General features: G+C 48.8%; 5 protein-coding genes across 6 annotated transcripts; 4 read left to right on the forward strand and 1 right to left on the reverse strand.

Moving 5' to 3' along the window:
• Positions 1 to 11,153: 11,153 nt before the first annotated feature.
• SLC2A1 (solute carrier family 2 member 1) lies at positions 11,154 to 23,703 on the forward strand. Of its 2 annotated transcripts, XM_066334514.1 has the most exons (11): positions 11,154 to 11,251; positions 15,863 to 15,955; positions 19,206 to 19,366; positions 19,512 to 19,752; positions 20,094 to 20,256; positions 20,336 to 20,523; positions 20,615 to 20,719; positions 20,824 to 20,925; positions 21,157 to 21,360; positions 22,396 to 22,587; positions 23,262 to 23,703. In XM_066334514.1, exons 1-11 carry the CDS (start codon positions 11,234 to 11,236, stop codon positions 23,262 to 23,264), a joined length of 1,470 nt encoding a protein of 489 aa, XP_066190611.1. In that variant the 5' UTR covers positions 11,154 to 11,233; the 3' UTR covers positions 23,265 to 23,703. The 2 variants fall into 2 exon arrangements, with proteins under 2 accessions (XP_066190611.1, XP_066190609.1); XM_066334512.1 differs by lacking the exon at positions 23,262 to 23,703 and having other exon boundaries at positions 22,396 to 22,999.
• Positions 23,704 to 26,087: 2,384 nt separating this feature from the next.
• On the reverse strand, positions 26,088 to 40,357 carry ZMYND12 (zinc finger MYND-type containing 12). The gene is made up of 8 exons (XM_066334516.1): positions 40,205 to 40,357; positions 38,995 to 39,136; positions 33,802 to 33,973; positions 32,307 to 32,476; positions 30,276 to 30,398; positions 29,342 to 29,462; positions 27,642 to 27,787; positions 26,088 to 26,361 (listed from the first exon to the last, which is right to left on the reverse strand). Exons 1-8 carry the CDS (start codon positions 40,285 to 40,287, stop codon positions 26,242 to 26,244), a joined length of 1,077 nt encoding a protein of 358 aa, XP_066190613.1. The 5' UTR covers positions 40,288 to 40,357; the 3' UTR covers positions 26,088 to 26,241.
• A 104-nt stretch (positions 40,358 to 40,461) lies between these two features.
• PPCS (phosphopantothenoylcysteine synthetase) lies at positions 40,462 to 43,738 on the forward strand. Its single transcript, XM_066334517.1, has 3 exons — positions 40,462 to 40,993; positions 41,656 to 41,759; positions 43,222 to 43,738. Exons 1-3 carry the CDS (start codon positions 40,462 to 40,464, stop codon positions 43,543 to 43,545), a joined length of 960 nt encoding a protein of 319 aa, XP_066190614.1. The 3' UTR covers positions 43,546 to 43,738.
• Positions 43,739 to 43,865: 127 nt separating this feature from the next.
• CCDC30 (coiled-coil domain containing 30) lies at positions 43,866 to 86,341 on the forward strand. The gene is made up of 21 exons (XM_066334515.1): positions 43,866 to 44,127; positions 58,754 to 58,901; positions 62,523 to 62,638; positions 64,483 to 64,575; positions 65,275 to 65,381; positions 66,150 to 66,342; positions 70,293 to 70,391; positions 71,008 to 71,148; positions 72,577 to 72,714; positions 73,518 to 73,675; positions 75,477 to 75,717; positions 77,108 to 77,281; positions 77,909 to 78,118; positions 78,684 to 78,841; positions 79,277 to 79,424; positions 79,913 to 80,034; positions 81,491 to 81,632; positions 83,095 to 83,216; positions 83,976 to 84,087; positions 84,849 to 84,916; positions 85,520 to 86,341. The coding sequence occupies exons 2-21, from the start codon at positions 58,856 to 58,858 to the stop codon at positions 85,740 to 85,742; spliced, it is 2,811 nt and encodes a 936-aa protein (XP_066190612.1). The 5' UTR covers positions 43,866 to 44,127; positions 58,754 to 58,855; the 3' UTR covers positions 85,743 to 86,341.
• A 16,050-nt stretch (positions 86,342 to 102,391) lies between these two features.
• Positions 102,392 to 107,986, forward strand: LOC136370691 (guanylin-like). Its single transcript, XM_066334217.1, has 3 exons — positions 102,392 to 102,922; positions 106,010 to 106,199; positions 107,075 to 107,986. The coding sequence occupies exons 1-3, from the start codon at positions 102,848 to 102,850 to the stop codon at positions 107,137 to 107,139; spliced, it is 330 nt and encodes a 109-aa protein (XP_066190314.1). The 5' UTR covers positions 102,392 to 102,847; the 3' UTR covers positions 107,140 to 107,986.
• The last annotated feature ends 14,433 nt before the right edge of the window (positions 107,987 to 122,419 follow it).

Genomic DNA, 122,419 nt, shown 5'->3' on the forward strand with positions numbered 1-122,419 from the left:
GGCAAAGAGGGGATGAAGAGGCACAGAGGAGGCAGCTACCAGGCAAGACTGTGCCCATCACCTGTGCCAGGCCAGCACACGCCCTCCCCACCCTTGTGCAAGGGCTTGGAATGAGGAAGGAACTGCTCCTGATGCTGCTCCTGATGCTCCCACAGCCTGGAAGCCCTGCTGGACTGTGGCTGAGGCCTCACCCCAAAATCCAACCTGTCCCTGGGTGCCCCCAGTGCAGGACCTCTTGGTGGGACCCTGCTCAAATGGTCCTTAGGGACCTCTGCCCATTGTCACCCCATGGAATGTCCTTCATTTCCCACACATGTCCTTCACCCCATGGAGGTCCTTTACTCTGCAGATGTTCTCCATTCCCTGAACTTCCTTCACTGCACAGGTCTTCTTCACTCTATGGATGTCCTCAACAACATGGGTGTCTTTCACTCTGCAGAAGTCCTTGATCCCACAGATACCCTTCACCCCATGGATGTCCTTCAACCCCCATGGATGTTTTTCATCCCAGAGATGTCTTTCATTCCATGTGTGTCCTTCACCCCATGGATGTTCTTCACCCTGCAATCTCCTTTATCCCCCATGCTCCCCCTCCATTCCCCCTGGGAGATGATGCCTATCCACGTCATGATCTTCCCTGGACTCAGCCTTCACCTGGATCCAGAGCAATGCTTCCTAAACCATCCTTGACTCTCGCAACAGGCAGCAACAAGTCTTGGCCTGACCCCACCCCCCAAATTTTGGGGCTCTGGTGGCCAAACACGGCAGGTCCCAACAGCTCTGGCCTGGAGCAGTTTTGGAAGGTTGTTGCCAGGATTTGACCTTGGGTTTGGGAAGGGAGAGTTTTTTTGCTGACCCACATTTTTGGGAGATCTGTGGGAAATGGGGCTGAAGCCCTAAAATGCTGATTTCCCGCAATAAGCCAGGAAATGTGGAGAAGAGGGAAAAATCCTTCAGAAATGTCAGGCTGGGGAACGCAGAATGAAATTCAAAAGACACAGGAATTTCAGAGACTGAAAAGTGTGGAAGGGATCAAAGTGACTGCGTGGGAATGTGCAAGCCCCAACAAGATCTGGGGTGACCTCACTTTGACATTCGCAAAAAATCTAGATCCCTCCTGCCGTCAATGCTCATCATCCCCGTGTGCATTGCTGAATCCCCTTGCACCCAAAACTGTGGCTTGAAGTACCCAAGGAAGCCCAATGGGGGATGTTTTCAGACTTTACAGGATGTTCTGGGCATCCCCCAATCCTGCTGAGATGGTTGCAGCTGGACTGGTTCCCCAGCATGCCAAGACGTGCTGGGAAGCACTTTTCCACCATTTTCCTATCTCCTTCTTATGCAAAGAATTCAGTGCTAAAAAGCAGTGCTAGGGGCTTTGCCCTGGCTCCATTCCACCCTTCCCACACGATGCAGCAGAGCTGCTGCCCATGGGGGGTGGATTTTGGGATTGCATGGGAATTGCACCGGAATAACATGGGATTTCATGGGATGATTGCATGCAATTTCATCATCTTGCATGAGCTTTCATGGTTTACATGAGAATTGTATGGGAAAATTGCATGGGTTGTTTACAAGTTATTTAATGGGATTCCTTGTGGTGATTGTATGGGAATTGCATGGGTTGATTGCATGGTATTTAATGGAATTCCATGGGGTGATTGAATGGAATTCCTTGGGATGACTGAATGGGATTATTGATGGGATTGCACAGCATTTCATCAGGTGAATCCATAGGCCTGCATGGGATTGCATTTGAGTCCACTGGGATTGCACGGGATAGTGTGGGAAGGGAAGCCTGGGAACATGGCAGCAGACACTTACACAGGTGGTTGGTGGATTGGACGATGCAGGATCAAGGTTCGGGGGGATATTTGGGATAGAGTCAGCACTGCTGGCCACCCTTTGGCACATCCTCAGGGCTTTTACCTTCCCCCATACCATTTACATCCCTAGGAATGGAGAAGGAAAATCCACCAGGAGAGAAAGCAGAACCAGTTTGGCCATCAGTGAACTCCAGACTCATTTGAGCCTCAGATTTGGGTTTAAAATCTTTAAATCTGCAGAACGCTGGGATCTAGCACAAAAAAAAATCTCTTTGCATCTCCTTGGCCAAATCCAGCCAGGAAAACCCCCAAATATGGGAATTTCATGGCAAACAGCATTGATCCCTCCTTTTCCACAGCCAGACCCTCCCCATCATCCCCCATTTCTGGGAGTTCTGAGTCCCCCATTCTGTTGTCTCCACTTCCATCTAATGAGTGGAGTCTTTCCCCTTTCCTAATTAAATCCTGCTCATTAACCCACAGGATTTAATTGCTCCCAAAGAAGGGCAGCAGGGGCTGCATTTCCAATTTCCTTCCCTTAATTCTTTTAATTGGGAGAAGCAGAGGGATGGTGACCCAGCACCACCAGAAAATCTACCCAGGTCAGAGTTTTTGGGAGTATCTTCCATTGCTGTCATCTAACGGCTTTGTAACACCTCGCAAAATAGGGAGAATATCCCTAAATCCCCAAGGAAAGGGTTGTAAGAGCTGCGTTGTCATTCCTGTTGATGCTGACAACAACAGTGACAGCAACAACAAAGCCAATAACAATAACAACAATAATAATGTTGATCCAACCTTTTATTCCAGATTATTTATAAGGCATTTTTGGGAGGTTTGGTGATTTTTGGAAGCGGGCTGTCAGCATGGCTTTTCTTCTTCTCCCACTTGGAAAGCAGTTTGTAATTTACTTCTTGAGTTTTTGGGGGCTGCTGAATCACGAGTTTGGGGAACAGGGTAATGGAGAGGGTGGATGAGGCTGTGGAAGGTGGAGGGATGTTGAGGGAACCTCACAAAAATAGAATTGCATTATCTTGGGTGGGTGCTATTCCCTAAAAAATCCAATTGCATCATCCTGGAATGCTGATAAAACCCCTTCCCACCAAACAGAATTGTGTTCTCCCAGGAGGGTAATGATCCCCAAATTCTGAATTGCATCATCCAGGGAGGAAGGCACCCTCCAAAAAGTCCATTTGCATCATCCTGGGAGGACAACGATCCCCCCAAAATCATCCTGGGAATCCATTAGGCCTCCCAAAAATCAATTTTCATTGCTGTGGGAGGGTGGTAACCCCCTCAGAAATCCCATTGCTTTGTCCTGGCTGGGCTATATCCCTGCAAAAATCCAAGTTCATCCTCCCAGGAGGTTGATCCCCCCAAATCAATTTGCATGGTCCTGGAATGATGATAATCCCCCCAAATTTGAATTCTATTATCCTGGATGGCTGATGCCCCCCAAATTGGAATTGCATTATCCTGGGAGAATAATGACCCCCCGTAAATCAAATGTTATAAGCCTGGCTGGGTATTATCCCTCCAAAATTTCAAACTGTGTTTTCCTGGGAGGGTTATGACCCACTCAGAATTCAAATTGCTTGGTCCTGGGAGAATGACGTGCCCCAAAAATTCATATTGCCCACCCACCCAAATTTAAATTCCATCACATTGTGAGGGTGATATTCCTAAAAAACCCAAGTTGTATCATTCTGGGAGGATGGGAAGCCCCACAAAAATCAAATCTAGTTGTCCTAGGAGAGTGATATCCCCCCAAAATCAAATTCTGGGAGAACAACAATCCCAAAAATTTGAATTTAATTATCCTGGAATTATGATATCCCCCAAAGAAAACTGCACCATCTTGGAAGGACAATGATCCCAAAAAGTTGAGCTGCAGTGTCCTGGATGCCCCTGGCCCCACCCTGTGGAGCTGCTCCCTCCCAGGGAAAATGGGGATCGGAGGAATTTTTAGCTCCTGGATTTGCCGAGCCACATTCGCTGTCTCCGACATGTCCCTGCAGCCAAGGGCTGATGACACACAAATACCTGACTCACAATTATTCAGTCAGTTAATTAGATAATGGGGATTAATCCTCCTTCCTGCAGGGCGGGAATTTGCCCATGGAGCCTGCTCCAACCTATTCCCAGTGTTCAAACTGGGCGCTTCTCAGTCCAGCAAGGGATCCGGAGGCAAAGCCCATCTTGTCTGGAGCCTCAGGGATTTTTAATGGAAGAAATTAGGATTTTGGGGGCTTCTTTTTCCCTTCCTAGTGTTTTATAGCTTGGGATGCTGAAGCCACCTGCATCCACATGCTTTTGGTGAACCCAGGGGGTAAAATATATCATGTGCAGGAAGAGAAAAATCAATATTAAATTAACTAATTGAAAATCGAGCATCCCAAAATATGGGATCTCCTTCTCCATCCGCAGTGGGATGCATGGAGCAACTCACCCTGGGCCCTCTGGCAGCACCTGGCTCTCAGCCGACAATGTTCCCACACTCAAACCCAACATTTGTGCACCCTCTGACCCCAAATTCCCTAAAATTTATCTCCAAAGTCTGCCTCCAGCCCTTTTCCAGGCTCCTCATGAATGATTGGGCATTCCAGGGATGCCAAGGGGTGGAAGGAGGATCCCTCCATACCAGCAGCTCCAGGGTTGTTAGGACATCTTACATTTGGCTAACTGGGCAATTTTGAGAGAAAAATCAGGATTTGGGGGTTTTCCAAGCCTAACTGGGAATATGGGATGGGAAGATCAAAATCTGCCCGTAAAGAAATTCATCACTCTGGCAGCAAACACTGGATTTCTCTGTGGGAGGCTCTGATGGGCTGCTTTAGAATTCCCTCCCCACCCCCCCACCCCACCCCCCCCAACCTGGAAAATTCCTAAATCTGGGCAGGTGTGGGTGGATTTCCACTGGGATGGTGACACCAGAGACAAGAAGATGCTCCTTTGGGGTACTGGGGGTTCTGGCACACACTCCCCACCCCTGCAGGATTCCCAGAGCCCTGAGTGCTGTGCTGGGACCTTGGGAATGTGCCGGGAGTGGCAGAAACAGGCAAAAATGGCCTTATTCCACCCTTTTTTCTCCCTAATCCACTATTTTTTCCCCTATCTTCCACCGTTTTTCTCTCTCTTCCAATCTATTTTCACTGTGTTCCACCCATTTTCTCCCTATTACACCTGGTTTTTCCCTCCTTATTCTAACCATTTTTTCAGTCTCACCCTTTTTTTTACTCTCTCTTCTACCCTTTTTAGGTCTCTAATCCTCCCATTTTTCTCCCTATTTGACCTTTTTTTTTGCTTTGTTTCACCCATTTTCTCCCTTTTCCACTTTTTTTCTCCTTATTCCACTTTGTTCTCCCTATTCCACTTATTTTCTTCATTCCACTCTTATTTTCCTTCCATTCCACCTTGTATTTTAAATTTAGTGATCCACCTCTTCTCCTTATTCCACCTTTTTTCGTCCCTGTCCCACTTTTTTCCTCAATATTCCATTTTTTTCTCCCTGATCTTCTGGCTTTTCTCCCTATTCCACCAATTTTCTCCCTATCCCACCCTTTCTCATTGTAATTCATCGATTTTTTTCTCCCTATTCCACTTTCTTTTCCTCCCCAGGTGGAGAAAATCCCAGTGATTGGACCCAAAAATTCAACAACTCTTCCAAAAAATTTTTCCCATGGCACCTTCCACATCATGGCAATGGGATAAAATAAAATCAAAGAATTAATCAAAAAAATTTTAAAAAGGGAACATCCCTGTTAAAGAAGTCATGGGAGTGGCCATTATCTGCTTATTATCATTAAAGAGTAGTTATTGTCATTAACAGCCTTTGACTTCAGAAATAGCTTCCCGAGGGGAAAATCATAGGCAAATTGGAATTAATTCATCATAATATCATGGAAGAAGTGGGAAATCCCCTTTTCTGCTGTTTTGGCTGGTTTAGGGGTTGTTTGGGAAATCCATTATGGAATGGGAAAAGTGGGATTAAATATATACGTATAAATACATATAACTGTGTATCCCCCTTTTTATTTCTTCTTGGAGAAGGCCTAGGAATCCTCATGCATGAACATGTGAAGCCAAAGGGAAAATGGATTTTTTCCTCTCATCTTCCCATGGATTTTAGCTCTGGCTCTGTCAGCACAACTCCCAGTGCTGGCCGTGACTCACCCGGTTATTTTTAGCCCCGACCTCTTTTCTCCCCATGTTTTCATCCATGCCATGGTATCCTTAAAATGCAAAATAAGGGACATAATGGAAAGCCCACATTCAGAAGAGTCAGAACTGGGGGGTAGTTTTCCCCTTTTCATGGATAAACCTTAAATTCCCTTTGTTTTCCTGTCTTTGCTGTGTTTATTGAGTGAAAAGCCATCAAAACGAGGCCAGTTTAGGACAAGGAAGTTGCTGCCTGGCTGGAAAACTTTTTATTTATTAATTGGAATACATGAAATTATAATAATTGATTTTATTTGGATCAGTGTTCCTGTTTTCTCAGACATAGAACATTTCTCCATTCCACTCTAACCCAAGGACTGGAGGGTTTAATGCACTTTAATCTCAGTTTTACTAATTCCGGGGTTTAATTAATCTGAGTTTAAGGATAAAAAGTGAAATCCCAGGAGCTCCAGATGTTAAATCCAAATATTAAGGATATTCAGGAGCTCGGTCACATCCCTAGAGCTGGACCAGGAGGCTTCAGGAGCATCCCCGAAATAAGGAGCCAAGAATCTTTATGAGAGCAGCTCAAAATCTCAATGGAAAAGCCAAACTAGGGCATTTTAAGTACGGCTGAAATCCCTGGTGAAGTTGTGTCAATGTTGCCCAACCCAATTTTATGACAAATCCTGTTTCCGGATGGACTTTATCCCCAATTTGATCATCTCAGCTGAGTCTTTCCAGGTGACCTGACCCCAGCCCAACCCACCCCTTCAAAGAGCCTCATGCCAGCAAAAGCACCCAATTCATGGAACTCTGGTGGGATCACCGGGGTGTAGTGCTGGGCAGATGTTGGCACCTGATCCAGCTGTTGGGGGCGGAGGTTGTTGTACCAGAGTTATGTACTCCTGAATATTTTTTGTCTTTTTTTCGGGATTTGGAGGAATTGGGATGGTGGAGGTCCAGAAATCCCATTGGGGGTGGGGGGGGAGATTTTTGGCTGAACTTTAAAAGGATAAACCCCAACCTTTTCGCTCAGGGAGATATTTTAAAGCTTCTCAAGGCTCAAACATGTTTGGGGACGCTGGGAACATGAAATACATTTCCCCCTGGAGTGGATTAACTCCATCCCAAGGATGTTCAGTGTTGGGGGACAAATTCTTTGATTTCCCGATACTTTAAGGGATAATCCAGGACTTTGGGCTCACGGCATCAAGTCCCAGTAAAGCCAAATTCTTTTCCATGATCCATCCTGTGAGGTCAGTTTTATTTCCCCCAAAAAAATCCCTGGAAAGGCAATTCCAGCCTGGATTTAGCCTGAAAAAATGGAAGTTGTGTCCAAATCCCCTCCCCAAAACCGGTGTGTCACCAGGACTTGAGTGTCCCTGATGTTCCTGAGGGTGGCACTGGGTCGGGATGGGAGAGTCCATGAGATAACAACTCGTCATGAGTGATGAGGTGTGAGGAAGGGATCAAGAGATCAGGAGCCTAGATTTCCTCATCTGCTGGGAATGAGAGTTTATGGGAGGCGTCCCTGGGGTGGGCGTGGGGGGCTGTGCTGGGGAAGGGAGTGAGGATGGAGAGCTGAGCCCATCCCTTTGTCCCTGTTCTCCATACAACCCGGATCTCTGGAGAAGATCCCATCCCTATAATCCCTTGTCCTCGACAGGACCCCGATCCCTTGGAAAGGCTGAGTCCCTCCCTTTGTCCCTGTCCTCCAGCACCACTGGACTCCCTGAGCCCATCCCTGTGGCCTCGGGTCTCCGCCAGCACTCCAGGCACATGGACAGGCTGATCGCAGCCCTGTGACCTGTCCTGGACACAGGTGGACCCCCGGAGCCCACCCTTGTGGCCTCGATCCCCAGCAAACCCCAATCCTTAGAACGGCTGAGCCCATCCCGGCAGCCTCGGGCCTCCCCCCGCCCTCCCTTCGTGTTATTTTAACCCTTTTCCCCGGAGCAAATCCCCCTAAATCCCCTCCAGCCCCTCGGCCCCGCCGGGATTATCCCGCTCCGGCCGTTTCCCTCCATCAGCATTCCCGCGGCGCCGGGAGCCGCAACCTCCGCCCTCGGGATGGGGGAAAGGGGAACAGGCGCATATCTAGTGGAATTCACAGCTCAGGGATGGCCTGGAATGAACAAATGGGGGGGCAAAATCCGGCAGCTTTAGGAAAGAAAATTAATACTTACGGATTTTTTTTAAGTGCGATCTCTGGTTTTGCCATTTTGGTACTTTTGGGATTTGCTCTTTTGGGGTCTTTTCTTTGCACACACACACCCCCGCCTTTCTTATTCTTTAAATTTTATATATTTTGGTGCACAATATTCGCTCCTTCTCTGTTGGTGTTTTTTTTTTTTGTTTTTTTTTTTTTTTTTTTTTGGTGTGTGTGTGCTTTATTTTTATTTATTATATTTCTGTGCTTTATTTTATCTTTCTCTTCCTTTTGTAAAGTTGTTTTTGTTTCCCCCCTTTTTCTTCAATTTTTGTGCAACTTTTGGTTAACTTCTTTCATTTATTTGTCATTTCTTCTCTCTTTTTACATTTTTGTGGTGCAGATATTGCACAGTAATTTCTTGCACTTTTGCAGTGTTTCTTCAATATTTGTGCTCTTTTTGCGCCTTTTTTTTTTTTTTTTTTTTTCATTTTGGGGACTTTTTTTCCTTTTATTTAGTCGCTTTCCCAAACATTTTCCCAATACTTTTTTTTTCAGGAAAAAGAACAGGAGTCGCATTTTCCATCCACTTTTTAGGATTTTAGTGATTTTTAAGGATTTTTAAATACAAATTTGGGGAGGAAAATGGGAATTTTCGGTGGGGGTGGCAGAGGTGGGCACATTTAGGCGTGTACTCACTCGTGCACCCATGTACAGCCATGCAACCCTTGCACACTTGTGTGCACACAGACACACCTATCGCACACATACAGGTGTGCAAACCCTTGCAACGTGCCTAGAGCCACACAGCCCCTTGCATGCTCACACACATATGGGAGAACATGCCCTTGCACACTCATGTACACACACAAACACCTGCATGCACATCCCTCATGCTCACAGCTGTGCACACACAGTCACACACATGAATATTGGCACACGGTTCACACACACAGGTCCGTGCACACACACACACCCTGCATTCACACCCACACACACGGGCACTTACACACACACACAGTGACATTCACCCCCACACCTGCCACACGTGCAGCCACACACACACATGCACACATGTGTGCACAGTGACACACACCCTTGCACACTCTCACACACATATTCTCATCCCTCACACACACACACAAGGACACACACACTCACATGGACACAAAGATACGCTCTCGCACACACAGACACCCAGAGGCACTCACACACACACATACACTCACACACTCACACACATACACTCTCACAGACACACACACACTCTTGCACACTCACTCTCACACAGACACACTCACACACACTCACACTCACTCACACTCTCACACACTCACAGACACACACACAGACACTCACTCTCACACTCAGTCACTCACACTCGCTCACACACACAGACACTCACTCTCACAGTCACTCACACTCACAGACACATACTCACACACACACAGACACTCTCACACTCACACACATACTCTTACACACACACTCAAACTCTCACACTCACACACACTCTCACACACACAGACACTCACACACACACTCACACACTCACTCACTCACACTCACACACACACAGTCACTCACACTCACTCACAGACACAGACACACACATACTCTCACAGACACACTCTCTCACTCACACACACACACACTCGCACACTCACTCACTCTCACACTCACACACTCACTCGCACACTCACTCACTCACACTCACACACTCACTCTCACACAGACACTCACTCTCACACAGACACTCACACAGACACACACTCACACACACTCACACACACACACTCACACCCACTCACACTCACACTCACACACACACTCACACACACACTCACACACACACTCACACACACTCACACACTCACACACACACTCACACACACACACTCTCACACACTCACACACACACACACACACTCTCACACACTCACACACACATTCACACACAGTCACTCACACACACTCACACACACACACACACACTCACACACACTCACACACTCACACACACTCACACACACTCACACACACACAGTCACTCACACTCACTCACAGACACTCACAGACACACACACTCACACACTCACACACAGTCACTCACACTCACACACTCACACTCACACACAGTCACACACGCACTCACACACACACTCACTCACACTCACACACTCACACACACACACTCACTCACACACACACTCACACACACACTCACTCACACACTCACACTCACACACTCACACACACTCACACACACTCACTCACACACTCACACTCACACACACACACACTCACACTCACACACTCAAACACACACACACACACTCACACTCACACACTCACACTCACACACACACACTCACACTCTCACACACTCACACTCTCACACACTCACACTCACACTCACACACACACTCACACTCTCACACTCACACTCACACTCTCACACACTCACACACACACACACACTCACACACTCACACACAGTCACACAGACTCTCACACACACTCACACTCACACACACACTCACACTCTCACACACTCACACTCACACACACACTCACACACACACTCACACACACACTCACACTCACACTCACACACAGTCACTCACACACACACACACACACTCACACACTCACACTCACACACTCACACACAGTCACACAGACTCTCACACACACTCACACTCACACACACACTCACACACAGTCACTCACACTCACACTCACACACTCACACTCACACTCTCTCTCCCCCACTCTCCCGCACGGACCGTCCCCGCCCCTCCCCCGCCGCCCACGTGCAGCCGGGCACGCGCCGCCGCCCCCCGCGCGCCCCCTCCCACGGCCCCCATTCGCGGCCCCTCGGCCCCGCCCCTGGCCCGGCCCCGCCCCCTGCCCCTCACCGCCCAATGGGCGCCGCCGCCTCGCGCCGCCCCCGCCCGCGCTCTTAAGCGGCTCCAATGCCCGGGCGGCGGCCGCGCCTCCGCCCCGCTCCGCTCGGCCCGCGCCCCGCGCAGCGCCCCGGCCCCGCCGCCCGCCCGTCCGCCCGCCCGGCCCCGGCCCCGGCCCCGGCCCCGCCATGGATACTGGCAGCAAGGTGAGCCCGCAGCCCCCGCGTCTGCGTTACACAACCGCGGGCCGCCCCCGCGCGCGGCCCCGCCGCCTCCGCACGCGCGCGGCCGCCGCCGCCAGCCGCGAACGCCTTTTTGCTTTATTTTGTATTAAGCCGGAGTGGAGCCCTCCCCAAAGGGCGGCCGATGCCGGGTCGGCGTGTCGCAGTACGCCCGGCAGCCGCTTTTGGGCTCCCCATTGCCCCCGAAAGGCGGAGCCGCGATGGACCGACCCAACCGTGTCTCTTTTGACCCCGTTATGGGGGACAGCGCCGAGGTGGCCCTAGAGCCCGGCGAGGGCCGAGGTGGCTTCGGGGGTGCGAGGTTGGAGTGACCCCGCCGGGACCCCCCGGCTCCCCGCAGTGTTGGGGTTCGGCCGGGCACATCCCGCCTGGAGCTCCTGACCTAATTCCCATCAGTTTGTCCCAAACTGAGTTATTGAATGTTTTCAGCTTTCCCAGCCGCTCGGATCCCCCAACATCCCTCTCCATCCCAAAGGAATTAATTTATTGGGTTGTTTAATTTGTAATTAATTCGGGAGTTAAAAGCCCAGAACGATCCTGGTGGTTAATTCTAATAGGTCACCGACATCCACCCCCATTTGCTTCATCCCAGCCACCCAAATATTCCTGTCTGAGAAAGGTTGGGATAAATCCAGCTGGCCTTTTTTTTGGGGGGGGGGGGGGGGGAGGAGGGGGTGGGATGTGTTAGGAAATTGGCTGCGTGGCGGCACGAAGTGTAATTAACCCCCCAAATCGTGATTTTTATCCTAATTAAAGATGTGACGGAAACGATCCCCCTTGGTATTTTCCCCTCTGGGAAACAACTCCCTCTCCCCCTCCCCCTTTGGAACATGAAATACACAATTTTCTTAAATTTACGGCTCCATAGCCGTCGATCGCTCTGGGTTTTTGCGGTGACCCCGTCCCGAGCGGCTCGGCCGCGGGCCGTGCTCTGCGGTGGGATTGGGGCTGGCGCCGGGAACGTGCCGGCCGGCAGCGCGCTGATGGGGGCAGGAATTCAACGCAAATTTGGTCTCGTACTCCTGAAATCCGACGCGCTTTAACTCCCGGCTTCCCGAGACGAGCTGGAGTCGCGTTCCTGCTGCTTTTCCAGCTCCGTAAGCCGCAGCCCTGGATGGATTTGGGTTAGAAATGAATAATTTTTGTAAAGGTAATTAATTGCAGGGATGATTTGCTCGAGCGCTGATGGGTGACACTTCCATCCAGAGTGTGTTTTGCATGGAAAAAAAAAAAGAGGGATTTTTCATGGAAGCAGCTGGCCGTTGGGAGATGGGGGACAAACTCCCCTCGCCAACCCCCTTTATATTTAATAATTAATATTATTAACCCAGAATGTGTGAGGGTGGGGGGAGCAGGGGGCGTTGCACATTCCGTGTGTTTTTTCCAGCTCATTCCATGCAAAAACATCTCTCATGCTGATCGCAGTTGCAAAACTCGCCGAGATTGTGTCGCCGTCCCTGGATGACCTTTAAATAGGGAAGAAGAATAAAAAAAAAATCAAATTCCACCGCTCCAATGCTTCTTCCCACCCCCCCCATTCTCTCCCTTAGCCCAAATCCCACCTGGTTCCCACGGTGCCCGTGTGACCCCCAAATTCTCTGGCTTTAAATCCCCTCCTTTGGGTTTGGAGTGGATTTTCCCTGGGTTTTGGTGGGGGTGTGAGCTTTTCTCGAGCTGGGAGGTAGCTGCAGCCGTGTTATCCATGTGCCCTCACTCCCAGGAGTGTGCACATGAGTGTGCAAGGGGCTGCACCAACTGCCCTCTTCTGTCCTCAGATGGGACCGCTCTGGGCTGCTCCTGAAATCTTCATGGATCATTTTAATGGTGTTTCTCTTATGTGGATTTTCCCAAAATTCCCTCCTGGGACCCTCTTTTTTAACCAGTATTTGGATTGTTAAGGAATTACTAATCTTTCTTGCTCCATGGGACAGACAGCATCCCAAAACTCTCCATACTGGAGTAAAAAAAAAAAAAAAAAAAGGGATGTTGTCCTGGGACCTTTGTTTTTTTCATGATATTTCCAATTTGCTTTTAGAGAAATTATTCATTTACTTGATCCATGAAACGATCAACATCCCAAAATTGCCCAAATCCTCCTGCACTGGAGTAAAAAAAAAAAAAAAAGAAATTCCCTTCTGGGACACTTTTTTTAGTATTATTTAGAAGGAATTATGAATTCCCTTTTTTTCATGAGGCAGCAGCATCCCGAAATCCTCCTTGCTGGGGTGAAAAAAGTTGGAATTCCCTGCTGGCTCAGTCTTTTAATATCTTTAGATTAATATTTTAATATTATTATTTTGCTTTTAAAGGGATTATTCATTACCTTGATCCATGAGGTGGATTGTATCCCCAAGTCCTCCCAGGCTGAAGGATAAAAAAAAAAAAGGGTTAGGGTTTTGGGGGCACCCTGTTGCCCCCTCGGGTCCTCAGAATGTCCTGGCTTCCGTGTTAGAGCTGGGAGGAAGCAGGAAGCAGCTAAAAAGAAAACAATACTATAAATTTATTAAAAATCTGTCTTTCTCATAACATAGAGGAATTATAAGGGATAAAATCAGGAGTTTGGGGTCTAGCTGGGCTTAAATAAGTTTATTTTATGGAAATAACAGGGAATTTGTCCCAAAATTCCTGATAAAGATGGCTTTTTGCTGCAAGGAGTTAAAAAACTCTCCCCACAGGCCCATGTGGGGTTTGGGAGGAGCAGCCTGGGCAAAGCTGCCCTGAAAAATCGACTTTTCCCTTTATTTAATTGTTTCCCCCCCTCCCCCAGTTGCCTTTAATGGCGAAGTCCAAGCCGAGGCTCCCAGGTCAGAGCGTGTTTGGGACTGGGAAGGGAGCAGGAGGAGCTGACTCACCCTGACCCAACTCAGGACGAGCCTCCGAAAACCAGTTTTCCTGCCAGTTTTACTCTTTCGTATCTTCAAACCGATGGAAATTAATCATAATACGAGTTTTTTTTTTTTCTTGGATTTTTTTTTTGTAGCCATAAAAAATTACCTTTTTCCAAATGTTGAAACAGAACAGTGATTTAATTTTGTAAAGTTTTTTTTGTTGTTGTTGTTTTTTTTTTTTTTTGGGTAGTGGCTGGTGTGGGTGCATCAAGGTGTTGTTACCTCTAACCTTCCTGGAGCAAAGTTCATCCGGCTGCTGCATCCCCATCTCTGGAGCCATGACTCACCTGTGCTCACCCTACCTAGGGGAGCGCCTGGCAGCTCCTGGGGTGCCCTTTAGCCAGGAAAAGGCAAAATTGGGACCCAAACAAATCAGGGTAATCCCCCAAAAGCAAAGGAAAATTACTTCATCTCCCAAACCTTCCAATTCCCCCTAAATGAACTCAAATCCCTCAAATCCCTCGTTTTAAAATCAGGTTTCCCCAAGCAACTGGTGCTTTCAGTGTTCCCATGCTAGGTTTTTGGGGGATGGATAAGGTCACAGTTAGAATTGTGGGGTTTTGGGGGCTTTTTCTGTATTTCTTTGGGGGGACACCAGCAACTTCCCAGCCTGTTCATGCCCTCCCAAACACGGAGGAGGTGTTTTCTCCTCGGGGGTGGATTTACTCCTAAGCACCAACCAAGTCCAAGTGCCAAAACCTCCCTGATTAGTTGTGTTGGGCCCAAGCCTAATTAATGAGCTTCATTAATGGGCCTGGCTTCAATCCCTCTGCATTTTTCCCGGGAACTTTCACGCGGAGTGAGGCGGTGGCCAGAGTGGCAAGGTCAGGGAGCAGCATTAATTCCATTATTTATTAAAAGAAAGAGTAGAATGGTTCTTAAATATAAAAAAAATCCTTTCTAGGAAGGAGTTGGAGTCACCCCTCCTCATTTAGATGGGATCTGTGGCATTGATCCCTTGGGAATATTAATCCATGACACCCTGGGAGCATCCTTGGGGTGACATGTTAGTACTTAGGGAGAACCCCCCCCCGCCTCAAAATAAGGGGTTTATAAATTTCACGTGGCTCATCCCAAAGCTGATTAAGTGGGAATGTCGGATCCTGGTTCTAGTGCAGGGAAAATCTCCTGCCTGGGATAATTGGGCCGCTAACAAAGGTGGCCCAAGCACTGGCCTGCCCTGACCCCACTCTTGAACAAGGCTCTGATTGTTACTCTGGCTCAGGCGAGAGGAAGAGGAGGCCTAGGAAGGCTTTGCCAAATAACCAGGATTTTGCTCAGCGACTCTTAATTAGGCTCTGACGGAGAACTGTTGTTAGCAGTGGCTTCCCGGAGCATCCTTCCCAGAGCATTCCTCGCCGTGTCCCTGGAGTGGCCAGCGCTGGCCCAGAGCCTGATGGTCACTGGAGCCTCTGAGGGGGCCCTTGGAGCCCTGGTAACACCTCTGGCCCACTCCAGGGCCAAAATTCCTGGAATCTCCCAAACCATATGTTTTTTTTAATCCCCAAAATGACATTTTTGTAATTATTTTTCCCCTTAGAGCCAAAAAAAGTGAGTTTTCTCTTTTATTCTGAGTGTTTGTACCCTCTGCCTTCCCAACATCCCGTGCAGCACCCTGGTATTGCTGATGTGGGGGAGAGAGCTGCAGGGATCCCAGATTTAACCCCTTTCCCCTGTTCTCCAGCAGATGACAGCTCGCTTGATGCTGGCTGTGGGAGGAGCGGTGCTGGGCTCCCTCCAGTTCGGATACAACACCGGCGTCATCAACGCCCCGCAGAAGGTGAGTGCTCCCAGAACCCTCCACAGGAGAATTCCAGCTCTTCTGTTGCAAAATTTCACCCCCCTCTCCCCCTATCACCCCGTGTCTGAAAACAAGCCAGCCTCCACTGCCAGCCTGGCTAAAATAGTACATCCCGCTAGGCAGCTTAGGGCTGTAATGGGATTTGAGAGGGAGTTATTTAGCTCCAGTCTTCCCAGGAGAATTTGTTTCCTACTTGCTTGGCGTTTTTGTGGGGAAAAATCCCGGCAGTGCCTGCAGGATGCTCTCTGGGTGTGGCCGGTGGAACTTTTAACCTCGACTCTTAGTGGAGGTCTGGGAGTTAATTAGAGTTTGAGTCATCCCAAGTGGCTGCTCTGACTGAGAGCTCTATTTCTGAGTTTTGCATCTCGGCACAATGTTCTGGGAGGAGAGAGGGTTGGCTGGGAAGTGCTGTAAGTGGAACAGAGTGCAGGAGGTGTTGGCTCCTCCCATGTACTGCCAGGATCCTCTAGCTGCTGGTAGATACCCGTGGTCCATGGAAAACATTGCTTCCCAGATTTGGTGGCTGTTTGAGGTATTAAACACTTGGAAAATTAGCTCAGAATTCCCAAGTGGTGCTTGTGATGTTCCCTGGGCACAGCTCTTGTGCTGGGATAAGATGTAGAGGGACAGCCTGGGCTCTGGTGGGAGCAAAGCTGTGCCTGAGTGTCGCCACCCCAAAGAATTCGACCCATCAGGGCAGGATCTAGCTGCTAGAGTTTAATCCCATCCCAGTGAGTGCCTCTGGAATGTTGCCTCAAGCATTGAGAAGACTCCTCTGGGATAGAAGACCCTGTGGGAAAACTCCCCAAGCCCCATCAGTATAGGAAGAGGAAAATAGCCAGGAATTCATTCAAGGTGCTGTATTACATAGTATTGAATCCTGGGATTCAACTCCTGTGGCTGGAGGCTGCAGCTCCCACCCAGAACCTGTGGGATGCTGCTGAAGGCTTCCTGAAATATCCTCATGCCTCCTTGCCTTCATGTGCACTGGTCTGATGTTGGGAACGTTCATTCTTGGATGGCCCTGAGCACTCTGCTTGGGAGATGGGCAGTGGAGCAGCGTTTGGGCCATTGGAGCTGGGAAATCTCTGAGATTACACTGAGGAACTGCTCCTTGGCATCTGCCCTCAATTTTCCAGGCTCTGGCACTGTGGGAAGACAGAATGCTGTGATCACCACCCTGGTCAGAGCCACATCCCAGGAGGAGCTTTATTTCCATGGACTGAAGGATTTCTCTCCATTCTCTCTCAGCTGGCTGCTCTGGGTGACATGGTCAGGGATCAGCTGTGAGCTTCCCATGGGACTGAGCTCCGGTGCCCACAGCCCTCAGCAAATCCAGACCCTCGTGATGGGTGCTGCCACAGTTTTTCTGAATGATTTTGTGGATGAATCCCTTAGGCTCAGGCCAGGAGGAGTCACATGGTGCAGGACAAGTCACCAGTGTTGAGGGGAAGGATTTGGGATGCTCTGTGTGGGAGCATGAGGGGAGGTGGGATGAGGGTTGTCCTGAGCAGCAGGATGTGCTGGACACAGGGGGTCATCCCAGCTTTAAGGATGGGGGCACATAAAACATGGTATTGGGATAGGGACACATTACTGTGCAGGACTGGAATGCATTGGACTTGGAATGGGGATGCATTGGGATAAACTGGGGCACAGAGTTGGGATGCAGGATGGGGAAGCATGGAGGTGCAGGACTGGGACAGGAATGCCTCAGGATGCATTGAGGCACAGGGTGGGGATGCACTGGGATAAACTGGAGTGAAGTGTCGGGATGAGAATGCACAGAGATGCTAAGTTGGAATGAGGATGCATTGAGATGCATCAGGGCACAGGTTTGGGATGCACTGGTATTGGGATTCATGGAGCTGCAGGGTGGGGATGCATCACAACACTCAGCTGAAAAGTGGGCAAAACCAATTTTTTTTCTTCACCTTTCTCCCTTTAAACCCATTTTTTCACCTCTTCTCCCCCCAAAAACATTGGGTTCTTCAAAGAAAGCATCCCTTATTTCAGGAGGAAGGGGCAGGAGGAGATGTTGTTTTCAGATACCCCCTGGGCCTACTGAGAGCTTGAGCCAGCCCAGACTTCTCCAGTAATCCCATCAATGATTTATTTTGGCAATACTGGGAAAAGCATCCAAACCTCTGGGTGAAACAGGAGGGAAAAAAAATCACTTAAATATGGAAATTCTAATGGTTTACGTGCTTTGGAAGAAGAACAACTTCGAAAAATAATTATACTATTGGGACTCATACCCAGCCCAATGTGTATTTCTTGTGCTGTCTCTGCCAGGGCTCCTGTTTGGGCTTAGATTGATGGGAAGAGTGGAAAGTGACGCACAGTGGTGTAAATAGTCAATTGGGAGTGAAGCCCCTCAGAGTAGCAAAAATCTTGGAGCCAACTGAGGCCCAGCAAAGCAGGGAATCTCTGGAATTTCTGCTACTTCCAGCTGGGCTTGGTGAGGTCTTATGGAGCCCTTTGCTATGGTGGTTTGGGGATGGGTGACCCTTAAATCATGGTATTATGTAGGATTTGGGTTGGAAGGAACTTTTAGAGGGTCATATCGGCCATTTCCCAGCCATGGGCAGGGACAGGAACTTGGTGAAGCTACCAGTGATGGGCTGGTTTTAAAAATACATCAGAGGTGTACAAAATGTACATAAATGTACATATTTTGTATATAAGTGTATATGTTTTGTGTATAAAAAGATACAAAATTCATGTAAAACCACCTAAAATTCACAAATCGGTCTGTTCTTGGTGTTTCAGACAAGGCCTGTGCTGGGTGCTGGCATCATGGTCCTGTAGAACCATGGCAGAGATTGATTATGTGTGTTACGGAATTCTTGGGGGGAAAAAATCTGGATATCCAAGGGGATGGGAACTACCTTGTGTTCCTCCCCTTCCTCCATGGAGCTGGCACATTGCTGGCTCCTGCCCTGCCCTGGGGAGCAGTGTGACCTCCCCGTGCCTGCCTGGCGAGTTTTGGCAGCACCTTCTCTCCCTCTCTGACAGGGTGAGCCCAGAACCCGTTCGGCTGCATTTCCCCTGTGTATCCCAGCAGGTTCCCTCCCTTCAGCTGGAGTTGAGCCTTGGCTGGCAGCTTTGGCAATGGTGACGCATTGTCTTATGAGCTGCAGTGGCCACAGGGACTCGTCCCTCCAGTGGCACGGCTGAAGCAGGGGTGGGTTTGATACGTGGTTTGGTTACTCTCCTTGTTTTCCAGGTGATTGAGGATTTCTACAACCGCACGTGGCTGTACCGATACAGGGAGCCCATCAGCCCTGCCACCCTTACCACACTCTGGTCCCTCTCCGTTGCCATCTTCTCGGTTGGGGGCATGATCGGCTCCTTCTCTGTGGGGCTCTTTGTAAATCGCTTTGGAAGGTGAGCTCAGAGCCTGCTGGATCCTGGTGGATCCCTCAGTGGGGAGGTTGTGCTGCCTTACCCCACCCTGGCATTCCAGGACTGCCAAGGGCTGATGTATGGGCTCTCCTGGTGTTCCTCACCTTTCTCCTCCATCCGCCTCCAGACGCAATTCCATGCTGATGTCCAACATCCTTGCCTTTGTGTCAGCTGTCCTCATGGGCTTCTCTAAGATGGCTTTCTCCTTTGAGATGCTCATCCTTGGCCGCTTCATCATCGGCGTCTACTCTGGCCTCACCACGGGTTTTGTGCCCATGTATGTGGGCGAGGTGTCCCCTACTGCCCTGCGGGGAGCCTTGGGGACCTTCCACCAGCTTGGCATCGTCCTGGGCATCCTCATTGCACAGGTGAGCACTGGAGAATGTTTGGGGGAGGGGTGTCCCACTTTTTTTGATCCTGACATTCATCAGGGCCTGCAAGGATGAGGTGCTGTGGATCTGCAAAACCTTTCAGGTGGAGCTGCGGTGGCAGGGGTGAAGATGGAGCTTGGAGGAGAAGGGATGCTGTGGGATCTGAAGGTTTGGGGTGGGCAGCATCAGGACATTAACATCTGTTGGCCACCTGGAAGCAGCACAGGAGTCCCTCTAATGGCTATTCCAGCTTGGAGCATACCACGAGTTGCAGAGTTGTGTCCAACCAGGACTTTTCCAGCTGGGATGGGTGGCTTAATCTCTATTTTCCTCCTCAGGTGTTTGGTTTGGACTTGATCATGGGAAACGACTCTCTCTGGCCACTGCTGCTGGGCTTCATCTTTGTTCCTGCCCTGCTGCAGTGCATCATCCTGCCCTTTGCCCCCGAGAGCCCCCGGTTCCTGCTTATCAACCGCAACGAGGAGAACAAAGCCAAGAGTGGTGAGTGCCTCCTCTGCAGGGCCCATCCTGGCACTCTGGAGGGTCCTTGACACCTCCTGACGCCACCTCTCCCTCTCAGTCCTCAAGAAGCTGCGAGGCACGACGGATGTGAGCAGCGACCTGCAGGAGATGAAGGAGGAGAGCCGGCAGATGATGAGGGAGAAGAAGGTCACCATCATGGAGCTGTTCCGCTCACCCATGTACCGCCAGCCCATCCTCATTGCCATTGTCCTGCAGCTCTCCCAGCAGCTCTCAGGGATCAACGCGGTGAGTCTGGGTGTGGTCTGAATGCCAGAGGTCAGCTTGGTTCACCTAGAGCTCCAGGACCTGACTTGTGCCAACTCCCTACCCTTTGTAGGTCTTCTACTACTCGACCAGCATCTTCGAGAAGTCGGGGGTGGAGCAGCCTGTCTATGCCACCATTGGCTCTGGCGTGGTGAACACAGCTTTCACGGTGGTCTCAGTGAGTTTTGAGCCCCTCCCCCCCAGGGTCTTTCCAGGGAAGGTGGGACAAGGAGCCCTTTCTGCAGTCTGGGGAGGTGCTGATTGATCATGTCCATCCCACAGCTGTTCGTGGTGGAGCGAGCCGGGCGCAGGACCTTGCACCTCATTGGGCTGGCAGGGATGGCTGGATGTGCCATTCTCATGACCATTGCTCTCGCCCTGCTGGTGAGTGCTTGTGAGGCTGGGAGGAGGAGGTTGAAGAGAGATGGTTAGAGAGGAGGAAGGACTTATTCTTTCTTGAGGTGATGGCTGAGCACTCAGTCCCCATTGTCACATCTCTCCTGAGCTCCCACAATTCCAGTTTCCAGCTCATGGCTCCTCTGCCAGCATCAGCTGAGGTGTCCAAGTGCTGTGTCCCCTTCACGGCACTGACCTTTTCCCTCTCCTTTGGCCTAGGATCAAATGCCCTGGATGTCCTACCTCAGCATTGTGGCTATCTTTGGGTTTGTGGCCTTCTTTGAGATTGGCCCAGGCCCCATTCCATGGTTCATCGTGGCAGAGCTGTTCAGCCAAGGCCCCCGTCCTGCTGCTTTTGCCGTGGCTGGGCTCTCCAACTGGACCTCCAACTTCATCGTGGGAATGGGCTTCCAGTACATTGCGGTAATCACAGCTGGAATACTGGGGGGGGTGGGTGATGTGACAGGGGACATAGAAATCTGGGAGTCCAGTGGCATCCCAGCGATCCAGGGGAGGCTCAGTCCCAGCCTCTCAGACTTTGTTGGTTCAGGGTGGATCCAGATCCCAGTTCTTGATGAGTGATGGAAACAGTCTCCAGCTAGATCCTGTTGCTGGATCCTAGTGCCAGACTGCAGTGCAGGATCCCATTGCTGGATCCTGCTGCCAAATCCAAATCCTGGTTCTGGTTGCTGGTTCCTGGTGCTGGATCTCTGCCAGATTTTGGTGTGGAGTTGTGGTGTCAAATCTTGGTGCCAAATCCTGCTGCTGGATCCCATTATTGAATTCTAAGGCTACATCCTTGAGCCCTAACAGGGCTGAGGTGGTTTGGTTGGGTTAAGATCCCTTGGGAAGAAGGACTTGGAGCCAGAGCAGGAACTCAACTTATGAGTTCCTTATGAACTTGAGATGTTCCTTGAAAGGAGGATCTGGGTCTTGGATGGCCATAGTAAGGTGTGGGCAGGGTGGTCCCAGCTGGTTCTTCAGCCATGGCCCATCATTGTGTCCGGAGATGGAAACGGAGCTGGGGAAGGGTCTGGAGCAGCGGATGGAGCTGGGAAAGGAGCTCAGCCTGGAGAAAAGGAGGCTCAGGTGTGACCTTCTGGCTCTGCACAACTCCCTGACAGGAGGGTGCAGCCAGGGGGGGTCGGGCTCTGCTCCTAGGGGACAAGGGACAGGATGAGAAGACACAGGCCAAGGCTCTGCCAGAGGCAGGTTTAGATTGGATATTGGGAAAATTTCTTCATGGAAAGGGTGGTCAGGGAGGTGGTGCAATTGCCATCACTGGAAGTGCTCAAAAACACACGGATGTGGCACTTGGGGGCATGGGTTATGGGGTCGACCTGGCAGTGCTGGGTTGGTGGTTGGAGTCGATCTTGGTGGGCTTTTCCAACCTCAATAACTCCGTGATTCTGTGACCTCCATCCATGTGCTCACCTCCCCCTTTCCCTTCAATCCCAGCAACTCTGCGGCTCCTACGTCTTCATCATCTTCACGGTGCTGCTGGTGCTCTTCTTCATCTTCACCTACTTCAAGGTGCCGGAGACCAAAGGCCGGACCTTTGATGAGATTGCCTCAGGCTTCCGGCAGAGTGGGGGCAGCCAGAGTGACAAGACCCCGGACGAGTTCCACAGCCTGGGTGCCGACTCGCAGGTGTAACCTGGACCCCCGGCGCCACTGCCCCCAAATCCAGGGGGACTTTTTAAAACACTTTGTACAGACCCCAGGCAGGAGGGAGGCGGGGGGTTCTGGCTCCGACACCCCTCCTCCAGTGGTTTACTGGGGACAGACTGATCTATTTTATTTTATTTTTTCTGCTAGGAACGATTTTTATTTTATTTTTCAGCTGGTTTCGCGTCCAAGATTTCAAATCCAATAGGTGTTTTAAAACCCAGCCACAAAGCCCCCACCAGCAGGAGAGGAATTCCCTGTTTTTTATTAACGACGCGATAGTTATTTAATGGAAAATCACGTAGAAGAAGTTTTTAAAAAGCTGGAAACTTATTTTTTAATGCTCTAATCATAGAGGAAAAAAAATCACATAAATTGACTAAATCTAATATTTTTTTAAAAAAAACTACCAAGAAAATGAGTCATTTTTAGAAGTATCCTTGATTTCAAGCCCCATGGTGGGTTTGTGGACGGGGACCTCCTGCCCAGGGCAGCGTGGAGGACGGAGCCGTCCACATGGATCAGTTGGAAAGGTCAATCCATTGCCGGAGGCTCCTCTCCTTTCACCTGAATTCCAGCTGGGAGGGGAAAATGGGAGAGGGGGGATGTATTCTTGTTGAATTTTGGGATTAATCTTGGCAATATTTGCCCGACAGTGAAGCGCCAGCGGCAGCCGCACACGACAACATCCCCCTCCATCACCACCCCCATCCCGGGACTCACCAAAATCCAGCACCACATGGATACAGCCGTTTCCTGCTCTGTGTATAGACTGGAAGATATTTATATTATATATATTTTTGTTCAATGGTTGTTAATAGTAGACATTTAAGTTATAGCATTTCTGATTTGATAAGCCAAGTACTGTAAATATTCTTGGAGTATATTCACAATGTATAATGCATACAAAAGGTACAGAAAAAGGTTATAGTTTCTATAGCAAGTAAGAAAAAAAGCTTGTACATGGTTAGGATGACTTTTGTATAGTTCTGCACTGTAGTTGTATCTATTGCACTGAATTTCAGGCTGTAGTATATTAAAAAAATACACATGAGAAATACTGTCCTTTTCAAACAAAACTGAAAACACACACAAAAACCCCCATTTCCTTGAGTGCAGCTGGTGTGGGAGCTCCTGGCACATTCCCAAAGCCACAGGCAAGGTTGGTTTTTATTGGTTTGTGTGGGGTTTTTGGGAGTTTCTTCTTTTTTTTTTTTTTTTTTTAATTTTTTAAAATAGTATAGTTTTAAAAATTTATTTGGTTTGGAAGTGATGACACTTGACCACACATGAAAGAAAATAAAGTGGGGGAGGGAGTAAAATAAATCTCTTGAAAAATGCCCATTCTCAGCTGGTTGTAGCACAGCCATGCCAAGCTTTTGGGGGGGTATGTGTTTTTTTTAAGCAAATCCCTGCAGTGAAGTGCCAAGGGGCAGGTGTGTGGTGTGGACAATAAAGGAGATTGTGAGCAGCCACCCAGCCCCGGTGTCCTGTGCCTTTATTTCTTAGAGCCAGACTCTCCCTGCCCTGCCAGGGGTGGGGTGGGGGTCTGGGAGTGCGTGTCCCTGCAAAGCTTTTCCAGCACGGGAATGACTCACCTGGTTGCAAAATGACTCACCCTGCTCTGGGTATACAACCAGCTTTTAATTGCCTGGACCAGCCTGGGCTGGGATCAAGGACGGGGGAGGGGGGCAGGAGCAGCGGGACCTGGCTGGAGCTGTCCCGCCCTCTGGATCCCAAACCCGTTCCCCTTGCCCAGGACACAGCCTTGATCATGCCATGAGCACCTGAGCAAGGGAAGAGAGGGAAAAGGTTGCTGCTGCCCCGTGGCCTTTTTTCCCCTTTAGCTGAGAAGGTGCCAAGAACTGCAAGCCTGAACACTTTCAGCTGAAGAAATGCTGATCTTGGTCACTTCAGGCTTTTTTCTATTTATTGAAGCAGCTCTTTGCCCTGCAGGGCACACACTGGGCATAGCTGTTGTAGGAAATCGCTCTTTGTAGTGTCTTTAAGAGCTCTCCAGAATGTTCTTTCTGTGCCCTGGGCTACTCTCCTCACTGCTGTTTTGTTCCTGGCTCCAGGAGATGCTCAGCCCTGCACAACCTTCATTTCCAGGCTGGGTTTGTTTTGTTGAACATCTAGAGCAGCCACATGGCCCTGCAGGCTCAGCCTGGGAGCACTGGAAGGATTACAGCCATGACTGAGCTCCAAATCCCTGGTGACCCAAATCCTTGTGCCCTGGGGCACTGTGCCAGCAGGCACAGTCCCCCAACGTTCCCCACCCCATGGAAGTGATCATTTCAGCCCCTTCCAGCATCCCCCACCCCATGGAGGTGGTTATTACACACCCGATGAAGTGGAGAGTCAGCCAGCATCTCCCACATGACTGTTGGGAGGTCTCCTAGTCCTTCCTCAGGCCCGTGCACCCCGAGCAGCCTTATCCCACTCCCTCGAATGGAACAGGGCTGAACCTGTGGTCTTCCCTTCCCCAGCAGCAGCAATCCCTGCTAATTGCTCAGGCCCCAGCTTGATGAAGCATTTACAAAGTGCACTTGACTCCAGCCCAACTCAGCGAGGCAATTAAACACCCTCATAAATCCTCCTGAAGTAAATGAGCCTTAATTGGAGCTCAGGGCTCAGCCCGGCCGAGATTCCCTTCTCCCCTTTCCCAGCCGTGAGGGATCATGAAATCTGGCAGCTGCTCTGGGCTTCCCACACTCCCCGTGGCCTCTGGAGCCTTCCAGTGTCTGGTCCTGCTCTGGTGTCCCTGTCCCTCCCCAGCAGGGTCACCTCTGTCCGGAGGGGTCTCGCTGTTCCCTGGGGCAGAAGCCAGCTGGGAATGGCCCTCGAGGTTGGCACCTCCTCCTGAGGTTGGTGGCAGATACAAGGGGGATGTCAGCTCTCTGCTAGGAGGAAACTACATCTCCTTTAGGTTCGAATCCCCCATTTGGAGCCTTTTCATTCCTTCCCTCAAGCCTGCTTAGAGTCCTTCATGCTTCCCATGGTCCCTCCTGTATGGAAGTTCTTCCCATGGAACTTTTACCCATGGAAGTAGAACAAAGAGCTATGAGAAGCTCTGGGATGAGCTTTAAACCAGCCTGGTTTTCCAAACCAGGCTAGGATACTCTGGAAATTGGTTTGGATATGGAGGGGCTCTGCAAGGAGCCACAATGCCTTGTCAAGCCAAACCAGCTCCTCAGGAGCAGGTGTCCACCACCCCAGCCCTTCCCTGTATCCGTCTCCTATCTCTCCATGGGATCTCCCTCACCAAACTGGCAAGCAAAGCCAGGAAACCAGTAAAGAAACACATCTGAGCTTGCCTTGGCTCCTGGACAACCACCACGAAGCTGTGAGAAGTCTGTTTGCTTATTCCCAACCTGGCCAATAAATAATTTATTCAGTGTGTTTGTGGTGCCTTTGTTTCTCACCCTGGTGCTGTTACCCTTTGAAAAGCTACAGAGGTGGAGCAGCACATGAAGACTAACTCAGACCAAAATGTTTATTTTCCAAACAGTTTGGGACAGCCAGGGATGCAGCTAGAAAGAGGCAGCAGCAGGAAGGACCAAGGGCTTGTGACGCTTATCCAGGAACCTGGCTAAGAGGACCTGGACAAACACCTGGGTCTGGCAGACCCAGTTTTCATGTGGTGTGGGAAAACTGGGCATTAATTAACTCCAGCAGGTGACCGATGTTTTCTAGAGAGTCTTGCTGGGGCAGCTGCTTGGCCAGGTCGAAGGCTTTCATCCCCACCTCCCGGGCCTAGAACAGGACAGAAGAAACACCCAGGAATCTGGCTTTTCTAATGGGGTAGGTAAATACCTGCTGAGGTTCAGTGCCGGCACAGCTTGGAGCAGATCCAGGCTCCCTTTCTGAGGTGACCTGTACAAGCTGCTTTACATGAGAGCCTAAAGCTGCCAGCAGATCCCATATTTAGGATCCAGCGGTGCAGACAGGAGATTACTGACCCCAGCCCCCTGTGCTGGACATCACCTCCTGTCTTAACACAGCTCCTCTGAACAATCCCAAAGCGATGTCAGGGAAAAAGCCAGCTGTGCTGACTGAACTAAATCCTGCATTTATCTTAATAAGAAACTAAATTATTTCCCTTGGTAGCTCTTCCAGGGATTAGACACTCTCACAATTATAAAGCTTTGTCCTTTTTCTTTTTCAAACAACTTTAAATTTGCCTTTTTCTCCCAAACACTCCCAAGTTGTGGCTTTCTATAATACGATGAAAAGACCATTAATATTTCAACACAGTATTTTTCACCATCTGTATTTTCATTCCTCAAAACCCAGGCTGAAAAAACTCAGGGTTTTGAGCTCTGATCCCAAACAGAGGGACCCGATTTCCAGATGGTTTCTGCTCAGCACTTCCTCAAAATCAATTTTTGGTAAAGCAGAGAAGTCACCAATCATTTGTGATTTTTTAAGCCATAAAAATACAAGAATGCAGATTCCAAACTGGAATTACAGACTCTAATACAATGAACCTTGAATTCAGGGGAGTCTGGTTCAAGGACAGGTCTGTGAGCCCCAGGTCTTGCTCTATGTAACCCCTGAGCTTAGGTCTAAAGGCAGCTACACTGCCAGGATAGCCCAGATAAAGGATGAACCCAGAAAATGTGGATAACTGCAGGATCCACTGGCCTGGCAGAGACAAAAACACATCCACCAGGACTGTCAGCCTCGACAGAGTGCAGGTCACAGAATGATGGAATAATTTGGCTTGCAAGAGACTTTAAAGCTGATGTCATGTCCCATGGGAGGGACATCTATAAGACCAGGTTGCTTCAAGTCCCGTCCAACTTGGATGGGATGGGGCAGCCACAGCTTCTCTGGGCAACCTGTGCCATGGCCCCAGCACCCTCACAGGGAAGGACTTTCCCCAATATCCCACCTAAGCCCTTGGTTTGAGAGCTATGAGGCACTTTGTCCTTGGTCATCTGTGGCCAAGGAGAGATGCAGGAGGAACAGGAGATAGGATGATCCCCAGAGCAGTTGGCCAACTCTCCTGAACCCTTTCAGACACAACCTACCTTGGCTAAATCCAGGCCCAGGTAGTGGATTATGGCCAGGGCATGCAGGACTCGGGCTGTTTCCCTGGGATGCTGCAGTGGTCCCTGTTCTCGGACCTTCAGCACTGCCCACAGCACCCGTATTCCTTCCTCACGCTGGGCTTTGGCTGCATGGAGAAAGAAATGATCCTGATGGATTGATTTGTGCAAGAGAATAGATTCAAAACTGCCCAACTGGCTCTTCTAGATAGCAAAGCATTTCTACTACAAACATCAACATGGTCTGAGGGTGGGGAGGCCCTGGCACAGGCTGCCCAGAGAAGCTGTGGCTTGCCCCATGCCTGGAAGTGTCCAAGGCCAGGCTGGATGGTGCCTGGAGCAATCTGGCATAGTGGAAGGTGTCCCTGCCTGTGGCAGGGAGGGGAATTAGATGAAAGTCAAGATCCTTCCCACCCAAACCAGTCTGGGTGTCTATGATCCCAGCTTCATACAAATTCCATGCCTATTAACAGGACTCCTTTCATTCAGTCAGTGTTTGTGTTGATCAGCCTTCAGAGAAGATGTGGAGTCACAACAGCTGCAGGAAGAGAACTATTTTTCTACTCTTGCCACGCCAAAGATGGTCTCTTGTAGCCCTGCCTTAGTGTTCTTCCTACTCTCGGAACTCCTGATGGAGGTTGTGCCAGGAAATGGGATTTAAAGAAGTGCTTCTCTTATAATCACAGAATCCCAGACTGCTTTGGGTTAGAAGGGATCTTAAAGACCATCTCATTCCAACCCCCGGTCATGGGCAGGGACACCTTCCACTAGACCAGGTTGCTCTAAGCCCTGTCCAATGTTGCAGCCTGACCTTGAAGATTCAAGGGAGAAATTTTTTTACTCTGTTTCTTGACAATGCCCTTACTAGCACAGATGGTAGAAAGGAACCAAGAACTAGAATCTGGTCTGGCTTCAGGGGAGCCTGTGGTAGTACCAGGGGCACAGTGATGCTTTCTGCACCTTTATGTGCCAATGAGAGACTCCACAGCCTTTCTCTCAAGAGTACTCTCCTGATTATTACATCCAACTCTCTGTACAGGCTATTCCATCATGTCCTGCTCCTCCAGGAGGAAGCTGTAACTTTGCCTAAGTGAGCTGAAATGTCACATACATTATTAAAGGGAGACAAAGGAGCTTCAGAGAAATGAGAATGTTCAAGTATCGAATTGTACCAGTGGAGATTTACTCAGAATATGAGGAAGAATTTTTTTCATGGGAAGGTACGTAAAGCACTGGAACAAGCTGTCTAGGGAGATGGTGGAGTCACTATGCCTGGAAGTGTTCAGAAAACACATGGGTGTGGCATTTGGGATGTGGGTTAGTGGTGAACAGGACAGTGCTGAAGGAATAGTTGGACTTGATGATTTTAAAGGTCCTTTATAACTTGAATGATCCCATGAGTCCATGAATCAAATCTTGCTTTCCTCCAGTCAGTACCAAGGGAGCTGTGAAACAGAGAATGCAAACAGCAAGGGCAAAGCTGGCTTTCCTCAGAACACTCTCATTCCTGAAGCAGCCTGTGGCAATCTGCCGAGCACTGAGATCAAGAACATTGGCATTGCCATTTAATTCAGCCTCTGGAAACACCATGCCAACCCCAACACTGCCAACACAATCTGTAGCATGCAGGGACTCTTTAACTCCCCACTCCCCAAAGGTTTTGGAGCAATAGCAGCTCTTACTCATGCCGTCCTCGATGCCTTCCTCCTCCTCGGAGAATGGCGATGCCTCTGCCTGGGCCTGCAGCACTCGCTGGTGCCCGTGAAGGGAGCTCAGCAGCCAGTCATGCCAGAGGCTGCTCACCTGGCAGAAAGCATGGGAATTATTTCACTCCTGTGAATCCCTGGTATTCAGTTGTTCTCCAAACAATGCCCCTGCATGGCCTGTCCCCTCCACATGCCTGCGGGTCACTGAGCTGGGCTGTATGTTCTCAGAGGGATAGCACCGCTCCTTTCCCACACAGCCCCTCACTTCTCCAGCTCATTTCTCCAGCTGATTAGGGATTTTCACCTAACTTGAACAAATCTAACCAAAATATTCACCAAAAGCTAGTTCAGTTGAAGTTTAGGACAGGAATGGTGGTGGATATTGCAGCTCCCAGCACCTTATTTCCACAAAACTTATTTAAACAGAAAGAAGTTCATTTTTTTCCGTTATTAAATCAATTAGAGAATTATTACTTTCCTTGCTTGATCAATCCATTCTGAAAATCTTTTATCAGTGTGGCTTTTCACTGATTCCCAGTGTAAATTTTAGGTGGCTTGTTTGTATCCCACTTTTTCCTGGATTTAAGAGCTCCTCAGAGACCCTAGGTACTGGTGGGACTCTAACCCCTGGCACAGGAAATTTGGTAGCAAAGCTGGTTTTTAAGAAGGTTCAGCTGCCCAAACTGAAGACAGTTTATTAAAAATTTTTAACTGATTACAGGATTAATATGTCATGGTTTTACCTCAGAGAATTATTTATGTACAAAAAGGGTTTCTGGGATTGATCCTAAAAGGCAACACTGACACTTGATATGGTCATCATCCCATTGAAAGGAAATGGAAGAAACTTTAGAAAGAGCACCAAAAAAAGCTGAGAAAAACTCAGAGGATGATTTTTGGTTCTACCAACCTCAGTATAGAGTGAGTTTGCTACATCCATTTTATTCTGGTAGAAGAAGATATTGGCCATATTTAAGTATCCTCCAGAGACCTCAACAGAATTTAGTCCAAACTCAGCAGTAGCCAGGTAAATCTGAAATCAATATTAAACAAAAAAAAAAATGTCAGAAGGTTCATGTTCATGTCAAACCTGGGAAGTTTTTCATTGTGGATTAATAATATTGCAAATGCTGGGGGTGAGGTTTATGTGTAAATCATGACTGGTAGTGATTGGAAAATGTGGTACTTAAAAGCTGGTTTTTGGGGGTTATGTAAAGGAATGACATACTAAAAACTCTCTTTGGGGATTATCCATAGGAATGAGGCACTAACAAGCTGTATTTTGGGGTTTATCCATAGGATCCATAAGGATATACCTAGTTCACAGAGTTTATCCATAGGAACATACCAAAAAAGCTGTATTTTAGGGTTGACCCATGGGAATGCAACACCCTAAATCCTCCCTGGCTGGGGCAGAAGCACCTGCTTGCTTCATTCTTTAAAGTCCAGGGCAGGTTTCCCACCCCCCCCTCCCTGTGCCTCCCATCCATCCCACCTCTCTCAAAGCCCATTTTGCTGCTTTCCCAGCCCCCAGACAAGCCTTTTGTTCTCCCAGAGCCCCGGAGGAGCAGTGGGAAGGTAGTGGAGCACTCCAGCTATTCTGAGCTAGCATGTGACTCCCAGCAGATCCCAGACATGAAGCCAAAGTCCAGGCAGGTCCTGAATTTGCTAAGAGCTAAAAACTCCTTACCTGGTGCCCTTTCAGGCACCCCATTTGGGGAATGTAAAAAAAAAAAAAAAAAAAGAAAAAAAGAAAGGGGTTTTGGGAATCTCCAAAGCCTTTTCGGAGATTCCCTTGTGGGATTCTCAAATGCCCAAAGGGCTTCTAGCCTAAGCAGAGACAGGATTGTGCGTTATAATAGAAAGGGTCTAACTCTTCTCCCTTTATGTCATCATTTACACCCACACAAAGCCACTATCAAATTCCACAGAAGTGAGTATACATCACTCGGCACTGGATAAATTTAGTCTACGTGGGACAGAAATAGGATGTGGAGTTCATCTGGCTTTGGACGATCAAATGACAGGCAAAGCATCCTCAGGAGCAGAGCTGGCAATGACCACTTTCAATTCAACAAACTGTTTACATGGCTAAAAGGGTGGAATTGGAGAACACATCATTGAATCAGATACTGAAATAGGGAAATAAGGCATTAATTAAATAATGGGTGACAGACCTCAGAAAGTATTGAGGGAAATAACAGCCAGAATGTAAATTATCTGTGGAACAAAAGGCAACTCCATCAGTTCGGTGCAGGAATGTCTGGGCATCTCAGCACTGTAATGAAGCTGATGGAGAAATTTATAGGGAGCAGCCATAAGGAATGTGAGGAACATACGAGGAGTGGCTGAGGGAGGCTCAGCCTTGAGAAAAGGAGTCTCAAGGGGGGACCTTCTGGCTCTCCACAACTCCCTGATGCAGCCAGGATGCAGCTGGGGGTGGGTCAAGCTCTGCTCCCAGGAGACAAGGGACAGACAAGAGGACAACAAGTTGTGCCAGGGGAAGTTCAAGGTAGGATATTCAGAAAAATTCTTAATGGGAAGGATGTTAAAGTATTGGAACAGGCTGCGCAGGGCAGTGGTAGAATCACCATCCCTGGAGGTGTTCAACAAATGCATGGATGTGGCACTTGGGGTCATGGGTTAGAGGTGGACCTGACAGTGCTGGGGGAATGGTTGAACATGATGATCATGAAGGGTTTTTCCAACAGTAGTGATTCCCTGATTCTTTGTCACTTCATGGGAATAGGGATAATTGGTAAAGCACATCTTTAGCTCACACATGGATCCACAGCTGTCTCAGATCTATCCATTTCAGGTGTCTGTGATGTGAACCCTCTTGGGTTCCCAAATCTGCCTGCTGACATTTCCATATTGACCTGGGAGGAGAGAAGGAATTAAAATGGAAGTGTTCCTTGCTCCAGTATTCCAAGGGACTTACATCATTGGCCAGGTGATACAAAGCCTGGTCTAGGTTTCCTTCAGCAATAGAGAAAAGCCCCAGCCCACGGTGTAACTTGGACTGAAGAGCAGCACTGCAGTCTGTGGTTTGGAGTACGATCCACTGGGCCTGCGAGAGATACCTGGCTGCCTGTCGGAGATGGCCAGTGCCTGGAACGACATATAGGGATAATCAGGGAAATAAGGAGGATAAGGAGCATTTTTTAATCTGGAAAGTCAGAGAATACTGCTGGCTGTCCATTTGGGGTAGCTTGATATGGAGATGTAGTTTGGGGATTCCCCACTTATTTCCCAAGTGCTTCTGAGTTGCCCAGGTGTCCAAAGTCTCATTTACAGACAGGTGAATCTGTAGAGAGCTCCAAGAGGAGTCAGAAACCACTGAATTCCAGACTGTGGAATTGGAAGTTCATCCTGTTCCACCCCCTGCCATGGGCAGGGACACCTTCCACTATCCCCAGTTGCTCCAAGCCCCATCCAACCTGGCCTTGGACACTTCCAGGGATCCAGGGGCAGCCACAGCTGTTCTGGGCACCCTGTGCCAGGGCCTCCCCTCCCTCACAGCCAAGAATTCCTTCCCAATATCCCACCTGACCCTGCCCTCTGGAAGTAGGAAGCCATTCGCCCTACTCCTGGCACTCTAAACCCTTGTCTCATGTCCCTCTCCAGCTCTCTTGGAGTCCCTTTAGGCACTAGAAGGGGCTCTGAGGTCTCCCTGCAGCCTTCTCTCCTCCAGGTGAACACCCCCAGCTCTCCCAGCCTGGCTCCATGGCAGAGGATACATTGCACACAATCTCTCTGGAACGTGTGGCCTAAACAGGTTCACTCCAGGCAGGCACTGATGACTCTCACCTTATCACACTGGAATTACTCACAGCATTTTTTCTCCCTGCTCTCACCACACCATTTATGACAACTCTGAGCCAGCTCCATTGTGCCAGCAGAGGATTGTGTGTGCTCCTGGAACAGCAGTGATTTACAGGGATCTCTCTTGTAGGGAGAGCACCTCCCATGCCCTCATTTGCCATGTTTTCCAAAGCACACAATGAGAAAAATCTCTGCTCAGGCAGAGCAAGATTTGTGAATGAACTGGGGAGTTCTTTGGGTGCAATGGCCTCCAAAATGTTTGCTATTTTCCTGAGGTAAGAGCACAACCAATCACCCTCTGGAATTTAATGACTCAGAGAGTCATCTGAGGCCATGGAGGTGAAGAATAGACTTTCATACAGCTTCTCCTGTGGCAATTGGTGGAGAGGGAGAAAACATTTCACTTGATTTCATTGACCTCCTGAGTGCTGAGAGCCACAGAAAAGGAGTGTGAGAGGTGTGTGTGTGGGGGATGGCTTAAAACTCTGCAATGCCCTTGAGGCAGAGCAGGGCCCAGAGCTGCTTCTTTGCAGATAAATGGCAAAAGGAAACCAGAAACCTGACCCCGGAGGCCTTGCCCTTGCCAGCATTCCCATGTTGACAATGCTCACCTGTGGAGGCCTCAGCCAGGAGCAGATAAATGGGCACGAGCTGCACAGAGGCAGAGCCAAACACTCGGGAGCTGAAGCGCAGCGCCTGCAGTGCTGCAGGAATTGCTTCCAGGGGCTTCCCTGCCCACACAAATCCTTGGGCTGTGCTCAGCGCCAGAGCAATGAGGGATTCCTGCAGGGAAAAAGAGCAGGGGCAGAATGAGAAAAGACAGGGAGAAAGGAAATCACAGAAATCACACAATGGTTTGGGTTGGAGGAAACTTAAAGCCCATCTCATCACATCCCCTGCCATGGGACACCCTTCACTAGACCAGCTGGTTACAGATGCACAGGCTCTTTTTAAAATCAGGTTTTCAAATTATAAAGAAGCAATTGTAATGTCGTTTGTGGCTGTAATTAATAGACAGACATTAAAGCTGTCATATTAGAGCATATTAGAGTCTGGCTCCATTCCTGCTTTGAGCAGGAACAGCTTTGGACTCATCCTTGTAGATCATGTGGTATCTTCCCAGACGAAGAATCCTTTACACCTCCTGACAAGGTCTCATAAGGCTTCTGCAATAAAAGCTGTGAAGCTCAGAAAATGATCATCACAAGACCAGAAAGGAGATTAGAGCAAGAGGCTCCGGCATGACTCAGAGCCAGCCAAGCCCCATGGTGCCAGCATGGCATGGCTCCAACTGCTGGAGACATGGCCAGAGAGTGAGGAGAGAGCTCCTCACAGGGAACTGCAGCTTCATCCCACCCTCTCCTAGCTGGTCCTGGGCTGGGATTTTATGTGCAGAGTCTGAAAACTGGTCAAAATCAGAATGTGTTACATTCAGCAAATCCATCCCGAGCTGGGCAGGGTGGTGCAGCAGCTTCTGCAGTGTTTGAGTTTGTCAGAATCTGGAACTTATCCTGTACTTATCCATGCATAGTTGCTCCCTGCCTTTTGCTGTTCCTACCAGTCCACACCATTTGGCCTCTCCACTGTTAGCAGAAGCTGATGTAATCCCCAGTTCCACAAACAGATCTCCATCCCAATGCCGGCTCCTTTCTGGGAGCTATGCGTACTGTGCCCTTACAGGGATGATAAGGAAAAAAGGCCAGGATCTTTGTAGAATGACAGAATCCCAGAAAGGTTTGGGTTGGGAGGGGCCTTAAAGCTCATCTTTTCCACCCCCTGTCATGGGATGGGACATGTTCCACTAGACCATGTTGCTCAGAGACCCAGCCAGCCAGCTACTATCACTTCTCCATCATCTTTTCCTAGCAGGGATGCAGCAGGAAAATGGTCTGGGAATCACTGGTGCTGCTGGAGAGTGCAGCAGTGCTACTCTGATTTTGTCAGTGGAACACTGAAAAAACACCAGTTCACCCCTTTATCACCATCTGCCTCCAGCTGGGGCTGAGCTGGGCAGAGGCACCAATCAGAGCTACTGGAGGCTGGGCTTTGGCATTTTACTGAGCTTGAACTGCTTGGAGTGAGGCAGAGTTGTGCCATGGGTGAAGGACCAGCTCCAGGACAGACAGCTCCAGGACAGCCTGCAAGTGTAACCCAGAGATCCTGGCAGAGGTAAAAAGACACCTTTCTGCATAAGTGAGATCTCCAAAGAACACAGCCCAGAGCAACAGCCCCTGCTCCAGTGAGGAGAGCCAAGAACCAGAAAACACAGCGCCCATTCCTGAGCTACCAGAATACGGAGAGGGGAAAGGCAGGTTTTCCAGGGAAACTGTGGCATCCCTGGAAGTGTCCAAGGCCAGGTTGGATCTAGCTTGAAGCATCCTGGGATAGTGGAAGGTGTCCCTGCTCTTGGCAAGGGTGGAACGAGATGGATTTTAAGGTCTCTTCTACCCCAAACCAGTTTGGGATCCTGTGAAACACAAGCTGGGGAGCAGGTGGTGCTCAGGAGAAAATCAGCACATGCTTGGGGCAGCAGCAGGAAAACTAGTATTCCTCAGGCTGCTTTTTCTGTTTGTTCCAGTCTGGTGCAACCAGTGCAGGCCCTGGTGCGTGGGCATCACCCAGATTGGCATCTGGGATGTGCTGGAGATTGGGATCATTCTTTTTTTAGTCCTTGTCAATGGTATCATTGCTGCTTCCCATAGCCCGAAACACTTGCAGTGAGGACAAAGCTGGGGGTTGGACTCTGGCACAGCTTCCAGGAGGAGAAGGAAGGGCAGGAGGCACGAGAAGCCCTGGAGCAGTGCATATTTCCAACCTCAGTTCCAAGTCTCAGAGAATGGCTCCTTTTGGCCCTTAGGGGCCCTGGGGGAATGGTTCTCTTTGGCCCTGCCCTGGTTTTCCCCTTGCCCCTGGCCCTGTCATTTTGGGCTACTTCCAAGTGTGTTGCAATTTGAGGTTTCTCTGAAGATGCCTCCACACAGTTTTTGGGATTTGAGGGGGCTGAGGATCCCAGCTCTGCTCCACGTGGGAGCAGAGGGTTGGGAACACAGGGCCCAGTGCCACATCCATTCTCTCACTCTCAGGCACAATCAATGGTGTGTCTGAAGAAATGATGATTTCAGGAAGAGGGAAGGCTCCAGTGGGCTGGAGCTGAACCTGCATCCAGAGCAGTGCTGGGTCTGGCTGGGCTGGATCTTTTCACATGCCCAGGAGCTGTGGGGAGCTGACATGCAGGCAGGTGAGGCTCTTCTACAAACAGAAACTTGGAGCTATGTCAGTTTGGAGGTGCTGTCTGCAGGCACCCCGCTGGCTATGTTGACAGAAGCAGATTTCTATCAATAAAGCTTTGGAGCACAGACAAGGAATGAAACTCATAAAACCTGCTGGCTCCCAGCTACCTGCTCATCAAGCCACAGGGCATTTGGATGTGCCCAGGTTTCCTTGTGTCCTGACTGGGGCTGGAGCTCTGTGTTTCCTAAACAAACACAGGGCAGGAGTGGGTGAAGTACAGCAGAAATGTTAAAAAAGCAGCAAACCCAAGGCAGGCTTTGGGCGGAAAGTTTTTTCTCTGGTTACCATGAAACTGCAGAGCTTTTCCCTCAACTCCAAAGGCCTTTTTTGCATAGAATCCCAGACTGGCTTGAGTTGAAGGAACCCTAAGGCTCATCTCATTCTAACCCCCTCATCTCATTCCAACCTTCCACTATCCCAGGTTGCCCCAAGCCCTGTCTAACCTGGCCTTGGACACCTCCAAGGATGGGGCAGCCACAGCTTCTCTGGGCAGCCTGTGCCAGGGCCGCCCCACCCTCACAGGGAAGAACTTTTTAAGCACTTTTGTTTGACCTGGAATAGGAATGTGATGCAGCCAGTGAGACAAGGCACTAAATAATCTCCCCCTCTCCCAACACCTCTGAGCCAGCCCAGGCCCAACCTGGCTGCTCCAAATCCTGCTGGACACAAAGGAACTTTCCTTCCTGCTGGGAAAGCCCGCAAGTAACTGAGGGATTTCCACTGTCTCGCTCCTTTCTTTGGAGAGAAGGAAAGCAAAGTATCCCAGCACAGACAGTTCTCAAAATCTATTTTATTTAAATAGGCTGGAGACAGAGGTCAAAGAGCAGATTATGTTAATAGTTGTTAAGGGGCTTATAAAAATCTCCACTTAAAAAAAAAAACCCAGGGTCTTCTCTCCCTGCCTTGCCTATGGAGCCATTCCCCGCCCAGGCTCCAGCTCCAGACTGCTGTTTGCTAAGCCAGTGTGAACCTCAATCAAAAGTGACTTTCTCCCCACCAGCCCCATCTTCCTGCTGTCTTTTCCTTCACCTAATTAAACCAGCAGATTAACTTCCAGCTAACGAAGGAGCACTTCCCTCAGCTCACAGCCACGTGGCCTGCTGGAATGTATGTGGATAATTTGAGCTGCAATAAAGTCAGTGATGTAATCAGTGTCAACATCAGTGTTCAATAGCAGGGGAGTTTCTTGAAACACCTTCCAGCACTTCTGGATGCAAAATCCTGCCACACCCCCATGACACCCATTTTAACCTTCCTTGTAGGTTTTAGAAAGAACAACTTAAACAGAACCTGGAACTAAGGAAGTTTTGCATTTTCCCTGTGGGACACACTGGCCTGACACACCTTCTTTGGACTTTGCTCAACAGTCTCACCTGGGATTTTCAGCCAGAGAGGAGTTTCCAAACCAGCCTGTGATGTCATTGCCCAGTTCCTGTAAAACCAAAAGGAATCTGCTGTCCAAAGCCTGTCACGAGCTCTCACCAAGCAGGACTTTTGCCTTTGGACTTCATCTTTCTGGAAGCTCCCAGGAAAGGGGACAGCAATGAGCTGGTCCCCAAAGCCCCACATTTGGGCCAGAAACATCTTAAAAATAATAATTTGTGTAAATTTCAGAAGTGTAGGGATGTTCTCCTCAGTGGCACCATCGGATTATTCCAAGCCTACTATGTGCTGCCCCATTATTCTGTGTCTGGGAGTTATTATAGAGGGAAAATTTATTTCCATGGGAAGGATTTTCAGGAGCAGGTGCACCTGGGTGGGTCATTTTAGTAACAATGTAGAACAGCAGCTCCTGCCACTCCAAAAACAGAAAAAGAAGGAGTTGCAAACCACTGGTGCTGGAAATGAGATGCACATCTGCATGTACCCGAGGTCTGATGGAGATAAAAGGCTGCACTTAGTGGGAAAGGGTGTTCCAAATTGGCCAGGAAAACAAAGGGAGGGGACTTGGATTCTTTGCCTCTTTGCTCTGGGAAAGGGGATACCCTCCCATCAAATGGCCTGGAAGAAGCAAATCTCAGCTGGACCACAGACTAACCAGGGCAATGGACCAACCTCCTGGCAAGGTGGGAAATCCAGGATTCCTGCTGCCTGAGGAAGATCAGGACACCATGGAAAAGGCTGGAGGCTCAGGAATGACAAAGAGGATGCTCCTCCTTATTTTTGAGGTTTCATATTAAAAAAACAACTCTGAACCTCTGCAACCAAGTCCCAAATCAACCAAGGAAGTGCCATCCTCCTCCTTGGGAGCACTCAGAGGGAGGAATTCTGAAGAGGTGAATCCTCTGACAGTAAAAGCCCTGCTTGGTTTTAGGCGAGAAATTCCTTTCAATTTTAAAGGAATTGGGCAGTGACAGCCCAGGCTGCTTTGGAGACTCCTATGTGGTTAAAAATCCCAGGTAAGCCCTGTCTGCCCCTGGTGTGTGCCACCATGTACAGCCACGGTAGGGAGAGGAGCTAGAATTCCTTCCCTGGAAGCACTTTGAAGTTGTGCTTGTTCCTCCTGCACCCACCTGCCTCCTCAGCAGCTGCTCCTTGCCATGTTTTCTGTCTTTTTCGGAATGGAAACAGGGCTGACGCCCAAGGACTGGGATGAGCAGGTGGCAGATATGGCTGTGGATGCTGATCCAGTCGGTTCTCTGGTGGGAGACATCACTGGCAAAAGGAGGGGAGAAGGATACTGGTATTTGCCAGGATATTATGTTAAGGAAGATTGTTCCCTGCTGCCTTTCATGACTTTCTCCATAACAATTACCAAGAGCCTCTAGGCTGCCTACAGGGTGCCCAATATATGATACTTCCAAATGTTTCCATTTCACAGCACTCTCCTGCCACATCCTCATTGTTCTCTGTGTTAAAATCCTTATTTAAATCATGCCCTGAACTCCTGATACAGCTAAGACTGAACAAATCCCTGGATTCCAACACTGGAAAAATAAAAACCACAAACTAACCGACCCCAGGTCACTGCGAGAGCAGGGAATGTTCTGAAACTCAGTGACTGCTCTGAGGGCATGTGAGGGATGTTTGTGTGACAATCCCGATCTCCTGGCTTTGCTCCCTGCCTGATGCAGGAGGTGTTGGAAGGCAGCAAGAGCATTCCAGGTGAGTGTGCCTGCTCCAGCTCCTGCTGTCCTGCTGGCTGATCTCCAGCCTGGGCCCTCTCCAGGCTCCCAGGCTCCATCCTGGGTCTGGTCCCTGCCTCCTGAGCCCATCCCTGCCTGCTGAGCTTTGTCCCAGATCTCATCCCTGTGTCTTGGGCTTTGTGAGTCTTGTCCCTATGTACTGAGCCTCATCCCAGGGAAAATGCTTGCCTCTTGCCTGTGTCCCAGACCACACCCCAGGCTTTGTCCCTGTCTTTCTGCCCTTGTTCTAGGCCTGTTCCTGCCTCCTACGTTTCATCCTGGGCTTTCTCCACGTGTCCTAAGCCTCACCCTGTGGCTGGTTCCTGCTTCCTGGGCCTCACCCTGTGCCTTCTTCCCATACCCTATGCCTCATCCTAGTCCTCGTGTCCTGAGCCTTTCTGTGGGACAAGCCCTGTCCGTCGTGTCCCAAGTCTGTACCTCCCTCCTCCTTCCTGGGCCTCATCCTGAATAGCAAGCCTTATCTCCAACTTTGTGCCTGTGCCTCGAGCCTCACTCTGGAGCTAATCCCTGTCTCCTGCCCTGTCCCTGTGCCCCAGGCCTCATCCTGCCCCCTGGGTCTCACTCCGGAGTCTCTCACCAGTAGTAAGTGAGGCGACAGTCGGGGCAGCGCAGCGGGGCCGTTCGGGCCCCGCACAGCTCGCAACGCGGGGCCCCCGCCATGGTCAGCCCTGAACCCTTGACGCGTCCCCGGTTGCCATGGTGACACTTCCGGCGAGGCGAGAGTCGTCACTTCCGACAAACACTACACACGGCGCTGGCGTTCCGTTGCCGAGACAACGCTTCCGGTACAGGCGGGCGGCACACGTGATTTCCGTCCGGCCGTGCGGGTGGGCCATGGCGGCGGCTGCGGCGGCGAAGCCGGTGAAGGACGAGGACAAGGACAAGGACGAGGACAACGACGTGGATGCGGCGGCGACCGAGGGTCGGGTGCGGGCCTGGGCAGCGGCGCAGGCGGCACGCGGGCGGCGCGTGGCGCTGGTGACGTCGGGCGGGACGCAGGTGCCGCTGGAGGCCCGCGCCGTGCGCTTCCTGGAGAACTTCAGCAGCGGTCGGCGCGGGGCCGCCTCTGCCGAGCAGCTCGTGCGGGCGGGGTATGGCGTGTGCTTCCTGCACCGCGCCCGTTCCGTCTTCCCCTGGGCCCGCGCCCTGCCGCCGCACGGGCCCGCGCTGCTCGACGCGCTCCGCCTCACCCCGGGGCCGCCCCCCGGCGTGGCCGCCGCCCCCGCCGCGCTGCCCGCGCTGCTGCCCGCGCTCCGCGAGTACCAACGCGCCACCGAGGCGGGCGCGCTTCTCGCCATCGAGTTCACAGGGCTCGCTGAGTACCTGGCGCTGCTGCGCGCGGCTGCCCGAGCCCTGGCGCCCCTCGGTACGGGGGGATACCCGCGCGTGAGGGGACGGAGGGAGCCGGGAGGACCCAGGAATGAGGGACAGGGTGGCCACCGGTTCGTGGGGCACAAGGCAAGAGAGAATGAAGCCCCCAGGGGCGTCTCCAGTATGAGGGAGCCCAGGAATGAGGAAACAGGGTGGTCCTGTACAAAGATTCAGGATGAGAACAGATGAGGCTCTCATGGGGGTCTCCAGTGGGAGGGGCCTGGTGGACTGAGAACGAGGGGATGTGATGGTTGTGGTAGGTCGAGTGCTCCCTGGCGTGAGGTAGGTGATAGAACCCCCTCACAGTGGTCCCAGGGTCCAGGTATGAAGTGATACTCGGGCCTGTGGGGAGCTGGCATGAGGGGACAAGGGGCCCGCCTTGCTTGGAGGGCTCCTGCACCCTGGCATGAGGGTCTAGGCTGTCCCTGGAGGCTGTTTGGGCTTGGGAGGAGGGGACAAGGCAGACCCCAGTGGAGAACAGTGTAGCTGAGGGGACCCCAGGGTGAAGTCAGTGCTGCTCTGCTTAGGATTGTGCTGGGGAATCCCTGAGGGTGGCCCTGGTCTCCCCTGTTTGGTGTATGTGGATGGCAGCTCGGCTGGCTCTGGGGTGACGGGGACTGGCCATGGCAGTGGGGGTCAGCAGTCATGTTCCCACAGGCTCCAGCGTCATGTTCTACCTGTCAGCCGCTGTGTCGGATTTCTACATCCCGCTCTCCGAGATGCCGGAGCACAAGATCCAGTCCTCGGAGGGGCCCTTGCAGGTCAGGTCCCCCTGGGCATGGCCCCCTCTGCCACCCCCCCTCAGCCATCCCTACTTTGCTTCCACGGTCCTTCTCCTGAGAACTGGCTGTGGATAAAATCCAGGAAAACTGGAAAGCTGGAAAGCAGCAGCTTCTGTGTGTTATCAGAGGGTGATGGGAGGGTGAGATCTCACAGGGACAGAACCCTGTGGAAATCCTTTAGTTGCATTGTTCTGTTCTTATCTTGCACCGAGGGGCCTAGATACAAGGGTAGGGTAGGATCAGCCCTGCTCTCCTTTGTTCCAGGTTTATTTTTAGGGTGGGATGAAGGGGTGAGTGGTGTCATGGGTTATCTGCAGGGAGGTCAGTGCTGCATGGAGCAGCTTCAACCTGTCTGCAGTTGTGGTGTGGCAAATGAAGAGGGGCCCCTCAAGTACCTCCTGCTCTTCTGGCTTTGTCCTTTAAAGCTGCCTATGCTTCCATGGAGATGATGAGAGGGTGAGTCTCAGAGAGCTGAAGTGCTCCAAGAATAGCTCCTGAAGTACTTGCTGCCTTTTGTCTCGAGAAAGGCCTGGAGTGCTAGGACAAGGAAGAACGATTTCAAACTGACAGAATAGATTTAGATTGGATATTGGGAAGAAATTCTTCCCTGTAAGTGTGGTGAGGCCCTGGCACAGGGTGCCCAGAGAAGCTGTAGCTGCCACATCCCAAGGGCAGGTTGGGTGGGGCTTGGAACAACCTGGGATAGTGGAAGGTGTCCCTGCCCGTGGCAGGGGGTGGAATGAGATGGGCTCGCAACCCCAAACTATTCCATGACTTTGGAATCCATCTTGCTTGTACGAATGACAGTCTAACACTGCAGCACCGAGGTCTCTCTCAGCAATGGGAGCTCAGCTTTGGAATTCTTTATATGACAAATACCAAATTTATTTAATTAATTACTTTCTAAGGAGTTGCTAGGCTTCATTCTTTAGCGTTAGCATTGGAAAGATGAGACCTGGCTTGATTCCCAGTGATGGATCCAGAGGTTAGGAAGCTGCAGACCAACGCCTCCTACTCTTTTTCCTCATGCTTTAGCACTTCTATGCCTCACTCGTGTTAAGGAGTTGATAGAAGGAAATGTGAAGATGGGATAAGCTACCTGGATTCTGGAGAGCTAAAAACTCAGATTTATGCAGTTGTAATGCTTTTTTAAATCTTCTTTCTTCACGTTTGTATTCCCCAGTGCGGTTAGCTGTGGGAATGCAGGATTCCTGTGGTGCACCTGAGAACTTCCTGACTGAGTACCACATGGATCATTTAATTTAAATTTAGTGTCATTTGAACCTTGTTTGGTGAGAACTGCCCAAACACTGCCTTGAAAAGCTTCTTGATGTAAACGGTGTATGAAACAAAGCTGGAATTTCCCTCTTTCCCATTTCCTCTCTTATTGAAACTCCCTGTAATGTTTTTACTAATTTTTTTTTATGTTTTCCCGCTGCAGATCACAATGAAGATGGTGCCAAAAATGCTGTCACCCCTGGTCAGAGACTGGGCCCCTGAGGCCTTTGTGATTTCCTTCAAACTGGAGACAGATCCCCAGATCCTCCTGGATAAATCTCGGCAGGCTCTGGAGAAATACCGGCACCAGGTGGTGGTGGCCAATGTCCTGGAATCCCGGAGAACCTCTGTCATCATTGTCACCAGGGATTCACAGACTCCCTTATCCCTGTCTGACGAGGAAATAGCACAAGGCATGGAAATAGAGGAGAAGATTGTGAGTTACCTCCAGGGCCAGCACACAGCCTTTATGGAGAGAAAAGGCTGAGGAGCAGCTCAGAGGAAACAAGGCAATTGTGCTGCAAAGGGAGTAGGACTGGAGTGGTTGCCTGTCCAGGTAAATAAAGCAATCTCGACGGAGCACTAAGGAGGGCCGTCCAACACTGTCACTTTTCTACAGCTTGGCCACAGCTGTTGTGGCTTTGTAAAAGAGAAATATATGGAAGTGAAATCATTCCAAAGGATATTCGTCCTGGTGTCTAAAGGAGGAAAGGAGCTTGTTTCTGTCCCGTGGGCTGGGAGAACTGGGAGAACAAGAAGTGATGAAGGTCTCTGTATATAAAGAATTTCTTGAATCGCCCTCTTTGAACTGTCTTGTTGAATGGCTGAAAGAAGGAATGGGGCTTTGCAGGAAAGATTTGCTGATTTTATGACTGGAGAGGGGAATCATCTGGTGTTGAGAGTGGATGTTGAAACCAGGGTAGCAAAAAGGAAAATGAGGTGGCAGTGACTTAGAGGGAGCAGCTTTTGAGCCAGGAGAGATCCTGGGAGAGATCCCGTGTTCCTACATTTCAGGTGCTGCAGCAGCATCCCTAAAGCAGCTATTTCAAAGATTTTCCTTCCATCCCAGGTATTTGAAAATTTCTTTGTTTCATATTACATTTACACCAGAAAGTTTTCCAAGGCAGTGTTTGAGCAGCTCTCACCAAACAAGACTCAAGTGTCACTGCAGAGCTTTGTAAACAAAGGCAAGGCCCCATTTGGCACAGACCACAGAGGATGGATCCAAGCTTGAGGCCAAGGTTGGAGAAGGGGAGTGGGCACTTAGAGGGGTGGTGTCCTGGGAAATGAATGGAGCTGAGGAAGGGTCTGGAGCCCCAGGAGCAGCTGAGGGAGCTAGGAAAGGGGCTCAGCCTGGAGAAAAGGAGCCTCAGGGAGACCTGGCTTTGCACAACTCCCTGACAGGAGGGGGTGGCTGGGGGATTGAGTTCTGCTTTCAGGGAAGAGGATGAGAGCAGAATCTCCCAGGCTGTGCCAGGGGAGATTCAAGGTTGGATATTGGGAAAATTGTTCATGGAAAGGTGTTCAAGTACTGGCACAGGCTGCCCAGGGCAGTGGTGGAGTCACCATCTCTTGAAATGTTCAAAAAAAAATTGGATGTGGTACTTGGGGGCAGGGTTTAGAGTAAACATGGCAGTGCTGGAGGAATGGTTGGACTCAATGATCTTGGAGGTCTTTTCCAGGCTTAGTGATTCCATGATTCTCTGACAGCAGAATGGATGGCAGTGATTGACCCTGGAAGGGGAAGATTCTTCTTGACTGGGTGGATTTAGAACTGGAATGTTCCTGGTTTTATCTAAATGTTCTTCCAATGGTTACCAGCTTCAAAGTGTGTGTTCCTCATGCCTGCAGGAAACTTAACAGCAGCTCTCCTGCTGTCCACTGTGTGTCTGCTCATGGGCTGTGCTCAAAATAAATTCACTGGAATCCTGGAAAGAAGGACAAGAGCACACGGGAATGCTGGAAACATTTCCAGAGGCGAGACTGTGCTCTGAGTAAAACCATGGAGTGTTCAGGAGGCAGGAGTGATTTTGTAATAACACCAATCTTCTGAAAGCGAGGGGCACTCAGCAGACAAGGAAAATAAAGCCAGTAGAGCAAGAAAAGAACACAAGGAGGGGATCGGTGGATCCTGTAAGTGACGGGAGAAGTCCAGGTTGGTCCAGAGGGGAGAGATCCAGCTGGTAACTGGGTCAGGAGAAGGAACTCACTGGCCTTCTTGGTGGCCAGGACTGATAAAAAAGGTGAATAAGCTCCAAGAATTGCCTGTTTTCATCTCCCAGTATATAATGGATGTGAATTTCAAGTCTGGGATTTCCCTTGTGTTAGTTTGGACAACATGGATGGGCCAGCAGGGATGAGAATATAAAAACTTGTGTAAGTTGAACATGTCCTTGTAGGAGTGTTGGCGCAAGGGTTGGGAGAAATGCAACCAACACTGTCTTCAGAGTGTCCTGGCATTTCTCAGAGGTGGTTGGGAAGGAGAGGAATAATCTGAGCTTTTTGAGGAGCAGACTGGGGCAGTGGGCCCAGGGAATCTCGGAGTTTCGTTTGGACTTGGAAACACACTGTGGGCTTCCATCATTGTGTCTGCCCCTATTTTTGAAGTGCCAGTTGGGGAGCTGACCCACAGCCATCCTGATCCCGTCAGGGTTGCACCTTTCCCAAGTGGGAGGTTAAACCAAACCCAGAAGTGCTCCCACCTTGGCAGTGTGTGAGCATCAGCACTCTGGGAATGGTGGTTGTGGTACCTAATTTGGAAGTGGCTCCTGCGAGTCCAGGATCTGTCCACTGCTCTCTGAGGATCCTAGAGGGCTCAGTGGAAGGTCCTCACTGGACTCTGTTGTGTCCCTCTTCTTCATGTCCTGGTCTTCTTCTCTCTCTACCATCCCCATGCACAGTGTCTTCAGCAAGTGAGTTGGTTCTGCAGGATGGACCTACTTAGCTTTGCAGTTGCTCAGTCTCATGGAGTCATCTTTGGGTTGCAAGGGGCTTTAAAGCTCAACTCATTCTGCCTTCCACTAGCTGAGATTGCTCCAACCCTTGTCCAACCTGTCCTGGAACACTACCAGGGATGGGGTAGTCGCAGCTTTTCTGGGCAGCCTATGCCAGGGCTTCCCCCCTCACAGGGAAGAGTTTCTTCTGAATATCCCGTCTAACCCTGCTCTCTGACGGTGGGAAACCATCCCATCGTGTCACTCCATGTCCTTGTCCAAAGTCCGTCTCCAGCTCTCTTAGAGTCCCTTGTAGGAACTGGCATAGTCTCTAAGGTCTCCCTAAAGCCTTCTCTTGGCTTAGCTCCATGTACTTGGCCTCTTCCCATTGAGGTTCAGCAGATTCATTCGGTGTTTAGAAGAAAATCGGGAAAACTTTTGGCCCCTTTTGTTTACCCAGGGGTGACCCCAGCGGGAGCGGCGCTGCGCCCGCTCTCGGCCACCAGGGGGCGTCACGGAGCGTGGAGGGGGCGCGGCCTCCCCAGCGCACGTGACGCGTGGTGGCGTGGCCTAACGCCGCCGTGAGCGCCGATGGGGGCGTGGCCGCGGCAAGGGGCGCGGCTTGTCGCCATGGCGCCGGGAGTCCGACCCAGCGCCTGGACGCGGTCGCCGCCGCCCCGGTGGGTGTCCCCGGACCGGCTCGAGGGTGTCGGGGGCTGCGTGTACCTTCGGGACCAGCCCAGGGTGGGGGTCGGGGTATTGGTTGTATCCCCGGCAGCGGGCGCCCGCGGGGCATTTCTTGGGGTCGGCTGTACCCTTAGGATCGGCCCGAGGGGTTTGGGGTACCCGCGGCCCCCAGGTCTCTCACGGCTCCTCTCCATGTCCCGAAGGCGGAGTCCCCGGTGCCGGCGGGCACTATCCAGCGCTGGCTGCGGGCGGGGGGCGCCGACCCTGCCACCCCAGCCGAGGAGCAGCTGGGTCTGGCGTGGCGGCTTCTGCAGCGAGCGGAGGCTCGGCTGGGCGAGCCGGAGCGGCGGCGGGCCCAGGACATGAGAGAAGTAAGGGCCGGAGAGCAGACCAGGCTGGGGCCCGTCCAGGAAAGGGAACGGAGCTGGGGAAGGGGCTGGGATGCCTGGAGCAGCTGAGGGAGCTGAGAAAGGGGCTCAGCATGGGAAAAAGGAGGCTCAGGGGGGCCTTCTGCCTCTCCACAAGGCCCTGATAGGAGGAGACGGCCGTGGGGGAGTCGGGCTCTGCTCCCCGGGAACAGGGACAGAACAAGAAGTAATGGCCTCGAGTTGTGCCCGGAAAGATTCTGGTTGGACATGAGGAGAAATTTGTTCACTGAAAAAGTGGTCAGGCATTGGTAGGGGCTGCCCAGGGCAGTGATGGTATCCCCATCCCTGTAGATGTCCAAAGAACGACTGGACTTGGCACTCAGTACTCTGGTCTGGTGACAAGATAGTTTTGTTGCAGACTGGACACTTGGGAGCCTTTTCTGACTTTAGTGGCTCTGGGATACCCTCGGGATTAACCCACCCAGGCCTTTATCCCTTGTTCCCCCGTCTGCAGCAGCAACTTCACGTGTGCCATTACCACACTGCTGCCCTCGGGAACCTGAGTTTTATGTCCTCATTCCTCATCCTGAGCATCAAAAAGCAGCTGGTGAGTCAGCAGCGCCCACAGAGCCACGGTCAAAAGCTCCCCACATGCCACACTGCCATAGCTGCATGACCTCCTGACCTCCCAGTCAAGGTTTTACCATTCCCAGGTGTTCCAAAGGCATAAGAGATATTGTCCTGCAAATATTGGAGGTTATCCTGTAAACATGATGGAGTGGAGAACTTTTTGTGCTGCTGGCTTACTGGAGGCACTGGCAGGCATGGGACTAGCTGAATTTTCTTTATTTCAGGTGGAAAGCTATGTGGGCCATGTCTGTACCCTGACGGAAGAGCGGGATGCCATTGCCTCTGAGTATGAGAAGGGGAATGAGCAGCTCAGGTTGGAGCTGGCACAGCTACAGCTGCAGCAGGGTAATCCCTTCCCTCTGGAGTGTGGACCCTGGGAATGCATTGGCAGGTGTTTGAGACTGGAAAGCTTCTTGGAGAGCTGAGCAGCATGATTTTGGGAATTCTCAGGGAGCTCTCACGTAGTTCTCAGTGCTTTGTTGTTTGAGAAGTTGCTAGAAGTGTGAGCTGTTCAAACAGATTTGTGATTGATTTAGAGGTTCTTGTTTGCTTTTACTGTCTTTATTCAGGGAGTTTGGCAGGTTTTTTATGTAGCTCTGTTCTTGCACAAAGTATCTTCCAGAGGCTGTTTGAAGACCAGAACTGATAGTGCTCTTTGGTTTCCAGCTCTAATTTATCTGTCACTCCTACCAAGTCAGTGAATTTGCTCTTGGCTTTGGTTTACACAAAGTCCACGTTTTTAAAACAATGTGAGGGACAGGAATTGTTTGTTCTGGCGATTCAAAATTTGGGTGTGCTCGTTGTCATGGAATTCCAGGATGGTTTTGGCTGGAAGAGACCTTAAAGCTCATCCAGTTCCACCCCCAGCCGTGGGCAGGGACACCTTCCACTAGACCAAGTTCTCAGGGCCCCCTCAGAGCTTCAATAATTTTGTTTAAACAAATTATTTAACTTATTTAACTTTAAATAATTTATTTTCAAACTCTAGGTTCTCTTTTGCTAGGTTTAATTCTTAATTTTTCTCAGTCTTCTGTTCAGTGGTGCTCATAGCCCATGTCACTATTAACTCCTTTCGTGAGCTGTATTGTTTTGGTCCTAAGGTAAAATTAGGGGTGATAGCACAACTTAGAGTTTCTTGGTGATGCAGGCTTTAGGGCAGCAAATACAGGAGTTTGGGTAAAATTTTGAGCATTGGTTGGGTTTTCAGGGAGCATATCTGGTGGTGTGGATTCCCAAAGACTGATTTACCTAAAAATTTGATTTCTCTGGGCACTTAAAGCCGTGGTTTGTGATGAAAAGGCTACTTACAAAGGTTAAAATGAATAATGAGCTCTTGGGAGTCTCGCTGTGGCAGAGAACTCTGTTCCTGGTTCTCTCCCTTCCCACAAGGTGGCAGGAGAAAGACCGAATATCCCCTGTTGTCTCGTGCCTGGTGATACGGCACTTATCGGGGGAACGATATAATCCCTGGGGTCCTGAGAGTCCCAAGCAGTTGCTGTAGGGTCAGTATAAAGGAATGAAGAAGGCATCACATGCAATCCGAGGATGGTTTATTAAAGCAACATAAATTGCAATGTAACTCGAGTGCAGTGCAGAGGTAAAGACGGGGAACAAATGCTGGATCATGGGTTTTAAGGGACAGAATCAGGGTGGAGTTTAGGGTCAAGGGGCCAATAGGGAGAAGACCGGAGAAGGACACAAGGTGAAGTTTGCAGAACACAAACCAATGGGGGGAGGATAATGTAAGGAGGTTTATATAAACAGACCAATGGAGCCTTGAATAAAAAGGGTTTCCCCGAGGGGCAGTCCAGGCAGGGGCTTGATACCAAGGGAGACTGACAGAGAACATTCGGGAATAAGAAGTATGTGTCAGGGAAGATTGACAGCCCAGTGGGTGGACACAACCCAGGCAAAACCACCCCCCCACGGAGGGTGAAAGGGAACAAACCATATGATATTAAATCACAAAATTGCACACAGTAACGGTCTCCAAAGCTGGAATGGGGTAATTTGGTAATTTCTTCCAGGTGGCTCTGCTCATTTGGACTTTCTCCATTTCTTAGGGATTCCTGAGGCTATTGGGCAATGAGTACCTCTGGACTGGAAGCTGAGATCCTTGATGATGGATCTCAGTGTGATCAGGAGGGATTGCTGATTGCCATCCAGTTGTTCCCAATGTGTTGTCCCTGAGGGGGTTGTGTGGTTTTGGTGCTGTAGAGTGTTTCTGGAGGGAGATTTTTTGGGGGGTATCACTCAGATTTTTGAGGTTCAGGACTTATTGTTGACTCACTGCTGGCATTGGCTTCTGTCCTGGGATGTGTGTGGATAATTTAGGAATCTGGAAGCCCTGCTCCCTCTGGGCTGTCACCTGCAGGGAGAGGTGCCAGCCCCGAGATGTTTTGGGTCCTTGTAGAGCACTTTATTGAGTGACTGGTCCTTTTATCCAGGTTTGTTCAGCTGGAGCAGAGGAGGCTGACCTGAGGGCAGAGCTCATCCCAGGCTACAGCTCCTCTGGAGGAGGATTTCATCTCTGCTCTCTGGGACCAGGGAAAGGACATGAGGGAGCAGCTGGACCTGTGCCAGGGGAGGGTTTAGGCTGGAGATCAGGGAAAGGTTCTTCCCCAGAGGGTGCTGGGCACTGCCCAGGCTCCCCAGGGAATGGGCACGGCCCCAGAGCTCCAGGGGTGTTTGGACAGCGCTGCCAGGGATGCCCAGGGTGGGATTGTTGGGGTGTCTGTGCAGGGCCAGGGGTTGGACTGGATGGTCCCTGTGGGTCCCTTTCAGCTTAGGGTATTCTGTGGTTCCATGGTTCTAGGTCAGCCTCTTAATAAAAAAATATCCCTGGCCATCTCTAGTATGGAGAGGCTGGGTGTGCTTGTGCCGGAGGTGCTGCACAATCCCAGAAGCTTCTTTTCGGCTCCTCCAGGTCTCTAATGTGTCAATGCTGCAGGGTTCTATGCTGCATCCCTGTGTCTGTTCCCCAGGCCTCTGCTTTTCGTCAGAGTTATTGGAATCATGGGAATGTTTAGGTTGGAAAAGCCCTCTAGGGCCATCAAACCCAACCATTCCCCCAGCACTGTCAGGTCCACCCCAAGCATCACATCCACATGTTTTTTGAACAATGCCAGGAATGGTAACTCTATTGCCTCTCTGGGCAGTTGTGCTAGTGCCTGACCAACCTTTCAATGAATATCCAACCTGAACCTCCCCTGGAAAATCTTGAGGCCGTTTCCTCTTGTTGTGTCCCTTGTTCTCTGGGAGCAGAGCCTGACCTCCAGCTGGTTGCACCCTCCCGTCAGGGAGTTGTGGATGTTATAAACGGGCCAGGAGACCTGCTCCTTTGAAAAGCCTTTATTAGTCAGCTCTTTCAAGGGGGAACTCGAGGGGTCGCCTGCGCTGCCGCTGCTCCTGTCGCCGCCCTCGCTCCTGTCGCCGCTGAGGATCAGGTGTCAGGCGAATCTGCTGCTCTCCCCGCAGCAGAGTCGGGGGTTCCGGCCTCGCGGGAATCCCCAGGAACTCAACTGGGCTCGTGTGGTCTAGGGGGGTCACTTCTTCCCAGTCTCTTTGTGGTTATGGCGAGGCGGCAGAAGCAGAATTCAGTCCTTAGGTAGCTGAGGGTCTTCTCGGTGTTGTAGTGTCTCCCTTTTATCTGGATTTTGTGCTGGGTCCCGGCTTTTGGGTCCGCTTGCCGGCAACTGCACTTCGGTTTGGAGCGATGCACCATGGAAGTCCTTGGATTTTCCTATTAGGCGGGGCCAGCAGTTCTAGGAGCTGGCGGGGAACAGCGACAGCCTAGCCCGACGGAAGGGGAAGGGAACCCGGGGTTTTAGAGGGGGTATACAACTTGGAATAAGGTTTTGAGGGTACAAATTTTGGTACAAACAGCATAACTTCCTTAACAGACAGGTTACAACTGGCATAACATTTTAAACAGCATAACTTTCTTAACAAATGACAGACTGTGTCAAAAAAAGGGAATTTCTTACATTTCATTCATTTCAGTGGACAGCCAGAAGGTCCCTCCTGAGCCTCCTTTTCTCCAGGCTGACACCCCCAGCTCCCTCAGCTGCTCCCCACAGGACTTGTGCTCCATATCTTGCTCCAGGTTATTTTTGCAGGACACCTGGGTGTCTCAGCAGGCATAGGATGATCCAGTGAATTGGGCTGGAGAAGGGGCTTGTGGAAAGACACACTGTGATGTGCTGGGATTGTTAAAAATGTGGGCAAGACAAGAGGACAGGATGGTGATTAGTAGCTTTTGGAACCACTGAAGGGAGAATGGGAAGGGGCACTTGGGGACAGTGGCTGGTTCAAGCCAGTGAAACAAAAGAGGGGCTTGAGCTGTGAATGATGCAGGGTGAAGGACAGGATCTGTGCTGATACACCTGAGCTGACAGCTGGGGAAGGAGCCCAGAGACCTCTGTGGGCTCTCAGGTCTGAGCACACTCCTCTTCCAACAGCAGGCAAATGGATCAGAAACGCTACTTGGTCTGCAATCACTTGGAGCAACTTGATCTCCTGAACACAGTTTCATAAAATCATGGAATTATGGAATGGTCTGGTTTGGAAAGGATCTTAAAGCTCATCCCATTCCACCCCCTCCTATGGGCAGGGACACCTTCCACCATCCCAGGCTGCTCCAAGCCCCGTCCAACCTGGCCTTGGACACTTCCAGGGGTCCAGGGGCAGCCACAGCTTTTGTGAGGAACCTGTGCCAGGGCCTCACCATCCTCACAGCCAAGAAATTCTTCTCAGTATCCCATCTAACCCTGCCCTATGTCAGCGGGAAGTCATTCCTCATTGTCCTGGCACTCCAGGCCCTAGACCAAAGTCTCTCTGCAGCCCTCCTTTAGACCCTGAGGATAGTTAGTGTTGGTGACTGACACTGAGCATTTTCTGAAAATAAAAGGTAAATCTCTGTTCACACATTTGCTTCCTGCCCATCGCAGGTTCCTATGGGGAGCAGCCAAGGCTGGTTGATGCTGGGCCATTGAGCTGTGTGTTGCCTCATCTGATGCCTCAGTCCAGAGTGACATTTTTCCTTCAGGCAATTCCTGATCCATTTCTGATGCTCTCACTGAATGTGCTGGGTGTTGTTGGAGGGCAGATCGATGGCGTTCACAAAAGCCTTCCTGAAAAACAACTGGAATGGCAGTGAAACACAGCGCTGGGGGAGCTGCTTGGATTTGTTTAAAAAGCGAAATAAAAGAAAAAACAGTCATGGTCTGAGCTTGTTTGTTGTAACAGCTGGGCAGGTTAAACACACCCAGTAGGGCTGGAGGATATAGGGCTGTAGTGGGGTGAGGTGGCTGTTGTTTCTCAGAGTATTCCTGGGGTAGGAAAATACAAATATTAGTATAAAATTTGCTTCCCCACAAGCTGGGACAGAGGTGGGAGATGCCAGTGGAGCTGTTGTGTGATAGTGCCTGGGGCAGGGGTTGACTCTTCCCAGACACTGCATGAGGGAGGGAAGAGGTTTGTAAGGAATCAGTGGGGCTTACTCATAGGTAACCTGTGCTGTGTGGGCAGACCCCCCTCGTCCTCACAAATCCTTTTTGCTTTCCAGTCTCTGGAATATGTCTGGGATCTAAAATGACACCACTTCATCCTGTGTTGCAGGCTGGGGACAAGGGGAAGCGCTGGCAGGTGAAGGTAGTTCAGGGCACAGGGGGTTCCATCCTGGTCATAAACCAGAGCAGTTTCCATTTGTTTTAGCTGGGATTTGGCAGAACTGTGGGAGGAAGCTGCCAGGCAGGATGGGGTTCAGTTTAGTGTGACCCATGGGCTCTTCCCAAGGCACATGGAGCAGTTTTGATCCTGCCTTCTGTAGCAGGAAGCTGCTGGGCAGCCCTGTTTGACCCTGTATTGAGCAGGCTGTGCTTTGTCTCCCTGGGGAAGACGCCTGGGAAACCGCAGGGTGTTTTCCATCCACAGGACTGGATTGAGCTGGCTGCAAAGCGCCAAGTGGAAACATGGGATCGATCAGAGCCTCAGGATGTGATTGCGCTGGTTCCTATGTTAAATCAGTATGTGATAGTGAGGGACAGGCTTGTCCAGGGCTCTGTATGTCCTGTGCCTGAGACATATTTGCTCTGCTGAACCTCTGCTGTCCAACTCTAGTTCCCTGAGCAGGGAAAGAGTGTGAATGTCCCTCCTACTTTTATACAACTCCATGCACTTCCCATCTTACAGCACTTGGAAGCCTTTATAAGCTGGTTTGGGCTAGAAATTTGGTTAGAATCTGTTGGTTTTGGTTTTAATATGAATTACACAGGGAGGGTTTGAAAAGCCCTCCTCTGGCTCCACAAGCTGCTGATCCAATGCAGGAGTTGCTGCCCTCATCATGCCAGACATGAAAGGTTCCTCATTTTCTCCTTGCAGGTAAATTCCAACCACACCAACTAGGGTGTCCTTTTAACAACTGTTGGTTGCACAAACACAATGGTGCCCAGCCATAAACTGACTCCTGCAAGTCTTGTTGTCACCTTTCTGCCTCAGAGACCCTTGAGTCTGGAAGTTTTTCCCAGTACAGAGTCTTCCTGGCTATAATTTTGGGATAAACACTGATGTACTGGCAGTTTAGTTCTTAAAGATGTTTAGATCTGCCTCCTTCCTAGACATTCCTTGGGAAAATTGTGATGCTCTCTAGGACTGATTTAGTATTTTGTGTGTCTCCTGCTAAAGAAAACATCTGTGACTCTGTGTCCATCTGTTTACTTTCTCTCCAAGATTGGACTTGATCATCTGAGGGTTGGAGCTGATGATCTTAGAGGTCTTTTCAAATTTAATGATTCCCTGGTTTTCTCAGTATCTGTTTAATTTAATCTGTTTAGTCTCCACCAAGCTGTACTTGGGGTTGAAGGAGCTGAGGATAAACCAGGTTGGGAGAACTCTTCCTGGGAGGAGCAGGGCCTATCACATGCTTGGCAGGCAGGGAAGGCTATGTGAAGAAAAAACTTGGGAGTGAGGGAATAGGGCTGAGATAATGAATAGCAGGGAATGAGAGGCAGTGAGGGAGGTAGGAAGCAGGAGAGACTTGAGGAGCAGTTAGGCTCCAGGAGAAATGGGGGTGTTGCAATGAGGAATGTTTAGAGGAACTGGGACAGATCTCCAGGAAACCCTGCCCTTTGTTTCTCCTCTGCTGACACCAAGCCTTGCCTTGCCTTGCAGAAACCCCGCTGAAGGAGGTGGAAGAGATGCTGGAGGAGGAAGGTTTATCCCAAATCTCATGCAGTGCTGCCAGTGAACAGGTTGCACATTTCCTGGTGGAGTGGGCGGCACTGCTAGGAAAGCTGGAAGTGGCAGCCTGGCAGCTGGAATCCCACAGCATAACTGATGGGCTCCAGGTACCTCCTGCTCCGTGGCTCTGGCTGCCTGAGAGCTGCAAAGGAATATCTTCGGCATATTTCTGTAACAAAAATTGTGTCTCCTGTCTCTGAGGCCACTGTGGAGTCTTGGGGCTGAAATACTTGAAGGAGCTACAAAAAGATGGAGGGAGAGTCTGGAATGCCAGGACAAGGAGGAATGGTTTCAAGCTGACAGAATATGTCTAGATTGGACATTGGGTAAGAATTCCTGACTGTGAGGGTGGTGAGATCCTGGCGTAGGGTGCCCAGAGCAGCTGTGGCTGCCCTGTCCGGGAGTGACCAAGGCCAGGTGGAACTTGGAGCAACCTGGGGTAGTGGAAGGTGTCCCTGCCCATGGCAGGGTGTGGAATGGGATGAGCTTTAAGATCCCTTCCAACATCAAACCAGTCTGGGATTCCAGGATTCTAAGTCAGTGCCTTTCTTAATTCTCACAATTTGCACTTAATCTACTCCCATGTCTGCACCAGGACAGTGAAATGGATTAATTGTAATCCTGTGTTGAGGAGTTTGTGATGTGCTTGGTGTAAGGATCTTCACTGGGTCAGAATGACTTTCTCTGGATTCAGCTGGAGCAGAGGAGGCTGAGGGCAGAGCTCCCTGGGGGCTGCTGCTTCTCCTCAGGGGCAGCTCCAATCTCTACTCTTTGAGAGCAGAGCCAGGATCTGAGAGAGCAGCTGGAGCTGTGCCAAGGAGGGTTAGGCTGGATATCAGGAAAAGATTATTCCCCCAGAGAGTGGTGGGGCACTGTCCAGGCTCCCCAGAGAATAGGCACAGCCCCAAGACTGCCAGGGCTCCAGGAGCATTTAGACAACGCTCCAAGGCACAGGGTAGGATTGCTGGGGTGTCTGTGCAGGGCCAACAGTTGGACTGGATGATCCTTGTGGTTCCCTTTCAGCTCAGGATATTCTGATTCTATGGTTCCAAGGCCACCAGTTTCCACCTACTCCTGACTTATGGCCATGTCTCCATGGAACTGGAGTCCAGGACTGCTCTGGGAGCTGCTGTTTGTCCCTAAGGTTGTAAGCAGTGAAGAGGGAGCAAGACCTCAAATAGGGGTCAGAGCTCCTTCTCTTGTTGCTTTCTGCTTCTTCCTGCTGACAGGAATGTAATCATACAACAGTTTGGATTGGAAGTGACCAGGGACACCTTCCACTGGACCAGATTGCTCCAATCTGGTCTTGAATGCTTCCATGAATTGTTACAAATCTAGAGCTCTTTGTTTACAATCAACCACAGCTTCTCCACATTTCTTACTCTTTCTGTGTTTTTAATCAGGTGAAGGACACATTGGAGATGTGTTTTCCCAGAAAACAGTCTCCCTGACATGTCTGATTACTCTCCTCAGTGATGTCATTGTTGTCAGTGCCTGTGGAGCAGAAACTGTTGATTAAACACTCCATTGTTCCCAGGAGCATCCCACTTGTTTTGCAGAACCATTAGTGTTACAGGTTAAAGTGTTAATTGCTCCTCTTACTCTGTTTACTGGAATGTGTGGTCTTGCTTGTTCCCAGCTGATCTGTTTCACTCTTGGAATGAAGGGCCAGACATGTTCCTGTCTGGTACAGGGATGAATTCAGCTTTTAGCCAGACTCCTCAAGCAGAATTGATTGTTTTATTGCATCCCCAGGAAAGCAGAAAGGCAGGATACAATATGTCTCTCTTTGTGGTGGGCTACGAGAAATCCACAGGGAAATGCCTTCTGGATTCATAGCGTGTGCTAGCTCACTCACCCTCTGAAGTACTAAATATCAATGGCAACCAATGTGCTGAGCCTTGGGACCCCCTCAGTGTAGATGCAGTGGAGCAGGAATGTGTAACTCCATAAAAAAGAGGAATGTAGAGCAGTGGTCCAAGGAAGCTCTTGGAGTTCAAGTCCCTGAGCTTGGGTTGGGGCAATCTGAGAATGAGCACAGGCTGAGGGAGGAATTCATGGAGAGCAGCCCTGTGGGATGTGTTTGGGCATTCTTGTGGATCAAAAGCTGGACATGAGCCAGGAGTGTGTGTTTGCACCTCAAAGGACAAACAGCATCGAGTTTCTGTTTCTCTCTGAAGAGACCCCCCAGCAGTGCTGCTGCAGCTCCAGGATCCCCAGCACAGGAAGGACCTATTGGAGAGAAGCCACGGAGATGCTTTGGGGGCTGGAGCCCCTTGGGACCCAGGCTAGGAGAGCTGGAGGTGTCCACCTGGAAAAGGCTCTGGAAAAACCTTAAAGCCTGAAGGGGCTCTAGGAGAGCTGGACTTCAGACAAGGGTCTGGAGTTCCAGGACAAGGGAGAATGGGGGAGGAATTCTTGGCTATGAGGGTGGGGATGCCCTGGCACAGGCTGCCTAGAGAAGCTGTGGCTGCCCCTGCATCCCTGGAAGTGTCCAAGGCCAGGTTGAATGGGGCTTGGAGCAACTGGGGATAGTGGAAGGTGTCCCTGCCCATGGCAGGGGTGGAACAGGATGGGCTTTAAAGTCTCTTTGATTCCAAGCCTTTCTATGATCCCTTGATTCTGAGTCTCCCAGTATTACTCTGACAAAGTGAACCAATCACACTCAGTGCCAACACTCTGGGGGAAACTGAGCCCTCCAGCTCTCATGGGCAGGCCCAGGAAATCAGAGGTCTGAAAAAAATAATGATTCCACAGAGCTCCCAGGGGAAGCTCAGAAAACGGAGGGATTTTCACAAGGGTTTGGGATAACTCTCGTTGAAACATTCTTGTCAAGTACAAGGCATGGTAACAAAACCCCTTCTAGTCAAGATATATCGGAAGTGAAAATCCCCCTCACTGACCTTGAGGGACACATGGCAGTACTGAAGGACACATGGTCATGTGGTGGTGGTGCTGTTAATCAAGAACATCTCTGTGTGCAAGGCTGGCTCTGTTCACACCTGTCAGACATTGGGAGCTGAATTCTCACAGCAGCAGGAATGCACACAGCTTCCTGGAGAGACAGAAGTAAGGAAATACACATTTTCCTGCTGGCTCATAGTCGAGATTTCATAGAGTCACCAAGGTTGGAAATGCCCTCCAAGATCGCTGAGTTCAACCATTCCCCCAGCACTGCTAGGGCTACCACTCATCCATGTCCCCAAGTGCCACATCCACAGGGTTTTTGAACACTTCCCATCGATGGTGACTCCACCACTGCCCTGGGCACTCCACTCCAATGTCTGACCACCCTTTTCATGAAGAATTTTTTCCTAATATCTGATCTAACCGCCCCTGGCACAGCTTGACACCATTCCCTCTTGTCTTGTCCTTGATTCCTGGGAGTAGAGCCTGACCCCCAGCTGGCTGCACCATCCTGTCAGGGAGTTGTGGAGAGCCAGAAGGTTTCACCTGAACCTTCTCCAGACTGAGCCCTGCCACCTCCCTCAGCTGCTCCTCATCACACTTATGGTCTCCTTCATTTTGGATTTGTTGTTAAGCAGCCTGGGAGGGTTTTTGCTGCAGTTACAGTAAAATGCCCAGAGCCCAAATTGGCACAGCCTCGTCATCAGGCTGTGCCCAGCCTGGGCAGGAAATACTCCCTTCTACTGAGAGCCTGTTTTCAGGGCAGGGCTGCCTGGTGGGTCTTCAGTTTGTCCCAGAACTGGCACTGGAGATGAGGAAATACACATTTTCTCAATGGGACTGGTGTGGATGGGGTGACAAACAGCTCTGCCTTGGTCACATCACCACAGGGTTTCTCATTTCCATTGGTACATTAACCCTTGTGCTTCAGTTCTGCAGGGAAGAGCTGGAACCAGCATTGCCTGCAGGGGTTGTGGGAGATCTGGATGAGGGCCTACAGAGGCTGGTGGTGTCCCAGGAAGATATCCAGAGGATGGCAGAGGGGCTGGATACACCAAGCAAAGAGCAGAGTGGAGCAGGTAAGTGCTGCTCTGGTAGCCACTCCTGGCCTGCTCTCAGCCCCAGGTGTGAGGGGTGGTGGTCTGTTCTCTGTCTTCTCCCTGCTTGGAATGTGGGAAAACCAGTGCCAGGAGTCAGCCTGCTCCCTAGGAGGTGGGAATGCAGTTGTTAACTGTTGGGGGTTAGGTTTATTCCTTTTTACTCTAAAGAATTTTTTCCCCATAAGTTACCAATGAGATTAAGTGTCGTACTTAAGACTATTTAACAAAACAAAGGTCGAAGCTCGGAGGGGGAGGTAACACGAGTTTTGGGGCAGGTAAAGGACAGAGCTTGAGGCAGTTTGACACTGTTTTTTGCATTCGGGGAGAGAGAACGGCTGGGTTGGCTGGGTTGCTCCTTGCTGCTAGAAGAGTTCACTGTCTCTGGAGGAGTCCAGTCCTGGGAAATCTGCCGTCATCTGCTCACCCTGGAATTCTGAGCTTCTCTGCCACCCTGTGAGAGCTGAGCCAGCTCTGCCCCAGTCATGGTTCCATCAGCACTGCTCCTCTTGCTACAGTGTGACCCTGCATCTCCCTGTCCTGCTGGGACACCCTGCCCCTGTCCTGGACACCCTGCCCCTGTCCTACTGGGACACCCTGCCCCTGTCCTGGACACCCTGCCCCATTCTGCTGGGACACCCTGCCATCCCAGCCACCAGCCCGGGACTTTTCCACTGTTCCCAACTTGGTGCTCTGAGGATCCTGCAGGGGCATCGAGACTAAACTGCCCTGGGTTTTTGTCAAGCAAATTCCTCGAAGTTCTTCGCACTGCTTTTTGTTATCAATGCTGTAGTTGTTGTTTTTGTTTGCTTTGTCATACATACTAGTAAAGAACTGCTATTTGTATTTCCAAAATCTTTTACCTAAAGGCTTTTAACTGCAAATTTATAATTGGAAAATAAGGGTGGTGGTGGTAGTTTACTTTCTCTATTTCAAGGGAAACTCCAGCTTTCCCTGGCAGATACCTGTCTTCTCAAACCAAGACATTAACAGTCATGAATCCATTAATTCTGAGGCTGGGCTTCTATAATCTCTGATGCAGCTGCACAGTCTCGACGAATTTCTTATCCCTGGGAATTTCCTATCTCAGGGAGAGCTTTCTGCCCTGGGAGGGGGTGGAGAGGGAATGATGACTTGGTCTGGAAGCAGAGCAGCTGAATTACCATGTGCGCAGGGTTTGTTAGCAGAGCTGAACCTCTTATCCCAGGGTTCTCCAGGTACAGTTTGGGATGTTGCCTCCATAGGATCCTTAGCAAGTGCAGCAGTGGGGAATTGACTGGGTACATTGTCCTTGCTAAGAATATTCCTTTCACCTCCTTCCTGAAATAACTTGACCAACCCTGAAGTGGTCTTTATTAGTAGGGTTTTTTTTTATAAATTCTGACTGTAGAAATAAACAGTTTTCTAGAGGGAGACATGGTAAAGCTGCTCTTGAAATGAAACATCCATGGAAAATGTCCTTAGCGACACACAGGTGTCTGGATGCTCTTTTGGGAGATTCCTTCCATCGTCTCCAAATCTGTGATGCAGAATTTCATTGGAGAACAGCAGTTGGGATGAGGTGACTAATCCCAGCTCCATGTGCCTTTGCAGGGGCCAACTCCATTCAGGAGACTGGCGCTACCTGGGGCAGGTTTGGGGCAGAATTGCAGGTCCTGGGGCTGCCCTTGGAGCTCACAGCAGCAGGACCTGAGCGTTTCTTTCCAGTCCCATCAGCTTCTTTCCAGCCCTATCAGCTCCTTTTCAGCCCTGTCAACTCCTCTCCAGCCCCAGCAGCTGTCCTCTAGCGTCCAGCCCCATCATTCCCAGCCTTTTGATCCCTGTACTTGGTTGGGATCGATCCATAGTCGCTAGGGATGGGGTGAGGGATGTGGCAGCTCCAGCGCAGATGGGCTCTAGCCTGGGACTCCCATGGATCATAGCCTGCTCAGGGAAATCTGTGCTTTCTGAGGTGTTAGATGACTACAAGGCATTACAAAATGTGAGTAAGGGTTTAATGCTTGTTTTGTCTCTGGGGTTTGTTGTGCTGTGTGTGCAAAATGAGAGTGAAAACATTCCAGTGGCTTCCCTGCTTTTGTGTCTCTGCATGGCTTCTCCTCCCAGCAAGCTCGGAGCCAACTGCTCTGGGAATCAATTGATTTGCTACTAAAAACCTAAACTGCAGTCACTCATCTTTAATAAAACCCCCTTAAAGAGCATATTTTAGTTCAGTGATAACTTGTGTGCGTTGGAGGGAAGAATTCCTTACCATTTTGAGCCCAGTTGATGGGATTTTGATGAGGAAGGGCTTTAAATGGTATTTAACAAAGTGCATAAGGAATGTAGCAGGGTTTTTCCAAAGCAGAACTGGGCTGCTACAGTCAAACACTGTTGTCCTTCTGTAATCACCCCTGTGGTCAGCCCTGAATGCAGCTGAGAAGGAAAAACAGGAGAGGGAATGGGAAAATAGGGGGTGGTCAGGATTTTTGCTAGAGGAAAAGGGATGGAATTTTATTATCCTTTCAGCAAACTTTTAATAATTTTATTATAATTTTATAATCAATTTGTGTAGTGGTCAACAGGCTTTTGAGTAATATTTTCATTCTGGTGGAAGATGGGGGTTGGAACGAGATGAATTTCAAGGTCCCCTTCCAACCCAACCCATTCTGTGATTCTGTGAAGATGTTCCTTGCTTTTTATATTAAATGACGCAACTGAAAATCCAGTATCAGAATCCCTGTTTGAAAAAGGAATTTGTTGCTTTTTCCACATTGGAACCAGAAAGTAAATTTGTTTAATGTTTTTTGCCCGAATAGAAGTCAAATTTAAACTAAAATTTCCTGTGCTCACTGTTAAGCTGAAAAGGGAAAAATATTTATTCCCTTTCTTCTAAGGAAAATTGTCTCCTGCGACAGGGAGATACCAGTGTGTTCTCAACATGTACTAGTAATACAAACACCTTTTCCTGTTTCTGCCCTGGAAATATTGGGAATCTACGTTAATTGGTGTTGGGATTAATTTGTTCATTGATCCATTGGAAAATTGGTGTGCAGTTTTTTCAGTTGTGGCCATTCCATTGAATTTTAATGTGTGGACAACATGGATACGTTGGCTGGGGGTTGTTCCTGCATGTGGCAGTGATGGATTTTATGGTGAAAATTCATAATGTGGCTGTTCGGGTTTTCCAAAGAGAAAGTGAAACCCATATTAGATGACGTGAGTGATTTAAATGACGTTTACCTCTGTGATCCAGAGGTAAACTGAATCCCTGGAATAATGATAAAAGGTGGAACCTGGGTCTCCAGAGACATCAGCTTTTGCCCTGGGAGGGAGAGGGCGTGGATGTGGGATGTGTTCCCACATGGGTGTGTCCCATGTGGATGTGTTCCATGAAGATATATTACCACATGGATGTGAGATGTGTTCCCACTGGATGCAGGATCTATTTGCAGGTGAGTGTGGAATGTATTCCCAGTGGATGTGGGATGTGTTTTCAGTGGATGTAGGACATGTCCATGCTGCCTCCAACCTTTCCCATGTGTGGGATCAGCCTGGAATCCATGCTTGCAGTGTGGGCTTGGCAGGCCAAGCCAGTGACCACTTTCCTGGTGCTGCTGTCTCCAGACAGGACTGAGCTCCAGAGGGCCATGGAGCACAACAGACAGCTGGACAAAGAGATCCTGGCACTGCGGGCACGGGTCCAGACGCTTGACCTGGAGAGAAAAGCATTTCTGGAGCTGGTGAGGATCCACCAAGCCAAGCCTGCAATTCTGGGCTGGCTCCTGGAAGTCATCCCTGCTCCCAAACCTGCCCTGCCTTCCCTTTTCCCCTCCCTGTTCTATGCCTGGTCTTTCCAGAGCTGCAGTTTGGCTATATCGTAGTTCATGGAGCAGTAAAATTCAAGAAATAGGCAGAATGCAGCTGTGGGAACTTCCTTCCATGCAGAAAGAGTTTGAGGGGCTCCAACTGAGTGGTGACTTTGGGATACATTTTCATGTACTCATGGAGAGGGATTAGCTCCCTGCTCCTGGTTGGTGTTTACCTCAACAGAGTAAGAACACATGCCTTTCTATAGACTGATTTAAAGATTCAGTTCACCTAAGTTTAGCCTAAAACTCCCACCAGCTGGTTTGAAAACCATTTGAAATTTATGCTCATTTTTGATCCCTCTCATCCCCTTTGGTTTTTAACTCAGCCACATTGATTGATTTGCTTATTTTCTATGGGTCCTCTTAATGGAATAACTTACATTACTGTTACATTACTATTAGTTAAATGATTAGTGTTACACAGCCAGGATTTTCGAAATGCCACCTAGAATTAAGGTGAACTAATGACCAGATAATTCCTTACTGAGGTTGCCAACAGGGAAGGGATAGAAGAGTCTGCTTCCTATTAAAACGTATCATTGGGCACAAAATCTGTCACTGTTCTTATCTCCCAGTTTCCTTAGATCAATCTTTGAGAGTCTGGAATTGACTCTGCCATCCCAGCACTGAGAGCTCTTGGCTGTCTTGAACTTCTCTCATGTCAAATGAGTATTGCTAAATTAATAGATATATCTCTGAGAAGATACTTTTCAGATAATATTTGTCAGATAACATCTTGAATGGGATTTATTTCCACTTGAAGTGTTCAGAATTTTACAGTTTTTTTTATAGTACAGAATTTTTTGTTGTTTTGTTTCTTGCATTTAAAAAAGTTGCTGGTTTATTCCATGTCTGTCACCTCAAACTTCAAAACCAAAAGAGAACAGTCTCTTTCTGAAGCTACAAAAAGCCATAACTTAGTTCAAATTCCTCTGTTTACTTATTTTTTATTCCAAATAATGTTTTCCTTGCTGTAAGACATTGTTCCTTTCAGTCGTTATGGATACACAAGTGTATGTATAGCTTATAAAAAAGTAGAAACATAATATTAAAATCTATTTATTTACATAGCTTTTTACAGGTCTATATAGACAAAAACCATACACACATATGTAATACATTGTGGTCAGTGAACAGGAAAAATGTAGCCAGACTGAGATCAGTTCCAGCCACATGTTAAGCTAAAAGGACGTTCTCTTTATTCCATAGGAATGGGGTTTAACTGTTGGCACAGAAGTTGAGAACTCCCTGATTTTTAATTTATAATAGTAGAAAATGTGTTTTATTACCAACTACAGCAGTTTTGTCTCCTGAAAGGTGTTTTCTTGCCTGTGGGTTATGAAGAGTAGGGGAGGAGCAGGCTGGGCAGTTGGCCTGGGATGAGCCGTGACTGTAGCACGAAGAGCTGCTGCTGTTAATGGAATTCCATTTATCCCATGGATGGAAGACACTGAAAGGTGTCCTCAGAAATAGCAACTGGAATCTGACATAATGTGGGCGTGGGCAGAAAGTGCAATAAATTCAGGAAAATCACTCTTTAATGGATTGGAGCAGCAGCATTCCCACTTTTTCTGCTTCTTGTCTGAGGCCATTCAGCAGCTGGAGCAGCCACAGGATCTCAACCAATCCCTCAGGATAAGGAATAGTAATAAATTAATAATAAATATGAAAGTGGAATGTACACCAAAGCTCCAAGCAGGTGTTTTGTGTTGCAGGTGGAGCAGCTCAAGGAGGAGATCTGTGAGTACCAGCGAAGCGAGAGGCCAGAGCCTCCACCGGCCGAGGGAGCCAGAATGGCCTCACTGCAGGTGTTTCTAAGGGCTCTTTGTCATTCCAGAAAAACAGGGTCCCCTCTGCATCCCAGACTCTAGCTCTCCATACGAACCTGGATGTTCTGGGTTTGGAGGATTTTGCTCCTAGGGGCAAGAGATGAAGCTGATGTGGCTCATGTGTTTTATTTCTGAGACACAGGTGGCCTTGGAATCACTCTCTGCTTGCATGGGGAAGATGTGGAGCTGTTGGAGCTGAGTGAGGAGGCTGGAGAGGTGCTCCAAGGGCTGGAGCACCTCTGCTCTGGAGCCAAGCTGGGAAAGCTGAGGGTGTTCACTTGGAGAAGAGAAGGCTGCAGGGAGACCTCAGAGCCCCTTCTAGTGCCTAAAGGGGCTCCAAGAGAGCTGGAGAGGGACATGAGACAAGGGTTTAGAGTGCCAGGAGTAGGGCGAATGGCTTCCCACTTCCAGAGGGCAGCATCACATGGGATATTGGGAAGGAATTCTTGGCTGTGGGGGTGGTGAGGTCCTGGAACAGGGTGCCCGTAGAAGCTGTGGCTGCCCCTGGATCCCTGGCAATGTCCAAGGCCAGGTTGGATGGGGCTTGGAGCAGCCTTGGATAGAGGAAGGTGTCCCTGCCCATGGAACAGGATGAGCTTTAAGGTCCCTCCAACCCAATCAATCCTGGGATTCTGGGATCTCAATCCTAGTTCTGTGCTAATGTTGATTTTCTCTCAGGCACAGGGCACACAGGAAGAAGCAGGAGCTGATGGAGACTCTGGTGCCAGCACAGCTGCCCTGTATCAGGAGTGTGGAGATCAGGGTCTTGAAACTCTCCACAAAAGGTGAGAGGTGTAGAAATCCTTCACCCCTTATACTTCCACTGGTTCCTGGTGCTGTGCCTCTCGTGCTCTCTCTTGCAGGATTATTTGATTATTGAATTGATTTAAATACTCTTTTGGACTTTGTTCTTCTGCTCCCAAATGGGAAAATTTGGAGGAGATGCAGTCTGAGGAATCACTTCTTCCAGCTAAATGCTGGTACTTCCTCCAGTTTGTTGCTATCCAGAAAGAAGAGAGTTGGGCTTTTGGGACTCTCTGCAGACAAAAATGTTGTTTTTAAACCTGTTTTGGTGCTGGGAAGTTTTCTTTTGATTTGATTGCTCTCCAGGAGCGCACCAAAACACTTGGCTTTCAACCATAAGTATGTAAACAGATTTCTAAGGGAATTCAAAGCTTTATTCTCCCAATACCTGCTCAGGAGCTGCTGCACTTCTTCTGGCAGGTTCAGGGAGGAAATGGGGGGCTGATCCCATCCCTCTGGCTCTTTTCCCTTCAGATTCTCAAGCCTGTTCTCCCCCTCAAGCAACTGAATTTGCTGTTGTCTCTGCTGTTTGCAACGTCATGCCTGACCTGTTTCCTGCCCAGACTATCATTCCTTGTGTAGATCCCATCAGCCCTAATTCCCATCTAAATAAGAACAGGCACAGGCCGTGCTGGGTGTGGTACTGGAAATCAGTAGGAGAGTGTGAGGAAAACCTCAGCTTTTCCTTGCTGGTGGGGAGCAGTTGGGATGCAGTTCCAGCCTTGGTGATGCTGGGTTTTGATGTGCAGGTGCCGTGAAGCCACGGAGAACACTGAGGGCAGGAATTCCCAGCTCCTTTACAAGCTGCAAAAACTGGAGCAGGAACGTGAGGGTTTGGTTGAGCGCAATGAGGAGCTGGAATCAATTCTGGGAGAAACACAGATCCAAACCAAGCAAGAGAAGCAACAGCTGGAGGGCGAGGTGGAGGGACTGCACCAGAAAGTGAGTAAGGAATAGGAGAAACAAGGTTTGGATTTCTTTCATTCCATCTGCTTTTCTCTCTGATTGGAAAAATAGAATTATGTTTCACCTGGCACTGCACTCTGCTGCGTTTAGTTTGACAAGAAAAACAGCCAGAAAAACTTGCCAGTTTGGGAGAGAAGGGGAAGGAAAAAAATCCCAGGAGGTAGTAAATGACTCTTGGTTGGAAGTGCAGATTCCCTGGTGTTATGGCAGTGCTGTCTTTTCCATCTCCTGTTTCCCCTCACAGACTCACAGACTGGTTTGATTGCGAAGAGACTGCAAAGCCCATTGAGTCCCACCCCCTGCCATGGGCAGAGACACCTTCCACTATCCCAGGTGGCTCAATGCCCTGTCCAGCCTGGCCTTGGACATTGCCAGGGATCCAGGGGCAGCCACAGCTCCTCTGGGCACCCTGTGCCAGGGCCTCCCCACCCTCACAGGGAGGGATTCCATCCCAATATTGCATCTTACCCTACTGCCTGGGACACTGATGCTCCTTGGTCGCAGGAAATATCACCTGTTGAGTGTTCTGGTGGCAGAAGATTGCACTTTGGCTTTTCCCCAGGGACAGGATCTTGGAGATTTGTCAAACAGTGCTGCATGTAAAGACCCAGGATCTGCAGTGCCTGACAACATCCCTCTGAACACACAAATTGAGGGACAGGGAATTTTTTCCTATCCTGTTGTGCAGCAGCTGCTTGTGAGCGAGGCTGGTCACCTCTCTTGGAAGAGCTCTCAGATCCATCTTGAGAAGCTCCGCTCAATCTTAATCAAGGTGTGACCTCAGCAACATCTTCCTAACTTGGTTCCTACTTGATTTTGGGTACCCTGATTCCAGGGTAACCTGGATCTATTCCTGTTAATAGGACAAGTCCACTCAAGTCATGCTTTGACTTCAGGAGGATAGAAATCCTTTAGTTTTTGCATGTGACAAATGTGAACCTTTGGGAAATCATAAACGTGAAGCACTTATTAAACATCTGGTTTTCCAGAACCATGGCAACGTTTTGGACCTCCCTGAGCACCTGCAGGGCCACCTCCATCCTCTGATCAAGTAGTAAATTGTGGCTGAAGCCTCTCAGGCTGATTCCGCCTTTGTCGGGGTGGTTTTTAGCCTCAGTTTTCTGGAGGGACTCTCCATCCTTCTGGAATAGCTCTGTGAGGAGCAATGGCACTACAGGCTGGGTTGGCACTGCTTCCCCAGGGAAAATTCTGTGTGGAGCATCACTGACAGGGCACCTGATCCCTTACAGGGGTAGCAGCTGGGGAATTTGCAGCCAGACAGAACAGGAGAAAACAGACTTTGGTCTGGCCAGGTAGGTAGGTGGGGTCCTCCCCACAAAGGCTGGCTGAGGAGGTCCTTCCACGGGTGGAGGCTATGCTGCCTGGCCAGGAATTCTTTGCTGGGGCTCTTGCCCTCTGCCTTCTGTCTGTGCTGGAAATTCTCTCTACAGTGGGCCTGGATTGATCTGTCTTTCCTGACTGGCAGCTGCACCAATCTAGAGTGTCCCTAGGGGTTTTCTCACGTGTGGTTTTAGCACTCCTGCCTGGCTTTCATTGAGGAATGACGTGTCCTAATGCCTGGTGTTGGGTTAAAACTTGGTGTTGAAGATGTGCCAGTGTATCCCACATGGATACACTACTCCAAGCTGAATTGTTCAAAGGAAGAGATGAGGAATTCCCAGTCAGTTGCCTCTGGAAAAGCTTCTAAAACGAGGTTGAAGGCAAGTTCAAATACCTTAATGAGGGTGCCAGTGGCACCATGTTTGTCTCCTGTCTCAGAGGAGCCACAGGCCATCTCTGGGATGGGATGGAAAAGGGTCTGTCCACCATGGCAGTGCTTTGGTTTAACTTGGAGCTTGTTTAGCTCACACTAAACTCTTCTCCTTTGGACCAGAGTGAACACAGCCCTCCAAAAATCAAACACGATATGTTTTCAGCTTGGACAAATCCCTTATACAAATGCTCTGGATTGTCACACAGATCCCTGGGAATGCTATGCTGGGGAAACAAGGAGATGTCTGCAGAGATGTCTGCAGAGGCTTGCAGCTGCTGCAGCTGGAAAAGAACCATTTTGAGGGATGCAGAGCCTTGGAGCAGAGGTGGGATGGATGAGGAGATGGGTTTTAACCCTTGGATAGAGGTTGTTGATCTGTGTCCTGCATTCCCAGGGGGCTTTGAGAGCCCTGGAAATGAGGAGGGAAGGGGCTAGACCCTGGGGAAGGCAGTGCTCCTGGGTGTTTCCAGTCCTCTCCCAGCTGGGAAGGACTCAGGAGGGTTTTTGATTCTGGCACAGCTGCAGAAGCCTTGGCTGGTCCGACTGTGACTCAGGAGCAGGACAGCGGGATACAGAGTGAGGATTGTTCTGCGGCTGGCATGGAATTTCGGAGCACAAATTAAGTCCTTAAAAGTTAATGGCTTGGAGGGAGAACAAAGAAATGCATTGCTGGGTATCAGCTTCTGGCCAAAGGCTGGCTGGGGGTGAGGAGGGGAAGTGTGTTTTGCATTTGAGATCCTTTTTGGAGCCCCAAAGTCTTGCTGAACCCCAAATTATCATCCAGTCATGCAAAAGGAGAGGAGTTTGTTGTCCTTTAGCTCTTCTGTGAGAGGTCTGGGTGTTTGATGCCACTTTTAATACTTTTAACACATTGGTGAGCTCATATCTATGATTTAAAAAGCAGTGTAGCAGCAGCTTTCCTCTGTGTTGGAGACCACTCCAGCAGGGGCTGGGAGTTCCATCAGACCCAAGTGGTACGAGAACTCATCAGGGAGAGCAAAGCTCAGGGGCTTTGAAGTGCTGCTTTGGAAATGGATTGAGATTAGCAGGGACTTGGCACTTCTGTGGCTTTGGGATTACATATGAGGAAGAATTTCTTGGCTGTGAGGGTGGGGAGGCTCTGGACATGTTGTCCAGAGAAGCTGTGGCTGCCCCACCCCTAGAAGTGTCCAGGGCCATGTTAAATGGGGCTTGAAGCAACCTGGGATAGAGGAAGGTGTTCCTGCCCCTGGCAGGGGTGGAATAGGATGGGCTTTATGGTCCTTTCCAACCCAAACCAGTCTGGGGTTCTGTGGAGCTGATTTCATCTCCCTCCAGTGTCCCTGCTCATTTCAGGAGACCCAAGCTCAGGCAGTTAGACCGTCCAGCCTGGGGTTTTAGAAATAAGCCCAAACTGGATTTCAAGCCTAAGGAGTGGAAAGGAAGCTGTCCAGGCGCCTGCTGGCAGTGGAGCAGGGGGCCTGCCAGTGCCAAGACTTGGATTTTGCAAAAGGATCTGTGGGATCCCTAATGGGAAAGAGAAGCTGAACTACTTCTCTGGAATGATCCTTACTTGGGCTGCTCTGAGCTCCTTTGAGCCCTTTATAACTTCAAGCCCAGTAACTTTTCCCCTAAGGGCACCTGCCATGGGCCAGGAGGAGCAGAAGTCAGTGGTCACAGAGGTCAGTGCTTTGCTGTCCGAAATACCAAGTCCTTGGAGCCCTTCTGGAGGGACTGAAAAGTTTCTATGAGCAGTGAAGGGACTCCTGAGTCCTGATGGACCAGGCCGAACATCTGCTTGGATAAGATCAGCACTCTAAGCACAGGGAACAAGGATGACCCAGCACCTAAACTGGAGTATCTTGGGGTCCTCCATGTTGGGGCAGCACCACAATGTGTGGAAGCTTTGAGTTTTCACCATCTGCCTGGGTTGTTCCACTCCTTTTGAGAACCAGAATTCCATCTTTTTCTGGTTTGAGTCCAGGTAGCTCCTTCCTCCTTGGAAGCAGCATGATGAGGGATGAGCTAGAGCTGGCCATCTACATCCCCTCCTGTTCCTTCTTCCAACATGGGCCTTATCCCATAACAGCAGCACAAGGAGCACTCTAGGAGTAGTTGTGCATTTAGTTGTGAGTCCTGGTTTGGTTTTAACTTGGGATTTGTCCATGTTCAGATCACCAGTTTGGAAACAGAGTTATTTGAGATGCAGAAGAACAAAACTGACATCAATGGGAACAAGCAGGTGGCATCTGGAGCTCAGGAGATGCAGAAGGTGAGTTTTTCCTTGGGAAATGAGCTGTTATGTTTAAAAATGTTTTAAATGAGCATCTTAAGTGAGCATCTGAAGTGACTCTTTCCTGGGGAGGCTCTTTGTCACCCACTCCTGAGGATCAGTAGTCGCTCAGCTCATGCAGAAGGATGGATTTTAGGAGAAAAGCAGCCAATGTGATCTCCATGAAATGCTCCCCTTAGGAAGTTGTCTTGCCCTCAGCTCTGCCAGCTGAGGAGTTTGTTGCCTCCCCATGAGTGTGAAGTTTTTACCTGTGTGAAGGTGCTCAATTCTTGTTTAGGGTTTAGTGAAACAAGGGATGTGTAGGTACATTTAAAGCTGCTTCCCATCAGGTTAACTTAGTTGATTTTCTTGTCCATTTGTTCCTTGCCAGCCCAAGAATTGGATCTGCCTGGTGTGTCAGCCAGACAGAAATGAGAGAGGAGCTTCCGAAGGTGTTTTGGGTCAGTGGAGATTCTGCGAGCCCTGAATAAGAGGTGTAGGAATTCCACTGGAAACATTTGAGAATTGTTTCCTAGAAGACTCATTTCCTGCAATCTGCTTCTCTCTGTGTAGAAAAAACAATGTTGTGGTAGTGACTGAACATTTCTTGTTCCAGATGTTGGAAAGCTGCCAGGAAACAATAGCCAAGTTGGGGAGTCAGCTGGGAGAGCGGAGGGAACGGAAAAAGCAACTGGCATCTGAACTGGAGCTGCTGCGGGAAGATCTGAAGGCTGAGAAGGTGGTTCTGGGCAGCCAGGTATGTCCAGCCCCTGTGGTGGGACTCCCTGCAGGAGCCAGCTGCCTTTGGATGCTTAATGAAACATCCCCAGGTGCACCCCAAACTCATTGTCTGTCATCTCTTAATGCATTTCTCCAGCCCAGCCACTTTCTAACCTTTGGTGGAGGGTTTTCAATCCAGTTGCTGTCATGGCATTGTCTCTAACTCCAGAATTTACTTTAATTTCAGTGAATCTAATACCAAATCAATAATTCCAACTTTGTAGCCAAACCCTGATTCTTGGAGGGCAGAGTGGGATTTTTCAGACACAGATATTAATTGCAGGAATTGAACACCCCAGAGCCAAATAAACATCCTGCTGGGGTCCCAGCACTTCTGGGGTTTCCCCAAGGGCCTCAGCACACTTGGCTTGAACCACTTAAGGTGCTAAATCAACTCCTGGGAATTTCCCTGCTGGGAATGTTGCTGGAGCTCTTGTATTCCAACTGGGCCACAGAGGAGAGACAGTGAGTGGCGGCAACGAAATTGTCCAAGGTCTGCTAGGACAAGGGCTGAAAATTAGGGTCAAAATTTAGGAGATTGGCAGATCTGTGGCCTGGACAAAGGGACCTGGCACTAGGGAGAGAGTGGCAATGGCGGGGAAGGGATGCACAGCCATGACAAATCTCATTTTTTATCACTCTGAGAGGCCTTAGATCAGTTTGTGAGTCTTGTCACTTCCTTGAAACAAAGTAAAAATCTATGGAAGTCCTGAGCTGTTGGTGCAACTCCACAGACTCGGGCCCTGCTGGAGGAACAGTGGCATCTAGAGGCCAGGGCTTAGTGGCGTTGCAACAAATCTACACTGAAACTCGGGATCAAAGTTTGGGATGAAAACAGCCTGGCTGGGAGAAAGAGTGTCTGTCAATACACGCACACATGGAAAGGAATATACACACAGAAAGGAATTGTCTGATCTGGGCGATGGTGGGGAAAAAGGGAAGAGTCCTTTTTTAACCCTTGCCTCCCAGGAGTTCAGCCTACTTGTGATCCAGGGACCTTTGAAACCAAATCATCCATCCCTGAAAGTCTGGTTGGAATTTGGCTACCCACTGGCCTGTGGTCTCCCTGAAGGAGGGACTTTTTTCCCATCAAAGGGATCAGGAAGAGATGGAATCCAGAGCCCTGTGTTAGCCTGGAACAGCCTTTAGCATAGAGACCTTGCATGTATTTGGTGGATTCCTGTCTTCCCACATGGGCTCGTTCCCTTTGGATGGAGCAGCTGTACTGCACTTAATCGTTTCCCAGCAGTGCTGGAAACAAGCTTTGTGTGAAATCATTGGGTTCTGTCACCTGGAAATCTCCTCTTGTTTCTAAGAGATTTTTGGACATTTGAGAGGAGAAATCTTTTCCTAGCTTGTCCTTCAGGATATGTTTCATGCACTGACTCTGTTGTTTCCTCTCCAGAGTTTGCTTGACTCCCACTCAGAGCTCACAAGCCACATAAACACCTTCCCAAATCTCCAGAGGACATCAGCCAGCAGGGATCTTGTGGGTGTATCCCATGAGAAGCTACACAAAGACAATGCTTTCCTAGATCCAGAGGTGAGACATGGAAAGAATTCCCAGTTACTGTGGTACCTGATGCAGGCAGGAGCTGCAGGGGTGTGTTGCTCAAACATGAGCAAATTTGTCCTGGTGTAGATAAGATGTCTTGGGATTGAAATACCTGGAAATACTTGGGATTGAAAGCTCAGGAAGAGCTGTTGATTAAAAAGCTTTAGCAATTGAAGTTGGTGTTTAGTGAGGATAATGGTGTTTGTGTCTGAAGGATCTGGGTCTATCACAGCTGAGCAGCAGATCTGACACTGGGCAGACTCCAGTTGATTCAGCTAGTAGTTTCTCTGTCCTGATGCGTTCCTCCTTTTCTGCCCCTTTTGTTTTCTTGGCATCTTCTCCTCACGTCTCAGGTTCAGGGTGTGCTGTTACCTGGTGTTACAGGGTTAGGTGACAATGGAAGTGGAGGAGCCATCCCTTGGGAGGTGTTTGGGGTAGAGTTGGAGCACCACTGTGAGAACCACCTGAACTGACACCTTGTGCTCCTCCTGGTTTGTCAAGAGCTGCTGCTTTTGTAAAGAGCTTTGGCACATGCTGTAAATCTGTGGGAGCTGCAGATGTGCCAGAGTAGGATGAAATCAAATAAAGAACCATGGCTTGGTGGTAGTTTAGACACAGCTACTTTCCATGCAGGAAAAAGGACTCACATGTGTCTTTGAGGGAAAAGAACTGCAATAATGTAGTCACAGGATCACAAGGCATTGCTGGAGTCCCCAGATTGCCCTGTATGGCTCCAAAGATTTCCATCAGAGAAAGGGAAATCCAAATCGTGGTGTTTTCTGACCTTACAGGCTTCTAAAATCCCGCAAGACAGAGAACAGAGTTCCAAAGTGGAGCAGAAACAGGAAGATCCCTGTGCAGATGCAAAGATCTATGAGGAACAGATGGCTAAAGTAGTGTTTTTGGAAGAAGAGATCAAAAATCTGAGGGAAGAACAAGAACTGCTCTGGTAAACCTTAACAAAGCCTATGGTTTTTTCTACTGCTTGTCTTTGCCGATTTAAGTTTTGACTCTTTTCCAACTGTCCATGGGGCTGCTCCTGACAAAAATGGGCCTGGTATCTTCATGTTGTCTTTGAGTCAGCATCTTTGATTTTGGTGACTTTCCTCAGTGCCATCAGGATCAGCCAGGATTAAAGATTTTTTTTCTGCAGTTCTTCCAGATTCTGAGCAGAATAAATGGGAGCTATCCTTAGGAAGGAGGATTCTTCCCTTGAAGTTGGACTAAGGGGGTCCTGTTGTGGGTTTGGGCTCCTCAGGGCTTGCTGCTGGCAGCAGCTGACAGTTCTAGTTCCACTGGAGATTTGGGTAGTCCTTGGAATTTGGGTGTCTTTGGAGGGGAGGTGTCAGCAGGTATTGGTTCAACTCCCCTTTTTGAGTAGATCAGGACAAATTTGGAGCTGGAGCATCTGGGCTTAGGTTGTCCTTAGTAAATAAAAGCTTGGGTTAAATCTAGTGTGGTTACAGTGACTGGGGTTACTGGTACTGGGGTAAAGTACAACCAGGAGAAGGCAGTAGGGAGCTGTTCAGAATCATGGAATCGTTCAGGCTGGAGAAGCCCTCCAAGATCATTGAGTCAAATCATTTCCCAACACTGCCATGTTCACCCTTAACCCATGTCCCCAAGTGCCACATCCACAGGGTTTTTGAACACTTCCAGGGATGGTGATTCCAGCCTGGACAACCTGTGCCAGTGGCTGGACATCCAGGACATAGAATCACCGAATTCCAGACTGTTCTGGGGAGGAAGGGATCTTAAAGCTCATCCCGTTCCACCTGCTCCTATGGGCAAGGTCACCTTCTACTATCCAGGGTTGCTCCAAACCCCGTCCAAACTGGCCTCAGACACTTCCAGGCATGGGGCAGCGTTGTGGTTTTGAAAACAAACCAAGTGAGAGGCTCTAAGTCAGAAATAAAATTTAATGAAAAGAAAAGGAAAAGAAAATAGAATAAAATAAAATAAAATAAAATAAAATAAATACAAAAAGAAAAACCACTGACAGAGTCAGAATACAGCCTGATCAGGGTGATGGAAACAGTCCAGATGAGGTGGTCTTCCTGAAACAGAAATCTTGTAGAAAGGTCTGGTAGCTCCAGTCGTCTGGGAATCCAGTGGGTGACGGCTGCTTCTACTGTCCCAAATCCCAGCTTATATCCAGGTGAGAATGCTTGGCTCTTCCCCATGGGCGGAGCATCTCACAATGGGATGATGAGTCATGGAAGAGGGCCTTAATGGCCCATTAAAGAGAGAGATAACTCCCTCTGGGAGTTATCTCTGAGTCATGCAAAAGGCATTGATGGGCCATTAACTAAAGATGGTGATAGAATACATCCTAAACTACAACTCAGGACAGGCAGCCACAGCTTTGATCTTGGATGGAGAAAATGGAGATGGAGTTTGGGTGAAGATAAGTCAGACAGCTGGACTGGGACACCTGAGCCTCTATTCCAGTGCTTCCTGCGACTTTGAGTCCAGAGTAGCTCTTGTGCCTTTGTGAGAATTCCTTAGCCAGCCTATAACCTCCTTCCAGGGAGAGGTGAGACTTTGGACACACGTGGTTTTGTGGGAAGTGTCCCAGTGAGACTGACCCTTGCCCAGAACTGCTGCACACAGGATTTAATCCCCTTTGGAGCCTCCCAAAGTGCTTGAGTGTTTAACTGGGCTCTCATCTCTCAAGTTTTTTTCCCCTTTAAGGGTGTTTTCCCTGGATTTGTGTAGTTATCTCTCTCCTTTACTATTTCTCCTTCAAGCTCTGAATTGCTAGAGAGCAACAACAAGAAAGAAGAGCTGGAAAAGCAGCTCAAAGAAAGCAATGAAGAAAAAAGGATGTTGCTTGAAGAAATCGCCCAGCTCAAATGTGACGTCCGGAGTGCTTGGGAGCAGGGCTCCAGCACAGACAGGAGGAGGATGACCCCAGGCTTGGAGCAGAGGGAGAATAGGTTTCTCCCATGGCAGAGCTCGGCAGGCAGTTTAGAGGGGAGCCTTAAACAGGTATGGGCAGCTTTGCCATCTGCACCCTACTTTTTGTCAATAATTGAGTGTCAAAACATAATTAAAGTGGGCTGGAAGCCAGTCTTGTGGTGTGAGCGCTTGCTGGAAATTAGGGATGTGTTAATTTCCTTGTGTTGTGCTTTTGGATGTGGTGGGGGCTTGGATAAACGGAACTGATTACACGTGGCAGAAATAAGTGATTTAGATGGAATTTGTTCACCTTTCTCACCTTGTGAGCTGAAGGAGAAAGGGAGGTGCAGGTGTCCCTGCCAAATGGAGACAATGATGAAAGAACTCAGGATGGGGTGACTGAGGAGGAAGTTAGTTTCTGTGCAAAGATTTGGGAGAGAAGAGAGGACAGAGTGGTCTGTATGGCCAGGGTAGGAATGAGAAGTAAAAGATCAGTGTCTTGTTGTATCCAAGAAGCAAAAAATCATCCAGGTGGAGTAGAGCAAGACACAAGGAGTGCAGTGGATGTGGGAAGAAATCCTGATAGAAACAGGTGGGGAAAACTCCACCAGAACCCATTGGCACCAATGGAGCCAATGGACCTCCAGGACAACTGACACTGCCAGATCCTACACTGCTGGATCAAGACTTATCCCTGCTTGGGAAGTTATCTAGGGATTATCTGAGAAGGCAGATTTGGTCTTCAGTGAATTCCATCTGGTCCCAAGAGCAGAAGGTGAAGATGCAAAGTGGGAATGTAGATCCAGAGATGGCTGAAAGTGATGCTGGAAAGAAAGGCTTTGGTACAGCCCAGGCTTTGGTGTGTGTGCCAGGAAGGTGAGTGAGCCAAGGAGATCAGTTATCTCCCAAGAGCAATCGTAGACCATCGGTGACAGTGTCCAGGCTCTGTCCTGTTGTGTTGTTCATGTCCTGCTGCCAGGACTCACCTTTCTCCTGTTCCTGATCCCTCTGGAAGCTGGGCTGGCTGTGTCATTCCTGCTTGGATGCCTGAGTGAGACTCTGGTGCAGGAATCCAAAGTGATCTAGTGCTTTGCTTTGATTGGACAGGTTTGTTTTAACAGGGATTTGCTCCCTCATCCAGGTTATCACCTCTTCCCCCTCAGCCTCAGGAGTTGTACTGGCATCTCTGAGGTGATGGAGAGAATCGTTGAGTCATTGAGCTTGGAAAAGGCCTCTGAGATCAAGTCCAGCTATTAACCCAGCAGTGCATGTTCCCCATGTCCCCAACTGCCATCCACATGGCTCCTAAAACCCTGCAGGGACAGGGTAAGGAACAGGACATGGTGTAGGGACAGAGAAATGCCAGGCTTTATGCATCTTCCTGCCCAAACGCCCTTAAATCTTACTGGCTTCTGTCTTCCTTAATCACATTTATCCTGCCTTAAAGTTAATTTCTGTGTCACTTCTGCTGTTCTTGCAGGGTCTGTCAGAAGAGAGGTTCCAGCAGCAGGAGGAGAAGCTGCAGCAGCTGCGTCAAGATCTGCGGCGGGTGCAGAACTTGTGCAGCTCTGCCGAGAGGGAGCTCAGGTATGAGAGGCAGAAGAATGCTGACCTCCAGAGGCAAAATCTGCTACTCCAGCAGGAATGCACCAAGGTAGGGACAGAATCAGGCTCCCCAGTGTGCTCTGCCTCTGCTCCATGGGAATTGTGGCCATGAGGGCTGGAGCCCATCTAGAGCCAGACTGGGGGAGCTGGGGGTGTTCACCTGGAGAAGAGAAGGCTCCAGGGAGACCTCAGAGCTCCTTCCAGAGCCTAAAGGGGCTCCAGAAGAGCTGGAGAGGGACTTGGGACAAGGGTCTGGAGTGCCAGGACAAGAGGAAATGGCTTTCCATGGTCAGAGGGCAGCATTAGATGGGCTATTGGGAGGAAATCAGTCCCTCTGAGAGTGGTGGGGCCCAGAGCAGCTGTGGCTGACTCATCCCCAGAAATGTTCCAGGTCTGCTTGGACAGGACTTGGAGCAACGTGGGATAGTGGAAGGTGTCCCTGCCCATGATGGGGGGTTGGAACCAGGTAATCCTTAAGGCCACTTCCTACCCAAGTCACTGTGGGATTCTGTGACAAATTTCACTGCATCCAAATAAAACATGCTTTTAAAACTTCCTCTTTTGAGGAAATGATTCCTCTTTTGCTCATTCTGGAGTCCTGTTTCCCTTTGCTAGCCAAGCCATTCCCACTGATTTATGCTGAAGTATAAATCTGATTTCTTCTCTGGGATCTCAGGTCAAAGCTGAGCTGAAGCAGGCCCGGGCCAAACTCCTGGACACCACGGAAACATGTTCTTCACTCTCAGCACAGTGGGACAGGAGCCAGCAGAAGGTTAAGGAGCTGGAACTGGAGCTCTCCAAGTGCTCCCAGGCTGATAAGCTCCAGAGCAGCCTCCAGGAGAGGCTGGCCCAGGAGAAATCCAGAGCAGGAGAAGCACAAAAGAAGGTGAGTGTAAGCTGGGGTATGTTTGACAGTTCTGTGCACCTCCAGTGCAGAAAACAAGCAGATTTGCTTCCCCAAATTCCTTTTTGTGATCCCTTGGCTTAATATTGTAGGAAAAAAGCCTGCAGTTAGTGGGAGCATCATCAAGGCAATAGAAGCCATGTCTAATTACCCAGTATCTCTGAAATACTGATAGTGGGGCTGGCAGGCACAGGGAACCCTGATCTTGTTCTTGCTGAGGAGATTTTCTACTGTTTGCTAGCTGGAAAGTTCCAAAACCTTGTGTTTTCCATGGCACTGATTCTGCCATGCTCCTGTAAAAATCACTGGATTCTCTTTTGTAGTGTACAGGATAAAACTGGGTCGAAAAAAGATTGTTGGGAATTCGTGACATAGTGTTTGGTCCAAAATCTGGTAGCCATTGCAAAGGTTTTGCTTTTAATGGACTTAAAAGTCAAACCAAGGAAATCTTTCCTTCCCATGCCTCAGGCAGGAGAATCAGTGGGATCTGATTCAGACACTGGCCTGTGCATTCAGAATGTTTATTCTATGTCCATTTTAATCCAAGGTCTCAAAACTCCAGCAAAAGCTGAAGGATTCTCAGCACCAGCTGCTGCTGGCAGAGGCTCGTGCTTCTGATAAGAAGCTTCTGGAGGAGGAGCTGAAGGAAGCTCGGGAAAATGAAGCTCGAGTGCAGCAGGAACTTCACGAGGAGCAGCTGAAAAGGTCTCTGTGCCATGTAGGGGCTGTGCCACCCCTCCAGTAGCTCCTGGCTGCCCTGGGAGGGTTCAGGGAGACCCAAACCACTGCTTTGACCTCCCGTCTTCTCTTTGGACCTGCCTTATCCCTGGAGTTCTCCAGGGATTCCCCCTTCCTGAGATTTAAAAGATTATTGGAGGCTTCATCTGCCTTGGCTGTGCCCTCTCATGTCAGTGCAGTGATGCCAACAACCCCCTTCCCTGTGCAGCTGGGAATGATCCCAGTATATTATCCCCCTTTCTGTGTCACGTCAGGACAATTGGGATGTGCCGATTCTTTTCTCCCCTCCATGTCAGCCAGGGCAAGAGGAGAGCAGGGGGTGTTTTGGGTGACAGACTAACACCTTGAGGGCAGGTGGCACATCCCCCTCCAGCTCTCACTTTTACCCCATCGTGTTTCCAGGAGGCTCCTGGAACAGCAGGTGGAGGAGCTGCGTCAGCAGCTCCGACATTCCCGGGAGACAGAGGCATCGCTGGCCAAGATGCATGTGGAGCTCCAGGCCAAGACCGTGCACGTCCTGGAGGATGAGAACAAGCTGGATGCTGGTGAGGTGAGTGACAATGAGGAGGTTCCTCATCATACAAGGGGGAACAGGAACATCACAAGCTGGAATCTGCTCCTGGAAGCTGCTGGAATTGGGAACATTTGATTAGGGGCTAAGCCCTTGCAGATTTCACTGATTTCAACAAGAGCTGGAGAAAAAGGAGCATCCCAAAGCCAGTTAGCTCCCTGGGATGCAGCTCTGTGGGCACAGGAAGGCTTGGTGGTTTCTTCCTTCCCTTTATCTTGCAGAGCTTGGAGTTTTTGCTTTGGCAGAGTCCATTGTTGGGGAGGGTTCATTGCCTCTCTCTGCAACAAAATCCCATGGCTTATTAGGGGGAGGAGGGGAGTGGGCTGAGGGGCTCACTGGCTGGATCTTGGCTGTAGTGGGAACCACTAGATTGAGGAAAGAGAAGCTTTGGAGACCAGGCAGATGGGAGGCAGAGGGGTCCCTCCAGCTGGGGCCATACACACAAGTTAAAAACAGCCATTTTCCAGCATGTGCAGTGCCAGAAGGAGAACCAGAAGCTCTCAGAGCAGCTGGTGCTGCTGAAGGAGGAGAACAAATCCCTGTATGAAGAAGGTGTCCGACTCCTGAACCAGAAGGATCTCTATGTCAGGTAATGCCCAAAAACTTGCCTGGGCCTGCTATTTGATTTGGCTGTGGTGTGGACCTTCCTAGCCAATGTTCAGGCTTTTAGCACTAAATCCACCAGCCCTGTGTGCAGTGAGCCCATCCCCCATCCCCCTGCTGTCAGGGAATTCCAGAAAGGTTTGAGTGGGAACAGACATTAAAGCCCATCCTGTTCCACCCTCTGCCATGGGTAGGGACACCTTCCTCTATCCCAGGTTGCTTCCAAGCAACCTGTCCAATCTGGCCTTGGACACTTCCATGGATGGGGCAGCCACAGCTGCTCTGGGCAACCCGTGCCAGGGCCTCACCAGCCTCACAGGGAAGGATTTCCTCCCAGTATCCCATCTGACCCTGCCCTCTGGCAGTGGGAAGCCATTCCCCCTTGTCTGAAGTCCCTTTCCAAAGTCTCTTGGAGCCCCTTTAGGCCCTGGAAAGGAACTCTGAGGTCTTCCTGGCACCTACTTTTCTCCAGATGAACACCCCCAGCTCTCCCAGCCTTCCTGCTCTCCTTGGTGGGTCAAGGCAGCACAGGAGGATGGTCTGGGTGTTGGTTGGGGTCTGGTGTCAGCAAAGACTCTGGAGCTGCTCCTTTCTCCCCAGAGCCCTTTTGGTTAATTTGAAGCAGAGTAGCTTTTTTATCATGAATTTTGAGCAAACATGGGCTAATATTGCTTATATGATAGAAATTTCTCTTCTTTTTTGGTGGTATTTTCCCTTTTATCCCAGCTGGGTAAATATAAACAAGAACTTTGCCCAAATTTACAAGAAGGAAAGAGCAAAAATCAGAAGTGTCAGGAGGGAAAAATATTTGTCCCCAGTGTCCTAACGCAAAGAAGCTCCCACTGAAGTGGCTCTTCTTGCTCCTTTTGGCCTATCCATTGCTGTTTAGGATTCTTAATTTTCCAACCAATGTGTGGGTGTGGCACTTGGGGACATGATTAGTGGGTAGCCCTGGCAGTGCTGGAGGAATGGTTGGACTTGATACTCTTAGAGGGTTTTCCTAAATTTTCTTCCCATTAAAAATTCATTCCCCTAGCTATCCACATCCCCACCAACAAAACCAACTTATCCTTGCCTTGGAACTTCCAGTTTTGATGCCCTTATAGTCCTGTTCGTTATAAAAATCTGGGAGAGATGAGCACAAGGATTTGTAAAGCTGGGAGTCACTTTTGAAAATGCTTTGGGTCGTTTTCCTTTATCAATTTCCATTTTGTTGATGCTTAAAAATGGAAATTGCCAACAAAAACACCCCTCAAACTGATCAGTGAAAGTGTTGAGACAGTCCATGAGCTCATTCTGGGCAGCAAGGAGGAGTTGGGGGATGGCTGAGACTCTGAGTTTGGACTTTGATCAGCCTGAATAAACCCGAGACATTCTTGCCTGGATGGTGACCCCGAGCAAAGGTGCCTGTCACAGCCTGATGGTTGTCCCTCCTTTCCCAGGAAATACAATGAGATGCAGCTCCGGCATAAAGACAAAATCCGCAGGGCCAAGGAGACCTTCATCCATGAAGTGAAACAGAGGGACAGCAGGATCAAGCAACTGGAAAATGAGCTCAGCGAGTCAAAGCTTCAAGTGGAAAAAGTGAGAGGACACATCCAGGGCTTCTCCTGCAAGGGGAGGTTGCAGGGGTATTGCTGCTTCAAAAAGTATGCCCTGGTGGCCAAGAAGGCCAGTGGTACCTGGCTTGTATCCAGGTAGGATACATCTAGGGATGGTGTGGTCAGCAGAAGGAGGGAGGTCATTCTTCCTCTGTGCTTGGCACTGGTCAGGCTGGACCTTGAGTGCTGTGTACAGCTCTGGCCTCTCAGTTTAGGAAGAACGTTGAGATACTTGAGCACATCCAGAGGAGGGCAACAAGGTTGATGAGGGGCTTGGAGCACATGCCCTGTGAGAAACGCCTGAGGGAGCTGGGGTTGTTTAGCCTGGAGAAAAGGAGACTCTGAGGTGACCTTATCACTCTCTCTACATTCCCTGAAAGGTGGTTGTAGCCAGTGGGGATTGGTCTCTTTCTCCAGGCAGCAGCTGATAAAACAAGAGGACACAGTCTCAAGCTGCACCAAGGAAAATATAGATTGGATGTTAGAAAAAGGTTTTTATGGAAAGACTGATAAAGTACTGGAATGGTCTGCCCAGGGAGGTTGTGGAGTCACGATCCCTGGATGTGTTTAAAGAAAGACTAGATGTGGCACTCAGTGCCATAGTTTATTTGAGGTGTTCGAGTGTGAGTTGGACTTGATGATCTTGAGGGTCTCTTCCAACCTGGTGATTCTGTGATTCTCTGAAAATAATCATGGATTCAGGGAATGGTATGAGTTGGAAGGGGCATTAAAGTTAATCTTGTCCCACCACCTGCCATGGGCAGGGGATACCTTCTGCTGTCCAAGGTTTCTCCAAGCCCCGTCCAGCCTGGCCTTGCACGCTGCCAGGGATGGGACAGCCACAGCTGCTCTGGGCAACCTGAGACAGGGCCTCTCCACTCTCACAGGGAACAATTCCTTCCCAGTATCCCATCTAACTCTGCCCCCTGGCAGTGGGAAGCCATCTGCCCTTGTCCTGGCACTCCAGGCCCTTGTCCAAAGTCCCTCCTTGCAGGAAGGGATCAGGGGCACAAACCAAGCGAAAAGGAAATTCCTGGCTCAGGATTGCCTTTTGGGTAAGCCACATCCTCAAATCCCAGTCTGACACTGGCTGAGCTCCGTAATCCTTTGCCTCAGCAAGTCCTGCTGGGAAGTGACCCCAGAGCCACTTTTTGGGGTATTTTACATTGAACAAGGTATGGAATTGCAGAGTCGTTGAGGTTGAAGAAGGTCTTTAAGATGAGGATCTTCATCAATTCCAACCATGCACTCACCACCACTGAACCATGTCCCCAAATGCCACATCCACACGGTTCTTGAGCACTTGCAGGGGTGGTGACTCCAAGCTGTTAGGAGCTGGTTCCCTTGATGGTGGTCTGTTGGGAAGGCCCTGAGGTTTGCAGAGAAGAGAGAAGAGTCAAGAGTCAATAATTGGTAGTTATTCTTTCCTTCTCCACCACCCTAAGGGGAAGGTGCTGATTGCCCAGATCACTGCTGAGAATGAGAAATTACTCCAGGAGAGGCGACGGCTCCTTCAAAAAATATCAGACCAGGATTCGTCCCCTTGGAGCCTCCAGTCTGGGAGCAGGTAAGATCCTGCTGATCCATCCCCCGAGATTCTCCTTTTTCCCAGTTTTGTGCCTCTTTCTCTTAAGAATTCCCGAGGAAAGTCTGGATTGTGCCCCAGCCATTGATGCAGTGGCTTTCATGGCTGTAATTAGGGATCTAATTACCCCGTTTTCCCATCCAAGACCTTGCCATTGAGCTGAGGCTGTGGAGAGCAACAGCTCTGAGGTTGGAAAACAACATTCCTGCTTGAAAACGGAGTGTGGCTGTGTTGTGGTTTTGAAAACAAACCAAGTGAGAGGCTCTAAGTCAGAAATAAAATTTAATGAGAAGAAAAGGAAAAGAAAATAGAATAAAATAAAATAAATACAAAAAGAAAAACCACTGACAGAGTCAGAATACAGCCTGATCAGGGTGATGGAAACAGTCCAGACGAGGTGGTCTTCCTGAAACAGAAATCTTGTAGAAAGGTCTGGTAGCTCCAGTCGTCTGGGAATCCAGTGGGTGACGGCTGCTTCTACTGTCCCAAATCCCAGCTTATATCCAGGTGAGAATGCTTGGCTCTTCCCCATGGGCGGAGCATCTCACAGTGGGATGATGAGTCATGGAAGAGGGCCTTAATGGCCCATTAAAGAGAGAGATAACTCCCAGAGGGAGTTATCTCTGAGTCATGCAAAAGGCATTGATGGGCCATTAACTGAAGATGGTGATAGAATACATCCTAAACTACAACCCAGGACAGGCTGGAAAGAAAATTACTTGTGCTTTGTGCCATGCCCAGAGGGAAGATCCTGGAGGAGGAGAATGCCAGGCTGCAGGACAAGCTCCAACTCTCCAGCCATGTGGCCATCTCCCAGCACCTTGCCAGGAGCAGCCCTGCTCCCAACACAGAGGTGAGACCCCAGGAGGGCTGAGATCAGCAGGAATCTCAGACCTGATGTCTGAGGGGCTGAGGAAGAGCTGGATCTATCCATTGAGATGGAAAGGGCTCCCACATGGTAGGTGGTGACGGCTGTGGTGAAGAGAGGCTTTGTGAGGAGCTGAAGGCTCCATACACTCAGCCCCTGCTCATCTCTGAGCTGCTGCCCATGGGATTCCCTTCCACAGCGACGGGAACCTCACTTGGCACATTTAGAGCTGTTCAAAGGCCTCAGTTGTAAAGTTGGCTCTAGCAAAGGAGAACCAACCCTGCGTGCAAGATTGGAAATGTTCTTCCTGCCAGGAGGAATATTCCTCCCTCAGGCCAAGCTGAATGATAATTCCTGAGCTGAGTGGAAGTATTGGCCATGTTGATGAAGGACTTTGGCAGGAGAAATGGAGAAAATCCAGGAAATCAGAGTTTTCAAATAAACCAAGTGGATTTAGGAGTTTATTGAGACTGTTAATTTGGAAGGAACCCAGGTAGGTTGGAAATGAGCTGTTGAGGGGGGAAGGGCTGTTTTGGCTCATTTGGCCTTGGTGGGGCTTGGTTTGGATTTTTTAGTATAAATTTACACCCAAAGAAGACCAGATCCCTGATTAGCATCTCTGTGGGGCTGCAGTTGGTGAAGAGGACTCTCAGTGAAGCTGGGGGAGAGCTTGGAAGACGTGGAAATGTTGGAATTCAGGGTCTGACCTGTACCTCCTCCTTTCAAGTCTCTGTTCTTTCTTTCAGGACTTGAAGATCGCTCCTGGCTCTGAACGCCAACCACAGAGTAAGGTGTTGTCACCTCTTCATGCCAGGTACCGTGCAGGGGGAGGAGGATCCAGGGAGGAGCCACTTCAGCATTTTGGCTGCTCCACCCTGTGCTTTCACCTTCCAGAGGCCTTTTTTGTTAGTTTTTGGTCAAATTTTAGGGAAAATGGTATTAAAATGGCATTAAAATGGTATTAAAACCAGTTAGCAGATGGGATGGAGAAATGAAATTTTCAGAATATTTTGGGGAACACTGTGAGATTTAGGAATCTTGGTGCTCAGGGGCTTTAGAGGAGTCTTTATACAAGAGGTGATGAGACCTGGAGCCCTAGTATGGTCAGAGTCATGTCCTACATTGCTCTAGGATGTGTTCCTCCATTTCAATCCATGCCAGACCAGATGAAGGAATGGCAGAGAGACCCTGCAGCTCCAGAGATATAGCTCAGGCGGTTTGATTACAGCCCCAGGTGCTGTTGGGATGAAGGATGGTCCAAGCAGGTTCTGGGCTGGCTGAGGTTGTCCCTTCCTTGGCTGGAGGAGGAGCCTTGATCCAAGAGAAAAGCATCACCATTGTCCTGTGCTGCTCAGAGGTGTTTGGTAAGGGTCACCCAGACTCCACAGAATGACAGAAAATGGAATTTTATTTCCAGCTTCCCACCCCGAGATCTTCCAGAGCCTCTCAGCGCCCTGAAGGCCCTGCAGAACACGACGCCTGAGGGAGAGGCTGAGAGCCAGGATTCTTCCTTCTGCCCGTCCCCCACGCAGCCTTCGGAGATTGGGTACCTGAATGTGGCCTCTCCTGGGGATACCACAGCTCCCACGGCCTCACCTCTGCAGGATGACAGCCGGAGCCTTGGCTCTGAGAACTTCTGAGCTGGGAATGTTGGTGCAGCCTTACCTGAACTGCAGAATTTGGGCTCCTGGGGCCATAGGACAACAGAGTCTGCAAAGAGAATTGCCAAATGGACTGACCCCTAAGATTTCTGGGATATGTTCCAACTAAATGATTCCACAGCTTTTTTTTTTTTTTTTTTTTTTTTTCCTCACCTGTAAATGTGTGTGTGATCCCAGATCCACTGGAGGCTGGAATTTGTAGATAAACTCAGTACAGTGGTAGAAGGGTAGGGTGGAGGATGTCTTCCCTCAACTCTTAATTCCCTGTCCAGTCCAAATCTATAAATTTTATAAATAAAACTTGGAGACGTTCACTTTTACCCTGTGCCTACAATCCATGCCCACACACTGTTGTTCCCCTTTTTCCATGCTCTCATCATTCCCTTTGCTTTATGCAGAGATGAATGGGATACCTGAGCACTGGGGAGAGCATGGGAATGTGTGGGGAAGGAAGATGGGAGGAAAGAGCTCTGAGGGCAGCATCCAATGGATCAGAAATGAGATAAAGGGAGATGGAAGGGCAAAGGGAAATGGAATAGGGGCAGAAGAGAGGAGGGATATGAACATCCAGGAAAGGAGATACATCTGGAATAAACAGTCTCTGAGGATGCTTGGGTGGAAGCAGGAAGGATTAGACCGTGCAAAACAGGGAGTGGAGGGAGTCTGAGGATGCCAAGAGGGATGCAGTGGGATCAGAACTGCAGATCAGGTGAGAACAGAGCATAGCTGCTCATCTCCATGGGCCTTTCTGTGCTTCCTGGGCTCTCCCTGTGTGTTTTGGGGAGCTCTGGACCCCTTGGGGTGCCCCCTCTGCACCCTGGTTGTCCCTTAGAGGATATCCAAGCCCTGGTGTCCATGTAGTGGGGCATTCCCACCCCTTGGTTTGTTTTGTGCTATGCCCAGGCCGCAGCACTGCCTTTGGGTGCCCCTGGCCCCTGACTGTGCCCGTTTGGGCTCCCCACAGCCCTCAAGGAGCCTTTTGGGGTGCACAGAGCCTCTCCAGTGGATTTTCTGTGTCACAGAGCCCTGGGTGTTCCTTTGGGCTTCTCTGCACAGCCCAGTGTGTGTAAGCATTGCCTGGGGGAGTTGTGTGCATCCTCAGCTCTCCGGCTGTGCCCTGGGCTACCCAAGAGTTCCCACTGAGCCTTTGGCTACCACAGACCCCAGGGGAGGTATCAGGAACATTCCCATGGAGGGCTAAAGGGTTTCATCCCTTCTGATGGGGCAAAACTGGCTCAGCCACACTCAGGGAGAGGCAGAGTCAAGTCTTAAAAGAGGCACAAACCATTAGAGACCCTGAAGGGCCCACAGACTCATTTCTGAGCCTTCCACCAGAGGACTGGGCATGACCCCAGTGCTGCATCGGACAGTGTAAAACTCCTTGCGGGGGTGCCTGCTGGGGGCGCCTGTGTCGCCTGTCCGGCCAGCCCTGGCACCACAGCAACACAGTGGTTCTTGGCTTGTCGGGAGTGCAGCGTGGCTATGGCAGGAGAAATGAAAGGAGGGACTCTCGAGGGGTAAATCCAACCGAGTTTATTGGAGGCTCCGGACGTGGAGTCCTCGCCTCGGGACACCAGCCTCAGAGAGACCACGAGCCCCTCTGTGCTGTGACTTTTAACAGGGGGTGTGACACAGGGAAGGGTTCAGTCAGGAACCAATGGGGTACAGTAAGGGTGTGGCTCTTAACATAATAGACATGTGCAACAACCATACAAAACACAATAGGAAGGGAAAGTCTGGATTCTGCCCAATCACTTGACGCCTTCCCTGGAATTTTCTGGACACAGGGAGAGGCCCCAGAGTGACAGACAGGACCAGAAGGTTATATAACCAATGATTGACATAAAACTGAACATGAGGTCCCTCTTGTAGCAAGGGGCCCCAAACAATCACAGTACTTGAGGTAGGACCTCCCCAGAGCTGGAAACATAAAATAGGGAAGAAAATGCAAAGCTCCAAATGTGACAGGGCCTGTGGTGCAGATACAGAAGCAGAGGGAAATCCTGTGGTTTGTGTTATTGTGGCATTTAGAGAAATATGGAGCAGGGGAAGTGGAGGAGCCTGCCAGGCCATTGCCCTGGAGGGATGTCCCTTGAATGGAATGTGATCAGATCATCTCAACCCCTCCCCAGGAGAGAGGACCTAGATGAGGGAGTTCTCTCTCAGGTCAGAACAAGGCACCCATCATGCTTTGATATATCTTTCCAAACCCATTGGTTCTTCCCCTTTGGTACCACCCCTGCTTTCCCTCATAAATACCCCAGAGTCTACCCTGCTAGGCAGGGAGCTGCCATCCCTGGCCACCCCTTTACAAGATAATAAAAGCTACCCTGTGGAATAGCTACATGGCACTTCTGTCTCTGTCCCTGAGTTGGCCTGGGATAACCTTGCAAAGCAGAGCTGAAATCACTGCTAAGAGCTGAAACCACTGCTAAGAGCTGAATTACTTGCAGCCACTGCCTGCACCTTGCTGAGGCTGCCCAGCAGCTGGAGACTGCCCGAGACCCCCAGAAGGTTGTCTCTAGCAAGACCTCTCTCTCTGGGAAGATGGCGGCTATTTGGATTGGACTACAGACTCCAGGCTGTTCCCAGGACATGGCCTTGTTCTTCTGCTTGATGACCAACAACTCCTACCAAGGAATATTCCTTACACTGGGACCACAAAGAACAAGAGGTTTGACCATGATCCTATCAACAGCACTTGCACAGTTGTGGTTAATAAGGTATGAAATGTACCCCAGTTCTGTACTTACCAAGGGGATGAGAATTCAACCTGGAATTTGGAGGGACAGATTGATGGGATTGTCTCCTTCATCCTGCCCAGAAGGGATGTCCCTGGGTAAATCTCTGGGTAAGGCCACATTGAATGTTTTGACACAGGAAATGAATCTGTGATTGTAATGGCATCACTGGAGCTCTCTGGGGCTGTGCTGCAGGTTTGTTCCCCTTATGTCCAGCATAGGAATGGATCTGGTATGGGGTAACTGGAATCCCTGTAATTGGTAATCACGGATCTAGTTAATTTGGATCACTTACCCTGTATGTCACACTCAGTGTACCCTGCTCTGGGTGAACCCCACCAGAACTACATTTCATGGACTATTCATGCATCCAGCATCAGTCCTATGGCTGTTTTTGCAATAACCTATGGTGGTGCATCCTTCTCCCCCTGCCCTACAGGAGCTCCTGATAAGTACCTGATAAAGGGAAGTGTCCCCTGACTGTACCAGGAGTTCCTGAGTATAACAGCAACAGCAGCTGCCTGTCCAAAGTGAGGAACAAAGGATAATCAGTCATTCCTTGATGGCCTTGGAACAGTCCCTACCCGAGTCAGAGCCTGAGTGGAACAGCACCATTGTTGCTGGGGTTTTGAAAACAATTTCCAAATGTTTCAGATAACTTGGATTCTGTCCGAGATGAAAACTTACTGATGACTGAAGCCAGTCATCTCCTCACCCTGCAAACACCAGTGCCTTGGAGATCTCCTGTGCTGCAGCTCTGTGCCTGTGTAGGAATGAAGTCTACAGTCTGAGATAAGGGATTTCCATGGGATTGGTGGTGGTAGGAGTACTGGAGTGTGATCACCTACTTGGCAGGTGATGGATTATCAGGCAAAGGCTGGAATCCTTGGAATCTGCCAGATGGAAGATGGAGTACTGCTCAGATGTAACGTTCTATTCTGCCCTTGCCAAGACCCAGAGCCTTTGTAATCTCTCTTGTTATGCAGCACTTAAAAGACGGCCAGGGTATTAGACCCAGCCAGCACGGGTTTAGGAAGGGTAGGTCATGTTTGACCAACCTGGTCTCCTTTTATGACCAGGTGACCTGCCTGGTGGATGTGGGAAAGGCTGTGGATGTTGTCTGTTTGGACTTCAGCAAGGCCTTTGACACTGTCTCCCACAGCACACTCCTGGATAAGCTGGCAGCCCACGGCTTGGACAGGAGCACTCTTTGCTGGGTTAGGAACTGGCTGCACGGCTGGGCCCAGAGAGTGGTGGGGAATGGTGCTGCATCTAGCTGGGGACAGTCACCAGTGGTGTCCCCCAGGGGTCTGTATTTGGGCTAGTTTTGTTTAGTATTTTTGTTGATTACATGGATGAGGGTATTGAATCTTTCATTAGTAACTTTGCAGATGGCACTAAGCTGAGAGCTTGTGTCAATCTGTTGGAGGGTAGAAAGGCTCTCCAGAGAGACCTGGAATGATTGGATGGATGGGCAGAATCCAATGGGATGAGGTTTAATGTAATAGATCCAAGTGTCCAGTCCTGCACTTTGGTCACAATAACCCCCTACAACGTCATAGGCTGGAGATGGTGTGGCTGGACAGTGGCCAGGAGGAAAGGGACCTGGGGGTTCTGGTCGATAACCAACTGAACATGAGCCAGCAGTGTACCTGGGTAGCCAAGAAGGCCAATGGCACCTGGCCTGGATCAGGAATAGCGTGTCCAGAAAAACTGCAGTGCAGGTAAAATTCCAGGTCAAAGAACAACAGCAGAAGTGCCAGCACATTCTGAATTGATTCAGAAGAAACAATACACACATTTTACTCAGAATATGCATGAATAGGAAAAAATATTTTTATAGATTGAGAAAACTTTTGCTCTTTGTCCAGCTGATGAGTCAGTATAAATCTGTAAACTCTAACTCTGTTAAAATAGCTGTGTGATGCATATTGCTTTTTCCTAGATCATGAGTCAGTGAGAGAAACAGATAGACCAGAAAGTCACATCAGCAGAGAAGAATTCAACAAACACAAGAAACAAACACATCTGTGCTTATCTGAAGTGAAAACACCAGCAAATGCTGCCATTCAGACTCGGGCACTCTTCTTACCTCTCTTACCTGTCTTTTTTATCTGTAGCTTTTTTACTTCCCTTACCTCATACCCCCTCTCCCTCTCTCTTTGGGGCTTCCCTTCAGCCGAGGCTGGTGGCTGAAAGCAGCCGTCTTTACTCACGACCCTTGCAATAAACCCACGTGTTTCTAGAATATCTCAGGTCAGCAGAGTTCCTTGTCCCTGCTATCCACAGATGTCCCTACAAGGCAGACCTTGCATTTTAGCCAGAGACCCATTGTGAGCACAGGCAATAAGTCAAGTGGCACTTGAGTAAAAGAACGTTAGATTTCTTCTTTGGAGTCTTCCCCAGGATGGCTGGAAAGGAGGGACACCCAGGCAGTGCTTCTGCACTCCTTGGGCCTTCCCAGCCTCCAGAAATTTCTCCCACGTCTTGCACCCTGCAGATCCTGAGAGGAGGGAGTGAGGAACCATCTGGAGTGAAAGGCTCTTCTCCAAAGCTTTCCTGAAGGCTGCATCTCAGGCCTTGGGCCTGCAGGGATGGAAACACTACAGATCACCCTTAGTCTTCCCTCCTCTTTGCCCTGTGATTGCTTCCTTTTGCTTCCAGAGAGTCGGGCTGATGAGCCTGGGTACCATCCACACTATGAAAAGATCTATCTTGCATGGAAAAGGGGAAGGTTTCATGGTGGACAGTCCATCGTTTGATCTGAAAAAGCCATTTCTCGTGGGGAAGAAGCTACTCCATGGGAAAAGGCCTGTGCCTGGTGAGATGAGCCCTTCAGCTCTGTGCTATCCTTGGACAGGGATGGGTCCCTCCAGCAGCTCCTCCAGGACCCTCTAGGTGCCTGTGGTGTGCTGGCTGCTGCAGGAGGGCTCCTGGAAGTGTTTCTGAGAATCTCCTGGCACCAAAGAGGCTGATGATCCCCACCACCTTGGGAAGGCAGGAAACAGCATTCCTGCTGGCTCCTGCAGCCACCTGAGAGGTTCTATGGAGCTGGACCATGGTGATTGAGCTGGCAGTGCAGGGGCAGGGGCTTATGGCACAAAGGCAGGATGAATGCTGGGTGAAGAGCCACTGTGGTGGGAGTTGGTGGCTGTTGGGGGTTAGGTTTGTTCCTTTTTTACTTTAAAGAATTTTTTCCCCATAAATTACCAAAGAAACTAAGTGTTGGATACCTAAGAGTGCTCAACCAAAACAAAGGAGTTGTCAGAGCTCAGAGGGAGGGATAACGTGAGTTTTGGGGCAGGTAAAAGACAGAGCTTGAGGCAGCTTGGCACTGTTTTTTGGCATTCGGGGAGAGAGAACAGCTGGGTTGCTCCTCGCTGCTAGAAGAGTTCACACTCTCTGGAGGAGTCCAGTCCTGGGAAATCTGCCATCATCTGCTCACCCTGGAATTCTGAGCTTCTCTGCCACCCTGTGAGAGCTGAGCCAGCTCTGCCCCAGTCATGGTTCCATCAGCACTGCTCCTCTTGCTACAGTGTGACCCTGCATCTCCCTGCCCTGCTGGGACACCCTGCCCCTGTCCTGCCGGGACACGCTGCACCTGTCCTGGACACCCTGCCCCTGTCCTGGACACCCTGCCCCATTCTGCTGGGACACCTGCCCCTGTCCTGGACACCCTGCCCCATTCTGCTGGGACATCCTGCCATCCCAGCTACCAGCCCGGGACTTCTCCACTGTTCCCAACTTGGTGCTCTGAGGATCCTACAAGGGCACCAAGACCAAACTGCCCTGGGTTTTTGTGAAGCAAAGTCCTCGAGGTTCTTAGTACTGTTTTTCTTATTAATGCTGTAGTTGTTTTTTTTTTTTTTTTTGTTTGCTTTGTTATACATACTAGTAAGAGAACTACTATTTCTATTCCCAAATCTTTTGCCTAAAAGCTTTTAATTGCAAATTTATAGTTGAGAAAAGAGGGGAGGTGGTTTACATTCTCCATTCCAAGGGAACTTCCAGCTTTCCCTGGAAGATACCTGTCTTCCCAAACCAAGACAGTGGGCTCTCAAGGGGCCACAGAAGGGCTGAGTGAATGACTTTGTGTTGGGTGGTTTCCCCATACGGCTCTCCAAAGCTGACGAGTTGGTCTGTGCTGAGGTGACCTTGCACTTGCACAAACTCAAGGCCATGCTAAAGATCTGTGAGTGGTCCTTGTCCAGTGGCCAGAACTTCGACTTTGTGTTCAAGGACATTGGCGTCCTCATCTGCTGGGGAAACCATGCGGTCATGAGGTTCTTTGAAGACTTGGTCCGAAAGGTGGCTCAGTCACAGCACCTGGCAAAGGGCTTGCTCCAGGTGAGTCTGGCATGTATTTCATGTGCCCTCGAGCTCCTGGGGGCACAGCTGTGGCCTTGGGCAGCTTTCTATGGTCCTGGTAGGTGAGACTGCCCTCCTGCCCCCAGGGCATTAGGCCTGGACTTTGGCAGTTGTGGAGATGCTGCTGGTGTGGCCTTGTTGTCCCAGAATACCAAAGTGGTGGAAATGTTCATGGATTTGGGACAATGTAGGAGCACAGGGTAGTAGAGAGAGAGCAGGGGCTGGGGTTTGAGGAAGGGCAGCTGGGGCTGGGAGTGGAAGAGAGGTTTTGTGCCTTGTGAACAGCAGTGCCTTGTAAATTCCCTGTGGATCCTGCCATGTCTCTGTCCCTGTTGCAGTCACCAAATCTGCAGCCATTATTCATAGCTCACGTGGAAAAGGACTTTTCCTAGATTCCTCATGGAGGTGTCTATGTGTTGCTGCAGTTAGTGCAGTTTTTTCTGTACACGGCAGGGTGATAACCAGCAACACCTTTTGGTCCTGACTTCTCCAATGTGAGAGGAATCCTTGGATGTATTTAATTTTGGAGGTGGAATTGAAATTGTGTAAGGTCCATGGCTGTTCTGGCTTCTTTGGAGACTGTCTTCAGGTGGATTCCCTGGGAAGAGGGGATTCCCTGCTTTACCTTCCCACCTCTGTGCGAATGACCCTGGAGGCACAGTTGAGGGCCATGGAGCAGACAGCTTCACCAGCTCCTTCCTTTTCATTTGAGAAAGACTGAGAACCAACACGCCTCAGAGTCTGGAATGTTCTCAGTCATTGCTGGTTTGTTTTCTGATCTGACAAGTGGGATCCCAGACCTGGCTGAGAGGAGCCCTATGGAGGGAGACTCTTCTGCCTATGCTCCAGTGTTACGTTCTGTTTGGAAAACTGGATGCCTGGGAACAGCTTCTTCCCAGAGGCTGCCATGGACTCTGCTTCTCTTATTCAAGCTGGCGTCGCCACGTTCTTTGCAGTTTTGTGCAGGCAGATGGAAAGTCCCAGCCACATCCTATAAGTGCTTCCCTACAAGGCACTGAAACCACAAGCAAAAACAACACCAAACACCAAACTGCTCCGGGTACGTTCCCTCTTAGGAACTGATGTCCTTCGTGCAAAAGGGAATTCTGTCTCCTGCCAGAAAACTGTCCCAGTAACTCCCTCTTTTTCTGAATGGGGATCCAAGGAAGCAGTGGGACAGGACCATGGAACAGCACAGCCCTCAGAGAAGGAGACTGGGCTGGGACAGGAAGGCTGAGAGATCCCTCATGTCCAAAGATTTCTGGAGATGCAGTTGAGAGGAGCTTCCACTATTTCTTCTTCAGGGAACCTTCCCAGCCAACACCTCCCTCTTTGTCCGCATCTTTCTCCAAGTCGGATATATGATAAGAAAGTGATGGGAAGAGAAAAGAAAAAGGCTGATGGTGGAGTGCAGAGAGGGAGGTGAGAGTCGGGGAGAGCTGGCTTTAGGTAATTCCATGCTCCTGGACAGGTATTAGGAGCTGTCACCTTTGGCCATGCTGCCTGTACTTATGGAGAGAAGATATGAGCACGTGCCTAAGGCCTTGGCCCTTCCTGCAGCATGGGAAATGGGTAGCAATGTTTTGAAGAGGCCTGGAAAATACACTGGAGAAGATGCTCTCACTCCTAGACAAAATGATTGTGTGGTGTCTTTACAGTTTGCTACCTCCAACTGAGAACTCTGTGAAGAATGGCAGAGGCACCAAGGGGATGGAAGCACCCAAAGCTGGGCTGGCAGCTCCCAACAGGCAGGAAAAATGTGTCCAGGTATATGACATGGATGTAGGATCATATCCTCCATCACTGCAGAGAGGTTGTTGAAAAGATCCCTTTCGATGTGTCCATTCTGGGATGTCTTTTGAATCCTCCATTCAGTCCTGGGAACACCTTCATTTTTCTGTACTGTGTTGCCAGAAATCTTTCTCTGAACTGAACCTCTACAGTGTCCAGACTTCTTCAGGAGGCAGAGAATCACTGTCAAGAACTCTGAGGGAGAGAGGAGGGATCCAAACTGTCTCTTGGCTGCAGGATGGGACTCTTCTTATTAAAATGTCTGAGCTGCCTTTGCTTCATGTAACAGCTTCCACCCCTAGCAGAACAGAGGAATCTGGAGAAGGTTGCTGCCTTCTCTCCTGGAGATTTGAAAGTCTAAGGAAAGAGAGAGTGGCTGCTGTAGCAGGAGTGGCTGCTGCTTTGTCCCCAGAGAGAAAGGAGGAGGAGAAGACACTGTCCTCTTGTGGAAGAAAACCACAGCCAAGGTAAAAGTGTGACAGCATCTGTCAGGGCCAGGGGGGGTGTTGAGCAGGTGGGAGGGACCCCTCTGGGATCAAGGAAGAGGAGCCCTGAGCCCTAGGCTGGATATGGTCCCTTGGACATCCCCTGATATGGACATACTCTAGGGTGGTCCCTGATCCTGGTGCCCATGCTGAAGGCAGTGGTGGGGCCAGAGGGAATGTGGACACAAGAGCAACAGGAGCTGGGCCAAGGCAGGATTCTAGCCAAGGAGTGAGAGGGGAATATGTCCCTTGCAGGACCCCATGATCGAAACAAGTCCTGCTAAATCTGCAGCCATACAAAGTTGCCCAGGACCAGTGCATGAAGGCCTTGCAGATCAACAACTTACAGGAATGGTCTGATGACAATTCCCTCAGTATTTCCAAGCACAGGATGCATTTTCCTGTGGGAGCACATTTCTCCCTTGCCTGGCAGCAGCCACTGGGAAGCATTGTCTGTGCTGCTGGGTGGGTGTGAGGGGTCCTGGAGCTGTCTCTGAACCAGACCTGCCTGCCAACTCCAGGTGACAGCCTCAGGCAGGATGGGGCAGATACGAACACAGGTAGGTTCCTCTGCTGTCTGCCCTGGCCTCTCCCATGTCTTGGGCTGGCAGGGCTGGGTCAGCAGGACTGGGGTGTCTGGGAGACTACAGAACCACCAGGAGCAGACCTGGTGAGCAAAAGGTCTCTGCTCTCCTCCCTGTACCTCCTGAATCCTGAACAGGTCCTGGCTCTACCTGAGCTTGGTGAAGCAGCTGAAGATCCAGGAAGAGAGAACAGCAGAACTGGGGCTTGGGGGCAGCCACATGTGACTGTGCAAAAAGGAATAAACACATAGAAATCCATCATCTTGGTGTGGGAATTGCTGCTCCACACCAGGGATTGAGCACAGGGTGTGGTGATCCAGATGAGATGGTGGACATAGACGACTCCAGCCACAGAATCCCAGGATGGGTGAGGTTGGAAGGGACCCTAGTGGCTCATCTGGTTCTACCTTCCTGCTCTAGCAGGTCCATCCCAGAGCATATGGTAAACATTGTGTCTGGATGGTCTGAAATATCCCCAGTGAGGGAGTCTCCACCCCCTCTCTGGACTACCTCTTTCCAGGCTTGATCACTGCACGGCAAAGAAGTTCTACCTCATGTTCAGATGGAACTTCCTGGGCATCAGTTCCTGCCTGTTCTCCTTGTCCCATCACTGGGCCTCCTGGAGAAGAGCCTGGTCCCTGCTCTGAGCCCTCCCTGTTGACAGGATCAGACTGGGATGCGGGCCCTTCTCAGCTGTGTCTCCTCTCAAGACTGAACAGCCCCAGCTCCCTCAGCCTTTCCTCAGCAGGGAGATGCTCCAGACCCTTCATCATCTCTGCAGCCTCCACTGGCCCCACTCCAGGAGCTCCCTGTCCCTCCTGTCCTGAGGAGTCCAGAGCTGGACACAGCACTCCAGATGTGCCTCCCAGGGCTGACCAGAGTGACAGGAACACACCCTGACCTGCTGGTGAAGTGCGGAATAAGGACTTTACAATTAGAAATTGTAAAGCAGGTATGTTTTATTCCAACTGGGACACATGGGGAGGGGGGGGGGGGCGGGTATCTCCTCCAAACTGTGTGTACCTGGTCAAGATAAGGTCCTGGTTTAAATACACATTGATCTCACAAACCCACACCTCCCCACCCATCCATTCCCCACCTTCTCTTGCTTCATATTCTAATCACGCCTCCTGGTGGTCGTGAGCTGTGTTCTTAGGAGGAAGGCCAATGTCTTCCTCAGGTTGATCTTCCATTCTGGGCAAGAGCAGTAGAGGTTTGGCTATTTTTCAGGTCACTTTTTTCTTGCCAAAGATTAGGAGCTTAATTTTTCTGGATTTAAGCCACAAAATTCTGCTTTATTATTTTAACAAATACCTGGGTCCTGCTTTGCTAAGTTTCAACATTATACATCTTACCTATATAACTTCTACCTAGTAACCAACCAAGCTTCTAACAACCAAGCTTAATAACTAATCTTCTATGTGTTCTCAGTACAAGCTGTTTCTCTACTTCTACAAAATCACCAAAAACTGCTTCTAAAATCTTGTATTTTCATATCCATAAATATCCCCCATATCACTGGCAATGCTCTCCCTGATGCCCCCTGGATTCCATTAGTCTCCTTGGCTCCCAGGACACTGTGCTGGGTCAGGAACAGCTCATTGTCTCCTGGACCACCAGGTCCTTCTCTGCAGAGCTGTTCCCCCAAACTGTGCTGGTGCCTGGGGTTGCTCTTCCACAGATGCAGTACCTGCATTTCCCTTGCTGAACTTTAGAAGGTTCTTCCCTGGCTATCTCCTCAACCTGTTCAGCTCTCTCTAAGGGCTACATGGCCCTCAGGGTTGTTGAGGCTGGGCCTAAGGAGAGACAAACAGAGCCAGCTCATGAGTCCGAGGTATTCACTCCATGAAAGGTGATTTTGGTGGGAGAGGATCATGACAACCAACTCATGGCCACTGACTCCAGAATTTCAAACATGGACAAGACTGAGCCTGTGGACTAACTGGTGTGAGAAGGGAGATAAGCATTTAACCAATAGAACAGAGAATATTAATAAGAGAACTCTGTAACATGCAGCCAATAAATAGCAAGCCCTTCATTTGCTACAATGTATGAAAAACTTAAAGCTTCACTGAATGAGGAGTGAATGGGGAATGATGATATCTCTCACCCTGGGTGAGAACTGGCTCTGCACAGCGGGAATGAGCTTGGGATTGGGGCAACCAGACCCACCTTCCAGCCCCAGAACAGCCCCAGGCAGGACGGGGAGGTGAGGACACAGCTGTGTTCCTCTGGTGTTGGCCCTGGCCTCTCCCAAGTCCTGGGCTGGCGGGGCTGGGTCTGCAGGGCAGGGGTGTCTCAGAGACCACAGAACCTCCAGGAGCAAAGCTGGTGAGCAGGTCTCTGCCCTCTGCCCTACAACTCCAGCTGAACTGTCCCTGGTGCCCCCTGAGCTTAGTGAAGCAGCTGGAGCTCCATGACCCCAGAGAAAAGTGAAACTAGGATGTGGATGTGGTGTGGGGTAGTGGCCTCACACGGACTTGCACCATGACACTGAGAGGAAAAGGGGCACAGCAAAGCTAAAACACTCTTCTCTCTGAGTTGGTGTGGTGGTTTAGCATGAATGTAAAAAGTTGTTTTTTTTAAAGAAGTTCTAGTATGGATTGTGATTGGCAGCTTGGCTGATGAATGGGATTGTTTTTATGCTTTTGGAAACACAGTCTTAAATCATAGATCTTACGTGAATTATTTCTTTTCTTTTTTGGTTGGCAAAGAAGTAACATCACCTCAGGAGTCAGGGTTCGGGCTGGGCCCCCCGGGCCCTGCTCGGCCTGCTGGATCTCGGGGAGGGGTCCCTGCCTGTGGGACAGTGGGTGAGGCTGGCTGTGTTTTCTTTGTTTTTTCTTTTTGGCTTCTCTGATAAAGAGAGGAGGAAGACTGCAGATTTCAGATTAGTAGTGTTGGTTCTGTGCCAGAAGCTTTGTTCTGGGTTGAGCTGCCTCCTATCCCATATATCCATCCCATATCTTGGATATGTTGTTATGTCTCGCAGCTGAATCCTGCCCTCTTGGGCGGGAGCCTGCAGTTCCTGCCTCCTTTTCCCTTTTTGGCTGCTTTTCGGCTCTTGCTTCAGCTGGCTCGGCTGCTTTTGCCTTCTTCGCTTGGCTTTGCTTCGCTCTGCTCTCCGGCTGCCCCTGCCGCCGTTTTCTTCCCCCCGCTGCTTCTGTTTGTTTTTTCTCCTCCTTTCTTTCTCTCCCTCCCCCCCCCCCCCCCCAGGTTTGAACCGGCTCCGGACCTGACCTGACCTGAGAAGTTGGAGAAGACCCGGGCCAGACAGAGACGCGTCAGCACCCTCCCCATCGTCACAGTAACCCGTCTTTTCCCACTATTCGGTGTTAGGGAGTGTATTTTTGTCAATAAACCGGTTTTTCCACTTTCCTCCGAGGTATTTTCCTTCCCGAACCCAGGGCTGGGGGGCGGAAGGGGTGGTGGAGGTTTGGTTTAGGGGACTCCTTCTGGAGGTTCTTCCCTAATTTACTCCAAGCCAGGACAAGCTTCCAGACTGAAGGAGGAGAGACTTTTTGAGAATTTTTTTTCGTAGCTCCAGGGAGCTGATCTAAGTTTGAGTTGCTTTAAATTTGACCAGGGGTGGAAGAAGGTTGTCTATTAGCATTCTTGAGCATGCTTCCTTTCTTCCTCTTTTTTCTGTCGCCTGTGGTCTTGAAGTTTCAGGAGTCAGTTGGAAAAAAAAAGAAAAAAGATCTTGGGCAAAGACTTTAGCTTTTTTTTTTCTTCTGTAAAAGACAGAATAATTTGAAATGTAAAGAGACAAGGTCAGTGAAAAAACTGAGAAAGACTATTGAAAAATAGAATAGAGGAAGTGGACATTTTTGACTGGATTTCTTTCGATGTGAAGTATGAAGAAATGGACTGTTTTTGTAATATTCTAATGTTGATTAAGGGAATGCAAGTTCTAGCCAAAGAGTTGTGTATATTGATATGCATCAATTTTAATTGAGAATTTTGAATAGAGTATGTCCCTGTCTCCTGGGAAAGAATAAAGAAGTCTCTATTTCTTTTGAGATAGAAGCAATTTTAAAGCTGTTTTGTACTAAAAAAGCATTCTTAAAATAATACCCCAAACATGCAAAAACCCATAAGCAGCTTAAGAAACTGTTGTATGGGTACATTTTGTTATGTTGCACAAAATTTGCAAAAATTCCGGGCGGTTGCAAATCTGTGGCCTTGAAAACCACCAGACCTTTTCTTGTAGCATGTTCTCCATAACTCTAGAGAGGCTCCTCCCCCAAAGTAATGTAAAATCATGTTTAAATAGTGGCAATTAACTGAAAATCATAGTTCTCTCTCTGTGTTGAGTGGGAAAGTGAGCAGTTTAAGGAGAGGGGAAAGTCTTTGAATGTCTCATTTTTTTCTCTCTCTCTCTCACTTTTTTTTTCTTTAGTATATGTTAATAAAATCTATCTGTTTTTACTTTTAAATTATACCTGTTTCACCTTTTTCTCCCAAAATCCTATCTCCCAATTAATAAACAAAATTTAGCAAATGTAAAACCATGACATTTGGAATAACTCAAATTTCATGGATGGATTGCTCAGGGGATTAGGAGTCGGTTGGATGGCCACATACAGGGTAGTGGTGAAAGGCTCAGATGGAGCTCAGAGACAAAGGAGTGCTCCTTGGGGTCCATAATGGGAGCAGTGCTTTTTAATGTCTCCATCACCGACACAGACAGTGGGGTTGAGGGCACCTTCAGCATGTTGGCCCACAACCTGGAGCTGAGCAGTGCAGGTGACACACCTGGGAGACAGGATGCAATTCAGGGAGACTTGGACAAGTTCCATAAGTAGGCCCATGGGAACCTCAGAAGTATTTAGGTGGCCAAATGCAAGGTCTTGTACAGGGCTTGTGGCAACTTCAGTATCAGTCCAGAAGTGAATTTGTCCCTCTCTTATCCTTCTTCTACCCCAAGCCTTGCTATCAAGCCCTCCATTCTCAGCCTGGATTGAGACCAGGGGTTTTCCCAACTCATGTGCAGGACCTCATGAAATTCCCATGGGCCCACTTTTGAAGCTTGGTCAGGTCCTCTGGGTAGGCCCCATCTTTTGGGTGCATCACCAGTCCCACTCAGCTTCCTGACACCTGCCAACAGGCTAAGGGTGTGCTCCACCTCACTGTGTCTTTGACAAGGTATTAAAGAGCACTGGTCCAAGGCAGGGCCCTGAGGCACACCATGCCTCACCGGACATAGAACCATGGCTACAAATCTGTCCAGGTCTGTTGGTTCAGTGTTCTTGTGACACCTCTGCAAAACTGCCTGTCCATCTCTTTGGGGTTCTCTCCAAGGTTGGACTTGATAATCTTGTTGCTTATTTTCAATCTTAACAGTTCTCTGGTTCCCTCAGTGCCTCTAATCTGTTGTTTTGTTTCCACCAAGCTGTAGTCAGGGCTTAAAGGGTTAAGGATAAACCAGGTTTTGGAGAAGAAAATGGTTGCAAAAATTCCCAAGGGAAATGTTCTCAGAGGAGATTTTTGCTCTGTCCTTTGCTGTTCCACCCTTGACCCACATTAAAGTAATTAAGGGCAGAGGTTTGAGCTGTTATGGAGTTGCAAATGTGTTGGCTGCTGGCCAGGGCAGCAGAAAGCAAAGAAATCATGACAGGAGAGGAAACAGGCTTGTTCTGTTGGAATAAAGACCCTTGCAGAGGTTTAAATTTTCTGGATGAGACTGGTGGAGAGGAGAGAAGCAAAGTCTGTCAGCTCACACTCTGCATTGCCAGCTCAGCTTCAACTTACAGTAATTCTTGTGTCATACTAAATCAGAAAAGTCCCATTCCCTCCCTCCAAGCCCCCTGACTGGGGACTTGGCTGCTTTGGATTCTCGAATTTTACTCCAAGCAGAAAGTATGATTTTCACCGTTACAGCAAGAACTGGAGCCTTTGGGGCATAAAACATTGCTGAGATTTAAAGAAGATGCTCACTGGGTGATTATTGCCCCCTTCCTGTTCTGCTAGGATCAGGACCTTTGTTTTCCTTGTGTCTGTGTTAATCCAAGCCCACAAAATTTCAGAAATCATTTATGGATTTGAGGACATGAGCTTGATGTAAGAATCAGCCTGAGGCATGTTGCTCCTTCTCCATCCGTGTGGCTTTCCCGTGTTTCCATATATAAGCATAGAAGTAATGGAGAAATGGATTTGATTCCTGGCAGCCTGTGCCCTTAATAACACCCTCCTACCTTTTAACACATTTGTTTTAATTAGGGGAAGCAAAGAGCAGAGATGACATTTTATAGCTGGGCATGTGCAGGCACAGGCTGGGGTTCTCTGCCTTGGTCATTAAGGTCTCTCCAAACCCCTGACAGGAGTGGGGTCACAAGGGACAGGTCCAGGGGAAATGCCCTGAATTTGTGCCAGGGGAACTTTAGGTTGAATGTTGGGAAAATGTCTTTGTGGAAAAGGTGGTCAGGCATTGAAAGGGGCTGCCCAGGCCAGTGGTGGAGTTACTATTCCTGGAAATGTTAAAAAATGTATGAATGTGGCATTTGGGGACAAGGTTAAAGGTGAACAACCTACCACCAGGTCCTGGGTTGATGGCTGGACTCAATGATCTTAGAGGGCTTCTCCAGCTTTAACAATTCCATGATTCTGTGATTACACTCTCAGTTCCTGGAACTCCCAGAATAGGCAACTGACTGGATTTGTTTTTTTCTATCTTCTTCCAAACTTCTTTTTTTACACCCCAGCTCTGCAGAAAGTGGCCAGAATTATGGGGACTTTCAGGACTTGCCCGAACTTAATTCCCACCATTTTTTTACTGCAGTTTGGAATGCTTTGCTCGCCCGTGTCATGGCCAGTGTCTCAAAGTGGGAGCAACTTGTAAATCCCAGGATCTGCCTGGGTGTGACTGACCATCTGTGCTACTGAGCAGATAACTGAGAGTCCCCTCAGGGTTTATGATATGTCAATAAAAGGTTTGGATTAATGGATTACCAACCTAATGCTGTGTGGAGTCTTTATAAATCTCTGACTGTTGGGCAGTCTGAGAGCTCAGGAGAAGAGAGAAAGTCTGAGAGAGACAAAAAAGGCAGAGAAAAGCCAAAGGCAGAGGAAATAAAATCTGTCCAGGTCAGGAGAGGCTTGGCTTTGCAGGCACTATGAAAAGCTTTCTTTCTGGGATAGTCCTGGCAGTCCTTGTCCTGGTGCACGTCTCCCAGGCAGTCTATGTTCAGGTGAGTTTTTTATCTTTCATTTGTTGGTATTACAAATTCAACAAAGTGCTGACATTTTTTAAACTTCTGGCTGCAGCAGGAATCTTGAACTAAATTAATCAACCTGAATTTTTGCTTTGCTCTGCCTTGATTTCCACCTGCATCTCCCTGTGCTCTGGGTGTTCTGTAAAACACTTCAGGTATCACTAAATGCTGCTGCTGTTTATTGACCTTCTCCAGTCATATCTCTGCTCTGAAATCCCTTGGGGACTGAGGTGTTTCATGCCTGGTTCTCCTAGACCTAAAGCCACATGCGGTGATGGTGCTGACTTTAGAGAGTAATGCAAACAAGGTGTGACACAGGAGAAATTGTCTTGTGTTACCTGGTTCTAGGCAGGAAATTCTTTGGGGAAATAATCTGTGAGTTTATGGGATAAAGTCTTAAAAAAAAGGTCAAAGAAGAGCTTAGCTGGATCCAATTAAATATTAATAGGCAGAGAAGTGATTAGAGGAGCCTCTGTGAAATTTTACAAGTACACAGCACCTATGACCGATATTCCATGCAACATGGAAAAGGTTAAGAAGGTACTTCAAGGCCCTGGTCTGTTTTTGGCAAAGCTTTGGAGCTCTCTGCACTCATCCTGAGAGATAGTGTAGATTTCAGTCTGATTGCAATGCAAACAACTTCCTCTGGGGGCCAGGAAAACTAATACTTGTTAAACAATTATTGACTCTCTTTATGTGTGCGCAGCAGGTTTCTAGTGATAAGGTATCTTTGTGTCCTGGACTATACTCTTTTCTGTCCTTTGGATGACAGAGATATCCAGAGCTGGCAGCTTTCTCTCAAACCATTCTTCAACATTTACAGTGCACCAAACAGCTAGTTTTCCACTTGTAGCCATAAAAAAATTAATAAATGAGAATGGCTGCTTCTAGATTGCATAACAGAGTAGGAAGTGCATCTCTGGAGTTTGAGCTAGAATTCTTCTCTCATTAATCATTAAATCTGTGTTTTCCCCACTGTACTTGCTGTGAACTCCGAGTGCATTGCACTTCTTTCACTTGGGGTCTTGAAGGTCTGACTGACTCTGATTCTTCACTGTACAAAGTTGGCTTCCACTCTTCCTTGCTGAAACTGTTCCCAAAATTTCCCTTCCTTGTCTCATAGTATGTCAAATTTAGCTCTCTCCAATACATCTTTCTTACTTGAGGTGGCAGGGTTTTGTCTGTATTTCGCTGTTCCTTTGTTCATTTTTGTCCCCAGGACCTGTAGATCTCAGGGTTTATTCCCAGTTCCTGGTTTCTCTGAAATTGAGCCTCTGGAAATCCTCTCTTTTTTTAGTCCTATGAGTTTTTCTTCTCAGTTGTGTGACCAACACCTGAATCTAGAGCTGTCTTTATAGGAAAAGTGAATTTTTCATAGGCAGGCAGGGCAGAATCAGAAAGACTTTTAGGTTGGGAAGGCCCTTTAAGATCATTAAGATCCAGGACAGAAGATCCACCATGTCCCCAGGTGCCACATCCACATGTTTTTTGGAACAATTCCAGGGCTGGTGACTCTACCACTCCCATGGGCAGCTGGTGCCAGTTCCTGATTAACCTTTATAGATCATTAAGGTCAGAAAAGATCTTTAAGATCATTGTGTTCGACTGATAAATTAACCTGAATAAGATCATAAACTGATTGCAAGAGAAAAGAATTTGACTTAGTTAAGCAAATACATATCCAAAGTGTATATAATTGGGTTTTTTAAACCTTTAACACCAAAATAATGTGATTCTGTAAAAAAACACTCCAAACTCCCAGTCAGAAGCAAATCTTCTCTCCACTTATCTTACACCATTCCCCACTGGACTCATGGGGATGTGAAACAAATGCTAATATTTGGTCCTGTGCTGTATCAGAGTCACTGAATTTTATTTCTTTGGATGAGGAACAGTTACTTGATTCCAGAATCCCAGAATGATTTGGGCTGGAATGGACATTCAAGTTCATCTCATTCTAAACCCTGCCACTGAACCGGAACCTCCTACATCACCTTACTGACTACATGTTGGCCATGAAACCATATTAAAACAGCAGATAAAAATCAGTTTGAAAATGCTTATTTGTCTTCTAGGCCAAACTCTGATTATCTGCAGATGTGTACAGACCTTGTGCATTTAGTTAAACAGCTGCAACACCTGCAACTCAAATTTATGACCTCAAAAAGGTGAAATCCCTTAAAACTGAGGGAGTGACCCTTAACCAATGCACAGGGAGAAGCAACTAAAACCCAGAATAATATTTCTCAGAGTCCTATCCCAGCTTTCTTAAGTTTCTGGTGTGAGCTTTGAGTCAGAAGTGTCATATTTATGTTTCTAAAAACGTGTTTTTCACTAATTTGTGGACAAGTCTTAAATTGGCACAAGGTGGGATTGTTGGGTGTCTGTGCAGGGTCAGGAGCTGGAGTCAATGATCCCTGTGGGTCTCTTCCAACTCAAGAGATTCTGTGATTCTAAATTAGTGGAAACTTTCCACAATGTCTTGGGGTGAAGGGTTTAAGCCCTCAACAATGAGTGGTGTGAAAAAAGAGCCGCTTTCGTATGGTCTCACCCTGCCAGGTCATGGCCAACACCTGACACTTCCACTGCTGTGTTAGGAGAAAGGGTGAACCAAATAAATTTCCATTGACCCCTATTCAAGTTATGATTTTTTAGATCTTTACTGCATATCCCTGGACGTGCTGAATGGAGCTTGGAGCAACCTGGTCTAGTGGAAGGTGTCCCTGCCCTTGGCAGGAGGTGGAATGAGAAGAGCTTTTATGGTCCCTTCCAACCCAACCCATTCCAGATTCTATGACATTGTTCAGTCATCTCTTTTCTAGGCTGAAGATGCCCAGCCTGGATCTTCCTATCCCAGATTTTATGGATATGTCTCATGGGGATGAGCCAGGCCTGAATTCTCTCTCTGTCCACTGCCTTCATTCAGCACAGGTTTTATCTGGGCTTTCTTTCAACACCATCTTTTCCCTCTGTTATATTTTTTGGGAGAGCTCTTGGTTGAAATGCAATGGATTTGCCAAAAGCCTGATTTCCTGACACCTCTTTTTTTCTGATTCTGCACAGGATGGAGACTTGAAATTCCCTCTGGAGTCCGTGAGGAAGCTGAAGGAGCTCATGGATGGGAACAGACACATCAACCCTCGCATGATGGTTCCCATGGCCAGCTATTCCCCATGCCAAGAGAAACACCTTCCTGAGGAATTCCGGCCTGTGTGCAAGAGGGAAGATGCACCCCTGATTTTTAGGAGGCTGAGTAAGTCGTTCATATTTTGTAGTTTTCATTTTTACCACACTTTTCAACCTTAAACATTCCAGAAGCAGGAGGCAAAGCCATGGAATCACTTCTGTGTCATTTCTAGGCAGCTGGGAGGGTTTGCACTGCCTTTGTGCTGCCTTTCTTCTGCCTTTTCTCCTGCAAAGGTTGGGCTCCATTAACCTCCTAAGGAAAATTCCTGCAGTGCTGAGCTGAACTGTTCTCTGGGCACTGTCCACTGCTGTGACCATGGAAAAGTTCATCCAAGTAGAATAATGGAATCACTGAGTGGTTTGGTTGGGGGGACCTTAAAACTCATCTCATTCCACCCCCTGCCATGGGCAGGGACACCTTCCACTATCCCAGGCTGTTCCAAGCCCCATCCAACTTGGCCTTGGACACTTCCATGGATCCAGGGGCAGACACAGCTGCCCTGGGCAACCTGTGCCATGGCCTCACCTCCTTTACAGAGAGGAATTTCCTCCCAGTATCTCATCTAGATCTACCCTTCTCTAGCTTAAGCCATTCCTCCTTGTCCAAAGTCCCTCTGCCATGGGCTGCTGCTGCATTGTTTGCATTTTTAAGTTATTATATTGCATTTATCTACTGTCCAGTACAAGGGACGCTTTAGGACAAAATGCTGCCATGTCCTGTTGTCCTCTTGCTTCCACATATTGCCATTGCTTCCCAATGTATTCAGGTTTGATTTCATTCCTTCAAAGCCAGATTTTAGCATGAGCTTATTTTCTTAGAGCAGTATTACCTACAAGGATCTTTCAAATGATAAAATAGGATTGCAAAGGAGTCTCCAAATGCTTTGATAGGTGGCTCTGCCCTCCTGGCATCTGACTGAATCCCTCCTTTCTTCTGGACAGGCCTGGCTGCCGAGGATGACCTGTGTGAGATCTGTGCCAATGCTGCCTGTGCCGGCTGCTTCTGAGAAGGTGGAAAAACTCACACAAGACATGTCCAGCTGGGAAGTTTTTGCATTCCTGTGACAAGATCATGTGCTTTCACCAATCAATATTCCCAGGCTTCATCTCCCACTCCAGCCAAACTGGAGCTGCCAGCTCATGGGGACATCCCTGCACCCTTGCAGCACCTGGATCAAGTCCCACTACCAGAGCAGTTCTTCCATCAAGGAGGTTTAGACTTCTCTGAGAGGTGGAGGTGCTGCAGAAGTTCTGTGACACTGGAATGGAAATGCCTCATGTTTCATTTCCCAGTATTTTGCCTGGATTTGAACAAGCTAGGTGAAATTCAGCATACCCTGCAGCCTTTTTAATAGCTAATATTTAATATCTAAGGTTTAATGTCCAATAAGTAGTATCTAATCATTAATATCTGCCTGTGATTTAGCCTCTACTACACACAACATCACTGGGTTATTCCCTTTCCCCGTCTCTCCTTCCCAGTGTGTTGGATCCCTTTCCCTCCCACCTGTCTGCAGGTGACACCTTTGAGTGTGTAGCAGAACTGTAACAAATAACTTGAGATGAATTCCTGGTGTTTAGGAACATTCTGACAGCCAGAAATCAGATTGTTCCTTGTACTGATTGTTGTTGATTTAGGGAATGGGTATAGAGGAGCACAGGAACACTTCTTCCTTGGCTGGATATCAAGGTTCTTTAAACGGTCTTTGAGAGAAAAGAATTCCAAAGTGCAGTGCTAAAATCACACTGAAATGAAAGCATTGCCTGTTTTATTTATTGGTGGCACGATTGTGAAGAAATGATCTGCCTGTGTTTATGTGCTATACAAGCAATAAAAACTAATAATAATTCTGATTTTTGTTTTGTTTGTTATTACTGGGTTTTGGGGTGGATTTTGTTTTAGGATACTCTTCTTGCCTTCTTTCTTTTTCCCCAAATAAGGCATTTTGTGTCTGCGGCTTCCCGGAATAAAAGATATCTTTTAACAATGTCTTGAACTTAAACCAATTTGTAGTCACAGAATCACAGAACTATTCGGGCTGGAAAAGCCCTCCAGGATCATTGAGTACAACCTCTTCCTGGTCCCCATCTTGTCACCCAGCCCAGAACACTGAGTGTCATGCCCAGTCCTTCCTTGGACACCTCCAGGGATAGGGACTCCACCACTGCCCTGGGCAGCTCCTTCCTATTCCTGACCACCCTTTCCATGAAGAAATTTCTCTTGATATCCAACCTAACCCTCCCCTGGCATAACTTGAGGCCCTTCCCTCTCATTCTGTCCCTGTTTCCTGGGAGCAGAGCCTGACCCCTGCAGCTGCCCCTTCCTGTCAGGGAGTTGTGGAGAGGCAGAAGGTCCCTCCTGAGCCTCCTTTTCTCCAGGCTGAGTACCCTCCAGGTCATGGTAATGCAAGAACATATCAGAGATTTTAAATGTTTTCCTCCTATTTGCAACTGTTGAACTACTATCCCCATTTTTATATATGAAATGGAGATAATATGCTGAGCCCTCCACTTAGCAACCAAGGTCCACCAAGACCCTTCATGCTCCAAATCTATATCCTCAGCCCTGGAATTTGGAGAGTAAATCCAGAAGTGATGTTAGAAAATTATCATGAGGTACATAAATTCCTACTTCATTTGACAGGAAAACTGTGAGGGTATAGAAGAGGATTCTTTACATCCAATATTTTGACTACCCCAGGACAAAACACATCCAGAGCAAATTCCAAAGAGAGTGTCCCTTATGAATGCTCCTCCTGCTGCTTTGAAGTTGACACCTCTGGGAAATGGGACTTCTTGACTCAAACACTGCAAGGCCTTCTTTTAAACCTGAAGTTATTTCTCCGAATAGGGAAGGGACTTACTATTTTCCTTTAAAACTAATGTGACAAAACCTCAGGTCCCAGCACAGCAGCTTGGACCAGTTCCTGTAGAGAAGAAGGTTATGGATTTTGCAAGGGAGACTTGTTGGAAACAGGATTAGGACCAAGATCCTGCTGAAACACTGGCAGTGCTCAGGTGGGGCAGGAGGATTGGTCTGGAGAGTTTCTCACAAATCTTCTGCCCCTTTGGATCCAGGGCCACCCCAAGTGACACCCCAGGCTTATTTAGCCTGGTCTGTAGAGAACTGCAGAGGGAAAAAGGGGGATAAAGGAGGGCACAAAACCTTCATTTTGTCCCTGCTGGCTGAGATTTGTGATTCTGGGGGGTTGGCTTGACAGCAGGAGGTTGTGTTCTTGGGGAAGAAGGAGTGGGGGCACACAGGAAAAGAAACAAACATAGAATGGCCTGGGTTGGATAAAGATAATGCAGAAAGGATGACAGATAAAGGAAGCCCGGAGCAAGGAGTGGAGATCTAATTTTGCAGTTGGCTTAGGAAGCCTTGCCAGAACTCAAACATTAAGGCCTATATTTCCCAGCTATCTCTGGGAACTGGAGCTGTGGCTCAGAGCAGAGCAGAGCAGAGCAGGGATTTCATCAGGCTGGTTACCAGCTCAGCTACCTGCACAGCCTGTGGGAATCACAGAATCAGGGAATTGTTAAGGTTGGAAAAGCCCTCTGGGACCATGGAATGCAACCATTAACCCAGCACTGCCACAGTTATCACCAGCCACATCCTGCAGGTTTCATTCTCTTCAGGAGTGCCAGGCTGATGTGATGAACTGCTAATGTTAATCATGGGATACATAATCACAGAATATCCAAAGCTGGAAGGGATCAGTGTGTCCAACATTGGGATATGGACTGGAGGGGTATCTGTGTTTAACAACTGGATATTGCTGTTTTAAATGAGAATATTTATTTGCTTTAAGAAGTAACCTCTGAGTTTAGGATTTATTTGCTGTACTTATTCAGGAAAATGTGAAAAGTGCTTCTTGCACAAGGAAGCTGCTGCGTCTCCTCCAAGCCTGAGCCCACCACCATCACGTTCAATGCACATGAACACCAGGGAGTGAGGGAAGGAAAGCCATGATGAATTTCAAGGAAATGTCTGCTGGGTTTCCCTACCTTTATTTCAGAGATAAGACAAAGCTTTCAGCTATCACAGCTCAGAGTAAGGAGCTGCTGGCTTAGCTCTGTTTTCTCACTTGACTGTCCCTTGCCACGGTGAGGGGAGAACCTGAAGTGGAGCATCAGTGAACCGCCCCCCCCCCCCCCCCCCCCCCCGGCATTGTCAAGTACCCTGAGATCAGCGGTGTATTTGTGGTCTATTTTTTTCTGCTTCAACCTCTCAGAAGCTCAAGGACATGGGTTTATGGGTTTATGGCTGATGTCTATGAATCTGTGCAAACTTGTTTTCTCAGAGCCCCACGCTCTGTCCTGAACCACAGAGGTGCTCATAAACAACCTTTGTTGGAAAGTCTGGGCATGGGAATTACCCTGTATCCCTGCCTGTTCCAAAGCACAGAGACCAGGCTGGAAAAAGAGATTCAGAGTCCCAAGACCAGGCTCTGAATTTGTGAGTCCCAGGTACAAAGTTCCAAGTACTTGGAAGATTTTTCCATTTTTATAGCCCAGCATCAAAATCTGTATTTCATGGCTGTTCTCTCATTTTTCTTCTTAAGTCCACTATTAGACCACTATTAGCTGTGAATTTCCTAGATTGGTGTAAAAAACTGAATTTTCACATGATTTCTTGGACTGAAACCCGGGTAAAGTAAAAAATGTTAAGCAAATGTTGTATAAGATGATTCAAATTTTCTGGTCAACATAAAGAAACTCCAAACAGGTGATTATTGTGTTCTGAACAAGCACATTTCAAGGTGTTCTGGGTTGACGCTGTCTCCTATCCCATATCTTGGACTACACTGTTGTGTCTGGCAGCTGCACCTCCCTCTCTGGTGGAGCCTGCTGTTTTTGCTGCTGCTTCTCTCTCTCTCTCTCTGCCTGCCTGCTGCCTGCCCCTGCCGCTGGCTTTCGCCACTTCTGTTTGTTTTTTTCCCCTCTTTCCTTTTCTTCCTTTTCTTTTTTCTTCCCCCCGCCCCGCCCCTTCCCCAAAGATTTTGGACCGGCTCTGGACCTGACCTGACCTGAGAAGTCGGAGGATCTCCGGGGCCTGCAGAAAAGAAGTGTCGCACCCTCTTCACTCACAGTAACCTTTCTTTCTTTAGTGTTGGGTAGTGTTCTTTTCCATTGTCAATAAACCGTTTTTTTCCACTTTTCCTCCAAGGCATTTTCCTTCCTGAACCCAGGGCTGGGAAGGGGGATGGGGTGGTGGAGGTTCGTTTTAGGGGACTCGTTTTAGAGGTTCTCCTCTAATTTATTCTAAACCAGGACATTTCTTGGTGCGTTGGCCAGGAAAGGAGGCCAGAGAAAGTGGAAAAAATCTTAATAATAATATTGGTGGTTCTAATTGTTTTGTGGGTGTATTGGGATGGTTTTTTCTGGATTCATAATGTCATTCGGGGTGAAAGCCTGCCAATACTTCTTGTCCTCAGGGGTTTTTGAGGTCTTAATAGCTCTGTGGTAGGGTTATTCCCTTACCTAGAAATAGCTCTGGTATTGCTCCTAATATGTAGTTTTTGGGGCCGTGGGGCACTAACCAGAATATTCATTGGGCTGGGCTTGCTTGTGATGCTTTAAAGGAGGGCTGTTAAGATGCTTGAATCTGTTCCAGGAGTGTATAGTTCATTGTTATGGTGGTGCATTCAGTTTGTTAGGGGAGAAGCAGGGGGAGAGTTTTTCAGCCTCTGTCTTCCCTCTTCTCCTTCGAATTTTTTACATCTCTATTAGAAAATGTTCAGTTTACCCTGAGTGTTAAAGAGACCATCCTTCTGGCATTTAATTTAGTAAGTTTTCTCTATACTGTCTGCAGTTTATATAAAATGAAAGCTGAGATTTCTAAAGGGGCTAATGAGACTTCTGATTTAGGGGTAAAACCCACAAAGAGAAATCTTGAGTGGAGTGGGAAATGGGAAGATATGGGCCAAATTTTAAAGGAATTTTCTGATCCTATAATCTGGGACTTCCCATCTGAACAAATTCAGAACCCAGCCGAGGTGGCAAAGTATTTGAAAGAGAAGTGCCGTGGTAATACTAAGGAGAAAAGGATTATTGCAGTGAGCTGGGCCCTGGCATATGTTTATTGTACTCTGCTAGATACTGAAGGACAGCAGATAAAAGAAAGGGAACAGGGAGATAAGCTAGTTACCATCCCAGTCACTCAGGCTGCAGCTAATATCCTGGGCTCCGAGCCAACAGCTAAACCAGACAGGGAGTCTAAGACACTGGCAGTCGCCAGGGCAAAGAGAGCACGAAAGACTGATCGACCAGTGGAGGATGATGATGATGAAGGTGAAGGGCCCTCAAGGCCTCCCGAGGACACCCAATCAGAAGCTGGACAAACTGACATAAAATCAGAAGCTGAACCAACTGACACCCGATTGGGAGCTGGACCAACTGGCCTAAGATCAAATGCCCAACCAGCTGGCACAAGATCAGGACCCACTATTGATTCCTTTTTCCTGAAGGACCTTTGAGGCTTGAGAAAGGATTACATTCGACGACCAGATGAGTCTATAATTAGTTGGTTAGTCTGTCTCTGGGATGCTGCAGGCGAAGCTACAATTCTGGATGGCACTGAAGCAAGGCATTTGGGCTCCCTGTCACATGATCCAGTTATTGACCAAGGAATGATGAGGGAGGCTACCCCTTGCAGTCTCTGGGAATGAGTCCTGGGAAGTGTGGCACAAAGATACCTGTGTGCAGATGATCTCTACCTGCAGCAGACCCAGTGGAAGACCATAGAACAAGGGATTCAACGCTTGAGAGAAATGGCAGTGGCGGAGATTATCTTCTCAGATGACCTAAACACTAAGAACCCAGACTTGGTACCATGTACACCTGTGATGTGGCGAAAACTTGTACGACTTGGACCATCAGAATATGCTTCTGCTCTAGCAATAATGAAGCGGGAGGAGACACATGAAATCGTGCTCGATATGGCAAGGAAGCTTCGAGCATATGCTGCTGCAGTACATGGCTCAACTCACGCCAGGATTGCAGCTGTGGAAACACGACTGCAGAAATTGGAAGATAAATTAGAGGAAAATCACAAAAAGCTCAGGGAAGAGATTAAGGAGGACTTCCTCCAAATTTAAGCCGTTCAAATTAGAGGCCCTGGTGTTCAACGCGGGTGTACCTCTGTTGGGGAGAGAAGGCGCACTCCGAGAACCGAGTTGTGGGTCTTCTTGTGTGAAGCTGGGGAGGACATGAGGAGATGGGATGGAAAACCCACAGCGGCTCTGGCACAACGGGTGCGTAAATTGAAAGAAGGTAGGATTCAAAGAGGAAGTCCTACTAAACAGAGAGCAGCACCAGTTGTCTGCAGCCGGGACGTTAGGTATGGTGACGATGATGATATGTCCAATCCCCTGGAGGGAACCTCTGGGACATGTGCCCAGGGAAAGAAGGATAATCACGCTTAGAGGGGCTCTGCCTCTAGCCAGGTAGAGGTTAGGGAAAATTGTGTGTTTTGGATGGTGTGGGTTCATTGGCCTGGCACATTAGAACCACAACAATATGAGGCCTTGGTTGACACTGGTGCACAGTGCACATTGCTCCCATCAAGACATGTGGGAGAAGAATCTGTTTTTATTGCTGGTGTGACAGGGGGAATCACAGGATGTTACTTTGGTGGAAGCTGATGTTAGTCTGACTGGAAATGAGTGGAAGAGGCACCCTATTGTGACTGGCCCAGAGGCACCACGTATTTTGGGCACAGACTTCCTCCGAAATGGGTATTTCAAAGACCCAAAGGGATTCAGATGGGCATTTGGGATAGCAGCTGTAGAGACAGAGGGTGTTAGGCAACTGAACACCTTGCCTGGACTATCAGATTACCCATCTGCTGTAGGACTGCTGAAGGTGGAAGACCAACAAGTGCCAATCACCACTTCCACAGTGCATCGATGGCAGTACAGAACAACTCGAGATGCAGTGATTCCCATCCACAAGATGATCCGTGAGCTGGAGAGCCAAGGGGTGGTCTGTAAAACCCACTCACCCTTTAACAGCCCCATCTGGCCTGTGTGCAAGTCAGACGGAGAATGGAGATTGACTGTAAACTACAAAGCATTAAATGAAGTGACTCCACCGCTGAGTGCTGCCGTGCCGGACATGCTGGAACTCCGGTACCAGCTGGAGTCCAAGGCAGCAAGGTGGTATGCCACTATTGACATTGCCAGTGCCTTTTTCTCCATTCCTCTGGCTGCAGAATGCAGGCCTCAGTTTGCTTTCACCTGGAGGGGTGTGCAGTACACTTGGAATCAACTGCCCCAGGGGTGGAAGCACAGTCCTACTATTTGTCATGGATTGATTCAAACTGTATTGGAAGAGGGTGAGGCTCCAGAACATCTGCAGTACATCGATGACATCATTGTGTGGGGGAACACTGCATTTGAAGTGTTTGAAAAAGGAGAGAAGATCATCCAGATTCTCCTGGAAGCTGGTTTTGCTATCAAGAAGAACAAAGTTAAGGGACCTGCTAGAGAAATCCAACCCTGGGTTTTGTCAGAGCTCTGGATTCCTTTCCAATTTTTGGCTCTTACAGAATTGAAATTGTCTCCTTTTCTCTGCTCCCTGTCATGCTGATGCTTGCACCAGAGATGGAAAGTCATTATGGAAAAGTGAATTTAACTCAGGATGTTCCTACAATGAGCTCTTCTGCCATTTCTAGTGCTTCTGTTTAATGTTCATAATTTTAAGCGTGGGAAATAGACTTGTAGAGCATTCTCAAAGCCTGACAGAAGGCTCACACTCACATAGAATGCATCTGTATGCAAACTGAGATAAAATACACTGATATAGAAAGGCCATGGATAAGAACAGACATTGTTAAGAGAGAAGTTGAACTAGAAACAAGTTTCAGATGATGACCTTGCAAATAGATTTGATACTGTAGAGAAATAGGGATCATAGGGCTCTGTCTGATCCTCTCTACCCCAATCAACCTCTGACTCTCACACTGACTTCCCAAATTAACTTCAGACCTGCCTCATCCAATGAATGATTAAAATTTGAACTCTTGGTTGAACCTGAAGACAGTGTTTGTCTGCCCTGCTCAGCTCACCCAAGTGCTGTGGGACAGGATTGCTCTTAGGTCCCAGCTCCTATCCCACAGGGAGCAGATGGATCTCACCGCTTTGACAGCAGCTCATGATGTGCGTGTTTGTAACCCAAATGCTGAGCAGTATTCAGGCAGCAATCAAGCTCACACAACCACACGCTACCAGGCTAGCTCAGCAAGAGAGGCAGGAAGCTCTCAGCCCCAAATCAATTCCCAGCAAGTGTTTATTCCAGTGTGCTGAAGATGAATCTGGAGCCAGAGAGGGAGAACATTTGGTTTTCCTTAGTTATTTATATAGGGTCTCAAGTTCGCGGGTGGTACAAGGAGCAGGGCAGGGGGCAAGTGACCATAGGGAAGAGAGGAACAGGACACCAAGCCCCATAGCCAATGGGAAAACAGGGAAAGGGGATGTCATGGGGTAGGTGATGGACTTGCGAAACCCAGGGAGTCTCAGAGGGTTTTTCCTCACCTGAGATTTAGGTGGTTTAAAGTCCTTGGCCCTCTAAAAGCCCCAAGTCATGTCGGTATAAAAAAGCAGAGTCTTCATGGTCTGTTTTCAGGGTTCCCATGTTGTTTATTATTTGGTATCTCAAAATTTTCTCTGCTCCCAGCCGAGGTCAGACAGCAGCTGGGACACAAGGTGACTGCCCACGATGGGATGTCCCCTAACATTTATACAGATAACTACGTATTGGTTATTTACTATTTTGTACCAATGCCCAGTGTCCACACTAAAAGTGACATTTCTACTTTGCTCCAATCCACTCTAACTACTTTGTGACATCACCACCCCAAAAGATGGAGGATGAGGAAGAAGAAGTACATGAGGTACCACCCAAATTCCACCATCTTGTCCCCATTTACCTCTATTCTATAAACTCTAAAACTACTGAATTCTGTATCGTCTACTGTACTAAACTACTGTTTTCACATCCCAGTGGTTTGTAATTCCTTTCTCAGGGTCGGAAGCCTCTCCCATGGATTAAAATCAAACCCGGTGTTTTCCTGGGCTCTGTGCCAAGGTCTCTGAGCCCCCTGGACCGTCTCCACACCCCCCTGTCCAGGGCTCAAATTCCCTTCCTTGGGTCCCAGGCCATCCAAGGGGATGTCCTGGACTCCAACAGGGAGAAGATTGCACAGTGTCTGCAACAATCCATGGGGGAGAAGCCTTTTTTTACATCTGGGGTATCTTAACCTTTTCCAGGGAAGGGCAGTTGGAAATTCCTTTAATGTGGACACAAGGGTGTCCACAGGGGTCCAGTGGGAGAAGTCCCTACCAGGGACTGGAACTAAATGATCTTTGGGATCCCTCCCAACACAAACCATTCTATGATTCTATGATTCTTCAACACCTCAGTCCCTGAAAAATGAGCTACAATGGATTGTCTCACTGGGAATTTAACTGGGTGATTTGTATTTTGAGAAAAGATCATGTTGATTCCCTTATTTTTCACCAAACCATCAGGCTTGTGTTACCTCACACCTCCTTCTTATTTCTAAATCCATTATTTTTCCTATTCCACTAATTAAAAAGTTCATTACTTTTCTCCACTTGTGTTCTGTAAATGACTCTTGAATCTCTGAAGTGTTTTGTGGGGTTGGAGAGCCAAGATCAGGTTGGACGGGGCTTGGAGTAATGTGTTGGAGTGGAAAGTATCCTTGTCCATGGCAGGGGTGGGATGGGCTTCAAGGTCCCTGCCCACTCAGATGAGTCTGGGATTCTCTGATATGATTGATTCTCTGATTTGCTATTAATGTTTAATCACTAATGAGAGGACAGATGTCAGCCTAGTGCTGATATCTTTCTCCTCACATCATACGAGATTTCACTCACCCTAATACTCCTTTACTTCAGCTCCCAACAATGGAGCATTTTTGCAGCTGTTGAGCACTGAGATGACAAATTCCATCAGTTCCATAATTCCAAGAGCTTCTTGAAGCACTTGTTTATCCAGAGTCTGGCAGTTCTTCCCTGTGTCCAGCACTTGCCACTCCCAGCCCCAGGTGCCCCTTATCCCTTTGTCACTGTGTAGTTCTGTGTTATGAATGTTCACAGTCATCAGGAAGGTAGGATTTTCCCCTTTCTCAGCATTGTTGGATTCACAGACTTTTTTGCCTATTCTCCCTTAAATTTGCCTTACATTTCCCCCTAGATTTCTCTTATCTTTCTCCTCACTTTGCTTGGGTCTTCCACATTTCCACATTATCCAGGCCTTGGCTGATACATCCATTTATTCTACTTATTGGCTGCTAGTTCTCGTCCTTCCTACTGGCACCATTCCCAGTCTCTTATCTTTAATTTTTGGAGTTCAGGTTGGTTGTTTTTTTTCTCCTTGATTTTGTAATGTGGCTCTTTATCCAGCTTTTATTATTCCTTCTCTTCCATTTCTGCCTCATGACTCTTGGTCCTTATGGGATTTTCCTGCCCATCTCTCCCTCTGTTCTGCTGAAGCTCAAAATTCCCTGGACTGATAATTTTTTCTTAGTTTAAAATATATTATTTCCAAGTATTTCTCATATTCCTACTCTCTTATTTAGTTCTAGCCACCAGTGTTCTCAAACAACCAGCCTTAGATCCCATTAAAATACTAATCCCACCACTTCTTTCCAGTTCCCACCCTGTATCCCTTCTATCTAGAAATGTGTTGTGTTTATCTGCTTCTGCTACTATTAACCACGGGCTTCTCACCCATCTGGCAATTATCACATCCTGGTGTGCCTGTATTCCTGTAGTTCAGAATGTTTGTTAACCCTTGATTTTATGCTCCTCCACCTTTATTTACCTATATATTTGTTTATTTTAATATTCCATAAAGGGATAAATCTAGACAGCATTTGAGGCAAGCAGGAAAAGAAGTTGTTTTAACAGCAAAAACACTTTCTTCCTTTCAAATGTACAAAAATATGAAGGCTGAAACCCATTTCTTAACAGAATCCTGGAGTAGTTTGGGTTGGAAAGAACACTGGGTCATCCAGTCTTACATCTCTGGGACCCAAGTGCCCAGAACCATTTCCAGATGACTTTTGGTTGTCTCCAAGGATGAAGACAAGCCTCCACAGCCTCTCTGAGCAACCCATTCCAGTCCTCAGTCATTCTTCTTTTTGTCTTTTTGTTTAATATTAGTAAATTTCTGACGTACTCCCACCTAGGAAACAGAAGGACAGAAGTACTTGCTAATTTCAAATAAAGCTCTTTTTTGAGAAAATGTCAAAATGCAGAGAAAATGCAGAATGATTGCAGGCAGTGTTGATGGGGGTGGTCTTACCCGTGGCTGGGCCTCTGCTCTCACCCCATGCAAATCCAAGGATCCCGGAGTGCTCAGCAAACACTGAGCACACAAAGATGTGATTGTCCTTGGGGTAACATTTTAACTAAAGGGTCAGAGAAAGTACCAGCAATGACGTGATATGGTTTATAAGCAATAAAAAGTCCATGAAAGCAGTGGCACACCCAAGGAGAATTTGCATTAAATATTTTGCATGTTCTGATAAAAAATATCAGGGTCAAGATAGAAACACTCTTAAATCTTTCCAGGAACTTAACTTGGGATTTTTCTTCCAGGAATCTGAAAGACAAATCCCATGTTCTCCTCTGCCTGGGATATTAGCCCTATCAGGTGCTGGGATCAGAATTGCTGATAAGAGTATTTCATTGCTGTTTTCATTCCTGTCATGGTGAGACACTTTCTGATCAGATCCGTAAATGTTTTGCTTTGCTGTTTCGGTGGATGAAGTTACACAGTGAATCCCAATATCACTGTTAGCATTCATCTGCTTTAAATAACAAATATCCTACAGTTTGGTGTCTCCCAGCTGGGAATTGTCAGTTGTCCCAGATATCTTTAACTTTTTGATATCTCCTTATAGATGTCCAACTTCTCTCTTGGGACATACCTCTGAAAAAAACCTGGAAAATCCATTGCAGGGTGACTGAGGTGGTGACGGGGCTGTGGCACATCACGTGGGGAAAGATGACCTCCTTTAATATGGGAACAAGGAGAAGATAAAGGTGAAGGGAGCAACTGTGAGAAGCAGGTTAATCATGGATGGGCCTCTTATTTTCAGATCCTTCACAAGGGCAAATCCAGTGAGACTTCTATTTCAGTTCCAAGGATCTATGTCTAAGTTTGCTCATGAGCCATGTTGGCTATTAATAGCTATGGAAGACATTTTTTATTATTTTGGAAGCTTGTACCAAGTGCGATGCATATCTGTTGGTGAAAAATAAATATGTATGATAATTCTGAACCCACTGCTGGATCATTTAGCTGAATTCCCCTTGTCTGATATAATTTGGCTTTTTGTGCTCTAAAGCTTCTCCTTAACTTTCATCTCTTGTTGACTCAGACTTTCAGGGCCTGTTGGGCTTACACAAAGTGAGATGAGACCACTGAGAGACATTTTAAAGCATGATTTATTGCTATTATCTTCTACAGTCTCATGAAGGAGCAAGAATGTCTTCACTGCAGAAGTTAGAGGTCAGTAGTCTGTGGTCAGAGGTCATAACCACTGGTTACAAGGTGTTCTAAAGGTTTATTAGACAACAAACTACTGTCACAAATATTGTTTCTACTTTCACACCAATAGCTAATTAAATTGTATAACAGGTCTTGCTGCAATGCAGACCTTCTTCAATCATATAATGACACACAAACCTACTTGTTACACCTTAAAACTTTTTACTATTTCTGTAACTACTTCTATATCCAAACTTTAAAACCATAAGACTTTCCACTACCTAGCTTAATATGTTTCTATCTAAACTACAAACCCACATTCTTGCTTACGGTATCTAAATATTGAAGTATTTTCCAAAGTCTCAGGTCAAACCCTGTATTCATTTTCATGCATGCCTGCATGCACAAGATTTTGAGAATTTTCTGTGCCCAGATTTCCCACAGGAAAGAGCTCTTTCCCCTTCGGCAGAGCTCTTGTTATGGCTCTGAACGAAGTTGGCAGATGTGGCCGAGAGAGCACACAAAGGCACAGAGAATAACAGAGACTTGCAGGAATAACAAAGGTGCCACTCTAGCAATCCAGCTGCTGAACAGATTGTTTTTGGGAAAGGTGGAAGGTCTGAACCCTGATAAGTCAATAGCAGAGAGAACTCAGATAACTCAACTTCACCAGAGAGTGGGAAATTCAGAGAAAATTACACAAAGGATCCTCTTTCTGTTGCATTCCAGAAGAAAAGAGATTGTGCCGAGAAATGTACTGTGGTAACTTTGGACGTCTCATGCACGTTGGAAATGTGACCAAAACCTTATCACTGCCAGTCAACAAAGGTCTCCGAGCCACATGGAGATGCTTTACGGGCTGGAACCCCTCTGCTCTGGAGCCAGGCTGGGAGAGCTGGGAGTGTTTATCCAGAGAAGAGTAGGTTCCAGGGAGACCTCAGAGCCCCTTTCAGTGCCTAAAGAGGCTCCAGAAGAGTTGGAGAGGGACTTTGGACAAGGCCTGGAGTGCCAAGACAAGGAGGAATGGGTTCCCACTGTGAGAGGGTAGGGTTAGATGGGATATTGGAAAGGAATTCCTCCCTGTGAGGATGGCGAGGCCCTGGCACAGGTGTCCAGAGCAGCTGTGGCTGCCCTATGCCTGGAAGTGTCCAAGGCCAGGTTGGATGGGGCTTGGAGCAACCTGGAATAGTGGAAGGTGTCCTTGCCCATGGCAGGAGGTGGGACTGGGCAAAGTTTAAAGTCCCTCCAGCCAACCTCTCTCTTCTCCCTTTCTCTCTACATAGGTATATAGGAAATACTATGAATGCACGGGAAGGGAAGCACAGGATTCTATTAGATTTACTGTAGGAAGCTTAGGGGAAGAACTAAAGGTGGGGAAATGGAAGGATTGATGGAATTTGAAGAGGAACTGTGAAGGCCCAGGAGCCTGACACCAGGGCAGCTATGCCTCAGCCTGGGAGGGGCTGATGCAAACAGGCAGAAATACCCCTTGAGGTTAGGGTGAAAAAAGCTTTCCTCCCATGGGCCTTTGCAGCCACATGTTAATATCTCTTAGGTTTCATTGTTCTATTGGTTTGTTGAGTTTATGTCACCTTGTTCAGCCCCTGTTCACCCTATATGCAGCCCTGCTAGAATGTTCGTCCTTCCCTTGACCCCCACTGCCTCTGTTTTCACACAGTACTCCACCCCTGTTACCCTGTTGGTTCCCCCCAGTTCCTATTTATCCCTCTACAACACTTTTCCCTATCCCTATTGGACCTTGACCCTCAGATCTGCCCCATTTTTCTCAGTTATAACCCTGTGCCCTTGGATCCCTCCTGCTTGTTGTTGTCCCTGGATTCCATTTGAAACTGTTTTGTGTCCCTGACATACCTGGACCCCTTCACTACACCCTGCCTGTGTTCCTGAATAAACAGTCTTCAGATATTCAAACAGGAACACGTCCCTTTGCTGCTTCATCAGTGCCATTACAGTCATGCCCTTACAATCCCACAATCCTGGGCTTAGAGGCACAAGTTGCTCTTTAGGACCCTATGGCCACGCCTGCACATTGTAACAAGGAACAAACAAAGGACAAAAATAATGCTCAGGGGACAAGAGCGGCCAGTGCTGTGTAAAGAGTTTACACAGGGTTAGGGTAAGTGTTAGAATTAGGGTTAGGTTTTGGGCAATGGCAGCCTGGGCATCCTTGGGAGGGGTGTCCAAAGGCTCACGGAGCTGCAGCAGCCTCGGGGCTGTGAGCATTCCCTGGGGAGCCTGGTCAGTGGCCCAACCTTCCCTCTAGGAGAAGCTTTTGATGCTCTGTTGCCTGGAGCCGGCCTTGCCAAGCCCCAGCCGTTGCCTGGGCTGCTTCCAAGAAAGAAAGAGAGAAAGAGAGAAAGAATAAAAGAAAGACAGAAAGAAAGATAGAAAAAGGAAGGAGGGAAGCAAGGAGGGAAGGAAAGAAGGAAGGAAGTATGGAAGGAATGAAGGAAGCCCCAAATTTCTTCTCCCAGGCGGCTTTAGAACACGGACTATGGAGAAGGCAGAGCTGTCAGCTTTGCGCAGTCCTCTGGAAGAATGCTGTGTGTGAAGCAGCCTGGGAACAGGCTTGACCTGCCAGGGGTGGGCCAATGGAGAGGCCAATCTCTTGGGATTGGTTATAGCATGAGATGCTTTGCTTTACAAAGGGAAAGGCATTCTTTTGGCAAACTGCTGCAAGGTGGGGAAGATGCCCTCCTCTCCTGGGAATGCATCTCCATGTGCCTTGTTTTCTGTCAAGAG

The sequence above is a fragment of the Sylvia atricapilla genome, chromosome 22, assembly GCF_009819655.1.
Source record: "Sylvia atricapilla isolate bSylAtr1 chromosome 22, bSylAtr1.pri, whole genome shotgun sequence".
Lineage (NCBI taxonomy): Eukaryota > Metazoa > Chordata > Aves > Passeriformes > Sylviidae > Sylvia > Sylvia atricapilla.

What these genes read in the sequence shown, in the direction of transcription:
- SLC2A1 (XM_066334512.1), top strand. An exon ending in AGCTCTCAGGGATCAACGCG is followed by an intron (nt 20,524 to 20,614) that starts GTGAGTCTGGGT and finishes TACCCTTTGTAG; the next exon opens with GTCTTCTACTACTCGACCAG. An exon ending in CAGCTTTCACGGTGGTCTCA is followed by an intron (nt 20,720 to 20,823) that starts GTGAGTTTTGAG and finishes TCCATCCCACAG; the next exon opens with CTGTTCGTGGTGGAGCGAGC.
- ZMYND12 (XM_066334516.1), bottom strand. Translation starts at nt 40,287, where the DNA reads ATGGCGGGGGCCCCGCGTTGCGAGCTGTGCGGGGCCCGAACGGCCCCG. An exon ending in CAAACTCACTCTATACTGAG is followed by an intron (nt 29,463 to 30,275) that starts GTTGGTAGAACC and finishes GCTTTCTGCCAG; the next exon opens with GTGAGCAGCCTCTGGCATGA. An exon ending in AGGCATCGAGGACGGCATGA is followed by an intron (nt 27,788 to 29,341) that starts GTAAGAGCTGCT and finishes TTCTCCATGCAG; the next exon opens with CCAAAGCCCAGCGTGAGGAA.
- PPCS (XM_066334517.1), top strand. Translation starts at nt 40,462, where the DNA reads ATGGCGGCGGCTGCGGCGGCGAAGCCGGTGAAGGACGAGGACAAGGAC. An exon ending in CCGAGCCCTGGCGCCCCTCG is followed by an intron (nt 40,994 to 41,655) that starts GTACGGGGGGAT and finishes ATGTTCCCACAG; the next exon opens with GCTCCAGCGTCATGTTCTAC. An exon ending in CCTCGGAGGGGCCCTTGCAG is followed by an intron (nt 41,760 to 43,221) that starts GTCAGGTCCCCC and finishes TTCCCGCTGCAG; the next exon opens with ATCACAATGAAGATGGTGCC.
- CCDC30 (XM_066334515.1), top strand. Translation starts at nt 58,856, where the DNA reads ATGGCAGAGGGGCTGGATACACCAAGCAAAGAGCAGAGTGGAGCAG. An exon ending in CCAGAATGGCCTCACTGCAG is followed by an intron (nt 64,576 to 65,274) that starts GTGTTTCTAAGG and finishes ATTTTCTCTCAG; the next exon opens with GCACAGGGCACACAGGAAGA. An exon ending in GCCCTGCTCCCAACACAGAG is followed by an intron (nt 84,088 to 84,848) that starts GTGAGACCCCAG and finishes TCTTTCTTTCAG; the next exon opens with GACTTGAAGATCGCTCCTGG.
- LOC136370691 (XM_066334217.1), top strand. Translation starts at nt 102,848, where the DNA reads ATGAAAAGCTTTCTTTCTGGGATAGTCCTGGCAGTCCTTGTCCTGGTG. An exon ending in CCCAGGCAGTCTATGTTCAG is followed by an intron (nt 102,923 to 106,009) that starts GTGAGTTTTTTA and finishes GATTCTGCACAG; the next exon opens with GATGGAGACTTGAAATTCCC. An exon ending in CCTGATTTTTAGGAGGCTGA is followed by an intron (nt 106,200 to 107,074) that starts GTAAGTCGTTCA and finishes TCTTCTGGACAG; the next exon opens with GCCTGGCTGCCGAGGATGAC.